The sequence below is a fragment of the Ranitomeya imitator genome, chromosome 8, assembly GCF_032444005.1.
Source record: "Ranitomeya imitator isolate aRanImi1 chromosome 8, aRanImi1.pri, whole genome shotgun sequence".
Lineage (NCBI taxonomy): Eukaryota > Metazoa > Chordata > Amphibia > Anura > Dendrobatidae > Ranitomeya > Ranitomeya imitator.
Genome location: NC_091289.1, coordinates 64584579 through 64728757, shown reverse-complemented (window position 1 = coordinate 64728757; position 144179 = coordinate 64584579). Strand labels below are relative to the sequence as shown.

The window sequence follows — 144179 nt, the reverse complement described above, 5'->3', positions numbered from 1 at the left end:
CTCCCTCTTGTGGTTTCAAGTGGTATGGCTGCTCCTTGGATTTAGCTGTCTTCAGCTGCTTCCACTGATTGTCTTTTCTGCTCGGCTATTTATGCCTGGCTCTTTCTTCAGCCAGTGCCACTTGTAAATGGTTCCTGGTTGGATTCACATCTCTTTGGATTTCCCTGTTATCCTGACCAGTTCAGCAAAGCTAAGTCCTTGCTTGCTCTTTTCTGTCCACAGGTTGTGGACTTATCCGTTCTGTGCTTGCTATGTTTGTCCAGCTTGTCAGTATGATTTAATTCTGTTGCTGGAAGCAGATTTACCCTCCACACCTTTAGTCAGGTGTGGAGATTTTTGTAATCTCTGCGTGGATTTTTGTAGTGTTTTATACTGACCGCACAGTATTCCATCCTGTCCTATCTATTTAGCTAGACTGGCTTCCTGTGCTCATCCTGGTTTCATTCTGTGTATGTCTTTTTCCCTCTCCTCTCACAGTCATTATTTGTGGGGGGCTAATCTATCCTTTGGGGATTTTCTCTGAGGCAAGATAGCTTTCCTGTTTCTATCTTTAGCGGTAGTTAGCTCTTAGGCTGTGACGAGGTGCCTATGGAGAGTTAGGAGCATCCCACGGCTACTTCTAGTGTTGTGTTGAGCTTAGGGACTACGGTCAGTACAGATAACACTTCCTTTAGAGCTCGTTCCATGTTGCTCCTAAACCACCAGATCATAACAGTAGGGACAACGAGTGGCTTTGCCGGATTCGTCACCTGCAGTTTAAAGCCACACCCTGCCCAACATTAGTATCAGGATGCCCAGTCTCTATCATAGGCTTTGCTTCGGGTAGGAGTGAAGCTGAGTGGGGGGAAGAGCAAGGGGTCGCAGCTGCATTGTGAGTGTGTGTGTGTGTGTGTAGTTAGCCATGTCCTTCTGAAACTACACTTACAATAAGACATTTTTTGGCATTATCGTGACGGCAGCACAGGGCTATATAAATTCTTCAATGACGCTGGCAGGCTTGTCGTACATTACGGTTGTACAGCGGGGGGAGGGAGAAAGAGTGGCTTAGAATTCCAGCCTTGTCGGGCAGGCAGAGGAAATTGCAGCTCAGAGCGCTGTATGTGTAATTGAAGTAATCAGGACTTCTTCCTGTTTCCCGACATATGCACTGTGGTATCAGTGGCTCAAAGGCATTAAGGGAGCCCTTAAAAACATCAGTTACTTATTAACCCCTTACTGACCTTGGACAGGATAGTACGTCCGAGGTCAGCTCCCCTGCTTTGATGCAGGGCTCCGCGGTGAGCCTGCATCAAAGCCGGGACATGTCAGCTGTTTTGAACAGCTGACATGTGCCCGCAATAGCGGCGGGTGAAATCGCGATTCACCCGCCGCTATTAACTAGTTAAATGCCGCTGTCAAACGCAGACAGCGGCATTTAACTACCGCATCCGGGCGGCCGAATATGAGCGCATCGCCGACCCCTGTCACATGATCGGAGGTCGGCGATGCTTCTGCATTGCAACCATAGAGGTCATTGAGACCTCTATGGTTACTGATCGCCGGTAGCTGTGAGCGCCACCCTGTGGTCGGCGCTCACAGCACACCTAATTTTCTACTACATAGCAGCGAATAGCAGATCGCTGCTATGTAGCAGAGGCGATCGTGCTGTGCCTGCTTCTAGCCTCCCATGGAGGCTATTGAAGCATGGCAAAAGTTTAAAAAAATGTGAAAAAAATAAAAAAAATATAAAAGTTTAAATCACCCCCCTTTCGCCCCAATCAAAATAAATCAATTAAAAAAAAATCAAACCTACACATATTTGGTATCGCCGCGTTCAGAATCGACCGATCTATCAATACAAAAAAAAGCATTAACCTGATCGCAAAACGGCGTAACGAGAAAAAAAAATCGAAACGCCAGAATTACGTTTTTTTGCTCGCCGCAACATTGCATTAAAATGCAATAACGGGCGATCAAATGAACGTATCTGCACCCAATAGGAATCATTAAAAACACCAGCTCGGCATGCAGAAAATAAGCCCTCAACCGACCCCAGATCATGAAAAATGGAGACGCTACGAGTATCGGAAAATGGCGCAATTTTTTTAAAATTTTTTTAAGCAAAGTTTGGAATTTTTTTTCACCACTTAGGTAAAAAATAACCTAGACATGTTTGGTGTCTATGAACTCGTAGTGACCTGGAGAATCATAATGGCAGGTCAGTTTTAGCATTTAGTGAACCTAGCAAAAAAGCGAAACAAAAAACAAGTGTGAGACTGCACTTTTTTTGCAATTTCACTGCACTTGGAATTTTTTTCCTGTTTTCTAGTACACAACATGGTAAAACCAATGATGTCGTTCAAAAGTACAACTCGTCCTGCAAAAAATAAGCCCTCACATGGCCATATTGACGGAAAAATAAAAAACTTATGGCTCTGGGAAGGAGGGAAGTGAAAAACGAACACGAAAAAATGGAAAATCCCAAGGTCATGAAGGGGTTAATATATGTAAAAAAGGGACGTTTGCCCACTTTGATGCCAGATGTGGTGCCCAGAACCCATTTGGGCCAGGCTGAAGGGACCTGGATTTGATGCAGGGCATCACTGTCTGTGTATTTTAAGTGTCATATCAGTGGCCCAAAGGCATTTAACCCCTTAAAAACATTAGTTACTTATTCAAATCTGTGAAAATGGGCTGTTTGCCCACTTTGATGCCAGTTCTGGTGCCCAGAACCCATTTGGGCCAGGCTGAAGGGACCTGGGTTTGATGCAGGGCATCACTTTCTGTGTATTGTAAGTGTCATATCAGTGGCCCAAAGGCATTTAACCCCTTAAAAACATCAGTTACTTATTCAAATCTGTGAAAATGGGCTGTTGGCCCACTTTGATGCCAGTTCTGGTGCCCAGAACCCATTTGGGCCATGCTTAAGAGAACTGTTTTTAATGTGGGGCTCCCTGTTCTATATGTATGCACTGTGGTATCAGTGGCCCAAAGGCATTTAACCCCTTAAAAACATCAGATACTTATTCAAATCTGTGAGAATGGGCTGTTTGCCCACTTTGATACCAGTTCTGGTGCCCAGAACCCATTTGGGCCCGGCTGAAGGGACCTGGGTTTGATGCAGGGCATCACTTTCTGTGTATTGTAAGTGTCATATCAGTGGCCCAAAGGCATTTAACCCCTTAAAAACATCAGTTACTTATTCATCAAAAATTCATCAAAAACATCAGTTACTTAATCCACAGTGAGGAGATTGGAACAAAACGAAATCCTCTAAACTGCATGCTCGCAAACGCCAGAAGCCTGACAAACAAGATGGAAGAACTAGAAGCAGAAATATCTACAGGTAACTTTGACATAGTGGGAATAACCGAGACATGGTTAGATGAAAGCTATGACTGGGCAGTTAACTTACAGGGTTACAGTCTGTTTAGAAAGGATCGTAAAAATCGGAGAGGAGGAGGGGTTTGTCTCTATGTAAAGTCTTGTCTAAAGTCCACTTTAAGGGAGGATATTAGCGAAGGGAATGAGGATGTCGAGTCCATATGGGTTGAAATTCATGGAGGGAAAAATGGTAACAAAATTCTCATTGGGGTCTGTTACAAACCCCCAAATATAACAGAAAGCATGGAAAGTCTACTTCTAAAGCAGATAGATGAAGCTGCAACCCATAATGAGGTCCTGGTTATGGGGGACTTTAACTACCCGGATATTAACTGGGAAACAGAAACCTGTGAAACCCATAAAGGCAACAGGTTTCTGCTAATAACCAAGAAAAATTATCTTTCACAATTGGTGCAGAATCCAACCAGAGGAGCAGCACTTTTAGACCTAATACTATCTAATAGACCTGACAGAATAACAAATCTGCAGGTGGTTGGGCATTTAGGAAATAGCGACCACAATATTGTGCAGTTTCACCTGTCTTTCACTAGGGGGACTTGTCAGGGAGTCACAAAAACATTGAACTTTAGGAAGGCAAAGTTTGAACAGCTTAGAGATGCCCTTAATCTGGTAGACTGGGACAATATCCTCAGAAATGAGAATACAGATAATAAATGGGAAATGTTTAAGAACATCCTAAATAGGCAGTGTAAGCGGTTTATACCTTGTGGGAATAAAAGGACTAGAAATAGGAAAAACCCAAGGTGGCTAAACAAAGAAGTAAGACAGGCAATTAACAGTAAAAAGAAAGCATTTGCACTACTAAAGCAGGATGGCACCATTGAAGCTCTAAAAAACTATAGGGAGAAAAATACTTTATCTAAAAAACTAATTAAAGCTGCCAAAAAGGAAACAGAGAAGCACATTGCTAAGGAGAGTAAAACTAATCCCAAACTGTTCTTCAACTATATCAATAGTAAAAGAATAAAAACTGAAAATGTAGGCCCCTTAAAAAATAGTGAGGAAAGAATGGTTGTAGATGGCGAGGAAAAAGCTAACATATTAAACACCTTCTTCTCCACGGTATTCACGGTGGAAAATGAAATGCTAGGTGAAATCCCAAGAAACAATGAAAACCCTATATTAAGGGTCACCAATAGTGTTGAGCGATACCGTCCGATACTTGAAAGTATCGGTATCGGATAGTATCGGCCGATACCCGAAAAATATCGGATATCGCCGATACCGATATCCGATACCAATACAAGTCAATGGGACATCAAGTATCGGAATGTATCCTCATGGATCCCAGGGTCTGAAGGAGAGGAAACTCTCCTTCAGGCCCTGGGATCCATATTAAAGTGTAAAATAAAGAATTAAAATAAAAAATATTGTTATATTCACCTCTCCGGCGGCCCCTGGACATCAGCGGGAGGATCCGGCGTCCGGCACGGCTTCTTTCTTCAAAATGCGCGCCTTTAGGACCTGTGGAATGACGTCCCGGCTTCTGATTGGTCGCGTGCCGCCCATGTGACCGCCACGCGACCAATCAGAAGCCGCGACGTCATTCCTCAGGTCCTAAAAGGCGCTCATTCTAGGACTTTAGCTGAGGAATGACGTCGCGGCTTCTGATTGGTCGCGTGGCGGTCACATGGGCGGCACGCGACCAATCAGAAGCCGGGACGTCATACCACAGGTCCTAAAGGCGCGCATTTTGAAGAAAGAAGCCGTGCCGGACGCCGGTTCCTCGCGCAGATGTCCAGGGGCCGCCGGAGAGGTGAATATAACAATATTTTTTATTTTAATTCTTTATTTTACACTTCCGATACCGATACCCGATATCACAAAAATATCGGATCTCGGTATCGGAATTCCGATACCGCAAGTATCGGCCGATACCCGATACTTGCGGTATCGGAATGCTCAACACTAGTCACCAATCTAACCCAAGAAGAGGTGCGAAACCGGCTAAATAAGATTAAAATAGATAAATCTCCGGGTCCGGATGGCATACACCCACGAGTACTAAGAGAACTAAGTAATGTAATAGATAAACCATTATTTCTTATTTTTAGTGACTCTATAGCGACAGGGTCTGTTCCGCAGGACTGGCGCATAGCAAATGTGGTGCCAATATTCAAAAAGGGCTCTAAGAGTGAACCTGGAAATTATAGGCCAGTAAGTCTAACCTCTATTGTTGGTAAAATATTTGAAGGGTTTCTGAGGGATGTTATTCTGGATTATCTCAATGAGAATAACTGTTTAACTCCATATCAGCATGGGTTTATGAGAAATCGCTCCTGTCAAACCAATCTAATCAGTTTTTATGAAGAGGTAAGCTATAGACTGGACCACGGTGAGTCATTGGACGTGGTATATCTCGATTTTTCCAAAGCGTTTGATACCGTGCCGCACAAGAGGTTGGTACACAAAATGAGAATGCTTGGTCTGGGGGAAAATGTGTGTAAATGGGTTAGTAACTGGCTTAGTGATAGAAAGCAGAGGGTGGTTATAAATGGTATAGTCTCTAACTGGGTCGCTGTGACCAGTGGGGTACCGCAGGGGTCAGTATTGGGACCTGTTCTCTTCAACATATTCATTAATGATCTGGTAGAAGGTTTACACAGTAAAATATCGATATTTGCAGATGATACAAAACTATGTAAAGCAGTTAATACAAGAGAAGATAGTATTCTGCTACAGATGGATCTGGATAAGTTGGAAACTTGGGCTGAAAGGTGGCAGATGAGGTTTAACAATGATAAATGTAAGGTTATACACATGGGAAGAAGGAATCAATGTCACCATTACACACTGAATGGGAAACCACTGGGTAAATCTGACAGGGAGAAGGACTTGGGGATCCTAGTTAATGATAAACTTACCTGGAGCAGCCAGTGCCAGGCAGCAGCTGCCAAGGCAAACAGGATCATGGGGTGCATTAAAAGAGGTCTGGATACACATGATGAGAGCATTATACTGCCTCTGTACAAATCCCTAGTTAGACCGCACATGGAGTACTGTGTCCAGTTTTGGGCACCGGTGCTCAGGAAGGATATAATGGAACTAGAGAGAGTACAAAGGAGGGCAACAAAATTAATAAAGGGGATGGGAGAACTACAATACCCAGATAGATTAGCGAAATTAGGATTATTTAGTCTAGAAAAAAGACGACTGAGGGGCGATCTAATAACCATGTATAAGTATATAAGGGGACAATACAAATATCTCGCTGAGGATCTGTTTATACCAAGGAAGGTGACGGGCACAAGGGGGCATTCTTTGCGTCTGGAGGAGAGAAGGTTTTTCCACCAACATAGAAGAGGATTCTTTACTGTTAGGGCAGTGAGAATCTGGAATTGCTTGCCTGAGGAGGTGGTGATGGCGAACTCAGTCGAGGGGTTCAAGAGAGGCCTGGATGTCTTCCTGGAGCAGAACAATATTGTATCATACAAATATTAGGTTCTGTAGAAGGACGTAGATCTGGGTATTTATTATGATGGAATATAGGCTGAACTGGATGGACAAATGTCTTTTTTCGGCCTTACTAACTATGTTACTATGTTACTATTCAAATCTCCGAAAATGGGCTGTTTGCCCACTTTGATGCCAGTTCTGGTGCCTAGAACCCATTTGGGCCAGGCTGAAAGGACCTGTGTTTGATACAGGGCATCACTTTCTGTGTATTGTAAGTGTCATATAAGTGTCCCAAAGGCATTTAACCCCTTAAAAACATCAGTTACTTATTAAAATCTGTGAAAATGTGCTGTTTGCCCACTTTAATGCCAGTTCTGGTGCCCAGAACCCATTTGGGCCAGGCTGAAGGGACCTGGGTTTGATGCAGGGCATCACTGTCTGTGTATTTGAAGTGTCGTATCAGTGGCCCAAAGGCATTTAACCCCTTAAAAACATCAGTTACTTATTCAAATCTGTGAAAATGGGCTGTTTGCCCACTTTGATGCCAGTTCTGGTGCCCAGAACCCATTTGGGCCAGGCTGCAGGGACCTGGATTTGATGCAGGGCATCACTGTCTGTGAATTTTAAGTGTTGTATCAGTGGCCCAAAGGCATTTAACCCCTTAAAAACATCAGTTACTTATTCAAATATGTGAAAATGGGCTGTTTGCCCACTTTGATGCCAGTTCTGGTGCCCAGAACCCATTTGGGCCAGGCTGAAGGGACCTGGGTTTGATGCAGGGCATCACATTCTGTGTATTCTAAGTGTCATATAAGTGGCCCAAAGGCATTTAACCCCTTAAAAACATCAGTTACTTATTCAAATCTGTGAAAATGGGCTGTTTGCCCACTTTAATGCCAGTTCTGGTGCCCAGAACCCATTTGGGCCAGGCTGAAGGGACCTGGGTTTGATGCAGGGCATCACTTTCTGTGTATTGTAAGTGTCATATCAGTGGCCCAAAGGCATTTAACCCCTTAAAAACATCAGTTACTTATTCAAATCTGTGAAAATGGGCTGTTTGCCCACTTTGATGCCAGTTCTGGTGCCCAGAACCCATTTGGGCCAGGCTGCAGGGACCTGGATTTGATGCAGGGCATCACTGTCTGTGAATTTTAAGTGTTGTATCAGTGGCCCAAAGGCATTTAACCCCTTAAAAACATCAGCTACTTATTCAAATCTGTGAAAATGGGCTGTTTGCCCACTTTGATGCCAGTTCTGGTGCCCAGAACCCATTTGGGCCAGGCTGAAGGGACCTGGGTTTGATGCAGGGCATCACTTTCTGTGTATTGTAAGTGTCATATAAGTGGCCCAAAGGCATTTAACCCCTTAAAAACATCAGTTACTTATTAAAATCTGTGAAAATGTGCTGTTTGCCCACTTTGATGCCAGTTCTGGTGCCCAGAACCCATTTGGGCCAGGCTGAAAAGACCTGGGTTTGATGCAGGGCATCACTGTCTGTGTATTGTAAGTGTCGTATCAGTGGCCCAAAGGCATTTAACCCCTTAAAAATATCAGTTACTTATTCAAATCTGTGAAAATGGGCTGTTTGCCCACTTTGATGCCAGTTCTGTTGCCCAGAACCCATTTGGGCCAGGCTGCAGTGACCTGGGTTTGATGCAGGGCATCGCTGTCTGTGAATTTTAAGTGTTGTATCAGTGGCCCAAAGGCATTTAACCCCTTAAAAACATCAGTTACTTATTCAAATATGTGAAAATGGGCTGTTTGCCCACTTTGATGCCAGTTCTGGTGCCCAGAACCAATTTGGGCCAGTCTCAAGGGACCTGGGTTTGATGCAGGGCATCACTGTCTGTGTATTGTAAGTGTCGTATCAGTGGCCTAAAGGCATTTAACCCTTTAAAAACATCAGTTACTTATTCAAATCTGTGAAAATGGGCTGTTTGCCCACTTTGATGCCAGTTCTGGTGCCCAGAACCCATTTGGGCCAGGCTGAAGGGACCTGGGTTTGATGCAGGGCATCACTATCTGTGTATTTTAAGTGTCATATCAGTGGCCCAAAGGCATTTAACCCCTTAAAAACATCAGCTACTTATTCAAATGGCCAAAATTGACTGTCTGCCCACTTTGCTGCCAGTTCTTATGCCCAGAACCCATTTGGGCCAGGCTGGAAAAAACTGGTTTTGATGTGGGGCGCCCTGTTCTATATGTCTGCAGTGTGAGATCAGTGGCCCAAAGGCATTTAACCCTTTCTTCAGCGCTCTTTGGTGCCCACTTTGATGCCCATTTTTGTGCCAGTTTTATTGTTTTTGTAGCCGTTTTTAAGCGTATTCACATCAGGGCACCTCGCTGCATTGTCTTTTATTATTGTGATGATCATTTTTTGTTGTTAAACCTATAAAAAACAGAAAAGTAAAAAATGCCGAATAAGAAACTGAACGAATAAGAAACCAACTTCAGCTCCGAAAAAGAAACCGACGAATAAGAAACCAACTTCAGCTTCGTTGTGTTGCTATTGATATTTACAGAGGTTGTCCATGACTAGCATTGATGGCCAGGCCTTTATGTCGGGGTGGGGAACGCGAGGGCCGCCAACAGAGCCTGTTTCCAGGATTTCCTTAGCATTGCACAGGATGGAATCATCACCAGTGTAGGTGATTATATTATCCCCTGTGCAATACTAAGAAAATCCTGAAAACAGGCACTGTTGGCGGCCCTCGGGCCTGGGGTTCACCACACCTGCTTTAGGTGATCCAATGTGTGATCGCGGGAGGGTGGTGTTGTGGATTCTGTTTTTGGGCTCCCTCTGGTGGTTACAGATGGTACTGGGTGACTTGTGTTTTCTGCGGTCTCTGGTGTCCACCTGTTCTGTCAGGATATGGGAGTTTCCTATTTAACCTGGCTTTCTTGTCATTTCCTCGCCGGCTATCAATGTAATCAGTGTGTCTTGTTACCTCTGCTTCCCGCTTCTGTAATCTTCAGGACAAGCTAAGTTTTTGATTTTACTGTTCCACGTTTTGCTTGATTTTTGTCTTAGTCCAGCTTGCAGATATGTGATTCCTTTTTGCTGGTTGCTCTAGTGGGCTGATATTACTCCTCATGTTCCATGAGTTGGCACATGAGTTCAAGTAATTTCAGGATGGTTTTTTGTAGGGTTTTTCGCTGACCGCGCAGTTCACTTTTGTATCCTCTGCTATCTAGCTTTAGCGGGCCTCATTTTGCTGAATCTGTTTTCATAACTACGTATGTGCTTTCCTCTCATTTCACCGTCATTACATGTGGGGGGCTGCTATTTCTGTGGGGTGTTTCTCTGGAGGCAAGAGAGGTCTGTGTTTCTTCTAATAGGGGAAGTTAGTCCTTCGGCTGGCGCGAGACGTCTAGGAATCATCGTAGGCACGTTCCCCGGCTACAGCTAGTTGTGTGTTAGGTTCAGGATCGCGGTCAGCTCAGTTTCCATCACCCTAGAGCTTGTTTTGTTTTTTGTGCTTGTCCTTTTGTGATCCCCTGCCATTGGGATCATGACAGTACAGCCGGCCAAAAAGTGGTAATCGTATTGGCTGAAGTAGGAGGAAAAGTAGTCTGAGGAAGTTTTTTTTTTTTTTTTCCCTCAGAGTTTGCTGCCTAGCCTTAATTGCAGCCTGGCTGCGTCTTACCTCCTCTTAATCCCTGAATGGCTCTGACCTCAGCTGTTTATCATGGACGTCCAGAGTTTGGCTTCCAGCCTGAATAATCTTGCTGCTAAGGTTCAAAATATACAAGATTTTGTTGTACATGCTCCTATGTCTGAACCTAGAATTCCTATCCCAGAGTTTTTTTCTGGAGATAGATCTAGTTTTCTGAATTTTAGGAACAATTGCAAGTTGTTTCTTTCTTTAAAATCTCGCTCCTCTGGAGACCCTGCTCAGCAAGTCAAAATTGTTATATCTTTCCTGCGGGGTGACCCTCAGAATTGGGCATTTGCATTGGCACCAGGGGATCCTGAGTTGCTCAATGTGGATGCGTTTTTTCTGGCATTGGGTTTGCTCTATGAGGAACCTAACCTAGAGATTCAGGCTGAAAAAGCTTTATTGGCTCTCTCTCAGGGGCAAGATGAAGCAGAAATATATTGTCAGAAATTTCGGAAATGGTCGGTGCTTACTCAGTGGAATGAGTGCGCCCTGGCTGCAAGATTCAGAGATGGCCTTTCTGAGGCCATTAAAGATGTTATGGTGGGGTTCCCTGCGCCTACAGGTCTGAATGAGTCTATGACTATGGCTATTCAGATTGATCGGCGTTTACGGGAGCGCAAACCTGTGCACCATTTGTCGGTGTCTTCTGAACAGGCACCTGAGACAATGCAATGTGATAGAATTCAGTCCAGAAGTGAACGGCAAAACTATAGGCGGAAAAATGGGTTGTGTTTTTATTGTGGTGATTCAGCTCATGTTATATCAGCATGCTCTAAACGCACAAAAAAGGTTGATAAGTCTGTTGCCATTAGTACTTTACAGTCTAAGTTCATTCTGTCTGTGACTCTGATTTGTTCATTATCAGCCATTTCCGTCGATGCTTATGTGGATTCAGGCGCTGCCCTGAGTCTTATGGATTGGTCATTTGCCAACCGCTGTGGGTTTAGTCTGGAGCCTCTGGAAGTCCCTATTCCTTTGAAAGGAATTGACTCTACACCTTTGGCTATGAACAAACCTCAGTATTGGACACAAGTGACCATGCGTATGACTCCCGTTCATCAGGAGGTGATTCGCTTCCTGGTACTGTATAATTTACATGATGTCTTAGTGCTTGGTCTGCCATGGTTACAAACTCATAACCCAGTCTTGGACTGGAAAACGATGTCTGTGTTAAGCTGGGGATGTCAGGGGGTTCATGATGATGCACCTCCGATTTCTATCGCTTCATCTACTCCTTCTGAGGTTCCTGTATTTTTGTCTGATTATCGGGATGTTTTTGAGGAGCCTAAGCTCAATTCGCTTCCTCCTCACAGGGATTGCGATTGTGCTATAGATTTGATTCCTGGCAGTAAATTTCCTAAAGGACGTTTGTTCAATCTGTCAGTGCCAGAGCATACTGCTATGCGGGATTATGTTAAGGAGTCCTTGGAAAAGGGACATATCCGTCCATCTTCGTCCCCTTTGGGAGCAGGTTTTTTTTTCGTGGCCAAAAAAGATGGTTCCTTGAGGCCTTGTATAGATTACCGTCTTTTGAATAAGATTACAGTCAAATATCAGTATTCTTTGCCATTGTTGACTGATTTGTTCGCTCGCATTAAGGGGGCTAAATGGTTCACTAAGATTGATCTTCGGGGTGCGTATAATCTTGTGCGGATAAAGCAGGGTGATGAGTGGAAAACCGCATTTAATACGCCTGAGGGCCATTTTGAGTATTTGGTGATGCCTTTTGGACTTTCTAATGCTCCTTCTGTCTTCCAGTCCTTTATGCACGATATTTTCCGTGAATATCTGGATAAATTTATGATTGTGTATTTGGATGATGTTTTGTTTTTTTCTGATGACTGGGAGTCCCATGCTCAGCAGGTCAGGAAGGTGTTTCAGGTCCTGCGGGCCAATTCTTTGTTTGTAAAAGGTTCAAAGTGTCTCTTTGGAGTCCAGAAGATTTCTTTTTTGGGGTATATTTTTTCCCCTTCTACTATTGAGATGGATCCCGTCAAGGTTCAGGCTATTTGTGACTGGACGCAGCCTACATCTCTTAAGAGTCTACAGAAGTTCTTGGGCTTTGCTAATTTTTATCGTCGTTTCATAACTAATTTTTCTAGTGTTGTTAAGCCTTTGACGGATTTGACTAAGAAGGGTGCTGATGTTCTGATTGGTCTCCTGCGGCTGTGGAGGCCTTTCGGGAACTTAAGCGCCGGTTTTCTTCTGCTCCTGTGTTGCGTCAGCCAGATGTTTCGCTTCCTTTTCAGGTTGAGGTTGATGCTTCCGAAATTGGAGCGGGGGTCGGTTTTGTCGCAGAGAAGCTCCGATTGCTCAGTGATGAAGCCATGTGCGTTCTTTTCTAGAAAGTTTTCGCCCACTGAGCGGAATTATGATGTTGGTAATCGGGAGCTTTTGGCCATGAAGTGGGCATTTGAGGAGTGGCGTCATTGGCTTGAGGGTGCTAGACATCGTGTGGTGGTCTTGACTGATCACAAAAATCTGATTTACCTTGAGTCTGCCAAGCGTCTGAATCCTAGACAGGCTCGTTGGTCACTGTTTTTCTCCCGTTTCGATTTTGTGGTTTCATACCTGCCAGGTTCAAAGAATGTGAAGGCGGATGCTCTTTCTAGGAGTTTTGTGCCTGACTCCCCTGGAAATTCTGAGCCCACTGGTATCCTTAGGGATGGGGTGATTTTGTCGGCTGTCTCCCCAGACTTGCGACGTGCTTTGCAGGAGTTTCAGGCGGATAAACCTGATCGTTGTCCGCCTGAAAGACTGTTTGTTCCGGATAATTGGACCAGTAGAGTCATCTCCGAGGTCCATTCTTCTGTGTTGGCAGGTCATCCTGGAATATTTGGTACTAGAGACTTGGTGGCCAGGTCTTTTTGGTGGCCTTCCTTGTCGAGGGATGTGCGTTCTATTGTGCAGTCTTGTGAAGTTTGCGCTCGGGCTAAGCCTTGCTGTTCTCGGGCCAGTGGATTGTTGTCACCTTTGCCTATCCCGAAGAGGCCTTGGACGCACATTTCCATGGACTTTATTTCGGATCTCCCTGTCTCTCAAAAAATGTCCGTCATCTGGGTTGTGTGTGACCGCTTTTCTAAGATGGTTCATCTGGTACCCTTGCCTAAGTTACCTTCCTCCTCTGAGTTGGTCCCTCTGTTTTTTCAGAACGTGGTTCGTTTGCATGGGATTCCGGAGAACATCGTTTCTGACAGGGGATCCCAGTTTGTGTCTAGATTTTGGCAGACGTTCTGTGCTAAGATGGGCATTGATTTGTCCTTTTCGTCTGCATTCCATCCTCAGACGAATGGCCAGATGGAACGAACTAATCAGACCTTGGAAACTTATTTAAGGTGTTTTGTTTCTGCTGATCAAGATGACTGGGTTACCTTTTTGCCGCTTGCCGAATTTGCCCTTAATAATCGGGCTAGTTCTGCTACCTTGGTTTCTCCTTTCTTTTGTAATTCGGGGTTTCATCCTCGTTTTTCCTCTGGTCAGGTGGAGCCTTCTGATTGTCCTGGAGTGGACATGGTGGTGGATAGGTTGCATCAGATTTGGAGTCATGTGGTGGACAATTTGAAGTTGTCCCAGGAGAGGGCTCAGCAGTTTGCTAATCGCCGTCGCCACGTGGGTCCTCGACTTCATGTTGGGGACTTGGTGTGGTTGTCTTCTCGTTTTGTTCCTATGAAGGTCTCTTCTCCTAAGTTCAAGCCTCGGTTCATCGGTCCCTATAGGATCTTGGAAATTCTTAACCCTGTGTCGTTTCGTTTGGATCTCCCGGCATCGTTTGCTATTCATAATGTGTTCCATCGGTCGTTGTTGCGGAGGTATGAGGTACCTGTTGTTCCTTCGCTTGAACCTCCTGCTCCGGTGCTGGTGGAGGGAGAATTGGAGTATGTTGTGGAGAAGATCTTGGATTCTCGTGTTTCCAGATGGAAACTCCAATATTTGGTCAAGTGGAAGGGTTATGGTCAGGAGGATAATTCTTGGGTGGTTGCCTCTGATGTTCATGCTGCTGATTTGGTCCGTGCATTTCATAGGGCTCATCCTGGTCGCCCTGGTGGTTCTCGTGAGGGTTTGGTGACCCCTCCTCAAGGGGGGGGGTACTGTTGTGGATTCTGTTTTTGGGCTCCCTCTGGTGGTTACAGATGGTACTGGGTGACTTGTGTTTTCTGCGGTCTCTGGTGTCCACCTGTTCTATCAGGATATGGGAGTTTCCTATTTAACCTGGCTTTCTTGTCATTTCCTCGCCGGCTATCAATGTAATCAGTGTGTCTTGTTACCTCTGCTTCCCGCTTCTGTAATCTTCAGGACAAGCTAAGTTTTTGATTTTCCTGTTCCACGTTTTGCTTGATTTTTGTCTTAGTCCAGCTTGCAGATATGTGATTCCTTTTTGCTGGTTGCTCTAGTGGGCTGATATTACTCCTCATGTTCCATGAGTTGGCACATGAGTTCAAGTAATTTCAGGATGGTTTTTTGTAGGGTTTTTCGCTGACCGCGCAGTTCACTTTTGTATCCTCTGCTATCTAGCTTTAGCGGGCCTCATTTTGCTGAATCTGTTTTCAAAACTACGTATGTGCTTTCCTCTCATTTCACCGTCATTACATGTGGGGGGCTGCTATTTCTGTGGGGTGTTTCTCTGGAGGCAAGAGAGGTCTGTGTTTCTTCTAATAGGGGAAGTTAGTCCTTCGGCTGGCGCGAGACGTCTAGGAATCATCGTAGGCACGTTCCCCGGCTACAGCTAGTTGTGTGTTAGGTTCAGGATCGCGGTCAGCTCAGTTTCCATCACCCTAGAGCTTGTTTTGTTTTTTGTGCTTGTCCTTTTGTGATCCCCTGCCATTGGGATCATGACAGGGTGGCACCTTGCACCCCCGATGATCAGCTGCTCTCAATGTCTGCCAGAGTTGCTGAGTTATGAAGGTGCTCCATCTTCTATGTAGTGACTGCTGCTCGGTATTGCACATCTGCTCTCCAGCGATCACACATTGATCACCTATAGTAAGGCCAGGACATAATGTTACAACTTGTTCTATGTATTATACTGCCTCAATTATACAGTATTTCTGGTAACTTAACTGTTAATAAAGTTGGTATGTAGCTAGGGTTGCATTGTCATATTCTGTTTGACTTGCTGGGATTTGTAGTGCTGTGCACTACCAGCAGGAGAAGTTGATACCATGGTGTAGTAGCATTTATATATTTCTGTTCCAGGTTGTGTTGAAATAAACTGATTTTCCTATTCCGTTTGCTTTGCTTACATATTTTGGTGTGTACAGTGTGTGTGTACAGTGTGTGTGTGTGTGTGTGTACAGTGTGTGTTAGCACAGTGCTTGCAACATGCCTTTATTTTTATGAATTCTAATCTTATACAGCGCCAACACATATCACAGCACTTACTAATTCAGAAAGGACATGTACAAAAAACACCACATATTAGAAAGTAATACAGGTTAAGACTACAACCGAATAGCAGGGCCCTGTTCACAAGAGCTAACAATCTGAGAAAACAGCAATGCTAAATTAAAGGGAACCTGTCACCCTGAAAATCGAAGGTGAGCTAAGCCCACCGGCATCAGGGGCTTATCTACAGTATTCTTTAACCCCTTCATGACCCAGCCTATTTTGACCTTAAAGACCTTGCCGTTTTTTGCAATTCTGACCAGTGTCCCTTTATGAGGTAATAACTCAGGAACGCTTCAATGGATCCTAGCGGTTCTGAGATTGTTTTTTTGTGACATATTGGGCTTCATGTTAGTGGTAAATTTAGGTCAATAAATTCTGTGTTTATTTGTGATAAAAACGGAAATTAAGCGAAAGTTTTGAAAATTTCGCAATTTTCACATTTTGAATTTTTATTCTGTTAAACCAGAGAGGTATGTGACACAAAATAGTTAATAAATAACATTTCCCACACGTCTACTTTACATCAGCACAATTTTGGAAACAAAATTTTTTTTTTGCTAGGAAGTTATAAGGGTTAAAATTTGACCAGCGATTTCTCATTTTTACAACGAAATTTACAAAACCATTTTTTTTAGGGACCACCTCACATTTGAAGTCAGTTTGAGGGGTCTATATGGCTGAAAATACCCAAAAGTGACACCATTCTAAAAACTGCACCCCTCAAGGTACTCAAAACCACATTCAAGAAGTTTATTAACCCTTCAGGTGCTTCACAGCAGCAGAAGCAACATGGAAGGAAAAAATGAACATTTAACTTTTTAGTCACAAAAATGATTTTTCAGCAACAATTTTTGTATTTTCCCAATGGTAAAAGGAGAAACTGAACCACGAAAGTTGTTGTCCAATTTGTCCTGAGTACGCTGATACCTCATATGTGGGGGTAAACCACTGTTTGGGCGCACGGCAGGGCTTGGAAGGGAAGGAGCGCCATTTGACTTTTTGAATGAAAAATTGGCTGCACTCTTTAGCGGACACCATGTCAAGTTTGGAGAGCCCCCGTGTGCCTAAAAATTGGAGCTCCCCCACAAGTGACCCCATTTTGGAAACTAGACGCCCCAAGGAACTTATCTAGATGCATAGTGAGCCCTTTAAACCCCCAGCTGCTTCACAAATTGATCCGTAAAAAAGAAAAGTACTATTTTTTCACAAAAATAATTCTTTTAGCCTCAATTTTTTCATTTTCACATGGACAACAGGATAAAATGGATCCTAAAATTTGTTTGGCAATTTCTCCTGAGCACACCGATACCTCACATGTGGGGGTAAACCACTGTTTGGGCATATGGTAAGGCTCGGAAGGGAAGGAGCGCCATTTGACTTTTTGAATGAAAAATTATCTCCATCGTTAGCGGACACCATGTCACGTTTGGAGAGACCCTGTGTGCTTAAACATTGGAGCTCCCCAACAAGTGACCCCATTTTGGAAACTGGACCCCTCAAGGAACTTATCTAGATGCCTAGTGAGCACTTTAAACCCTCAGGTGCTTCACAAATTGATCCGTAAAAATGAAAAAGTACTTTTTTTTCACAAAAAATTTCTTTTCGCCTCAATTTTTTCATTTTCACATGGGCAATAGGATAAAATGGATCCTAAAATTTGTTGAGCAATTTCTCCCGAGTACGCCGATACCTCATATGTGGGGGTAAACCACTGTTTGGGCACACGGCAGGGCTCAGAAGGGAAGGCGCGCCTTTTGACTTTTTGAATGGAAAATTAGCTCCATTTGTTAGCGGACACCATGTCGCATTTGGAGAGCCCCTGTGTGCCTATGCAATGGAGCTCCCCCACAAGTGACACCATTTTGGAAACTAGACCCCCCAAGGAACTTATCTAGATGCATACTGAGCACTTTAAACCCCCAGGTGCTTCACAGAAGTTTATAATGCAGGGCCATGAAAATAAAAAATAATTTTTCTTTTCTCAAAAATGATTTTTTAGCCTGGAATTTCCTATTTTGCCAATGGTAATAGGAGAAATTGGACCACAAATGTTGTTGTCCAGTTTGTCCTGAGTACGCAGATACCCCATATGTGGGGGTAAACCACTGTTTGGGCGCATGGCAGGGCTCAGAAGGGAAGGCACGCCATTTGGCTTTTTAAATGGAAAATTAGCTCCAATCATTAGCGGACACCATGTCGCGTTTGGAGAGCCCCTGTGTGCCTAAACATTAGAGATCCCCCACAAATGACCCCATTTTGGAAACTAGACCCCCAAAGGAACTTATCTAGATGTGTGGTGAGCACTTTGAACCCTCAAGTGCTTCACAGAAGTTTATAACGCAGAGCCATGAAAATAAAAAAAAAAATTCTTTTCTCAAAAATTATTTTTTAGCCCACAATTTTTTATTTTCCCAAGGGTAACAGGAGAAATTTGACCCCAAAAGTTGTTGTCCAGTTTCTCCTGAGTACGCTGATACCCCATGTGTTGGGGTAAACCACTGTTTGGGCACACGTGGGGGCTCAGAAGGGAAGTAGTGACTTTTGAAATGCAGACTTTGATGGAATGGTCTGCGGGCGTCACGTTGCGTTTGCAGAGCCCCTGGTGTGCCTAAACAGTAGAAACCCCACACAAGTGACCCCATTTTGGAAACTAGACCCCCCAAGGAACTTATCTAGATATGTGGTGAGCACTTTCAACCCCCAAGTGCTTTACAGAAGTTTATAACACAGAGCCGTGAAAATAATAAATACGTTTTCTTTCCTCAAAAATAATTTTTTAGCCCAGAATTTTTTATTTTACCAAGGGTTACAGGAGAAATTGGACCCCAAAAGTTGTTGTCCAGTTTCTCCTGAGTACGCTGATACCCCATGTGTGTGGGTAAACCACTGTTTGGGCACACGTCGGGGCTCAGAAGGGAAGTAGTGACTTTTGAAATGCAGACTTTGATGGAATGGTCTGCGGACGTCATGTTGCGTTTGCAGAGCCCCTGGTGTGCCTAAACAGTAGAAACCCCCCACAAGTGACCCCATTTTGGAAACTAGACCCCCCAAGGAACTTATCTAGATATGTGGTGAGCACTTTGAACCCCCAAGTGCTTCACAGACGTTTACAACGCAGAGCCGTGAAAATAAAAAATCATTTTTCTTTCCTCAAAAATGATGTTTTAGCAAGCAATTTTTTATTTTCTCAGGGGTAACAGGAGAAATTGGACCCCAGTAATTGTTGCGCAGTTTGTCCTGAGTATGCTGGTACCCCATATGTGGGGGTAAACCACTGTTTGGGCACACGTCGGGGCTCGGAAGTGAGGGAGCACCATTTGACTTTTTGAATACAAGATTGGCTGGAATCAATGGTGGCGCCATGTTGCGTTTGGAGACCCCATGATGTGCCTAAACAGTGGAAACCCCTCAATTCTAACTCCAACACTAACCCCAACACACCCCTAACTCTAATCCCAACTGTAGCCATAACTCTAATCACAACCCTAACCCCAACACACCCGTAACCCCAACACACCCCTAACCCTAACCACAACCCTAATTCCAACCCAACCCTAGCCCTAAGGCTATGTGCCCACGTTGCGGATTCGTATGAGATTTTTCAGAACCATTTTTGAAAAATCCACGGGTAAAAGGCACTGCGTTTTACCTGCGGATTTCCAGTGTTTTTTGTCCGGATTTCACCTGCGGATTCCTATTGAGGAACAGGTGTAAAACGCTGCGGAATCCGCACAAAGAATTGACATGCTGCGGAAAATACAACGCAGCGTTCCCGCGCGGTATTTTCCGCACCATGGGCACAGCGGATTTGGCTTTCCATATGTTTACATGGTACTGTAAACCTGATGGAACACTGCTGCGAATCCGCAGCGGCCAATCCGCACCGTGTGCACATAGCCTAATTCTAAAGGTATGTGCACACGCTGCGGAAAACTCTGTGGATCCGCAGCAGTTTCCCATGAGTTTACAGTTCAATGCAAACCTATGGGAAACAAAAATCGCTGTACACATGCTGCAGAAAAACTGCACGGAAACGCAGCGGTTTACATTCCGCAGCATATCACTTCTTTCTGCGGATTCCGCAGCGGTTTTACAACTGCTCAAATAGAAAATCGCTGTTGTAAAACCGCATTGAAATGCGCAGAAAAAACGCGGTAAATCCGCCATAAATCCGCAGCGGTTTAGCACTGCGGATTTATCAAATCCGCAGCGGAAAAATCCGCAGAGGACCAGAATACGTGTGCACATACCAAAACCCTAACCCTACCTCTAACCCTAACCCTACCCCTAACCCTACCCCTAACCCTAGTTCTTACCCCAACCTTAGTGGGAAAAAAAATATATATATATTTTTTTATTGTCCCTACCTATGGGGGTGACAAAGGGGGGGGGTCATTTACTTTTTTTTATTTTGATCACTGAGATATAACCTATCTCAGTGATCAAAATTCACTCTGGAACGAATCTGCCGGCCGGCAGATTCGGCGGGCGCACTGCACATGCGCCCGCCATTTTGAAAGATGGCGGCGCCCAGGAAAGAAGACGGACGGTCCCCGGGAGGCCAGGTAAGTATAAGGGGGGGGGGGAGATCAGGGCACGGGGGGGGGCGTCGGAGCACGGGGGAGTGGATCGGAACACGGGGGGGTGGATTGGAGTACGGAGTGGGGGATCGCTGTGCGGGCGGGTGGATCAGAGCACGGGGGGGATCGCTGTGCGGGGGGGGATCGGAGTGCGGGGGGGTTTGATTGGAGCACGGGGGGTGTGATTGGAGCACGGGGGGAGCGGGCAGGAGGACGGGGGAGCGGAGCACTGGACCGAGGGGAGCGGACCACAGATCGGGGGGCTGGGGTGGTGATCGGAGGGGTGGGGTGGGTGCACATTAGTGTGTCCAGCCATGGCCGATGATATTGCAGCATCGACCATGGCTGGATTGTAATATTTCACCATTTTTTTAGGTGAAATATTACAAATCGCTCTGATTGGCAGTTTCACTTTCAACAGCCAATCAGAGCGATCGTAGCCACGAGGGGGTGAAGCCACCCCCCTGGGCTAAACTACCACTCCCCCTGTCCCTGCAGATCGGGTGAAATGGGAGTTAACCCTTTCACCCGATCTGCAGGGACGCGATCTTTCCATGACGCATATGCTGCGTCATGGGTCGGAATGGCACCGACTTTCATGACGCAGCGTATGCGTCAAAGGTCGGGAAGGGGTTAATGCTGTAGATAAGCCCCCGATGTTACGTGACAGAGGAGAAAAAGACGTTAGATTATACTCACCCAGGGGCGGTCCCGCTGCTGGTTCGGTCGGATGGGCGTCTCTGGTCCGCTGCGGCGCCTCCCATCTTCATTCCAAGACGTCCTCTTCTGATCTTCAGCTCCGGCGCAGGCGTACTTTGTCTGCCCTGTTGATGGCAGAGCAAAGTACTGCAGTGCGCAGGCGCTGGAAAGGTCAGAGAGGCCCGGCGCCTGCGCACTGCAGTACTTTGCCCTGCCCTCAACAGGGCAGACAAAGTACGCCTGCGCCGGAGCCGTGGCTGAAGATCAGAAGAGGACGTCTTGGAATGAAGATGGGAGGCGCCGCAGCGTACCAGAGACGCCCATCCGACCGGACCAGCAGCGTTACCGCCCCTGGGTGAGTATAATCTAACGTCTTTTTCCATTACGTCCCTCAGCACCACGGAGGACGTCCTTCCTTGACCTATAGCGGGACAGGATCATAGAGAGGTTAAAAAGACCCTCCCACCTCCACCCTCCAGTGTTTTTCCTGTCCCTACAGGGACGGTTGTATGAGAGGTAGCTCCTAGAGCGAAGATATCCTGTGGATTCTCTTTCCCCTGTCAAGTGGTCCGTGGCCGATACCTCACTTGGTAGAGGTTCCTCAGCCATCAGTGCTGTACCAGATGGACTCAGAGTTCGGGGATCTCAGCCTTCCCTTTTCCCGGTCAGACGGACCATGGCCGACTCCTCTTTGAGAGGTTCCTCAGCCATCAGCCTGTGTAATGAGATGCAAACTCGGCTTTGGGAAAATGGCCGCCGCGATCTCTTCTGCGCACGCGCGGCATCCCGCGGCCATTTTCCTGAAGCCCCGTGCAGCAGAGCACTCCATCTGCGCACGCGCGGCCCCAGGAAGATGGCCGCCCCCACCGATGACAGGGGGTAATAGCGCAGATCGCGCGCTGCTTCTTCACGTGCGCGCAGTGGATTCGTCACTGCGACATGCGCACACCACTACGCCACCAACGGAAAGCTGGGGAAGAAAAGAGCGATGTCACCACGCCCACCTGACCAGACCAGCCTGATTGACGGCGACTTTGGTAATGTATTTCTCAGCATAGGTGGGGAATCAGGGTACACTACATACACTATTGTAACGCACAGCGCAGGCCCTATTTAACAATATTTTTATCTCAATCTGAAAAAACGGGGTGACAGGTTCCCTTTAACTACTCCATCCATAGGACACAATGTGTTAATTCAGCACATTGTCTCCATGAAGACTGCCCTCCAGCTTCAGCTCATTAATTAGCTCCTTCGGGTGGAGTCAGTCTGACAAATGAGACATTGTTCAGAGTGGAGATTTATCTGGAACTCTGATAGATTGCTCATTTCCTTTAAAAGTGTAAGTCTGGTCTCTTGTTTGGCACCTTCAGTCATGGCCTAGTCATACTGCTTCTATGCATCATATTGAGTGCCTCTGTGCATGATACTGCATCATAGCACATCTATGCATCATATTGAGTGCTTCTGTGGCATCATACTGTTTCATAGTTACTTCGTGTATCATATTGCATCATATTGCTTCATTGTTCCTATATGCATCATAGCACTTCATATTGCCCTTCTGCATCATATTGCTTCATGGTTCCTATGCGCATCATAGCGCTTCATAGTGACTCTGTGCGTCATATTGCATCACTGTTCCTATATACATCATAGTGCTCATATTGCCTTTGTGCATAATATTGCTTCATGGTTCCTATATGCATCATAGCGCCTCATAGTGACTTTGCATATTATATTACATCATACTGCTTCATAGTCCCTATATTCATCATACTGCTTCATTTATCCTATATGCATCATACTGCTTCATTATTTACATCATATTGTTTCATTGTTCCTATATGCATCATAGTGCTTCAGATGGCCTTTGTGCACCATATTTCTTCATAGTTGCTATATGTATCATAGCTGTGGAGACCAGACTGAACCAAAGGATCCATTTTGTCTCCCAGATGAAATCTGCTTCTGCACAGCAAACTTGACATTTCCTTTTATAGAAGTAATCACGCGCGCATTTCTCCTTGATATTGTAGCCTTTCACCCACATACCAGATATTGTAACTTTTCACTAGTATAGATTTGCTTTGTAAGTGATTATGAAATCTGAGCGCTTGTGCGCATGTCTGTAAATGCCTAACTTCTTACTATATAAAGAAGGGGCAGCGCCCAGTGAGGCAGGCGTGCTCCGGGGCTACCCCTGTTTATGAACACACAACCTTTGTGCTGCGTGTCATTTACTTGGATTCCTCAATCCAGGAAGCCAGGGACGGAAGAGGACTCAACATTTCTTGGCGCCCGAAACAGGGACCCGAGGCGAGAGTGTCTACTCGAGATTCACCTACGGATACGGACAACGGAGATCTGGGATAATGGACGGCAAATGAATTGAAAAACCTGGCCAGGTAAGAGACATTATTAGTTCTCTTTTATCTGCCCTGTATTATCCGAAAGATCTCTACGAGCCGTGTCACGCTGGGTTAGTCTAGTAGTGAGTAGATACCTATAAAACTCGGGTTACCATATTGTATAGATTTATGAGTCCTGTCCTTGGCAGTGTGTGAACAAGTGTGAAGGTTGTGGCATGTTATGAAAGAAGGATAAAAGTACGTAGAACAATAAGCCGAAATTGTTAGGACAAGTCTTATTAGTGAAGTCAGCCTAACTGGGTCATGTGGTTGCGTCCTTTCGGGGAGACCTCCGCCCATGCTTGACTCTCTTTGAGAAACTTGTTCCTTCATTTTTGGATAAGAGTTTGATAGAATGAGCCCAGGACACGAGTCCATGAGCCTGGGACAAGTATGATAACAGAGACGGAGAGTTTGGTGATCTGTTTGGTGTTGCTGATCCTGTTTGCGTGCATTGTAGGAATCAAGTTTATTCTGCACATTAGAAAGAACGGAGCAGATCAGCCCTTCAATATCTTAGCTCCCTAGGAAAGAAGACAACGAGACATCACTCTAGTGAGGTGATTGTCCAAACGTCACCTAGGATAAGTGTAGCTATTATTGAAAAGAAAAATGGGAAATAAACAGACAAAATCCGTCTTAGGACAAGTAGAAGCAAAAGATATCATACAGGAAAGATGTGGAAAGACAGTCAGAAGGCAGATCAGAAGGGTAAGAGAAAAATTGGGAATTTCAGAAGCACTTATGTTTAGCACTGAATGGGAAAGACTGAGTAAAGAACGAGGTGGAATTATCAGGGATAATGGGTGGGAAGAAATCATACACTGTATGATAAAGGTCTCAAAAACAGCTAAAGAGGAGAATTGGAAGTATGATCCAGACACTTCCAAATGGAGTATGGGTACGGGAAAATGTTGTGCCACGACTCATTCAGTTCCTCCTCCTTACCTAGATCCGAATGTTCAACCATTTGTACCTTCTGAAGGAGGACAAACCAAACCAAATTTATATCCTGGGTTAAATGGGGTGGAAGGATGGGTGTGCAAAAATTGTGGCCAGCAGAATCCAGACTGGAGAATTGAATGTTCTGCCTGTGGGGCCCCCAGAGGTCATCAATTGTTAGCTCCTGTTAGGATAGTACCGAAACCCTTCAGAGAAACTGGTGTAGATGGAGCAATGGCAACTAGATATCACCAAACCCGACAATACTTCCCTTGGTCCCCCGCTGAAGGAATGTCTCTTCTACATAATGCACCAGATCCTACCCAGTACCCAGTTAGATTCGCACAGTATATACAGCAAATTATGCAGACTCATGCAGGAGTCTGGGCAGATGGAGAGGAATTATGTAGAATGAAAATGACTCCTGGTCTCTTCCAGGAACTGCTAACACATCTACAGGGACACAGGCCACAGGTGGGACAGGAGCTACAAGAGGGACAAGCGGGACAAGGTGCCTTACAAACGATAGAATCAGGAACACAATTTGTAGACCATTTAATAGTTTTCATGAGGCAGAAACAGAGGCAGAGAGGAACAACGGGAGTGGTGGCTCAGAGACCTGGACAATCGGTAGATGAATATTATCTAGGGGTAGAGAATAATTTTAGAGATGAAGGAATAGATCTAACCGCTCCAGGAATGATGAGGTTAATTACAAAAACCTTTATAGATGGATTGTCTCCAAAAGTAAAGGAAAAACTTAAGGCTGCAACTCCTGATTGGAGAACCTTGGAAGACCCACACTTGGCCAGGCAAAAAGCCGTAGGGATAGAGTTGGATTTAAGAGAAAATCATAAGCCTGTCAGAATAGCGCAAGCAAACACAACAGGTGGAAGGGCAAGACATAATTTTCCCTGTCATTACTGCAAGAAACCAGGACATTTCCAGAAAGAATGTAGAAAGAAGCAGGCAGACATAAAATCAGGAAAATTTGTACCAAAGAATAAGCCCTCAGACACCCAACAGACATCCATAGTGGATAGTCCCATACCAGACTCAGATTGACTCAATGTGTTACAAACTTCCCTACCAGCTAGAAGACCTATAATACAGGTGAATGTGGGGGGAAGAGAGATTCCATTCTTGATAGATACAGGTGCAACTTCCTCAATTTTGAATCAAGATTTTCTTCCAAACCCGGAAGATATTTCACAACAAACAACTTTTGCTGAGGGTTATGATGGGGTAATTCAAACACTACCATACACTGTGCCCCTAGAGGTCTCCTTAGGACCTAAATGTTTTGCATCCAGATTTTTGTATGCCAGAGGTGCCCCAACATGTTTATTGGGAACTGATGTCTTGAAGAAATTAGAAGCTAACATCAATTTTAGGGAAGATGGCACAGTCATGCTGACTATCCCTGATGATGCGGAAACATTAGAACAATATGTCAGAATTCAGGCTTTTGAGGATTATACTGAAGAAAAAGAGTACACCACAGATCTAGACCTCTCAACGGTCCCAGAAACACTGTGGGCACAGGGTGACACTGATGTGGGATTATTGCATATCTCTCCTGTAAAACTATCTGTGCAACCAGGAACTGTTCTCCCACAGCTCAGACAATACCCTGTGAGTGCCCAGCAGGAACTAGCGATTACAAAACAGATAGAGGGATATAGAGAGAAAGGGGTTTTGGTAGAGATACAATCACCTGCTAACACTCCTCTGTATCCAGTCAAGAAGAGAACTCTTGATAAGGGTTCTATGCCCAAATATCGTATGGTACATGATCTAAGAGAAATAAACAAAGTTCTAGATCCAATCACCCCAGTTGTACCCAATCCTCATACGTTACTATCACAGATACCAGCCAGTTCTCAAGTGTTTACTGTAATAGATCTTTCAAATGCATTTTTCTCGGTTCCTTTACACCAAGACAGTTGGCATTTGTTTGCATTTACATTTAAGGGCAAACAGTTGGCGTGGACACGCCTTCCACAGGGAATGATACACTCCCCTACTCTTTATTCAAATGCCCTACAAACAGTCCTTCAGAGGTTTGAACCCGAACCACAGGTAGTAATTTTGCAGGATGTGGATGACCTACTACTTTGCTGCCCAGATCTAGAAACTGCAGAAAGGTCCACTGTGAGTTTACTATGTTTCCTAGAAAAAGAAGGGTGTAAAGTGAATAGACAAAAGCTACAAGTTTGTCAGACCAAAGTGGTCTTTCTAGGTCATTGCATTTCTCAAGGTAAAAAGCATCTTACACCTCAAAGAACTGAAGCAATAAGACAGATGAATGAGCCTAGAAATCATAAACAGCTACGAGCATTTTTACGAATAGTGTCTCATTGTAGACAATGGATTATACATGCCAGTCAACTAATGCAACCACTGTATGACTGTGTAAAAAGTGAACCTTATTTGTTGACAAAAGAAGGTCAGATTTCGTTCCAACAATTAAAAGATGCCCTTGTTTCAGCTCCAGCGTTAGGGCTACCAGACTACACCAAACCATTTCAGCTTATGGCTGCAGAAGTTGATTCCCATGCTACAGGAGTTCTTACCCAGAAGCATGCAGGGAAACAAAGACCAATTGCATATCTTTCAGCAAGGTTAGATCCCGTAGCTAGAGCAGCGCCAACCTGTGTACGTGTAGTTGTTGCTGTCTCACTATTGTTGGACAAAGCATCAGAAATTGTTCTAGAGTATCCACTCACAGTTCAAACTACACATGATGTTTATGGGATATTAAACCAGGTCCAACCAAAACACATTTCCATGGCCAGACATTTGCGGCTGCAGTGTTCTTTGCTGTTCCCCTCTACTATCACATTTGCAAGGCTTCAGACTCTCAATTTAGCTACACTGCTACCTCTCGAGTCTGAAGGGGGGAATAAGGACACTGATCCACACACAAATTTTTTCCCTACAGACACACATGATTGTACAGAGCTCATTTTACAAGAAACGGTAGGCTTACCCAATGTATCCGAAACACCACTTCAAAATCCAGATTTAGAGCTGTTTATAGATGGTAGTAGGTTTGCAGATGACACAGGTAACTTCCATACAGGGTATGCAGTTGTGTCAGGATCTGAAACTCTCAAAGCAGAACCGCTTCCACCGAAACAATCTGCACAAGAAGCAGAACTAACAGCATTGATTGAAGCTCTAAAAATAGCTGAGAATCAGACAGCTAATATATACACTGATTCTAGGTATGCACATGGTATTGTGTTTGATTTTGGAGTAATCTGGAGAGCTAGAGGTTACATGACAGCGTCAGGACAACCTGTAAAACATGCTTCTCTGATCAAACAGATCTTAGAGGCTGCACAAGAAACAAAAGAAGTAGCAGTAATCAAGGTAGCTGCACATGTGAGACTCGACACTAGGGAATCTAGGGGAAATGATAGGGCTGATAAAGCAGCCAAAGCAGCAGCAGTCAAACCCTTACAACAGGTCCATACTGTAAACCTCACAGAAAATACTGAAGATAGACTGAGACAAGCACAGGAAGATGCAGGAGAAGAGGAGAGGGACAGGTGGAAAAAGGAAGGGGCAGAAGAACAAGAGGGAATTTGGAAGAAAAATGGACTAATATGTCTACCTAGAGCCTGGTACCCGATAGTAGTTGGTGGATTACATCACCCTACGCATGTGTCTGCAAATGCAATGACACTACTGGCAAAGCAAGTCTGGTTGGCTCCAGGTTTTGGCAACTATGTAAGAGACTATTGTGCTGCATGCGCTATATGCCTGACACATAATCCCGGACAGACAGCAAAGACCCCTATGAAGCACCACGTCCGACCTCTCTACCCGTTTCAACGGTTGCAGATAGACTTTATCCAGCTGCCAAAGAGTAATGGGTATGAGTATGTGTTGGTGTGTGTGGACATGTTCTCGGGGTGGCCAGAGGCCTATCCAGTTCGGAAGGCTTCAGCTAAAAACACTGCTGTAAAGCTAGTTGCCGAACTGGTGCCCCGTTATGGTCTCCCTGAAGTGATCGAGTCAGATAGGGGTACTCATTTCACTGGAGAAATATTTCAAAATGTACTAAAAATGTTGGGTGTTGAAAGTCAGTTACACACTCCGTATCATCCTCAAAGTTCTGGTAAGGTAGAACGCATGAATGGAACTTTAAAATTAAAAATACAGAAAGCCATGGCTGAAACAGGAAAGCCTTGGACAGAATGCCTTCCACTGGCCCTTTACTCAATACGCAATACCCCAAGGGGTAAGACTAAACTGTCTCCATATGAAATTTTGTTTGGCAGGACTGCCAATTTAGGATGTTATTTTCCACAGCAACTTGTGTTAAATATTGAATCACTGACTTCCTATGTGCAAAATCTTCAGAAACAATTAACTAAGGTGCATGCACAAGTTTTTGCTTCCCTTCCAGATCCTGACAACACTGAAGGAAGTCACAAGTTGGAACCAGGTGATCAAGTCTATATAAAAAGACACACCAGAAAGGCTCTTGAACCAAGATTTGACGGACCCTTCCAAGTCCTGTTGACAACACCTACATCAGTCAAGCTTGAAGGAAAGGCATCATGGATACATGCAAGCCATTGCAAAAAAGCAGTATAAAACTCATGATATTGATGTTAATAATGTTAACCACAACGAAGGCATGGGAAAGACTAAATTCTTTAGCCCCTTTGAACAATAGATTCGTACAACATCATAGAAAATTAGTGCACGACTTGTTAAACAATACACAAACCCTGACAGATTGTTGGATCTGTACCCATTCGCCGGTATCAGCCACAAGTATACCTTTTCTAGCAGTTCCCGTATCAGCAGAAGAAATATTCGCTTGGCCTAATTGTTCAGACAACCTGGCCAACAACCAAACTGGTAATACTAGACTATGGAATACTACAATCGCCATACCAATTGTGGGATGGGTAGAATTTCCTTGGTGGCAGGGTAATCTCTCAGGGAGTAGTACACATCTACAATATTTGGCCTATAAGGGTGGAGCCTGGGTCCCTAGGAATAAGACTGGATTAACTAATTTAGGACAGGTCCCCACAGAAAATCTACAGCTCAGTTTCAGTACAACCACCCCTCCCTCTGATGCTTTCAAACCTGTAGTATTGGAAAGATACATACATAATAGAAAATGGGAACATTCTGAGTTGTTCCCCCAAGGTGATGATAACAGTTGTACAAGTAAGCCGGGGAACCTGGTTTGTAATGAATCCAATGAGTATGTCAACGGAATGCATGTATGTGGTAATCCCGCAGCCGGGTACTGTAGCCCCTTGGGACAAAAACCCTCTTGGTGTATGCTTCAAAATGTATCTAGTTTTGTGGATTTGGCTCACAGATTGGTATTGCAGCACTCAGCTCTATGGGATCTGCCTGAGGGTACATTTTGGATATGCGGAGAAGGAGCATATAAATGGCTTCCCGTAGGTATAAAGGGTACTTGTACATTAGGACGCCTAACCCCAGCTACTTTCATAATTTCAAATAAACAAGTGAATATGCAAGCCGTACCCAAGCACACACTATATAAAAGAGCTGCAGATAACTCCCCACGTCCCTCGGGGAGGCCACATATAGTACAAATGGGAATTCCCAACAAAATTGCTAGTACCATTTTTATTTATCCTATGTTAACACAAATGTGGGATAAATTAGTTAGAGCCACGGATTATCTAGATGATCAGATCTGGGATATATTAGATATACTAAACACTAGTATAGCTGTACAGAATCAGCTTATAATAGTCACTAACCAACATACCCTGGTATTGGATTACCTAACTGCCTCACAAGGGGGTATGTGTCAAATCATCGGACCCACCTGCTGTCATTATATAGACCCGAATAGTACTATGAGTATGACATTCAAATTAAAGGACGTACAACGACTCAGAGATCAGTATGACAAAGACAATGACCAGAATAAGGATAGCTGGTGGTCAGATACCTTTTCTTTTCTTAACCCAGCCAACTGGTTCAGAGGGATCGGTGGGTGGGTTGCCAGGATTATGCAGAGCATAATACATATAGTTATGATTATTGTAATCATATATGTGTTATTCAAGATTGTACTCAAGGGTATCTCAGTATGCACAAATAAATTTTGTGTAATAGATGCAAGAGTATAAAGTTTATTATTGCCGTACTAATTTTCTTTTATATTTTAGTATACTGCCGCATAAAGAAGAAAATGCACAAGCTTCATGCAAAAATTTATGACAAATTATAAAAGAATATGTCAAAGGGGGGAATTGTGGAGACCAGACTGAACCAAAGGATCCATTTTGTCTCCCAGATGAAATCTGCTTCTGCACAGCAAACTTGACATTTCCTTTTATAGAAGTAATCACGCGCGCATTTCTCCTTGATATTGTAGCCTTTCACCCACATACCAGATATTGTAACTTTTCACTAGTATAGATTTGCTTTGTAAGTGATTATGAAATATGAGCGCTTGTGCGCATGTCTGTAAATGCCTAACTTCTTACTATATAAAGAAGGGGCAGCGCCCAGTGAGGCAGGCGTGCTCCGGGGCTACCCCTGTTTATGAACACACAACCTTTGTGCTGCGTGTCATTTACTTGGATTCCTCAATCCAGGAAGCCAGGGACGGAAGAGGACTCAACATAGCGCTTCATAGTAACTTTGTGCATCATATTGTATTATATTTCTTTATAGCTCCTTATATTGCTTCATAGTTCCTATATGCATCATTTTGCATTATAGGGTTTCGGTGCCCTTTGCAGGGCAGGGGGTATCATTAGTGTGCCGGATTTGGTGCCTTTTTCGCCTCTGGCTGTGAGCCTCTGGGTCAGACCTTCGGTCTGGTGCCTTGTTGTGTGGCCGCACATTGTAGCATCAGCCTACCACTTCACATTTTTGTCTTGGGCCTCAACTCTGGATATGGAGTCCTTGTGTTTTTGGACCCAGATCCAGCTTCTGTTACTTCATTCTTTACAACAGGGCTTTAGTCAAGCAAACAGATATGCTTGAATTGACTTAAGGTACCGTCACACAGTGCAATTTTGATCGCTACGACGGCACGATTTGTGACGTTACATCGTCGCTTAATTATCGCTCCACTGCGGTCACACTTCACGATGTACGGCGCTGGAGCGATAATTTCATGACGTATTTGCGATATAGAAGTCGTATGGGACAGTCGTACGGTCGTGTCACACAAGACGATTCAGAGCAAATTTTGCATAATCTGTGCGTGACGTTGTTCACTAGGGGGCGTGTCGAGCTGCTAGCTATGTGCTGATAGGCCACAGGTTCTGTGCACACAATTGGTTGGAAAATTTGTCACCTGAGCGCTATTGTTTCCAAGCCACCTCACCGGTTTCAAAATTTCCTTTCTTCACTTTGTACTTGGACACTTGTTGGACTAGGACATCGGATTCAGTATTTCACAGAATATTCCACGCTTTGCACCGCAGCTTCGAGGTATGTTACACCGCTTGGGCATAGTGGATGGAACGATGTACTGTCGTCATGAGCGCTTCGTTCCGTCGCTGAAGCGATGCGGATGGTACGCTGTTGTGACTGGTTGTGACTGGTGGGCTAGAGCGTGGTAGATGGAACGCTGTTTGGTCTGCATGACCGCTTCGTTCCGCCGCTGAAGCGATGCGGATGGTACGCTGTTGTGACTGGTTGTGTCTGGTGAGCTACAGCATGGCAGATGGTACAATGTATGGTCACCATGAGCGCTTTGTGTGGCTGCTGTATGGAAGCGGGCGGTACACTGTTCTGGGTTATGGTGGCCTATGGCGTGGCAGATGAAACAAGCGATGCGGATGTTACGCTGTTGTGACTGGTTGTGACTGGTTGTGACTGGTGGGCTAGAGCGTGGTAGATGGAATGCTGTTTGGTCGGCATGACCGCTTCGTTCCGCCGCTGAAGCGATGCGGATGGTACGCTGTTGTGACTGGTTGTGTCTGGTGAGCTACAGCATGGCAGATGGTACAATGTATGGTCACCATGAGCGCTTTGTGTGGCTGCTGTATGGAAGCGGGCGGTACACTGTTCTGGGTTATGGTGGCCTATGGCGTGGCAGATGAAACAAGCGATGCGGATGTTACGCTGTTGTGACTGGTTGTGACTGGTTGTGACTGGTGGGCTAGAGCGTGGTAGATGGAATGCTGTTTGGTCGGCATGACCGCTTCGTTCCGCCGCTGAAGCGATGCGGATGGTACGCTGTTGTGACTGGTTGTGACTGGTTGTGTCTGGTGAGCTACAGCGTGGCAGATGGTACAATGTATGGTCACCATGAGCGATTTGTGTGGCTGCTGTAGTGAAGCAGGCGGTACACTGTTTTGGGTTATGGTGGCCTATGGCGTGGCAGATGGAACAATGGATGGTAGGCATGAGCTCTTTGTGTGGCTGTTGTTGTTAAGCGTTTGGCACACTGGCAAAAGTATTGTTTAAATGACTCTTTGTCAACCGTGTAATTTTTTTTTTTTTTTATAATTATTTTTTAGATGTCAAATCGTGTGGAATTCATCAGGGAATTCATCGAAATATACCAGTCTTTTCCCTGCCTCTGGAAAATCAAATCTCCAGAGTATTGTAACAGGGAAAAGAGGAGGGAGGGTTATTTAAAGCTCATTGAGCTTTACAATCGTCATGCACCAGAAGAGCCAGCAAACGAAGCGGTTATTAAAAAGAAAATTCAGGCGCTCCGCACGGTGTGGAGGAAGGAGCTTAACAAGGTTCTTCACACTACAAAGTCCGGGGCTTCCACCGAAGATGTTTATGTGCCAAAGCTTTGGTATTTTGAACATCTGAATTTTCTGAGGGACCAAGAGGTGCCACGGCCTTCCACGTGTTTTCGCTTGTTGGCACCTGTGGAACAAATTGTTTCGGAGAACCACGCCGAGCAGGAGTCACAAGGGCAACAAGTAAGTAGCTCTTTGGACGAAAGTTCACCAATGTGTCCTATAATTACATAATTTTTCTCTGCATTTTATGTTTTATACTTCTGATTATCACATCAGTTTGAAGTTATTACAAAAACATGTCCACATAAGTAACCCTGTCGCAGTAAAGTATTATATGTGGAACATAATATGTATGAAATGGCGATATTTCTAAACCATACCATCTAAGCAATATAGAAAATAGTATCGCTTCAAGCTGCCGATGTACTCTTGTTGAGACTATTTAGACTATAAAATATTAATCAGGTTCCCCTAGCAGTCAGAACAGTGTAATTAAAAGTATTAAATAAATGGGAAGGTTAAAGAATATTACTAAGCTTAAAATATATTACAACCTTTTTTTACCTACTACGAATATATAGTTTGGATGCGGTTATGGTGGTCAAACTTTTTGTTGCCAGGTTCGTAACTTGTTTTTTTTTTTTTTCCCCCCAGGATGACAGTGCGCAGGACAGTACACTGGACTGTTCACAGGACTGCACAACAACAGATTTAGTGGAGGCGGCACCTGCCAGGACTCAATCGAGGCAAGGTCCAAGGAAACGGAAAGCCACCTCAGACGTTTCACATGAACTGTTGAGCCTTGCAAAAAAGGTGTTAACAAACAATGTTAGCCCTGCGTTGCAGGGGTTTGGACACTATGTTGTTGACAAACTAGCCAAAATGGACGACAGCCAAAGAACACTAGCGGAGCGTCTAATATTGGAAGCAGTAAACAAGGGTACAGATGGCGATTTGGACAAGCACACTCGTTTGGTCTATTCCCGGCCAATGCAGCGGACAGAGCCCTCATATTACAATGGTTGGTCACAGTGTCAGACACCAATGCGACACAATGTTCCCGTTTCCCACTTCGGCCAGCCACCCCCTAACCACTCCTACACGCCAATACCTTCACATATGGCTTTGCCCGTCAGGCACCAAAGTTATCAGCCGGAAGAATCGTCGTATCACAATTTGTGATTTCCTAACTTCTTTTACATTACTTTTTATTTTATTGTCTTGTTAAAATAATGTTTCAAATAAAAGCTTTTATTAGAAATTCTATCACGACTGTTTGATTGGTGTGTCTCGATCACAGCACTGTATGAGGGCACAAATTAACGTAACAAATTCATGTACAGTTAACTAATACAAAAAAAATGGAATCATAGTTTAACTAAATATTTTTAATGTAACAACAAAAAATGTATTATTGGCCCGCCTCCAACTGCTGGCACATGTCCCGAAGCTTCTGCAGCTCCTCCATTGCCACATTGTGCTGCTCCTGAATCCGCGCCATAGTGTGGATAAGCCTTTCTATGCCGGCTTCAAGATCCTCCTTGTTCACACTGACGACAGCTGTGGGTCAAAAAACATAACATTAATAACACTGTAGTCTCCCGATGTGTCTTTGCTTCTGTGAAGGAAAAACGAAAAAAAAACAGTCAGCATATAAGGCAATACTGACTTGGGGGGGGGGGGTGTTTGGGTTGGGGGTGAAAGAGTGGGCCTGCCACAAAATCAAAATAACTTTATTGTGGGAACCTACTAGGATGTTGAGGCACGGAGGGCACTTCGGGATCAGAGTCCATGTTGAATGCCTCGTGCTGTCGGCGGCGGCGCTGTCTCTTTGCCTCTGTGAAGGGAAAAAAAAAAAAAAGGTCTGTTAGCATATATGGCAACAGTGGCTGCCGGGGGAGGGGGGAGGAAGAGGGGACCTGCAACTGAATCCAAATCACATAATTGTGGGAACCTACTAGGATCTGGAGGAGTTGACCCAGAGGGCACAGATCCAGAAGAGGCTGTGCGGGATGCCTCGTGGTGGCGGTGGTGCTGTGTCTTTGCCTCTGTGAAGGAAAAAAAAAAAAAATTTTTTTAAAAAAAGGTCTGTTAGCATATATGGCAACACTGGCTGCCGGGGGAGGGGGGGGGAAGAGGGGACCTGCCACTGAATCCAAATCACATAATTGTGGGAACCTACTAGGATCTGGAGGAGTTGACCCGGAGGGCACAGATCCAGAAGAGGCTGTGCGGGATGCCTCGTGGTGGCGGTGGTGCTGTGTCTTTGCCTCTGTGAAGGAAAAAAAAAAAAAATTTTTTTAAAAAAAGGTCTGTTAGCATATATGGCAACACTGGCTGCCGGGGGAGGGGGGGGGAAGAGGGGACCTGCAACTGAATCCAAATCACATAATTGTGGGAACCTACTAGGGTCTGGAGGAGTTGACCCGGAGGGCACAGATCCAGAAGAGGCTGTGCGGGATGCCTCGTGGCGGCGGCGGTGCTGTCTCTTTGCCTCTGTGAAGGAAAAAAAAAAGGTAGGTCTGCAGTTAGCTGTGCCACATAGTACTTTTCACCGTTCATACTGTCCCATAGCTGTGGCACATAGTGGCTCTGCAACATTCAAACTGTCCCATAGCTGTGCCGCATAGTGGCTCTGCAACGTTCATACTGCCCCATAGCTGTGGCACATAGTGGCTCTGCAACGTTCAAACTGTCCCATAGCTGTGCCACATAGTGGCTCTGCAACGTTCAAGATGTGGCACATAGTGGCTCTGCAACGTTCATACTGCCCCATAGCTGTGGCACATAGTGGCTCTGCAACGTTCAAACTGTCCCATAGCTGTGCCACATAGTGGCTCTGCAACGTTCAAGATGTGGCACATAGTGGCTCTGCAACGTTCAAACTGTCCCATAGCTGTGCCACATAGTGGCTCTGCAACGTTCAAACTGCCCCATAGCTGTGCCACATACTTTTGGGTACCTGCGTACTGACCTCTGCGAATCTCCTTGCGAAGCTCCTGCAGGCGCTCTGGGCTTTTGGACTTGAGATCGCCCCATTTTTTCACAATCTGGGCCTTGCTGCGAGTTATCCCAAACCGCTTCCTGAGGCCCTCAGACACCACACGGACAACTTCATCCTTGTGCTGGTTGCGGTGCAGCACCAGCCCAGTTGTCTCGTACTGCATCCAATCCATTGTTCCAATAAGGTACTTGAGCTCTGGGATGCCCATAGGAGGATCACGGCGACTGGCAGCCATTATCAAGATGTCAGGGAACCAAAACAAGCTAGCGCAGGCACGCCGGAACGCTGTAACGTCATCACGCCGTCATAGACCACGAGCGTACATTACGTGACAAGGGTACAGATGGCAATTTGGACGAGCACACTCGTTTGGTCTCTTCCCGGCCAATGCAGCGGACAGAGCCCTCATATTATAATGGTTGGTCACAGTGTCAGACACCAATGCGACACAATGTTCCCGTTTCCCACTTCGGCCAGCCACCCCCTAACCACTCCTACACGCCAATACCTTCACATATGGCTTCGCCCATCAGGCACCCAAGTTATCAGCCGGAAGAATCGGCGTATCACGATTTGTGATTTCCTAACTTATTTTACATTACTTTTTTTTTTATTGTCTTGTTAACATAATGTGTTAAATAAAAGCTTTTCTTTGAAATTCTATCACGACTGTTTGATTGGTGTGTCTCGATCACAGCACTGTATGAGGGCACAAATTAACGTAACAAAGTCATGTACATTTAACTAATACAAAAAAAAAATGAATCATAGTTTAACTAAATTTTTTTAATGTAACAACAAAAAATTTTTTAACCCGGTAATAATATGTATTATTGTCCCGCCTCCAACAGTTGGCACATGTCTTTAATCTTATTCAACTCTCCGATTGCCAGATTCTGCTGCTCCTGAATCTGCGCCAGAGTCACGCACAGCCTTTCAATCCTGGCTTTAACATCTACGATGGTCACACTGCCGGCTGCTGTTGTTGAGAAAGCATAAAAACATAACATTAATACCACAGTATTATCCAGATAGTGGGCTGTGATCACATCCCCATAATAGCGTAAAGGATGAATGAAACATCTGAGGCGGCGGAAGGCTCTGAAACGGCCCTTGATGTACAGGGTTACATAGAGAGATGCAGTGAGTGACAATCTTAAGCGAGTTGGAAAAACTTACGTGGCAAGACCTCGTCTGGGGTCATATTCTCCGGAAGAGCATCAGGGGGCCAGTACTGCGGTGACTGGGATGCCTCGGGGTGGCTGCGCTGTTTCTTTGCCTCTGTGAAGGGAAAAAAACAAAAAAATATTTAACATAAATGGCAACAGTGACTGCAGTTGAGGGGGGGGGGGGGAAGAGGGGACCTGCCACCAATTTCTAATCACATTATTGTGGGAACCTACTAGGTTGTTCAGCCGTTGACCCAGAGGGCGCACGGACATGTGAGGCGGGGTGGGAAGCCTCGTGGCTGCGGCGCTGTGTCTTTGCCTCTGTGAAGGGAAATTTTTTTTTTTTTTTTAACATAAATGCCAACAGTGACTGCAGTTGTGGGGGGGGGGGGGGGTAGAGGGGACCTGCCACCAAATCCTGAACACATTATTGTGGGAACCTACTAGGTTGTTCAACCGTTGACCCAGAGGGCGCACGGACATGTGAGGTGGGGTGGGAAGCCTCGTGGCTGCGGCGCTGTGTCTTTGCCTCTGTGAAGGGAAATTTTTTTTTTTTTTTTTAACATAAATGCCAACAGTGACTGCAGTTGTGGGGGGGGGGGGGTAGAGGGGACCTGCCACCAAATCCTCAACACATTATTGTGGGAACCTACTAGGTTGTTCAGCCGTTGACCCAGAGGGCGCACGGACATGTGAGGCGGGGTGGGAAGCCTCGTGGCTGCGGCGCTGTGTCTTTGCCTCTGTGAAGGGAAATTTTTTTTTTTTTTAACATAAATGCCAACATTGACTGCAGTTGTGGGGGGGGGGGGAAGAGGGGACCTGCCACCAAATCCTGAACACATTATTGTGGGAACCTACTAGGTTGTTCAGCCGTTGACCCAGAGGGCGCACGGACATGTGAGGCGGGGTGGGAAGCCTCATGGCTGCGGCGCTTGGTCTTTGCCTCTGTGAAGGGAAAATTTTTTTTTCTTTTAACATAAATGCCAACAGTGACTGCAGTTGTGGGGGGGGGGAAGGGGACCTGCCACCAAATCCGGAACACATTATTGTGGGAACCTACTGGGTTGTTGAGCCATTGACCCAGAGGGCGCACGGACATGTGAGGCGGGGTGGGAAGCCTCGTGGCTGCGGCGCTGTGTCGTTGCCTCTGTGAGGGAAAAAAAAAAAAAATTTTTTACATAAATGGCAACAGTCACTGCAGGTGGGGGGGGGAAGAGGGGACCTGCCACCAAAACCTAATCACATTATTGTGGGAACCTACTAGGATCTGTAGGCACGGAGGGCAACTCTGGATCAGAGTCCGTGTCAAAGGCCTGGTAAACTCGACGGCGGCGCTGTGTCTTTGCCTCTGTGAAGGGAAAAAATAAAAAAATTTTTTTTACATAAAAAATTTTTTTTTTACATAAATGGCAACAGTGACTGCAGGTGGGGGGGGGAGAGGGGACCTTACAACAAATCCTAATCACATTATTGGGTGAACCTACTGGGTTGTTGAGCCGTTGACCCAGAGGGCGCACGGACATCTGAGGCGGGGTGGGAAGCCTCGTGGCTGCGGCGCTGTGTCGTTGCCTCTGTGAGGGGAAAAAACAAAAATTTTTTTTTTACATAAATGGCAACAGTGACTGCAGGTGGGGGGGGGGGTAGAGGGGACCTTACAACAAATCCTAATCACATTATTGGGTGAACCTACTGGGTTGTTGAGCCGTTGACCCGGAGGGCACAGCGATATCTGAGGCGGTGTGGGATGCCTCGTGGCGGCGTCGGTGTGTCTTTGCGTCTGTGAAGGAAAAAATAACGTTCGATCAGCAGATATGGCAACAGTGATATTTGACCATAGCAGGGCCACATAGTGCTCTGCACCTTTCATTATTGCACCATAGCAGGGCCACATAGTGCTCTGCACCTTTCATTATTGCACCATAGCAGGGCCACATAGTGCTCTGCACCATTCATTATTGCACCATAGCAGGGCCACATAGTGCTCTGCACCTTTCATTATTGCACCATAGCAGGGCCACATAGTGCTCTGCACCTTTCATTGTTGCACCATAGCAGGGCCACATAGTACTCTGCACCTTTCATTGTTGCACCATAGCAGGGCCACATAGTGCGCTGCACCATTCATTATTGCACCATAGCAGGGCCACATAGTGCTCTGCACCTTTCATTATTGCACCATAGCAGGGCCACATAGTGCTCTGCACCTTTCATTGTTGCACCATAGCAGGGCCACATAGTGCTCTGCACCATTCATTATTGCACCATAGCAGGGCCACATAGTGCTCTGCACCTTTCATTATTGCACCATAGAAGGGCCACATAGTGCTCTGCACCTTTCATTGTTGCACCATAGCAGGGCCACATAGTGCTCTGCACCATTCATTATTGCACCATAGCAGGGCCACATAGTGCTCTGCACCTTTCATTATTGCACCATAGCAGGGCCACATAGTGCTCTGCACCATTCATTATTGCACCATAGCAGGGCCACATAGTGCTCTGCACCTTTCATTGTTGCACCATAGCAGGGCCACATAGTGCTCTGCACCATTCATTATTGCACCATAGCAGGGCCACATAGTGCTCTGCACCTTTCATTATTGCACCATAGCAGGGCCACATAGTGCTCTGCACCTTTCATTGTTGCACCATAGCAGGGCCACATAGTGCTCTGCACCATTCATTATTGCACCATAGCAGGGCCACATAGTGCTCTGCACCTTTCATTATTGCACCATAGCAGGGCCACATAGTGCTCTGCACCATTCATTATTGCACCATAGCAGGGCCACATAGTGCTCTGCACCTTTCATTGTTGCACCATAGCAGGGCCACATAGTGCTCTGCACCTTTCATTGTTGCACCATAGCAGGGCCACATAGTGCTCTGCACCATTCATTATTGCACCATAGCAGGGCCACATAGTGCTCTGCACCTTTCATTGTTGCAACACAGCAGGGCCACATAGTGCTCGGCACCATTCATTATTGCACCACAGCAGGGCCACATAGTGCTCTGCACCATTCATTATTGCACCATAGCAGGGCCACATAGTGCTCTGCACCTTTCATTGTTGCAACACAGCAGGGCCACATAGTGCTCTGCACCATTCATTATTGCACCATAGCAGGGCCACATAGTGCTCTGCTCCTTTCATTATTGCACCATAGCAGGGCCACATACACACCACATACACACCCAATTAACCCTTCGCCGTGCAATACTTTTGGGTACCTGCGTACTCACCACTGCGGATCTCACGGCGAAGCTCCTGCAGGCGCGCTGGGCTTTTTGATTTAAGATCTCCCCATTTCTTCACAATCTGGGCCTTACTTCTCGTTATCCCAAACTGCTTCCTGAGGCCCTCAGACACCACCCGCACAACTTCATCCTTGTGCTGGTTGCGGTGCAGCACCAGCCCTGTGGTTTCATACTGCATCTGATCCATAGTGGTAATCATGAACTTTAGCTCTGGGACACCCATAGGAGGATCACGTCGCCTGGCAGCCATTTTAAGGATGTCAGGGAAGCAAAGCAAGGTAGCGCAGGCACGCAGGAACGCTGTAACGTCATCACGCCGTCATATACCACGAGCGCACATTACGTGCCGCACCGGCGTTATATCTTCATCGTTCGAACGTCATTTACTATGTGCGTTCCTTCTGTAGCGCTCAGCCGTCACAAATGTGACGCTGTCCATAAACGGCAACGCTATAGCGATGCGGATCGCGCGGGAGAACTGCACAGTTAAGGACTTCCTCTGGGCGTGGTTAGGTGCTGCTTTATAGCGTCTTTTTATCTGTAATGGCTGGAAGACAGAGATCTGCCCCTTTGGGGCACACCGAGCTCCGGTTTTTGGTACATCGCATGGATGCACTTGATTATGAGTGCCAGAAGACTCTCCCAGCACACCCGAACCAACATAAGCAGGAGGTGCTGCGTCGCATTGTCCAAATGCTGGATAGGAGGTTTGGCGTCCGCCGGAGTGCACAGCAGTTGCGTAAGAAATGGGCCGACCTCCGACACCAAAATCCACACCTTCTTGCTGAGTTGCGTGCGGAGACAAGGCGAGGCAAGTACCAGTATGGGGGAATTGGGCGATGCACGCTTTTATGAGGAGGTAGGCCTGCGGGCTATTTTTTTTGGGGGGGGGCTCTAGAATCCCTGTTCTTTGTTTTTAAAACATTACTTTTCTTTCATTTATGTGTAGAGAGAAGGCGACGGCAACACAGACCTGCCATTGCTGCCAGTTCTCCTTCATCCACCAACAGCAGCAGGCCACAGCCCAGGACCTCACGTAAGTGTACCATCACTCATAGAAATGTAATTATAGCATAGGTGACATAACAGTGTAGCGTACATATTGTATACATTATCCTGCGCGCACAGTGCCCGGAGGAGAAATAATGGCAGCTAATCAGTAGACGCGCACAGCCATGATGCTCTTCTAGTACTGCGGCATACACACCGTGTCGCACATAATACGGAGCACACACAGCGCCGCACACACAACGACGTACACACCGTGCCGCACACAGTACCACGTACACATCGTACGGAACACACAATATGGAGCACACACAGTTCTACACATATAAAAGACAAGCTTCTCTGTTACAACTTCTCCAAATGCTGCTGCAAAACACGATCAGAACACAGCGTTCATTCCCTTTGAATTTTAGGACTAATTAAAGCAGGAACCGTATTGGTTTAAATGATTCCCTTTGCTCTGCACTTGGTTTACAACATACAGTATAGGAATGTCTAAACATTTTGTTTGTTTCATTTATGTGTAGAGAGAAGGCGCCGGCAACAGGCACCTCTCATTGAGACAAGCTCTCCTTCATCCGCCACCAGCGGCAGCCCAGAGCCCGGGACCTCAACATGTTTATTGACCATGCGGCCTCGCACCCCAACACCACCCTCAACACCTCCCTTCCGGCCCTCATTTTCCTCCCCCGGGTCGGCGGCCTTCTCCCCAGAAGCTACCATACGTAAGTGACAAAAACAGCGAGCGCTTTGCAACGGCGTGTTCCATAGTTAAACAGATCTGTTATTATTTCCTTTTAGCAGCAGTGGTCAGATGTCATGGATGGGAAATAAGCAGTAGTGGTTCTGGCAATGAAGAACCGGCGTCCCTTCTCCGTAAGTATTAAGATAATACGAGTGGATATCTCGGTGGAATGTCACAATTGACAACAAAAACTGTAAAATTTAATTAAAAAAAAAAAGCCCTGTGTGCCCGGACCAAATAGTAATTTACAACACACTCAATTTGGTCCAGCAACAGAGGTCGATAGGTATTTTCAGCGGAATCACCATCAGTTCTCCAACCTCTTCTATCCACAGAACCGCCCACCGTGAGAGAGCTCCTGGCCAGACAACTGCGCCTGGAGCGTACAGCAGCGCTCCTGCAGCAGACAGCAGCGCTCCTCCAGGCTCAAGTTGAGCAGCAGGGCGTGATGCTGCGACACCTGTTGGGCCGTGGAAGAAGATAATTTTTCTTTTTTATTGTTTTTTTGGTTATGTTATATTTTGGAGTTAGATTGTTACATATAAAGAAATTGTTATCTAAAAAAAAAAAAATTCTCATTATTTAATGTTTATGGAGCTATAAGGGTTTACAACACTATTTTTTAGGCATCTCATCACATTTTAAGTCATTTACAGAGGTTTATATGATTGAAAATACGATTCTGTGTGGGTACACCTTTGTTTGTGTGCATGGCAGAGCTTGGAATGGAAGGAAGTCAACATTTGACTTTGGAATGCAATATAGACCGACCGCTATAACGTAGTATCTAAAATGAACAATCAACAATAACGGGAGAAATAAATACAATTTAATTTTATTACAGAAAAGACAGTGACCTACTCGCAAATTTACATTGTGGACACGAAAGCATAACATACATATTGTTGAGTAAACAGCAAAACAAAAAGAAATATTTTTTTTATACGGCGCGATCCTGCCAGGGTACAGCTCCAGAACCATTAAAGTACTGACAGTATTTTTCTCGACAGTCCCTTGCATCGTCTGCCTGTCTGCCAGATCCCAGCGCTTGAAGAGCTGTTAAATTATCAGGTTGTGTACGCCATTCCCCGGGCACAATATCTCCGGTTCTTGGGTCCACTGCATCAATAAACGAAGGAGGAGAATAGGAGCTCGTATCATGATGTCTCAGGAAATTATGGAGCACACAGCATGCCAAAACCACAAAGTCTATAGACGGCAGCTTCAAGTTGATAGCTGTGTGGAACACTCTAAACCGATTAGCCATAATCCCAAAGGCATTTTCAACCACACGACGGGCCCTCGACAACCGGTAATTATAGATTCGGCGCTCCGGTGTGAGTGTTCTCTGTGCAAATGGCTTCAGCAAATGTGGATGAAGAGGGAAAGCTTCGTCTGCGATGAAAACAAAATTGAGGTTTGCTTTTGTGTCTTCATTTACTGGCAACTGCAGTTGATTGTTCCTTAAGCTTTCCCCAAATGAAGTGTGTTCAAAAACTCCACCGTCGGAGACTCGACCATTCATGCCAACATCCACATCGACGAACTCATAGTTCGCATTGACAAGGGCCATGAGGATCACACTGAAATATCCTTTGTAGTTGAAAAAAAAAGGATCCAGAGTTGGCTGGTTGCGTGATGCGCACATGCTTTCCATCTAATGCACCACCGCAGTTTGGAAACTGCCACAGCTGATCAAAATCGGAAGCAATCTTCTTCCAGTCCTCCGCCGTCTTGGGAAACTGCAAGATGAGAAGGAAACATGTACAAATTAGGTCAAATATATTGTTGTGCACATACACTCTCATGTGGACATCCTAGAGTGATTGACGCACAGTTTTGATTAGTATAACAAAGTTATAGTCAACAATCCAGAATATGCAGGCAGCCATTTTATCAGACGGCTTCACTGACTGAGAGGGGGTGCAAAACAATATATCAAAATAATATAACCTATTAAATTACGTTGGGAGCAGCAAATAAAAGAAGGGTGGCGCAGGATTGGAGCAGCACATGTCAGAATGGAGCCGCAAAATGGGAGCAGCACATGTCAGAATGGAGGCGCAGGATCGCAGCAGCACATGTCAGAATGGGGGCGCAGGATGGGAGCAGCACATGATAGGATGTAGAACATATACCAATAGAAATGCGCGCAACCAGGGCGTAGAACGGGTTAAATAGCTAGTATAATATATCGACATAACACAACAGCCAAAATAATATAGTAGTACCTCCATATAATGCCTTAAGCTGTGCACAATGGCCTCGCATGTCTCCGGAATCACAACGCTCAGGAAAGGTCTGGAAACAGCTGCGGAAAACTGCAAATCCTGAAGAGACCTTCCTGTTGCCAGGAACCGCAGTGTCACCGCCAACCTTTCATCCACGGGCACGGCTGCACGCATCGGCGTATCACGCCTTTGTATGAGTGGCGTAACAGCAGACAGTATTATTTGGAAGGATTCCTCTGACATCCGAAGGTAGTTTCGGAAATCATGAGGGTTATTGTCACGTAACTCTCTTATGAGACCCATGTGTGACAATGTGGATCTTTTCTGCAGCCAGCTCCGGGTCCACATGCGACGTTTTCGTTTAGGACGTCTCTCCTCTTGGAGACGTGCTGCCTCAAACACCAGGGCAGCAGCAACAACAGAACTCTCATCGGAAGTGAGCATAGTTCCTAAAAATAAAACAAATGTACAATAAATACACGTGCTTACAAAACAATGTTTTGACCATTGATCTAATAACTATATATGTTACTACTGGCATTAAATGGGGCAAAAAAAAAAGGGAAAAAAAAAAAGGGAAGAAGCCAGCACTGCTCATGGTCAGAACGCAATAACTGAAGTGCAATTGCACATAAATTCTAACTGTATTTCAAATATGAGACATTTAGCAAACAATTGATCAATTCTTTGAGCTACCCCGCCCCTTCACGGCATTCTCATAATGGGGTAGTCCTAATCTACGTATTTTATTTACGTTGTGCCATTATGGCCTCCTGAATGTATAAAAGAAAAAAAAGGACCACATTAAATGCAAACTGTACCTGGAGCATTTTCAGAGTCACTCCCTTGGTGCCAGGAAAGGCAAGCGCAGGTAAAGGCCGATCAGGTCCAGTGCGGACATTTCAGATCTGGCTTCCACACTGCCAAACCCGCACCAAAGATGAAGGGTGAGACAGGCTGAGACACAGGTGCTCAATTAACTTGAGCCTGAGGCAGGGCAGGGCTGCTGTGTGTGTGCACAGCAGCCTATCAATCACAGTGAACACAGAAAGAATGGCGCAATAACCCAGCGTGCGCGGCAACAGTGGTGGTCAGCCACATACCAATGCAAAGCAAGAAAAAGGGAAGAAGCCAGCACTGCTCATGGTCAGAACGCAATAACTGAAGTGCAATTGCACATAAATTCTAACTGTATTTCAAATATGAGACATTTAGCAAACAATTGATCAATTCTTTGAGCTACCCCACCCCTTCACGGCATTCTCATAATGGGGTAGTCCTAATCTACGTATTTTATTTACGTTGTGCCATTATGGCCTCCTGAATGTATAAAAGAAAAAAAAGGAAAATGTCTGAAATGTCCGCACTGGACCTGATCGGCCTTTACCTGCGCTTGCCTTTCCTGGCACCAAGGGAGTGATTCTGAAAATGCTCCAGGTACAGTTCGCATTTAATGTGGTCCTTTTTTTTTTTTTATACATTCAGGAAGCCATAATGGCACAACGTAAATAAAATACGAAGATTAGGACTGCCCCATTATGAGATTGCCGTGAAGTGGCGGGGTAGCTCAAAGAATTGATCAATTGTTTGCTAAATGTCTCATATTTGAAATACAGTTAGAATTTATGTGCAATTGCACTTCAGTTATTGCGTTCTGACCATAAGCAGTGCTGGCTTCTTCCCTTTTTTTTGCTTTGCATTGGTATGTGGCTGACCACCACTGTTGCCGTGCACGCTGGGTTATGTGCGCCATTCTTTCTGTGTTCACTGTGATTGATAGGCTGCTGTGCACACACACAGCAGCCCTGCCCCGCCTCAGGCTCAAGTTAATTGTGCACCTGTGTCTCAGCCTGTCTCACCCTTCATCTTTGGTGCGGGTTTGGCAGTGTGGAAGCCAGATCTGAAATGTCCGCACTGGACCTGATCGGCCTTTACCTGCGCTTGCCTTTCCTGGCACCAAGGGAGTGATTCTGAAAATGCTCCAGGTACAGTTCGCATTTAATGTGGTCCTTTTTTTTTTTTTATACATTCAGGAAGCCATAATGGCACAACGTAAATAAAATACGAAGATTAGGACTGCCCCATTATGAGATTGCCGTGAAGTGGCGGGGTAGCTCAAAGAATTGATCAATTGTTTGCTAAATGTCTCATATTTGAAATACAGTTAGAATTTATGTGCAATTGCACTTCAGTTATTGCGTTCTGACCATAAGCAGTGCTGGCTTCTTCCCTTTTTTTTGCATTAAATGGGGCAGTCAACCATCTCGATCTGTAAAAGGATTAATTAATTGGGCCACGCTACAGCTGTGTACCTGAGGTTCTCTGGCCTACCCTACCCTACTCTCCATAAAGGAACAATCGACCACGCTCCAGCGTTTATCCCCGTTGAAGGGCAACATCTGCTACGCTGTAGCGTTATGCATACCTTTTGCGGTAAAAGTCTGTAGTTATAGTAGTTATAAAAGTACAGGGAGTCCAGCGAATTTAGGAGTTCTGTATCCAGCACGTGCTACAGAGAGAAAGGAATAGAGCGCTCGACAGCTCCGGTTTTATCCGCTTGGAACAATAGTCCTTTGTCTGTCGAATGAGCGCACAGTATTGTACCGCCCAATCAGCACACGGGAGGTGGAGAATTTTGCGCTCCTACGTAGCCAGCTCCTCCGCCCTTTACATCGTATACAATATCGTGCACACCTTTGTTACACCATGCGATCATGCCGCCACAGCGGGACACTAGACGACGAAAGAAAGTTTCAATCGATGTGCTACGACGTACGATTCACAGCGGGGTCCCTGATCGCAGGAGCGTGTCACACACTGCGATATCGTAACTATATCGCTCGAACGTCACAAATCGTGCCGTCGTAGCGATCAAAATTGTACTGTGTGACGGTACCCTTAGTAAAATTTGCATTTCTTCTGTTTGGAACAGATCTCTCAGGTAGGTTCTACCTTGAGTGCTAAAGGCAAGTCTATTTCATAATTAGCTTTAAAAGATGACATACATCATTTTGGTACATCCTATAATCCTATAAAAGGACATACTACTGTCCCGGGAGCGGAAAATCCCACGAGTTGAAAGGAAGGATTCCTTCCGCCTCGAATGCTTTGCCCTAAGATATTAGGACCATCTACAATTTGCATAGTTTTAGGCGCTCCCTTAAGACACATTTGTTCAGAGCGGCCTATCACGTTCCCTAATCAGTCATGTTATGTTTGTGTGTGCGTAGCCCATTCACTATCTCCATCTATCCCCACCCCCTGAAGATGGCTGTGCCATCATTGTAAATAAAATATTGTTGATACACACCTGTACATTGTATCTTCCCCGCCTCATTGTAGATTGTCAGCTTTCACGAGCAGGGTCGCCTTATTTTGCTTTAATTATTATATGGTTGTTACTTATGACTGTTGTGTTTGAAACTGTCAAACTGTAAAGCGCTGCGGAATATGTTGACGCTATATAAATAAAAAGTTTATTATTGTTATTATTATTAATCCTTCACAAACTCCACATTCGGCAATCAGACAGATTCTTGTCCCATAAGTCTGTTGCGTTTTGTTTACCAGGGACATCAGCACTGCCACTGTACCTTGTGGTGAAGCAGCAGCACTGTGTCGTGTGGCAGAGGATCCCATACTGTACCTTGTGGTGAAGCAGCAGCACTGTGTCGTGTGGCAGAGGATCCCATACTGTACCTTGTGGTGAAGCAGCAGCACTGTGTCGTGTGGCAGAAGATCCCATACTGTACCTTGTGGTGAAGCAGCAGCACTGTGTCGTGTGGCAGAGGATCCCATACTGTACCTTGTGGTGAAGCAGCAGCACTGTGTCGTGTGGCAGAGGATCCCATACTGTACCTTGTGGTGAAGCAGCAGCACTGTGTCGTGTGGCAGAGGATCCCATACTGTACCTTGTGGTGAAGCAGCAGCACTGTGTCGTGTGGCAGAGGATCCCATACTGTACCTTGTGGTGAAGCAGCAGCACTGTGTCGTGTGGCAGAAGATCCCATACTGTACCTTGTGGTGAAGCAGCAGCACTGTGTCGTGTGGCAGAGGATCCCATACTGTACCTTGTGGTGAAGCAGCAGCACTGTGTCGTGTGGCAGAGGATCCCATACTGTACCTTGTGGTGAAGCAGCAGCACTGTGTCGTGTGGCAGAGGATCCCATACTGTACCTTGTGGTGAAGCAGCAGCACTGTGTCGTGTGGCAGAGGATCCCATACTGTACCTTGTGGTGAAGCAGCAGCACTGTGTCGTGTGGCAAAGGATCCCACACTCGAGTCGCGGCTTCTAAGATAAATGAAACTGTATTCAGGGCTCTTACTGTTAAGACCCCATAGTCTCACTGCCTCACAGTAGATAATCTCCCTCTGTGATGAGGAAGAAACCTACTTTTTCTCTAGCCATGGAATATGGTTACTCCCACTATGGCAGTCTGTGTATAAAGATCCCTGAGAAGATTGCCTCTTGGGATATGTATGTGCGTATATGCAGATATGGACAAATAAGTTGACATACTTTTAATGTCTGCACTAATGACTCGTATAAATGCAGTTCCGAATAATTTCAAGTGTCGGAAGATTTTTACTTGCACCACCACCACCTTCATCGATTCAGAGTCCAGACTCCCTGTGTCTAACATCAGTAAAACAGGAGTGATGATCCACGTTTCTCTTTCAGCGCTTCTAATGAGAAGCCCGACATTGGTAATGGCAGGAGATATTTCCTGCCGGATGGTGTATTCCTTAGTTTTAATAATATATAACCCTTACTTGGGGTCAGACTTCTAAGGATTTGGAATAGACGTGATCTGGATGAGTAATGTGCGTACATCCCAATGCTCTGCCATTATCCATGTACTAACTGTTATTGGTTTGATCTTCCCGCAGTCCAGGGCCTCTGTCCTGCAGGTCTCCTTGTAGTATGGTAAGCTGGTCTGTAACCAAGGCTTAACCTGAGCCCAAAGGACCGATGAAGGAACAGTCCTGTGTTATAAGCACATGCAGCTTATTATTGGTCGGTACAGTCCTCATGGTGTGGTGGTTGTGACTTTCACCATATTTTGCTGGGCAATAAGGTTTTCTAACCCTATTCTGGGGTTGTTATGTTTATTAGTATCTATCACAATAAATAACTGCTGTAGTTCATTATTGGTATTGGAGTACAATGGGTGTATTTCACTCTCTGCTTCTGATGTTTATTTCACTTACCACATTCATACTGTATTTGGCCATTATAGATGTATATCAGACACTACGGTGATTTTCTTTTCTTTTTTTCTATGTTTTTTCTGATCTTTCAGATCATTTATATATCTAGTCTGGTTTTTGCCTGGGACTTTGATTCCTGGCTTCTGTACCCACCCTGGAAGAGTTGCTTTGGTATTCTCCATGGTGCTGTCCTGAGGGACGTAATGGAAAAAGGGAAATTAGACTTACTGGTAATTCCATTTCCAGGTAGTCCCTCAGGACAGCACCCGTAGTTCCCTCCCTTATGTTTCTGTTTTTTAGGATTGTTCGGGATTAATCTACCGGAAGATCGTTTATCCTTTGGGTCACCATGGCTCGAAATTAAGATGAAGCAGTTTAATGGTTATTACTAGGGTTGAGCGAAACGGGTCGAACATTTTCAAAAGTCGCCGACTTTTGGCTAAGTCGGGGTTTCATGAAACCCGATCCGACCCCTGTGCGGGGTCGGCCATGCGGTACGCGACTTTCGCGCCAAAGTCGCGTTTCAATGACGCGAAAAGCGCCATTTCTCAGCCAATGAAGGTAAACGCAGAGTGTGGGCAGCGTGATGACATAGGTCCTGGTCCCCACCATCTTAGAGAAGGGCATTGCAGTGATTGGCTTGCTGTCTGCGACGTCACAGGGGCTATAAAGAGGCGTTCCCGCCGACCGCCATCTTACTGCTGCTGATCTGAGCTTAGGGAGAGGTTGCTGCCGCTTTGTCAGAAGCAGGGATAGCGTTAGGCAGGGTCCATTAACCACAAAACCGCTTGTGCTGCAGCGATTTGCACTGTCCAACACCACCCTCGGTGTGCAGGGACAGTGGAAGTTTTTTTTTTTTTTTTTCCCCTCAGCGCTGTAGCTCATTGGGCTGCCCTAGAAGGCTCCCTGATAGCTGCATTGCTGTGTGTACGCCGCTGTGCAAACCAACTGCTTTTTTCAAAGCACAAATCCTCTTGTTCCTTCCTTTCTGCACAGCTATCTTTTTTGTTTGTCCACACTTTTTATTTCATTTGTGCATCAGTCCACTCCTTATTGCTGCCTGCCATACCTGGCTGAGATTACTGCAGGCAGGGAGATAGTAGCTGCCTGCCATACCTGGCTGAGATTACTGCAGGCAGGGAGATAGTAATTGTAGGACATTCCCTGTTTTTTTTTTTTGGTGGGAGATTAAGATTGGCAATTTGGCATTTCTGCTAGAGTGCCATCCCTGTGTGTGCCATCTCTCTCACATAGTGGGCCATAGAAAGCCTTTTCATTTTTCTGTATTTTTTTTTGTGGGGTGTATAAATTCTCCCTGATAAAAATACAGTGGGAGATTAATATTGGCCTTTGGGCTTGTGTGCCAGTCCTGAGTGTGCCATCTCTCTCACAAATAGTGGGCCATAGAAAGCCTATTTTATTTTTTTTTGGGTTTTATAAATTCTCCCTGAAAAAAAGGGAGATTAATATTGGCCTCTGGGCTTGTGTGCCAGTCCTGAGCGTGCCATCTGTGTCAGTCCTGAGCGTGCCATCTCTCTCACAAATAGTGGGCCATAGAAAGCCTATTTAATTTTTTTTTTGGTTTTATAAATTTTCCCTGAAAAAAGGGAGATTAATATTGGCCTCTGGGCTTGTGTGCCAGTTGTGAGCGTGCCATCTGTGCCAGCCCTGAGCGTGCCATATCTCTCACAAATAGTGGGCCATAGAAAGCCTATTTAATTTTTTTTTTTGGTTTTATAAATTCTCCCTGAAAAAAAGGGAGATTAATATTGGCCTCTGGGGTTGTGTGCCAGTCCTGAGCGTGCCATCTGTGCCAGTCCTGAGCGTCCCATCTCTCTCACAAATAGTGGGCCATAGAAAGCCTATTTTTTTTTTTGGGGGGGTTTTAGAAATTCTCCCTGAAAAAAAAAGGGAGATTAATATTGCCCTTTGGGCTTGTGTGCCAGTACTAAGCGTGCCATCTCTCTCTCTCTCTCAGTCAGTGGGCCATAGAACGCCTATTTTTGGTTTTATTTGTTTTCTAAATTCTCCCTGAAAAAATCATTTTATTTTATTTGGTTTCTAAATTCTTCCTGATAAAATCATATTTTTTTTATTATTTTTTTTTTCTAAAGTCTCCCTGAAAAAAAAAAAAAAAACAGTGGGAGATTAATATTGGCCTTTCTGCTTGTGTGCCAGTCTTGACTCCTGGGTGTGCCATCTCTCTCTCTCTCTCTCTCTCTCTCTCCAATTGTGGTCCATAGAAAGCCTATATTTTTTTTCCTTGATTTGGGTTCCAAAATCTACCAGAGAAAATAACTACATCAATCATTGGTAGAAAAATATTGGCCTCTGGGCTTGTGTGCCACTCCTGACTCCTGTGTGCGTCATCTCTCAGTCAGTGGGCCATAGAACGCCTATTTTTGTTTTTATTTGTTTTATAAATTCTCCCTGAAAAAATCATTTTATTTTATTTGGTTTCTAAATTCTTCCTGATAAAATCATATTTTTTTTATTATTTTTTTTTCTAAAGTCTCTCTGAAAAAAAAAAAAAAACAAAAAAAAAAAAACAAACCCCCCCAAAAAATGGGAGATTAATATTGGCCTTTCTGCTTGTGTGCCAGTCTTGACTCCTGGGTGTGCCATCTCTCTCTCTCTCTCTCTCTCTCTCCAATTGTGGTCCATAGAAAGCCTATATTTTTTTTTCCTTGATTTGGGTTCCAAAATCTACCAGAGAAAATAACTCCATCAATCATTGGTAGAAAAATATTGGCCTCTGGGCTTGTGTGCCACTCCTGATTCCTGTGTGCGTCATCTCTCACTCAGTGGCCCATAGAAAGCATATAGTTTGTTACATTTGTTTTCTAAATTCTCCCTGCAAAAATCTATTTTTTTTTTTTGGGGGGGTTTCTAAAGTGTTCCTGAAAAAAATAAAAATAAAAAAAAAATAATAGTGTGACATTAATATTAACATTTGTGCTTCAGTGACAGTCCTGCGTGTGGGGCATCTCTCTAATTTGCAGCCACCAAAAAAAGAGTGTGTAACATTGGGCCTGATTTTCGCTGTGGTCTCACCAACCTGTAAAGGGGTAGCTAAATCATACTGAAGTTATAGCTCACCGTGTAAGTTGTGTGACTGCAACAAATAACGTTAGTTTGGTTACGTTTTTAAAACAATGAGGAAGTCTAGTGGAAGAGGTCGTGGCCGGGGGCGTTCATTGTCAGCTGGTAATGAGGGTAGTGGTAGTGGTGGAGCATCAGGTGGTCGTGGGGAAAAAAATATTGCACCTAAGTCTGGAGCTGTGGAGCCAGGTTCGTCGTCCGGCTACACAAGGCCTCGAACGCTCCCTTTTCTGGGATTAGGAAAACCGCTTTTAAAGCCGGAGCAGCAAGAGCAAGTTTTGGCTTATCTTGCTGACTCAGCCTCTAGCTCTTTTGCCTCCTCTCGTGAAACTGGTAAAAGTAAAAGCAGCGCGTCGTTAGTGGATGTTCACGGTCAGGGACAAGTCACTTCCTTGTCCTCTTCAGCAAAAACAACAACAGAGAAGAATGCAGCAGGCGACACAACGGGTTACTCCATGGAGCTCTTTACACATACCGTCCCTGGCTTAGAAAGTGAAGCAGTTAACAGTCCATGCCCATTACAAGTTGAATCTGACATGGAGTGCACTGACGCACAGCCACAGCCAGACTACTATGCTGGTCCTTTGACTCAGACCACAACATTGCCCTCGCAGGGTGCTGATCAAGAATCAGACCCTGATGAGACTATGTTGCCCCATCACGAACGCTATACCACCGAACGACACGGTGACACAGACGAAGTTGCGCAGGAGGTACAAGAAGAGTTATTAGATGACCCAGTTCTTGACCCCGATTGGCAGCCATTGGGGGAACAGGGTGCAGGCGGCAGCAGTTCTGAAGCAGAGGAGGAGGAGGGGCCGCAGCAGGCATCAACATCGCCACAGGTTCCATCTGCCGGGCCCGTATCTTGCCCAAAACGCGTGGCAAAGCCAAAACCTGGTGGAGGACAGCGTGGCCATCCGGTTAAAGCTCAGTCTGCAATGCCTGAAAAGGTATCCGATGCTAGAAAGAGTGCAGTCTGGCATTTTTTTAAACAACATCCAATTGATCAGCGCAAAGTCATCTGTCAAAAATGTTCTACTTCCTTAAGCAGAGGTCAGAATCTGAAAAGTCTCAATACTAGTTGCATGCATAGACATTTAACCACCATGCATTTGAAAGCTTGGACTAACTACCAAACGTCCCTTAAGGTTGTTGCACCCTCGGCCAATGAAGCTAGTCATCAACGCAACATCCCTTCCGGCAGTGTAGGACCACCATTTAGCGCACCACCTGCTGTATCTGTGCAGGTATCTTTGCCAGGCCAAAGCAGTCAGGGTCAGGGAATCACCAGTTTCGTAGTAGGAAACACTGCATCTAGGGCACCGGCGGCAACAATACCATCTCCCACCGTCTCTCAGTCTGCCATGTCCACCGGCACCCCCGCTAGTTCCACGATCTCCAGCTCTCCAGTCCAGCTCACCCTACATGAGACTATGGTTAGAAAAAGGAAATACTTAGCCTCGCATCCGCGTACACAGGGTTTGAACGCCCACATAGCTAGACTAATCTCGTTAGAGATGATGCCCTACCGGTTAGTTGAAAGCGAAGCTTTCAAAGACCTGATGGACTACGCTGTACCACGCTACGAGCTACCCAGTCGACACTTTTTTTCCAGAAAAGCCATCCCAGCCCTCCACCAGCATGTTAAAGAGCGCATCGTCCATGCACTCAGGCAATCTGTGAGCACAAAGGTGCACCTGACAACAGATGCATGGACCAGTAGGCATGGCCAGGGACGTTACGTGTCCATCACGGCACACTGGGTAAATGTGGTGGATTCAGGGTCCACAGGGGACAGCAAGTTTGGGACAGTTCTGCCTAGCCCACGGTCTAGTAAACAGTTGTCTGTAGCCGTTCGCACCCCCTCCTCCTCCTCCTCCTCCTCGTCCTCCTGCAGAAGCAAGAGCTCGTCCACAGACCGCAGTCGCACAAACACTCCATCCGCACCTGCCACTGTTGCACACCAGGTCTCCCATTATGGGGCAGCTACTGGCAAACGTCAGCAGGCTGTATTGGCTATGAAGTGTTTGGGCGACAATAGACACACCGCGGAAGTTCTGTCCGAGTTCTTGCAGCAAGAAACGCAGTCGTGGCTGGGCACTGTAGATCTTGAGGCAGGCAAGGTAGTGAGTGATAACGGAAGGAATTTCATGGCTGCCATCTCCCTTTCCCAACTGAAACACATTCCTTGCCTGGCTCACACCTTAAACCTGGTGGTGCAGTGCTTCCTGAAAAGTTATCCGACCTGCTCCTCAAAGTGCGTGGACTTTGCGCACATATCCGCCGTTCGCCTGTACACTCCAGCCGTATGCAGACCTATCAGCGTTCTTTGAACCTTCCCCAGCATCGCCTAATCATAGACGTTGCAACAAGGTGGAACTCAACACTGCACATGCTTCAGAGACTGTGCGAACAGAGGCGGGCTGTTATGTTTTTGTGGGAGGATACACATACACGGGCAGGCAGTAGGATGGCAGACATGGAGTTGTCAGGTGTGCAGTGGTCGAAGATTCAAGACATGTGTCAAGTCCTTCAGTGTTTTGAGGAATGCACACGGCTGGTTAGTGCAGACAACGCCATAATAAGCATGAGCATCCCCCTAATGCGTCTGCTGATGCAAAGTTTGACGCACATAAAGGATCAGGCGTCTGCACCAGAGGAAGAGGAAAGCCTTGATGACAGTCAGCGATTGTCTGGTCAGGGCAGTGTACATGACGAGGTACCGGGCGAAGAGGAGGTGGAGGATGAGGAGGATGATGGGGATGAGTATATTTTTAATGAGGAAGCTTTCCCGGGGGCACGGGAAATTGGTGGCGTGGCAAGGCCGGGTTCTGGTTTTTTGAGGGACACAAGTGACGTAGATTTGCCTGCAACTGCCCCTCAACCAAGCACAACCGCAGATTTGACAACGGGAACTTTGGCCCACATGGCGGATTATGCCTTGCGTATCCTCAAAAGGGACACACGCATTACAAAAATGATGAACGATGACGATTACTGGTTGGCCTGCCTCCTTGATCCTCGCTATAAAGGCAAATTGCAAAATATTATGCCACATGAGAACTTGGAACTAATATTAGCAACAAAACAATCAACTCTTGTTGACCGTTTGCTTCTGGCATTCCCTGCACACAGCGCCCGTGATCGTTCTCACACGAGCTCCAGGGGCCAGCAGACCAGAGGTGTTAGAGGGGCAGAAATCAGAAGTGGCGTTGGCCAGAGGGGTTTTCTGACCAGGTTGTGGAGTGATTTTTCTATGACCGCAGACAGGACAGGTACTGCAGCATCAATTCAAAGTGACAGGAGACAACATTTGTCCAGTATGGTTACAAACTATTTTTCATCCCTTATCGACGTTCTCCCTCAACCGTCATTCCCATTTGATTACTGGGCATCCAAATTAGACACCTGGCCAGAATTGGCAGAATATGCATTGCAGGAGCTTGCTTGCCCGGCAGCTAGTGTCCTATCAGAAAGAGTATTCAGTGCTGCAGGTTCAATACTAACAGAAAAAAGGACTCGTCTGGCTACCCAAAATGTAGATGATCTAACCTTCATTAAAATGAACCACAACTGGATTTCAAAATCTTTTGCCCCACCCTGCCCGGCTGACACCTAGCTTTCCTATGAAAAGGTCTTGCCTGTGGACTATTCTGAATGACTTTTCCAATCTCGTAATTTTCTTCACCTGATTGTCCAGCATACGACATGTTTCCACCTCACGAAATGGCCAAACTCCCCACACGGGGCCGTGCTATCGCCACTTTGCGCTTGGACCCTTGAGAGTGCTGTTTGTCTGAAGAGGTGGGTGTGGCCGCTTTTGGTCGACGGCACTGCCACTGGGTCCCTCATAGTACAATAAAGTGTCTCTGGCGGTGGTGGTGCGCACCCAACGTCAGACACACCGTTGTAATATGAGGGGCCCTGTGCCTGTACCGCCGGCCACAAGACAGTTCCCCCCCCCAGCTCAAACAGTGCTCTACCACTAGCAAAATTATCTCTCACAGCTTCACCAATGTGTAGTCTAGGCGCTGACATCCTTCAATGCCTGGCACTGACAATACCATTGTTTTGACATTTTTGTTATGTTAGGCCTTCGAAGCCTGTCTGCGGTCCCTTCTTTCTACAACTACTACACTGACCAGGCCACTGCTGGCCGTGTTACCCTGGAACCAATTTAAAAGTGCCTATAGTCAGCCCAATTTTGTTATGTTAGGCCTTCGAAGACTGTCTGCCGTCACTCCTTCCACTAGACTTCCACTGACCATACACTGCTGCCCATGTACCCCTGGAACCAATTTAAAAGTGCCTACAGCCAGCCCAATTTTGTTATGTTAGGCCTTCGAAGCCTGTCTGCGGTCACTCCTTCCACTAGACTTCCACTGACCAGACCACTGCTGCCCGTGTACCCCTGCAACCAATTTAAAAGTGCCTACAGCCAGCCCAAGTTTGTTATGTTAGGCCTTCGAAGCCTGTCTGCGGTCACTCCTTCCACTAGACTTCCACTGACCAGACCACTGCTGCCCGTGTACCCCTGGAACCAATTTAAAAGTGCCTACAGCCAGCCCAAGTTTATTATGTTAGGCCTTCGAAGCCTGTCTGCGGTCACTCCTTCCACTAGACTTCCACAGACCAGACCACTGCTGCCCGTGTACCCCTGGAACCAATTTAAAAGTGCCTACAGCCAGCCCAAGTTTGTTATGTTAGGCCTTGGAAGCCTGTCTGCGGTCACTCCTTCCACTAGACTTCCACTGACCAGACCACTGCTGCCCGTGTACCCCTGGAACCAATTTAAAAGTGCCTACAGCCAGCCCAAGTTTGTTATGTTAGGCCTTCGAAGCCTGTCTGCGGTCACTCCTTCCATTAGACTTCCACAGACCAGACCACTGCTGCCCGTGTACCCCTGGAACCAATTTAAAAGTGCCTACAGCCAGCCCAAGTTTATTATGTTAGGCCTTCGAAGCCTGTCTGCGGTCACTCCTTCCACTAGACTTCCACAGACCAGACCACTGCTGCCCGTGTACCCCTGGAACCAATTTAAAAGTGCCTACAGCCAGCCCAAGTTTGTTATGTTAGGCCTTGGAAGCCTGTCTGCGGTCACTCCTTCCACTAGACTTTCACTGACCAGACCACTGCTGCCCGTGTACCCCTGGAACCAATTTAAAAGTGCCTACAGCCAGCCCAAGTTTGTTATGTTAGGCCTTCGAAGCCTGTCTGCGGTCACTCCTTCCACTAGACTTCCACAGACCAGACCACTGCTGCCCGTGTACCCCTGGAACCAATTTAAAAGTGCCTACAGCCAGCCCAAGTTTATTATGTTAGGCCTTCGAAGCCTGTCTGCGGTCACTCCTTCCACTAGACTTCCACAGACCAGACCACTGCTGCCCGTGTACCCCTGGAACCAATTTAAAAGTGCCTACAGCCAGCCCAAGTTTGTTATGTTAGGCCTTGGAAGCCTGTCTGCGGTCACTCCTTCCACTAGACTTCCACTGACCAGACCACTGCTGCCCGTGTACCCCTGGAACCAATTTAAAAGTGCCTACAGCCAGCCCAAGTTTGTTATGTTAGGCTTTCGAAGCCTGTCTGCGGTCACTCCTTCCACTAGACTTCCACAGACCAGACCACTGCTGCCCGTGTACCCCTGGAACCAATTTAAAAGTGCCTACAGCCAGCCCAAGTTTGTAATGTTAGGCCTTGGAAGCCTGTCTGCGGTCACTCCTTCCACTAGACTTCCACTGACCAGACCACTGCTGCCCGTGTACCCCTGGAACCAATTTAAAAGTGCCTACAGCCAGCCCAAGTTTGTTATGTTAGGCCTTCGAAGCCTGTCTGCGGTCACTCCTTCCACTAGACTTCCACAGACCAGACCACTGCTGCCCGTGTACCCCTGGAACCAATTTAAAAGTGCCTACAGCCAGCCCAAGTTTATGTTAGGCCTTCGAAGCCTGTCTGCGGTCACTCCTTCCACTAGACTTCCACAGACCAGACCACTGCTGCCCGTGTACCCCTGGAACCAATTTAAAAGTGCCTACAGCCAGCCCAAGTTTGTAATGTTAGGCCTTGGAAGCCTGTCTGCGGTCACTCCTTCCACTGACCAGACCACTGCTGCCCGTGTACCCCTGGAACCAATTTAAAAGTGCCTACAGCCAGCCCAAGTTTGTTATGTTAGGCCTTCGAAGCCTGTCTGCGGTCACTCCTTCCACTAGACTTCCACTGACCAGACCACTGCTGCCCGTGTACCCCTGGAACCAATTTAAAAGTGCCTACAGCCAGCCCAAGTTTGTTATGTTAGGCCTTGGAAGCCTGTCTGCGGTCACTCCTTCCACTAGACTTCCACTGACCAGACCACTGCTGCCCGTGTACCCCTGGAACCAATTTAAAAGTGCCTACAGCCAGCCCAAGTTTGTTATGTTAGGCCTTGGAAGCCTGTCTGCGGTCACTCCTTCCACTAGACTTCCACTGACCAGACCACTGCTGCCCGTGTACCCCTGGAACCAATTTAAAAGTGCCTACAGCCAGCCCAAGTTTGTTATGTTAGGCCTTCGAAGCCTGTCTGCGGTCACTCCTTCCACTAGACTTCCACAGACCAGACCACTGCTGCCCATGTACCCCTGGAACCAATTTAAAAGTGTCTACAGCCAGCCCAAGTTTGTTATGTTAGGCCTTGGAAGCCTGTCTGCGGTCACTCCTTCCACTAGACTTCCACTGACCAGACCACTGCTGCCCGTGTACCCCTGGAACCAATTTAAAAGTGCCTACAGCCAGCCCAAGTTTGTTATGTTAGGCCTTCGAAGCCTGTCTGCGGTCACTCCTTCCACTAGACTTCCACAGACCAGACCACTGCTGCCCGTGTACCCCTGGAACCAATTTAAAAGTGCCTACAGCCAGCCCAAGTTTGTTATGTTAGGCCTTGGAAGCCTGTCTGCGGTCACTCCTTCCACTAGACTTCCACTGACCAGACCACTGCTGCCCGTGTACCCCTGGAACCAATTTAAAAGTGCCTACAGCCAGCCCAAGTTTGTTATGTTAGGCCTTCGAAGCCTGTCTGCGTCCCGTTCTTTCAACTACAACTACACTGACCAGGCCACTGATGGCCGTGTTCCCCTGGAACCAATTTTAACTTGCCTACAGCCAGCCCTATGTTATTATGTTAGGCCTTCGAAGCCTGTCTGCGTCCCGTTCTTTCAACTACAACTACACTGACCAGGCCACTGATGGCCGTGTTCCCCTGGAACCAATTTTAACTTGCCTACAGCCAGCCCAATGTTAGGCCTTTGATGCCTGTCTGCCGTCACTCCTTCCACTAGGCCTCCACTGACCTGTCTATTGCTGCCCGTGTACCCCTTGAACCAACATCATTAAATATAAAAAAAATTAATTTGATTATAAAAAATAAGATCGTGTTGAGATCTCAAATGCAGACATTTTAACAATCAAAACAAACACACAACAAATATCTGGAACTGTACTACAAAGGTCCAACAGCTACAATTTCTTTCTCCTGCAAGAAGTTAACTGAAAGTTTTTTGGAGTTGTTAACACAGATATGGCATCCACCGAGTGTTGTCCTGTCGCGTCTCCTTTAAATTATTTCCAATAAGATGTTAAACTATTAATTTAATAAAATCAATAATTAAAAAAATAACTGAGTAAGTCAAAAGCACATTGCAAATAAACATTAATTACAAATCAAGAAGCATGGCGCGTCCGAGGGTGAGTAGATACCGAATAAGAATATAATCACCCTCGGACGCGCAATGCTTATTTAAAACAGCCTTCCTTCCTAAGAATCAGCCCTTCCGTGGTGTAGAGAGAGGTTGTGTTACACTCCAAGGTGTTCCCCAGGTTGCCTTTCCTGAGCTTCGATCTTCCGGCTCTCGTTTAGTAGCTGTTGGAAACTACGCTGCATTAGGCCTACTAATTGTGTATGGGTGAAACAGTGGCGCATCTGCGGTCCCTCCTTCCACTAGGCCTCCACTGACCTGTCTACTGCGGCCCGTGTACCCCTTGAACCAACCTAATAAAATATTTAAAAAATTAATTTGATTATAAAAAATAAGATCGTGTTGAGATCTCAAATGCAGACATTTTAACAATCAAAACAAACACACAACAAATATCTGGAACTGTACTACAAAGGTCCAACAGCTACAATTTCTTTCTCCTGCAAGAAGTTAACTGAAAGTTTTTTGGAGTTGTTAACACAGATATGGCATCCACAGAGTGTTGTCCTGTCGCGTCTCCTTTAAATTATTTCCAATAAGATGTTAAACTATTAATTTAATAAAATCAATAATTAAAAAAATAATTGAGTAAGTCAAAAGCACATTGCAAATAAACATTAATTACAAATCAAGAAGCATGGCGCGTCCGAGGGTGAGTAGATACCGAATAAGAATATAATCACCCTCGGACGCGCAATGCTTATTTAAAACAGCCTTCCTTCCTAAGAATCAGCCCTTTCGTGGTGTAGAGAGAGGTTGTGTTACACTCCAAGGTGTTCCCCGGGTTGCCTTTCATGAGCTTCGATCTTCCGGCTCTCGTTTAGTAGTTGGTGGAAACTACGCTGCATTAGGCCTACAAATTTGGTATGGGGTGTAGAGACAGGTTGTGTTACACTCCAAGGTTTTCACCAGGTTGCCTTTCCTGAGCTTCGATCTTCATGCTCTCGTTTAGTAGTTGTAGAAAAGTACGCTGCATTAGGCCTACAAAATGGGTATGGGGTGGAGAGAGATGGTGTGTTACACTCCAAGGTGTTCCCCAGGTTGCCTTTCCTGAGCTTCGATCTTCATGCTCTCGTTTAGTAGGTGTCGGAAAGTAGGCTGCATTAGGCCTAAAAAATGGGGAATGGGGTGGAGAGAGATGGTGTGTTACACTCCAAGGTGTTCCCCAGGTTTCCTTGCCATTGCTTCGGTCTTCCGACTCTCGTTTAGTAGTTGTAGAAAAGTACACTGCATTAGGCCTAAAAAATGGGTATGGGGTGGAGAGAGATGGTGTGTTACACTCCAAGGTGTTCCCCAGGTTGCCTTTCCTGAGCTTCGATCTTCATGCTCTCGTTTAGTAGGTGTCGGAAAGTAGGCTGCATTAGGCCTACAAATTGGGTATGGGGTGGAGAGAGATGGTGTGTTACACTCCAAGGTGTTCCCCAGGTTGCCTTTCCTGAGCTTCGATCTTCATGCTCTCGTTTAGTAGGTGTCGGAAAGTAGGCTGCATTAGGCCTACAAATTGGGTATGGGGTGGAGAGAGATGGTGTGTTACACTCCAAGGTGTTCCCCAGGTTTCCTTGCCATTGCTTCGGTCTTCCGACTCTCGTTTAGTAGTTGTAGAAAAGTACACAGCATTAGGCCTACAAAATGGGTATGGGGTGGAGAGAGATGGTGTGTTACACTCCAAGGTGTTCCCCAGGTTGCCTTTCCTGAGCTTCGATCTTCATGCTCTCGTTTAGTAGGTGTCGGAAAGTAGGCTGCATTAGGCCTAAAAAATGGGGAATGGGGTGGAGAGAGATGGTGTGTTACACTCCAAGGTGTTCCCCAGGTTTCCTTGCCATTGCTTCGGTCTTCCGACTCTCGTTTAGTAGTTGTAGAAAAGTACACTGCATTAGGCCTAAAAAATGGGTATGGGGTGGAGAGAGATGGTGTGTTACACTCCAAGGTGTTCCCCAGGTTGCCTTTCCTGAACTTCGATCTTCATGCTCTCGTTTAGTAGGTGTCGGAAAGTAGGCTGCATTAGGCCTACAAATTGGGTATGGGGTGGAGAGAGATGGTGTGTTACACTCCAAGGTGTTCCCCAGGTTTCCTTGCCATTGCTTCGGTCTTCCGACTCTCGTTTAGTAGTTGTAGAAAAGTACACAGCATTAGGCCTACAAAATGGGTATGGGGTGGAGAGAGATGGTGTGTTACACTCCAAGGTGTTCCCCAGGTTGCCTTTCCTGAGCTTCTATCTTCAGGCTCTCATTAAATTGTGGTTAAATGGAACAACTGCATTTGGCGTACTAGTTGGTTTGGGGCCTACTATCGGTGTCTGCCACTCCTTGCTGTTCTCCTGGTTTCCTGTCCTGAAATTCCATTTTCAGCCTCTCGTTAAGTAGTTGTTAATGTTAGACTGCATTTGGCCTACTAGTTGGGTTGGGGCCTACTATCGGTGTCTGCCACTCCTTGCTGTTCTCCTCCACTGAACAAAGCTGTGCCGCCTGTTTACTACGGTTGCCAATTTTGAACTGCATTTCGACTACTTACTGATTTGGCCCTACTCTCTGTGTCAGCCTCTCATTCCAGTTGTCCTCCACTGCAATGCCCCCTGGTTATTCCTGTGTTACCAATTTTGAACTGCATTTAGCCCACTTTCTTCTTTGGGCCTATATCTGTGTTTCCACTTCATCGTGCCCATTGCCCAGCCAGTGATAGATGAGTCTGCTGGTACATTGACCCATAACGCAACATTCCCCGTGCACGCTACACAACAACATTGTGACCCTGCTGAAAGTCAGGTTGCTCTTCCCGCATACCATACCACCTTACACGGGGACAAAGAGGAAGGTGCAGATGAAAGTGCAGGTTCCTTCATCAGGTAGGGGGAGGAATACTAGTTGGCGACGTCACTGGCACAGGGCCTCTCATAGTACGCAAAAGTGTTGCTGCCGGTGGGAGGCGCCCCCGCCGTGCAAACACACCGCTGTACTTTGAGGGGCCCTGTGCCAGTGCCAATGCCAACGAGTGGGCCCCCCCTGCTTGCTCAGGTTCACAGCACTTGCAAAGTTGAAATACTTACCTCTCCCTGCTCCACTGCCGTGACGTGGTCCAGATTTCCTGGGCCCACTAATTACTTGAACCAGCCCTACCCCCCACAACTTTAGCCAAATGACCCCCAATTTCAAATGCCTTCCAATTATTATAAGGTAAATTACGCTTGACAAGCTTCATTAAGAAGAATGGATGGTTTTGACATTAAAATGGGTACTCTAGGTGTTTTCCTGGCCCCCACTCACTGCCGACTATGCTGCCCCATTGACTTGCATTGGGTTTCGTGTTTCGGTCGATCCCGACTTTACGTCATAATCGGCCGATTTCACTCGACCCGACTTTGGACATAGTCGGGTTTCGCAAAACCCGGCTCGACTCTAAAAAGGTCAAGGTCGCTCAACTCTAGTTTTTACAGACATGTTTGTAAGGGCATGTTTAGACCATTTATTTCCATCCTCGGTGGTACTTTGAAACAACACTGGAGGGTGGAGGTGGGAGGGTCCTTTTAACCTCTCTATGATCCTGTCCCGCTATAGGTCAAGGAAGGGCGTCCTCCAGGGTGCTGTCCTGAGGGACTACCTGGAAATGGAATTACCAGTAAGTCTAATTTCCCTTTTTCTCCTCTTTCAGGTAACATCGGGGGCTTATCTACAGCATTACAGAATGCTGTAGATAAGCCCCTGATGCAGGTGGGCTTACCTCACCCGCGATTTTTGGGGTGACAGGTTCCTTTTAAATAATCTTTACTGCTTCACTAGATACTTATAGAGGTGTATAATGAGGCTCTCAATTTACAGGCAAAGACCTGGAACGATGACTGTGGAAAATGTATTTCTATTAAAAAAAAAAAGCCATTTTGTGAGCCGAAAGAGCTGACTCTTTAGGCTGCTGTCACACTAGCAGTATTTGGTCAGTATTTTACATCAGTATTTGTAAGCCAAAACCAGGAGTGAGTGATAAATGCAGAAGTGGTGCATATGTTTCTATTATACTTTTCCTCTATTTGTTCCACTCCTGGTTTTGGCTTACAAATACTGATGTAAAATACTGACCAAATACTGCTAGTGTGACGGCAGCCTTATGGTGAGCAGAGCCGAATCACTAAAAAGAGCCGGACTGCCCAACACTAACATCGCCAGCGCTGATTGGGCATCGGGGTCACATGTCATGTTTCGAACGAATTGAACATGAAGAGGAAGTGAGAGATCAGCCACAGCCCGGACTTCCTCTTCATGTTCGATTTGTCCAAAGGCCGGGACAGTGATGCCAGTGCTGATTGGGCGCCGTTATCACATGTGAAGAGCCCCACAACATCGAGTGGTTAACCCCTTTGTGACCTTTGCCATACTAGTGGGAGGTGCTTTCATGCCGAGAGCAGTACTAGTATGGCGAAGTGATCGCGCCGCCTCACGCTGAGCGCCGCGGCAATCGGGTGTGGGTGTCAGCCGTATGTGACAGCTGACACCCTGCAGTAATGGCCACAATCGGTGCCTGCACTGATCGTGGGCACTGAACCTCTCTGATGCCGCTGTCAGTAGTGAAAGTGGCATAGAGAAGCATCGCGCAGGGAGGGGGCTCCTCCATCAGAACACTGCAATTCGATTGCGTTGTTCTGATGGTCTCCATGGAGACCCCCGGCACCAAGATGGCCATTTGGTCCTGCATGGAAGGTGACTTGTGAGCTCCTGCTGAGAGCAGGTATCTGCATGCCTCCTTCCCTGCCTGTCAGATCCTGATCTGATACTCTGCAGTGCAGTGTGCCAGATCAGCGATCTGATATAATAAAGTAGTGCCCCATACCGGGACAATGTAATACAGTTAAAATATATATATATATATATATATATATATATATATATATATATATATATATATATATATATATATATATATATATATATATATATATATATATGAGCAGCTTGCACGTGTTCACATTAGGAGTGCTGGTTGGATTTTTTTTTTCTCTCTCTATATCTATATCTATATAATATATATATATATATATATATATATATATATATATATATATATATATATATATATATATATATATTATTTTTTTTTTTTTTTAAATCCCCCAATTAAAGAAAAAAATAATTAAATATTTTACCAATAAATACATTTATTTATGTAAATATAGAATAAAAAACAATAAAAGTACACATGTGGTATTTCCAAGTCCGCAAGACCCAACCTATAAAACTAATTAACTTTTTCAGTGAACACCGTAAAAAAATAAAAAATGAGGCAAAAAACAATGTTCTACCATCATACCGCAGTGCAAAAAGTGCAATAAAATGCAATGAAAAAGACGGATGTAAAACAAAATGGTACCGCTGAACACGTCATCTTGTCCTGCAAAAAACAAGCCGCCGTACAGTTCCATCAGCAGAAAAATAAAAAAAGTTATAACTCTCAGATTAAAGCGATGCAAAATAATTATTTTTTCTATAAAAGTTTTTATTGTGTAAAAGCGCCAAAACATAAAAAAAAAAAAATATACCGTATATACTCGAGTATAAGCCGAGATTTTCAGCCCAAATTTTTGGGCTGAAAGTGCCCCTCTCGGCTTATACTCGAGTCAAGGTGGGTGGCAGGGTCGGCGGGTGAGGGGGTGAGGGCGCTGAGGTATACTTACCTAGTCCCAGCGATCCTGACGCTCCCCCTGCCGTCCCACGGTCTTCGGTGCTGCAGTTCTTCCTCTATCAGCGGTCACGTGGGACCGCTCATTAGAGAAATGAATAAGCGGCTCCACCTCCCATAGGGGTGGAGCCGCCTATTCATTTCTCTAATCAGCGGTAACGGTGACCGCTGATAGAGGAAGAGGCTGCGGCACCGAAGACCAGCTGTACGGGGGAAGGAGCCGGACGCCAGGACCAGGTAAGTATAGCATATTTACCTGTCCCCGTTCCAGCCGCCGGGCGCCGCTCCATCTTCCCGGCGTCTCTGCGCTCTGACTGTTCAGGTCAGAGGGCGCGATGACGCATATAGTGTGCGCGGCGCCCTCTGCCTGATCAGTCAGTGCAGAGGCGCCGGGACCGGACGCCGGAACGAGACGCTGGGAGCTGCAAGCAAGAGAGATTAGTATGTGTTTTTTTTTTTTTTTACTGCAGCAGCAGCGACAATGGCACAGCATCTATGGGGCAATATGAACGGTGCAAGAGCACTATATGGGGCACAGCTATAGGGCAATAATGAACGGTGCAGAGCACTATATGGGGCAGAGCTATAGGGCAATAATGAACGGCGCAGAGCACTATATGGGGCACAGCTATAGGGTAATAATGAACGGTACAGAGCACTATATGGGGCACAGCTATAGGGCAATAATGAACGGTGCAGAGCACTATATGGGGCACAGCTGTAGGGCAATAATGAACGGTGCAGAGCACTATATGGGGCACAGCTTTCTATGGGGCAATATGAACGGTGCAAGAGCACTATATGGGGCAGAGCTATGGGGAAATAATGAACGGTGCAAGAGCACTATATGGGGCACAACTATAGGGCAATAATGAATGGTGCAGAGCACTGTATGGGGCACAGCTATAGGGCAATAATGAATGGTGCAGAGCACTATATGGGGCACAGCTATAGGGCAATAATGAACGGCGCAGAGCACTGTATGGGGCACAGCTATAGGGCAATAATGAATGGTGCAGAGCACTATATGGGGCACAGCTATAGGGCAATAATGAACGGCGCAGAGCACTGTATGGGGCACAGCTATAGGGCAATAATGAATGGTGCAGAGCACTATATGGGGCACAGCTATAGGGCAATAATGAACGGTGCAGAGCACTATATGGGGCACAGCTATGGGACACAATGAATGGTGCAGAGCACTATATGGGGCACAGCTATAGGGCAATAATGAACGGTGCAAGAGCACTATATGGGGCACAGCTATAGGGCAATAATGAACGGTGCAGAGCACTATATGGGGCACAGCTATAGGGCAATAATGAACGGCGCAGAGCACTATATGGCACAGCTATGGGGAAATAATGATCTATTTTTATTATTGAAATTCACCGGTAAATGCTGCATTTCCACCCTAGGCTTATACTCGAGTCAATAAGTTTTCCCAGTTTTTTGTGGCAAAATTAGGGGGACGGCTTATACTCGGGTCGGCTTATACTCGAATATATATGGTAAATGAGTTATTGCTGTAATTGTACTGACCCGAAGAATAAAACTGCTTTATCAGTTTTACCAAACGCAGAACGGTATAAACAAAAAAAAAATAAGCAATTCCTGAATTGCTGGTTTTTGTTCATTCTGTCTCTCAAAAATCGGGATAGAAAGCGATCAAAAAATGTCATGTGCCCGAAAATGGTACCAATGAAAACGTCAACTCGTCCCGCAGAAAAACAAGACCTCACATGACTGTCGGCCAAAATATGAAAAATTATAACTCTCAAACTAGTTTTCGCAATAAAAAGCATCTTTTAGTGTGCGACAGCAGCCAAACAGAAAAAAAATTGCATAAATCTGGTATTGCTGTAATTTCACCGACCTGAAGAATAAAGTTGTCTAATTACTTAAACTGCACGAGGAACGGTGTAAAAAATAAAACCAATTGTCCACCTGCTATTGATTTCTTCATTTTGCCTCCCAAAGATCGCAGTAAGGCTAGTCGCTGAGCGCTTACATAGGCGTTTCCATGTAAATCTCTGAAATACATGATTAGACAGAACCTCCGGCAGAAGATTCCCTATAATGAGGCAGATGGAGGCACTGTGGACACCGTCTGGCCTATGATCAAGCGGTGTCGTATTTTTAGGATTGTATAAAAGTGCCGTTGGCCACAGTTTTGTGCTCTTCTGAAAAGGACACCGCTGAACAGAGGCCAGACGGAGTTCAGAGTAACTCACTGTAGTGAATGGATCCATCGGAGGTTTCATCTGTCATGTCACTCAGAGATTTAGATGGAAACCCCAAAGTTACAGTGTACAACACAGGATAAATGTGATCCCAAACGTTAAGTTAAATGTTCCCCATAAAAGCTTCCACTCAATCCACAAAAAAAAGCAAGTCCCCACTCTGGTCTGTCATCTGTTAATGGAAATATAGGGGGCTTCTATATTACTGGTAGAAAGGTAAATGGTAGTAAAGGCTCTGGAAAAGTGAAATGGCTCCTCACCCCGAAGTTGTTAGGAAGTTCTTTTTCCAAAGATTTATTGTTATTATTATAGGGACGAGAGGGACTGTGAGAGGGGGGAGGGTGAGGAAGGGAGAGGGGGGAGGATCATTTAACAAAAACTTGTAGCAATTACAGTTACAATATAACAAAAGGAACATTCATTGTAATTTGTTAGGAAGTTCTAAGGGTTAAAAGTTGGTCAACAATTTCTAATTTTTCCATAAAATTCACAAAACTATTTTGTTAGAGACCACATCATATTTGAAGTGACTTTGAGGGGCCTATATGATAGAAAATACTAAAAATAACACCATCCTAAAAACTGCACCCCTCAAGGTGCTGAATACCACATTATAAGTTTAACCCTTCAGGTGCTTCACAGGAATTAATGGAATGTGGAAGGAAAAAATGAACATTTAACTTTTTCCCACAAAATGTTACTCTCGCCCTAAAACAGCAGGGGCCCCTAACCAGTGGAGCGCCGCTAAGTGTGTGTATTGCACTACACTGTGTGTGGGGGGACTGCACTATACTGTGTACGAGGGGCTATCCAAAAGTAATGATGATCGGATACCATATATACTCGAGTATAAGCCGACCCCCCTAATTTTGCCACAAAAAACTGGGAAAACTTAACCCCTTTACCCGCAAGGGTGGTTTGCACGTTAATGACCGGGCCAATTTTTACAATTCTGACCACTGTCCCTTTATGAGGTTATAACTCTAAAACGCTTCAACGGATCCCAGTGAATCTGACATTGTTTTCTCGTGACATATTGTACTTCATGACAATGGTAAAAATTCTTTGATAGTACCTGCGTTTATTTGTGAAAAAAACGGAAATTTGGCGAAAATTATGAAAATTTCGCAATTTTCCAACTTTGAATTTTTATGCAATTAAATCACAGAGATATGTCACACAAAATACTTAATAAGTAACATTTCCCACATGTCTACTTTACATCAGCACAATTTTGGAACCAAAATTTTTTTGTTAGGGAGTTATAAGGGTGAAAAGTTGACCAGCAATTTCTCATTTCTACAACATCATTTTTTTTTAGGGACCACATCTCATTTGAAGTCATTTTGAGGGGTCTATATGATAGAAAATACCCAAGTGTGACACCATTCTAAAAACTACACCCCTCAAGGTGCTCAAAACCACATTCAAGAAGTTTATTAACCCTTCTGGTGCATCACAGGAATTTTTTGAATGTATAAATAAAAATGAACATTTAATTTTTTCACAAAAAATTTAATTCAGCTCCAATTTGTTTTATTTTACCAAGGGTAACAGGAGAAAATGGACCCCAAACATTGTTGTACAATTTGTCCTGAGTGCGCTGATACCCCATATGTGGGGGGAAACCACTGTTTGGGCGCATGGGAGGGCTCGGAAGGGAAGGAGTGCCATTTGAATGCAGACTTAGATGGAATGGTCTGCAGGTGTCACATTGCGTTTGCAGAGCCCCTAATGTACCTAAACAGTAGAAACCCCCCACAAGTGACACCATTTTGGAAAGTAGACCCCCTAAGGAACTTATCTAGATGTGTGGTGAGCGCTTTGACCCACCAAGGGCTTCACAGAAGTTTATAACGCAGAGCCGTAAAAATAAAAAATCTTTTTTTTCCCACACAAATTATTTTTTAGCCCCCAGTTTTGTATTTTCCCAAGGGTAACAGGAGAAATTGGACCCCAACAGTTGTTGTCCTATTTGTCCTGAGTACGCTGATACCCCATATGTTGGAGTAAACCCCTGTTTGGGCACACGGGAGAGCTCGGAAGGGAAGAAGCACTGTTTTACTTTTTCAACGCAGAATTGGCTGGAATTGAGATCGGACGCCATGTCGCGTTTGGAGAGCCCCTGATGTGCCTAAACAGTGGAAACCCCCCAATTATAACTGAAACCCTAATCCAAACACTCCCCTAACCCTAATTCCAACAATAACCCTAACCACACCTCTAACCCAGACACACCCCTAACCCTAATCCCAACCCTATTCCCAACTGTAAATGTAATCTAAACCCTAACTGTAACTTTAGCCCCAACCCAAACTGTAGCCCTAACCCTAGCCCTAACCCTAGCCCTAACCCTAACCCTAGCCCTAACCCCTGCCCTAGCCCTAACCCTAGCCCTAACCCTAGCCCTAATGGGAAAATGGAAATAAATACATTTTTTTAATTTTTCCCTAACTAAGGGGGTGATGAAGGGGGGTTTGACTTACTTTTACAGTGGGTTTTTTAGCGGATTTTTATGATTGGCAGCCGTCACACACTGAAAGACGCTTTTTATTGCAAAAAATATTTTTTGCGTTACCACATTTTGAGAGCTATAATTTTTCCATATTTTGGTCCACAGAGTCATGTGAGGTCTTGTTTTTTGCGGGACGAGTTGATGTTTTTATTGGTAACATTTTCGGGCACATGACATTTTTTGATCGCTTTTTATTCCGATTTTTGTGAGGCAGAATGACCAAAAACCAGCTATTCATGAATTTCTTTTGGGGGAGGCGTTTATACCGTTCCGCGTTTGGTAAAATTGATAAAGCAGTTTTATTCTTCGGGTCAGTACGATTACAGCGACACCTCATTTATATCATTTTTTTATGTTTTGGCACTTTTATACGATAAAAACTATTTTATAGAAAAAATAATTATTTTTGCATCGCTTTATTCTCAGGACTATAACTTTGTTATTATTTTGCTGATGATGCTGTATGGCAGCTCGTTTTTTGCGGGACAAGATGACGCTTTCAGTGGTACCATGGTTATTTATATCTGTCCTTTTGATCGCGTGTTATTCCACTTTTTATTCGGCGGTATGATAATAAAGCGTTGTTTTTTGCCTCGTTTTTTTTTTTTTTTTCTTACGGTGTTTACTGAAGGGGTTAACTAGTGGGCCAGTTTTATAGGTCGGGCCGTTACGGACGCGGCGATACTAAATATATGTACTTTTATTGTTTTTTTTTATTTATTTAGATAAAGAAATGTATTTATGGGAATAATATACAGTATATATTTTTTTTCATTATTTAGGAATATTTTTTTTTTTTTTTTACACATTTGGAAAAAATTTTTTTTACTTTTTTACTTTGTCCCGGGGGGGACATCACAGATCGATGATCTGACAGTTTGCACAGCACTCTGTCAGATCACCGATCTGATAGCAGTGCAGGCTGCTTCACAGTGCCTGCTCTGAGCAGGCTCTGTGAAGCCACCTCCCTCCCTGCAGGACCCGGATCCGCGGCCATTTTGGATCCGGGCCTGGAGCAAGCAGGGAGGGAGGTAAGACCCTCGCAGCAACGCGATCACATCGCGTTGCTGCGGGGGGCTCAGGGAAGCCCGCAGGGAGCCCCCTCCCTGCGCGATGCTTCCCTGCACCGCCGGCACATCGCGATCATCTTTGATTGCGGTGTGCCAGGGGTTAATGTGCCGGGGGCGGTCCGTGACCGCTCCTGGCACATAGTGCCAGATGTCAGCTGCGATAGGCAGCTGACACCCGGCCGCGATCGGCCGCGCTCCCCCCGTGAGCGCCTCCGATCGCGCTGGACGTACTATCCCATCTGTGGTCATAGGGGCCCACCCCACCTCGACGGGATAGTACGTCCGATGTCAGAAAGGGGTTAATGACTCGAGTATAAGCCTAGGGTGGAAAATGCAGTAGCTACCAGTAAATTTCAAAAATAAAAATAGATACCAATAAAAGTAAAATTAATTGAGACATCAGTAGGTTAAGTGTTTTTGAATATCCATATTGAATCAGGAGCCCCATATAATGCTCCATACAGTTTATGATGGGCTCCATAAGATGCTCCATATTAAAATATGCCCCATATAATGCTGCACAAATGTTGATTATGGCCCCATAAGATGCTCCATACAGACATTTGCCCTGTATAATGCTCCACAAATGTGGATTATGGCCACATAAGATGCTCCATACAGATATTTGCCCCCATATCATGCTGCACATGGCCACATAAGATGCTCCATACAGATATTTGCCCCATATAATGCTGCACATGGCCACATAAGATGCCCCATACAGATATTTGCCCCCATATCATGCTGCACATGGCCACATAAGATGCTCCATACAGATATTTGCCCCATATAATGCTGCACATGGCCACATAAGATGCCCCATACAGATATTTGCCCCCATATCATGCTGCACATGGCCGGATAAGATGCCCCATACAGATAACTGCCCCATATAATGCTGCACATGGCTGGATAAGATGCCCCATACAGATATTTGCCCCATATAATCCAGGTCCTTGATAGAACTACTGTGTAGTGTTTACGGTATCAGAAAAAAAGTCCTAGAGATGGAAATTGAAGTAAATCAAACAAAATTGAAAGAATCCCTGTATCCGTCAGGAATTGAACTCTTCAAGGCTGAATTGGACAAATCGTTTCTAGTATGTAAGAAAGAAGTTCATGAACAGAAAGCAAGGAAATTTAAATGTGATCTACAGGACTTTCAAAATAAAATTGTGTATAGATGGCAACAGGGTAATATCAGTAAACATCCAAATCCGAACACATCATCAATCTCCTCAATTTCTTCAACTGAGGATCAATGGGATTCTAACACTGGCAGAACTAGGCATTCATTCAGAAAGGGGAAACGGAAAGCTGGTAACTATTTTTGGAATTACGACTGTAAAAGGCACACCCCTTCTGGTATATCGGGGTCATAATCTTTACAGGTGATCAACTTATTAAATATTCATCTTTCTCCTTCACAGTTTGAGGTCCTTGGACTGACTGCCCTTGACCTTTCCTCTCACTTCATCTTTCAATCTCTTCACAGCCTTAAAGGACCTGCACTACCTTGCCCACAAATTAATTTTAAAGAAGCTCCATGAAAAATACAGCAAGGGGGGGCGGTCTAGCAGAGAACTATAAGGGATCCAGATTTTGTTATCAATAAACACAGCCAGGGCCGCCATCAGGGCATGACGGCCGTGACTGGCGTATGGGGCCCGGTGAGCAGAGGGGGCCCGCATTGGGCCCCCTCTTATCTGCTCACCGGGCCCCTACCGGCAGCCGCAGGCTAACCGGGCCCTTAGCGCCGACGCTGCAGCTGTTTAAAGCTATTGACGTGCGGGCGCGGGCCCGCACGTCAATAGTTAACAGCCGTGGCGCCGCCAGCCAATCTGAGGCTGGCAGGCGCTGACGTCAGCCGCAGCGTGCGTGCATGTCGCCGGCGTCTGACATCATTGTCAGTCGCCGGCGAGTGCATGCACGCTGCAGCTGCGTGGAGACTTCGCCCGCCGCAGGAGCGCGGCAGGTAAGAAGAACTTCTTTTTTTTTTTTTAGAGCGGCGATCCGGGGGCCCAAGGAAGAGCGCTGGACAGAGATGGGGCAGAGCGCTGGACAGAGATGGGGCAGAGCGCTGGACAGAGATGGGGCAGAGCGCTGGACAGAGATGGGGCAGAGCGCTGGACAGAGATGGGGCAGAGCGCTGGACAGAGATGGGGCAGAGCGCTGAACAGAGATGGGGCAGAGCGCTGGACAGAGATGGGGCAGAGCGCTGGACAGAGATGGGGCAGAGCGCTGGACAGAGATGGGGCAGAGCGCTGGACAGAGATGGGGCAGAGCGCTGGACAGAGATGGGGCAGAGCGCTGGACAGAGATGGGGCAGAGCGCTGGACAGAGATGGGGCAGAGCGCTGGACAGAGATGGGGCAGAGCGCTGGACAGAGATGGGGCAGAGCGCTGGACAGAGATGGGGCAGAGCGCTGGACAGAGATGGGGCAGAGCGCTGGACAGAGATGGGGCAGAGCGCTGGACAGAGATGGGGCAGAGCGCTGGACAGAGATGGGGCAGAGCGCTGGACAGAGATGGGGCAGAGCGCTGGACAGAGATGGGGCAGAGCGCTGGACAGAGATGGGGCAGAGCGCTGGACAGAGATGGGGCAGAGCGCTGGACAGAGATGGGGCAGAGCGCTGGACAGAGATGGGGCAGAGCGCTGGACAGAGATGGGGCAGAGCGCTGGACAGAGATGGGGCAGAGCGCTGGACAGAGATGGGGCAGAGCGCTGGACAGAGATGGGGCAGAGCGCTGGACAGAGATGGGGCAGAGCGCTGGACAGAGATGGGGCAGAGCGCTGGACAGAGATGGGGCAGAGCGCTGGACAGAGATGGGGCAGAGCGCTGGACAGAGATGGGGCAGAGCGCTGGACAGAGATGGGGCAGAGCGCTGGACAGAGATGGGGCAGAGCGCTGGACAGAGATGGGGCAGAGCGCTGGACAGAGATGGGGCAGAGCGCTGGACAGAGATGGGGCAGAGCGCTGGACAGAGATGGGGCAGAGCGCTGGACAGAGATGGGGCAGAGCGCTGGACAGAGATGGGGCAGAGCGCTGGACAGAGATGGGGCAGAGCGCTGGACAGAGATGGGGCAGAGCGCTGGACAGAGATGGGGCAGAGCGCTGGACAGAGATGGGGCAGAGCGCTGGACAGAGATGGGGCAGAGCGCTGGACAGAGATGGGGCAGAGCGCTGGACAGAGATGGGGCAGAGCGCTGGACAGAGATGGGGCAGAGCGCTGGACAGAGATGGGGCAGAGCGCTGGACAGAGATGGGGCAGAGCGCTGGACAGAGATGGGGCAGAGCGCTGGACAGAGATGGGGCAGAGCGCTGGACAGAGATGGGGCAGAGCGCTGGACAGAGATGGGGCAGAGCGCTGGACAGAGATGGGGCAGAGCGCTGGACAGAGATGGGGCAGAGCGCTGGACACAGATGGGGCAGAGCGCTGGACACAGATGGGGCAGAGCGCTGGACACAGATGGGGCAGAGCGCTGGACACAGATGGGGCAGAGCGCTGGACACAGATGGGGCAGGATTGGACACAGATGGGGCAGAGCGCTGAACACAGATGGGGCAGAGCGCTGGACACAGATGGGGCAGAGCGCTGGACACAGATGGGGCAGAGTGCTGGACACAGATGGGGCAGGATTGGAAACAGATGGGGCAGAATGGAGACAGATGGGGCAGGATTGGAGACAGATGGGGCAGGATGGATACGATGGAGACAGATGGGGCAGGATGGGGAGATCATATGGGGCAGAATGGATACTCATGAGGGCAGGATGGGAGAACATATGGCTGGAGCCTGCAATGAGACACACGGGGGCTAGGATGGCGAATATTACCATAGGGGCTAATTAAGGGATATTATTATTGCAGTGATGTATTTATTTTATTTTTTGAGTATACTGTTTTAAATGGGGGGAGGTCCTGTTACTGTGCAGAGTGATACTATGTCACCTTCTTTATGTGGTGTAATGTAGAGGCTGTGAAAATTAAGTAATGTATTCTGCAAGTGGAACTCGAGATAACTGTGTTATTTCCTGCAGAGACGAGTCCTGGCTGGAAGAAATGATGGCGGTCTGTGCTGGATGAAAGATGAAGGACTTCACCTAGAGATGTCACTGGTGAGTCAGTGTTAACTATACACTGACACTATACACTGTATACTATATACAGAGCTCCTGTGTATAATGTCACCGGTGATCACTGTATTACCTGTACACAGACACTGCTTACTAATTACAGATCTCCTGTGTATAATGGCACTGATGGTGATAGTATTGTGGTTGTTTTTTTTTTTATTACTGATCAGTATTGTAGTATTCAGTCACTATGTGGTGGTAATATGCGGTCTGGTCATGGTGTTGTGGTATTTGTTCCTTGTATTTTATATTATTCGATCACTGTGGTGGTAATATGTCATCTGGGCATAGTGTTGTGGTATTTGTTCCTTGTATGTAGTATTATAGGTCATTTTAAAAATTGAAAAATAAATAAAAATATACCTAAATTGTATTGCATATTTTAACAAATATTTAGTAGTTACAGTAGAGTAGGGCCCGGCCAAAAGTGTCTACCGTGTTCTGGTGGTGGCTTAAAAAATCTTTTGGCCAAAACAAAAGCTGCCGGTTATATGTGTGATCTGGTGATGGGAACTGTTAATGTGTGATAGGTGAGAAGTGGAGATTTTCCAAGAGATAGCGGTGGGACTGTGGACAGTTCGAGGGGTGGAGCCTGGAGGCGGGGCTGGGGTGGAGCCTGGGCGGAGTCTCAAGGGGGCCCCGAAAATTTTGCCAGTATGGGGCCCCAAAATTTCTAGTGGCAGCCCTGAACACAGCACACCTGTGGATCCCACAATAATCAATGGTGCCAAATGTTGGATAATAAAATATCAATGAAGTATATACATATTTATTACCAGGTGCACTGAGATAAAGTGGAAATCACTCAATTATAGACTAAATTAAAGACAGATTTTGAAAGAACTGAGTAATGAACAAAACAGGATCCAAGGATCCAAACCACTGATAAGTTCATCTTCCTCAAACAGAAAAAAATCCTTCCTTTGAATGTGTATTCCAGTGTGGAGTTGTTTGTTAAGCTTGTTAGTGAGTAATTCCAGATCTCAACTAGGATCAAAAGAAGTAATTAAGATGTCCTGTGGCCAACTGCCTTATATGAAAAGGAGGGTTTAGACAACGTAGGAATGGGGAATGTTGTAAAAGTCTTACATTTAACCCAACATTTTCATGCTCAACTCGGAGTGATCGTGGATGAAGCTTTCAGAAAGGAGTGATTATAAAAGACATCAAGGATAGCTTAGCTCCGAAGAATCATGTACAGTGTGTTTCAATCTTCTACCAAAGTTACACAATAATGTATCTAACCCTCCAGGCTTCCCCATCGTGGCGGGGAATGGCAATCTCTGTGAACAAGCAGGAACATTTTTTGACCATAATCTTAAATCAATTGTAGAAGTATTGCCATTATATTTAAAAGGCACTCCTCTACATGAATTAATGCATCCGGTTGGTCACCTTCGATGTAGAGTCATTGTACACATCGATTCGCCATCAAGATGGCATCGAAGCAGTGGAAAGCTTTCTTGGCATGACCAATACTGATGTCAACTTGAGTCACTTCCTGGTCTCTTTGCTGAGATTCTCGCTGACCCACAACTTTATTATTTTCAAAGAGACATTTTATCTCCAGTCCAGTCAGAACCCTTCTTTCCACCAGATTTTACCTCCTACGCCTTAAAAGTTCAAAAAGTGATCCAACATCCAGAGGCAGGATTTATTACTACCTTTAATGACAAAATCTTTAATGTGAAACAGGTCATCATCAAATACTGTCAGATTTTGTGTACAGATCAGGTGCTTTTGAAGTATACAAACTCATATTCCTCAATAACGTATAAAAGAACAAAGAATCTGAAGGACATCTTGGTACATAGCTTTTAGGAAGGCCCAAAAATTAACAAGGCATTTGTATTAAGGGGACTCTGTCACCTGAATTTGGAGGGAACAATCTTCAGCCATAGGGGCGGGGTTTTCGGGTGTTTGATTCACCCTTTCCTTACCTGCTGGCTGCATGCTGGCTGCAATATTGGATTGAAGTTCATTCTCTGTCCTCCATAGTACATGCCTGCACAAGGCAATCTTGCCTTGCGCAGGCGTGTAGTATGGAGGACAGAGAATGAACTTCAATCCAATATTGCAGCCAGCATGCAGCCGGCGGGTAAGAAAAGGGTGAATCAAACACCCGAAAACCCCGCCCCTATGGCTGAAAATTGTTCCCTCCAAATTCAGGTGACAGAGTCCCTTTAAGGGGGGCCAAAATGGGGGGATTCCCATGCATGGATTGAATATCATGTCTAAACATGATACGAACCTCAGATTTTAAATTGAGTAATGGCAGATTGGATATATCACATATCACCCATAATACCATTGATGCAATTTGTGTAATCTGTTCCTGCCAACTGATGTATGTGGGTCTGACTTCCAGACAATTGAAGATTCACATTAGTGAGGGATATCAGAAATGCTACCCAAGTTAATGATCTGACAAAGCTGAAATCGATCCAGAAATATTTCAAACTGCATCATGGCTGTAATGACAATTTGTTGAAGGCTTTTGGTATTGATCGGGTCCACATTAGTACACGTGGAGGCAACTGAAAAAGGAACTTGGCCCAGTTAGAGGTGAAGTGGATTATGAACATTGATTGTGTCAAAGGCTTCAATGAAGTCCTCAGTTTTGCGACATGCCTATAGAATCTTTTTTTTATGGTTTTAATTTTTATTGGTACTTGTTTTGTTATTTCTTTCCTAGGCACTACTTTTTCCAGTCTTCTACCTTTTCTGGCACTTTGGAGTTCTCGACCTCTTGAAGGGTGGATTTAGATACTTATTATTTTACCATTTATTATTCATTATTTTGTATTTAGCATTTATTATTTATTATCACTCATCATTCAATATTTATTATTCCTTTTTTCTATGTCATATTTTATTGCTCTAGTATAATTTGATATCGTTTTTTTTATTCATTTTTATTATTTTCTGCTTCATGATTTCAACGTATATCTCTTTTCACTTGGATGGCGGACAACACCTGCAAGGAGTTTGTATCTTCTCCTCGTGTTTGTGTGGGTTTCTTCTGGGATCTCCGGTTTCCTCCCACACTACAAAGTAATACGGATAGGGAATTTAGAGTGTGATACCCAATGGGGACAGCGATGATAATGTGTGTAAAGCCCTATGGATTAACCCCTTCAAGACGCAGCCCTTTTCCATTTTTGCAATTTAGATTTTTGCTCCCCTCCTTGCCAGAGCCATAACTTTTTTATTTTTCCGTCAATATGGCCATGTGAGGGCTTATTTTTTGCGGGACAAGTTGTACTTTTGAACGACACCATTGGTGTTACCATGTCTTGTATTACAAAACAAGAAAAAAATTCCAAGTGCGGTGAAATTGCAAAAAAAGTGCAATCCCACACTTGTTTTTTGTTTGGCTTTTTTGCTAGGTTCACTAAATGCTAAAACTGCTATTGTGATTCTCCAGGTCATTACGAGTTCATAGACACCAAACATGTCTAGGTTATTTTTTATCTAAGTGGTGAAAAGAAATTCAAAACGTTGAAAAAAAAAAAATTGCGCCATTTTCCGATACCCGTAGCGTCTCCATTCTCGGGTCAGGTGAGGGCTTATTTTTTGTCCGCCAAGCTGATGTTTTTAACGATACCACGTTTGTGAAGATATGTTCTTTTGATCGCCCATTATTGCATTTTAATGCAATGTCGTTGTGACCAAAAACACGTAATTCTGAGGTTTCAAATTTTTTTTCTTGCTATGCTGTTTAGCGATCAGGTTAATGCTTTTTTATTGATAGATCGGGCGATTCTGAACGCGGCGATACCAAATATGTGTAGGTTTGATTTTTTTTTTATTGTTTTATTTTGGATGGGGCGAAACGGGGGTGATTTAAACTTTTTTTTTTTTTTTCATATTTTTTAAAACATTTTTTTAAAACTTTTGCCATGCTTCAATAGCCTCCATGGGAGGCTAGAAGCTGCCACAACTGAATCCGCTCAGCTACATAGGAGCGATCATCAGATTGCTCCTATGCAGCTGAATTGCAGGTTTGCTATGAGCGCCGACCACAGGGTGGCGCTCACAGCAAGCCGGCATCAGTAACCATAGAGGTCTCAAGGAGACCTCTGGTTACTATGCCATAGGGAGAGAAAGAAAAGGACCACTCCAAAATACCGCGTTATTCATGTTATTCATGTTGCATCACCACTTCTCTGCACCCCCCGCGTTAGGATTTATAGAATTGTAGTGCGCCAGTGTTGCTTTATGGTACTCTGGTTACTATGCTGACGCATCGCTGACCCCCGATCATGTGCCGCGTGGCCGGAAGTGGTAGTTAAATGCTGCTGTCAGCGTTTGACAGCGGCATTTAACTAGTTAATAGCGGTGGGTGAATCGCGATTTCACCTGCCGTTATTGCGGGCACATGTCAGCTGTTCAAAACAGCTGAGATGGCAGGCTCACCGCCGGAGCCCTGCATCAAAGCGGGGGATCTGACCTCGGACGTACTATCCGGTCCGAGGTCAGAAAGGGGTTAAAATACTAATGGCAATGAGATGGCTGATGTCAATTATTAATTTCACAGACCACTAGAAAAGGACAGTACTCCCACAGGCGGGGGGTGCAGAGTACACACAGCGGCTTAAAGGGCAGTACTCCCACAGGCAGGGGTGCAGACTTCACACAGTGCCTTTTAGCACAGTACTAGCACACATATTAATTGCAGAGTACACACAATATTTTGTTTTCAGAGTGTGCAGTCAGAATCTGTCCCTCACTCCAGCTGCATCCTAGCTCTACACTAATGAGAGCATAATGGCGGCGGCACTCGTAATCCAACCTTTGTACAACCCGGGCCACATGCTGTGCTGGCCAATCTCAGCTGTGATGACTCCGGAAGTGCCCACAGTCTAAAAGCATGTTGATTGGCTGCGCTGCGACCTTTCAACAAATTTTATTACACTTTCGATCCTGAACAGGAAAACAGACATACAGTAAAAAGTCAGTGTTCGAGCCTCATTCATCCCTATTTGGCTGCTGTAATACATTAAAAAAAAAGCTATTTATTGACATAGTCATCTGATTGCATGTTTTTCGGGGACGAGTAGACATTTTTATTGGTCTCATTTTCGGTAACATAGCGTTTTTTGATCGCTTTTTTTGGGATGCAGAATGAACAGAAACCAGTAAAATTTACAATTTTGTTTAACTTTTTTACTTAGTCTTTTTATGGGATTTTCACTTTCAACTGCTGATTCCTGTTATAATTAGTGATGAGCTAACGTGCTTGGATAAGGTGTGATCCGATTGTCTTTGGCGTGCTCAAATAGTATGTTCGAGCCTCCGTGGCCACATGTGTCTCGACTGTTCGACAGCCGCAACACATGCAGGGATTGCTGCTTAACAACCGTGGGACATGCAGCCGCAGGGATTTGAGCATAATATTCAAGCACGCCAAAGAGACTCGGATAAGACCTTATCTGAGCATGTTCGCTCATCACTAGTTATAATGCATTGCAACCAGGGCCGTATTTGCCATCAGGCACGTGCCTAGGGCGGGATGATGCGGGGGGGGGGTCCCAAGCCTGGACTTACTATCCCTGTTGGTCCTTTCCTAACGGCGGAGTCCTCTGCCAACCTGCACGTCTGGATCCCTGCCTGCTGACCAAGTGATTGCTGGACACCTGACTTCAGAAACCTCTGACTGACCACACCTGCGGTGAAGTAAGAACTCCAGCCAGCTTGTGTGTTCCTCTGCTCTGCAAGAGACTGTGTCAGTGCTGGACATTCTTGTGCACTCATTGCTCAGTGACTTTGCATGCTGTGTCGCAGAGTATCAGCTCTGCTATTACTGTTTATCAGATTGACTGAACATTTATCTGGACTTACATGCTATATTGCATTCAGATCACAAATACAATTCTGCTTGTTCAAACCAATGTGTCTGCAGTCTCTTTGACCTAGCCACTGGTGTCCAGTTGTATCCACTAGTATCGTGACACAGCGCGGCCGCGCGGTGTTAGAAAGGCGAGTATGACAGCCCGGGGACGGGGGGGATGAAGGAGGATGGGGAGCCGAGCCATGCAAGATGGGAGCAGGAGCAGGAGCGCGGGGGGATTGAGAGATGAGCCATGCATACAGGATAGGAGGGAAGGGGGATATGAGCCATGCATACAGGAGGGGGGATATGAGCCATGCATATGGGATGGGAGGGAGATGAGCCATGCATACAGGAGGGGGATATGGGCCATGCATACGGGGGAAGATGAGCCATGCATACAGGATGGGATGGGAGGGAGATGAGCTATGCATACAGGATGGGAGGGGGGATATGAGCCATGCATACAAGGAGGGGGGAGATGAGCCATGCATACAAGATGGGAGGGGGGCATTATACAGTATAGAGCATCATGCAGGGTCATTATACAGTATGGCGCATTATGTGTGGCCATTATACAGTATGGAGCATCATGTGTGACCATTATATTGTATTGAACATCATGTATGGCCATTATAGAGTATGGAGCATCATGTGTGGCCTTTATACAGTATGGAGCATCATGTGGGGTTGTTATACAGTATGGAGCATCATGTGTGGCCATTATATAGTATGGAGCATCATGTATGGCTATTATACAGTATGGAGCATCATGTGCGGCCATTATACAGTATTGAGCATCATGTGTGGCCATTACACAGTATGGAGCATCATGTGTGACCATTATATTGTATTGAACATCATGTATGGCCATTATAGAGTATGGAGCATCATGTGTGGCCTTTATACAGTATGGAGCATCATATGGGGTTATTATACAGTATGGAGCATCATGTGTGGCCATTATACAGTATGGAGCATCATGTATGGCTATTATACAGTATGGAGCATCATGTGCGGCCATTATACAGTATTGAGCATCATGTGTGGCCATTACACAGTATGGAGCATCATGTGTGGCCTTTAAACAGTATGGAGCATCATGTGTGGCCATTATACAGTATGGAGCATCATGTGGGGTTATTATACAGTATGGAGCATCATGTGCGGCCATTATACAGTATGGACAGGGCCGTATTTAGAGTTTCTGCTGCCCTAGGCACTTTTAGTGCTGCCTCCCTCTTTGGTGAGTGGGAATGGGGACACGTTCAGGATGAAGACGAAGGGCTGAGACAGATGAAATGGTGGGCAACTAAAAAACGGAAGCCTGGCAAACAAGAGAGAGATGATCTGGACTCTGAAATGAGGAGTGTGTTACATCAGTGGGATAGACTGGAGGTGCGAGAGTCAGTGCTATATCGTAAGAGGCAACAGCCAAAAGATATGGAAGTAAGGTGGCAAGTTCTCATCCCAGGAAGAATGGCTCACGAAGTAGCTAAAGAAGCTCACGAATTTGGAGCGCACTTTGGCCCCACGAAGACCTACCAATGGTTACAACGGTATGTGTATTGCCCTTGGTTGGAGTTTGTGGTGGAAGAGGTTTGCCAGCAATGTCGAGTATGTGACCTCATTAAGAGTACTGAACAGAGGGCACCCATCCAGACCATACAAACTAAGGAACCGCTAGAAGTCTTGATGATCGACTACCTCCTCGTGGGACACTTGGCCCGGGGGCTGCAATACTGTTTGGTGATGACCGATCATTTCTCTAAGTTCGCAGTAGTCACTCCGACTAGAGATCCGACTGCGGAATCGGCGGCACGAGCCATCTGTCAAGACTTCATCTGGGTGTATGAGTGCCCAAAGCGCATCCATTCTGACCAAGGCGCATGTTTCCAAGGCAAGGTGATGGAAAAAAAAAACAAAAACACAAAATTGAGCTTAACTTAAGTTGGTGTACATGCAGAGGTTAAACGCATGTTCACAATGGCCACAAAACTTTAAAACCTACAAGAGAAAAAAGTAAATAATTTACTTTTTTCTCTTGTAGGTTTTAAGGTGATGGAAGAATTGTATCGTATGTATGGCATCGAGCGGTCCCGGACCACCCCTTACCACCCTCAAGGCAACGAAGCTTGTGAACGCTTCAACTGAACCTTACTTCAAATGCTGAGAGCGTTGGAGGAGGATAAGAAGGCGTGTTGGCCAGACTATCTGCCGGAATTGGTCTGGACCTACAACAATCGGGTCCACTCCACCACGGGTTATACCCCCTATCTACTGTTGTTTGGAAGAGCTGGACGAGAGATCATTGAGCTGAATTTGGAACAGCCAGAGGAGCTGATGGAGCGAACTGTCACCTCATGGGTGAAAGAGCATCGGCAACGATTGCAAACGATACAGCGGTTGGCGGGTCAGCAGCTGCAAGAAAAAGAACATACGGGCCGCAAACCGACTCAAGAGTTACCGCTCCAACCTGGAGACCTAGTATTAGTCAGAGAGAAATGCCCCAAGGGAAAACTAAGTGAGAGATGGGAAGTACAGCCATACAAAGTTATCGAGCGAGTGTATGCTAATGGCCCTGTCTGCAAGGTACAGATGGAGACTGGGGCATCCGCACCTAGAGTACTTCACAGAAATATGCTGCGGCCTTGCCGGTCTGAGGTCTATTCTAGCCATTGTCGTCTGAAGGCGCTACTCCACTCCCTGAATCTGTCATGCCTGATGGTGAAATCGATGATGAGTGGTGGACCGTCCCTGACACAGTAGGGGGTCCTCAGCCGCACAGAGACGGTAATCCCATGGACCAGTACCACCATGCGAGGACGAGACCAGACAAGAGCTCACAATGTCTCCTGCAACAAGTGTTCCTGTGGAAGATAGTCAAGCCTTGCCTGACAGCCAAGAGCTTTGGAGAGCCCAGAGGTCTAATGCAGGGGTTCCACCAGTCTGATATCTAGAACAGTGTGCTCTGTCTGTTTTTACACCTTTGTTGCCTCCTCTATAGGTGCTGTTTCCACATTGCACGTTCCTCCATTACACTTTGACCCTGATGCTGTGATGGCCGAGGACGACCATCATTAAGAAGGGAGGCATATAAGAGGGTGGTGCTGTTATGGACAGTAAGGAACACGCTGTCACTTTAAGAGGCTGCACCCCCTTGTCTGGCGTGATGGAATGTTCTGCTTCTCCCCTGCAATAATCGTAATGAACTAGTCTGCGCAGAGTGCAGGTGTGGAGCTGGAGCAGCGTGTGTGAGCTGAGGCTGCTGCAGAAAGGACTTTTTGTGCTGATAACTGAATGAGAGAATAACTGTGTCCTGATATAGCTGCAAGAGAGCCATGAAGATACAGAGAAAGGGATGTACAGTTTCCAGAAGCATCCCTACGATCCAGAAGCAAGGAGAAGACCACGTTTCACAGATCTGACAGAAAGCCATGCGCACCACCGTATTGGACTGCTGGGGGCCCCCTGGGACTGGACCTGATTCTCCAACATCACCGTGAGTTTGTTCTTGTTTGGTGCACCTGTTAGGGCCTAGTGTAGGCTTCAATAGTCAGTACACGGGAGCCATGTGGCCTGCTTAGTAAAGGCCAGGGAGGTTATACGTAGAGTAGCATCATCACTCGTTTATTGTTTACATTTGCTTGTTAGACATATTTTGAGTCTGTAATAGTTGGAGCACCGTGCTATTTTACGGAAAAGATAAAGTATATTATTCTTGTAAATTGTTTTTTTGCCATTGTATACCCCTGTTTGCATCTTCCTCTTTCCCTTCATTCCTTGCCTCCCAATAAATCTACCCTTTGTTGTTTGCACCTCATCTTCTGTACAGTAGTCTTCCTGCACCGTGGTGGTCCCCCCGGCCATCGCTTCAGCAGCTCAGTGCTATACACTGCGGGAGTGATTACCTCCTGTCAGTGTGTCACCGGTGGCCAGGTAGAGCCATCACATCTCCCAATGTGACTGTTCTGCACGTGAGATCACCGTGGGACATTCGGGATTAAGTGAACTACGGCGGACAGGTGAGTATATGTTGGTTTATTACTTTACATTTTTTGTAGGGGACAAGGGCATCGGGGATTTGGTGTTAGGTGATTATAATGGGTTTTTATTTTTATGTGAATGTGAATGTATTTATTTAATTTTAATTTTTTTTTTAACAATGAGCACAGGCTCCGGCAGATGATACTACGTGTCCCATCAGCGGCACCTGCTTTCACTGTTATCAGTGACAGCAGACGTAGCCCGGTGGGAGCAGTAGTCTCATCAGCCCTCGCCTGCTGACCTGCGGTAAGTTTTTTACCACAGGTCACTGCTGCGGGTCGCAGTCATGCTGACATCTGACAGCATGACCCCACAGCGCTCCGACCAACTGTCTTACTGGTGGTAGCTTTACCACCGATAAGAACCTCCACGCCAGTGTTTCCCACGCTGTCACACAGATGACAGCATGGGAAACATCTAGAAAGCCGGTTAAAATGCAAAGCGAAAACTCAGAAAATCCTCAAAAATGTGTATACCTGCGCTTTTGCTGCGGATTTAACTGACTCATTTGAAGTCTCATGCAAGTGAGTATGAGCCCTCTGACTAACATTTGTTCCATTTTTTATGGGTTTAATGGAAAACAAAACTCCATCATTTTAAGTCATTTACAGACCCCTGTAAATCTGTTCACTGTATTGTATGGGTTGTTACAATCACAGAGAACAAATGTCTTATTTACTGATTTATGATATTTATTTTTAAAAAGCGTATTAAATATCATTTTTGCAATTGTGTTGCATTTCTTTTTCACAAATTTTATAGGAAGTAAAAAAATGACTTTTATTTTACTCTAGATGTATGTAGAAATGCACTGGTATGTAGAGATGCAGCTGTATGTACCAGTGCAGTGTGGCTGTATTGAATACCAGTCCTATTTTAGAATATTTTTCTATACTCAACATTGCTACCAAGTACTCATTGCTACAGCTGCTGACTGACATGGAAGTAGTGAACCTGCAAAGCAAGGAGAGGAAACATTGCAAACAGAGTGATGCCGGGGTCACACACACTAGAGAGGAATACGAACGTATGAGAGGCGCAAAAAAAAAACGCATTGCACACGGACCAATGTTTCTATATGGGGCAGCTCCTATCTGCCGTATATTTCTCGGCCGTATTTTACAGGCTGGGAAAATGGCAGCACGCTGTCAGCGTTTGTCAGCGTATTGCGCAAAAAATCTGCCAATGAAAGGCTATGGGGGCGAGAAAAATACGGATTACACACGGACCATACGTGTGACTTGTGAGAAATACGCACCTGTGTCCTATAGAAAAGCCGGCCATTCAGTGCGGTGTACAGTAAAATCACACTGACAGGTTAGAATAGAATAGCTAAAATAAATGTCTATACATAGTACAGGTGTATATACATACAGTAGTATATATATATATAAAAGTTTGGACACACCATCTCAATTAAAGATTTTTCTGTATTTTCATGACTATGAAAATTGTACATTCACACTGAAGGCATCAAAATTATGAATTAACATATGTGGAATTATATACTTAACAAAAAAGTGAGAAACAACTGAAATTATGTGTTATATTCTAGGTTCTTCAAAGTAGCCACCTTTTGCTTTGATGACTGCTTTGCACACTCTTGGCATTCTCTTGATGAGCTTCAAGAGGTAGTCACCGGGAATGGTTTTCAATTCACAGGTGTGCCCTGTCAGGTTTAATAAGTGGAATTTCTTGCCTTATAAATGGGGTTGGGAAGATCAGTTGTGTTGTGCAGAAGTCTGGTGGATACACAGCTGATTGTCCTACTGAATAGACTGTTAGAATTTGTATTATGGCAAGAAAAAAGCAGCTAAGTAAAGAAAAACGAGTGGCCATCATTACTTTAAGAAATGAAGGTCAGTCAGTCCAAAAAGTTGGGAAACTTTGAAAGTGTCCCCAAGTGCAGGGGCAAAAACCATCAAGCGCTACAAAGAAACTGGCTCACATGAGAACCGCCCCAGGAAAGGAAGACCAAGAGTCACCTCTGCTTCTAAGGATGTTAATCCGAGTCACCAGCCTCAGAAATTGCAGGTTAACAGCAGCTCAGATTAGAGACCAGGTCAATGTCACAGAGAGTTCTAGCAACAAACACATTTCTACAACAACTGTTAAGAGAAGACTTTGTGCAGCAGGCCTTCATGGTAAAATAGCTGGTAGGAAACCACTGCTAAGGACAGGCAACAAGCATTAGAGACTTGTTTGGGCTAAAGAACACAAGGAATGGACATTAGACCAGTGGAAATCTGTGCTTTGGTCTGACGAGTCCAAATTTGAGATCTTTGGTTCCAACCACAGTGTCTTTGTGCGACGCAGAAAAGGTGAACGGATGGACTCTACATGCCTGGTTCCCACGATGAAGCATGGAGGAGGAGGTGTGATGGTGTGCGGGTGCTTTGCTGGTGACACTGTTGGGGATTTATTCAAAATTGAAGGCATACTGAACCAGCATGGCTACCACAGCATCTTGCAGCGGCATGCTATTCCAACCGGTTTGCGTTTAGTTGGACCATCATTTATTTTTCAACAGTACAATGACCCCAAACACACCTCCTGGCTGTCTAAGGGCTTTTTGACCAAGAAGGAGAGTGATGGGGTGCTACGCCAGATGACCTGGCCTCCACAGTCACCAGACCTGAACCAAATCAAGATGGTTTGGGGCGAGCTGGACTGCAGAGTGAAGGCAAAAAGGGCCAAAAAGTGCTAAGTATCTCTGGGAACTCCTTTAAGATTGTTGGAAGACCATTCCCGGTGACTACCTCTTGAAGCTCATCAAGAGAATGTCAAGAATGTGCAAAGCAGTCATCAAAGCAAAAGGTGGCTACTTTGAAGAACCTAGACTATAAGACATAATGTCAGTTGTTTCACACTTCTTTGTTAAGTATATAATTCCACATGTGTTAATTCATAGTTTTGATGCCTTCAGTGAGAATGTACAATTTTCATAGTCATGAAAATACAGAAAAATCTTTGAATGAGAAGGTGGGTCCAAACTTTTGGTCTGTATATATATATATATATATATATATATATATATATATATATATATAGCAGCATGGCTAAAGGGTGTGTAGTCGACGGGAGGTATGTGCCATGTAGGTGGCTTGTCACTGTGATGTAAGTATTTCTTTATTGCACATAGCCATGTATATATGTGTGTTGTAGGACCTGTGGTGATGTCAGACCACATGTCTAATCATGTGATGGGATACTGGGTGTGGTTAGCTCTATATAAGACTGGCTAATGCTTTACACACCCTCCTGAGTGTGTTAAGGCTCCAGGACTGAGCCTGAAGGACTGGACACTTGTTTTCTTGCCTGAGCCAGAGGTTATTTGTTTTCTGTTATTTTTACCAAATGGTTTATGATGCAATAAAACTTTGTGAACTTTTAAAGGAACGTGCCTCCTGAGTGTCAGCCGTCGCACCTGAGTGAGTGAAATCCCTACAATTGGTGGAGAATGCGGGCAGCATTCCCAGCCGAGTAGTAAATCTATTATTGAATGCCCTGGGTCAAGTCTGTTGCAAGCCAGCAAGCATTGCCGGGGAAAATGGAGGACCTGCTGAAACACTTGGTCCAGATGCAGTCACAGCAGGAGCAAAGGCAGCAAGAGACCAACAGGCTGTTGATGCAGCAGATGCAACAGAGCCAGCAGGAGCAACGGCAGCAGATGCAGCTTCTGGTAACCGCCATCCAGGGCAAGACGAGCGCCCCAACCCCAGGTCTGGCTAATGACATCCACGTCCGGAAGACAGTAAGACGCGCATTGCAGAAAATGACCCCCGGGGATGATGTTGAGGCCTTCCTGACGGTGTTTGAGAGGGTCGCTGAGAGGGAAAAACTTCCGCCAGAGCAGTGGGCAGAGGTACTGGCGCCATACTGTTGTGAATTCTGTTATCGAACTCCCTCCTGTGGTCATGAACGGTACTTCGGCGAGTTCTGTCCATGGACTCCCTCTGGTGGCTGTGAGTGGAGCTGCTGGTTCTGAGGTTCCTTCCACAGGTGACCTAGTTTAGTCTTTAGCTGGCTGCTCTATTTAACTCCACTCTGATCGTTACTCCATGCCAGCTGTCAATGTTCTTGTACTGGTTTAGTTCTTGGATCTTTCTGGTGACCTGTCTACACCAGCAGAAGCTAAGTCCCTGCTAGTTATTATTTGTTCATTATTTCCTTGTCCAGCTTGGTATCATGATTTTGGCTTGCTAGCTGGAAGCTCTGGGATGCAGAGTGGCACCTCCGCACCGTGAGTCGGTGCGGAGGTCTTTTTGCATACTCTGCGTGGTCTTTTTGTAGTTTTTGTGCTGACCGCAAAGATACCTTTCCTATCCTCGGTCTGTTTAGTTAGTCTGGCCTCCCTTTGCTGAAACCTGTTTCATTTCTGTGTTTGTGACTTTCATCTTTACTCACAGTCAATATATGTGAGGGGCTGCCTTTTCCTTTGGGGAATTTCTCTGAGGCAAGGTAGGCTTTATTTTCTTCTCTAGGGCTAGTTAGCTCTTAGGCTGTGAAGAGGCGTCTAGGTAGAGTTAGGTACGCTCCACGGCTATTTCTAGTTGTGTGATAGGATTAGGGGTTGCGGTCAGCAGAGCTCCCACTTCCCAGAGCTTGTCCTGTGTCAGTTTACCCATCAGGTCGTTCCGGGTGCTCCTAACCACCAGGTCCATAACACATACCTGACGGGAGAACCCCAGAAGGCGTACTATGACTTGACCTTGCAAGGATGCCGAGGAGTATCACAAATTGAAAGCTGAGATTCTCGCACGTTTGGGGGTGACACTGACTGTCAGGGCACAGCGAGTTCACTGCTGGGCCTATCACCGGGACAAACCACCTCGCTCCCAAATGTTTGATCTGTTGCACCTGGTCCAGAAGTGGCTGCAGCCAGAGTCATCTTCACCTGCACAGATGGTAGAACGGGTGATGATGGATCGGTTTGTCCATTCCCTCCCGAGGCCTATACAGTCTTGGGTTGCCCAGGGTGATCCCCAAAATGCCGACGAGTTGATCGGACTGGTTGAGAGATACCAAGGGTTGGAAGGCTACTTCGGGAGACAGCCCATGCCGTACTGGGGGTCCCAGAAGGGAGCTGAGTCCCAAAAAGGGGTGGGGTGTCCAAGGTCACAAAGGGCGGGGGAGGTGGTGCCCAAGGTCCCTACGGGTGATATTATTTGCTGGAGATTCCACAAGCCAGGACATATAGCTGCTCGTTCCCAGACCACTGAGCAGATGGACTGCAGCATGGGACGCCGTAGTTCATACTATGCGTATCAAGCCTGCAGTGTGAACTCTCCGCCCAGCGAGGGACCTCAAGCGTGTCCCACAAAGGTGAACGGTAGAGCGGTAATGGCGCTGTTAGACTCGGGGAGCTTAGTGACCCTGGTGAGCGCCACTTTTCCTCTTCACCTGCTCCTGGGAAAGAAGGTCGGAGTGTGATGCATACATGGTGATGTAAAGGACTATCCTATGGCCAGGGTGGACATTGAAACGGCGTGTGGCACTGAGTCCCATATAGTCGGCGTCGTTCGGGACTTGTTGCACCCTATAATTATTGGCCGGGATTTCTGTTTGCTTTGGGATTTGTGGGGAAAAGGTTCTGAGCTCCCTAGCAAGAGTAGGGAACCAGTGAACCCTCGAAGGGTGTCGCCACACCCAGAGGCAGACAGGTTTCCTTTTTGTGTTCTGGTTGGGGATGAAGAGGAAGTGTCCCCTACATCTGACATTCTGGAGTTAGAGGTAACCAGTGAAAATTTTGGGACCGCCCAACATAGGGACCCCACTCTGAGGGAAGCCTTTAATAATGTCACAGTTATTAACGGGGTGGTACAGGAGCCGGGGGCAGACACAAGATTTCCCCATTTTCTGATGAGTGGGGAGTTGTTGTTCCGGATCACGAAAATAAGGGAGGAGTTGGTAGAGCAGTTGCTAGTGCCGGGTCCCTATAGACGGAAGGTGTTGTACATGGCCCATTCACACATCTTGGGTGGACACCTAGGGGTGGAGAAAACACAGGAACGGGTTGGGCAGAGATTCTATTGGCCTGGGTGTCACCGGGCAATAGTGAACTATTGCAGGTCCTGCCCTACATGTCAGCTAACTGCTCCCACTCCTCATTTCCGGAACCCCCTTGTGCCGTTGCCTATTATTGAGGTACCATTGGAGAGAATTGCCATGGACTTGGTCGGTCCATTAGTTAAGTCAGCCTGGGGCCATCAGTATATATTAGTCATCCTGGACTATGCCACACGCTATCCTGAGGCAATTCCCTTGAGAAATTCTTCCTCGAAGAGTATAGCCCACGAGTTGGTCCATGTGTTTTCCAGGACAGGTCTGCCGAAGGAGATCCTGACTGACCAGGGGACACCTTTCATGAGCAAGGTGATGAGGGAGTTATGCAAAGTCCTGAAAATCTCCCAGTTGAGGACCTCGGTGTACCATCCCCAGTCAGATGGCCTTGTTGAGAGATTTAACAAGACACTAAAGAGCATGCTGAGAAAAGCTATAGAGAAAGACGGTAGAGACTGGGATTGTCTCTTACCCTATCTGATGTTTTCCATTTGTGAAGTTCCACAGGCCTCCACAGGGTTCTCACCGTTTGAGCTTCTATATGGCCGACATCCGCGAGGACTCCTGGATATAGCCAAGGAAACCTGGGAAGCCGAAGTCACACCCCACAGAAGCGTCATTGAGCATGTGGCCCTGATGCAGCAGAGGATTGCAAAGGTGATGCCTATCGTGAAAGAACACCTCCTCCAGGCACAAGAAGCTCAGGCCAGGGTCTACAACCGGTCTGCAAGAGTGAGGCAGTTCAATCCGGGAGACCTAGTTCTCGTGTTGGTTCCGACGGTGGAAAGCAAGTTCTTGGCCAAATGGCAAGGGCCATATGAGGTTGTCGAGAAACTTGGTGAGGTAGATTATAAAATTCACCAACCAGGAAGACGGAAACCATTCCAAGTTTACCATGTCAATCTCATCAAGCCATGGCAAGATAGAGAGCCGACAGTAACTCCATCATTGTTAAGCAACCCAGAAGGTGAGGTTGGAGCGGTTACTATAGCGGAGACGCTATCGAAGACCCAGAAACAGCAGTGGTGGGAGTTACTCCAGAAAAACAGGGACCTGTTTTCAGAGTTGCCAGGATATACACGAAGGTCATAGAGCACGAGGTCCTAACAGAGCCACATGTGCGGGTGAACGTGAAGCCCTATCGTATTCCTGAGGCTCGTCGAGAAGTAATCTCCAAAGAGGTGGAGCGTATGTTGAAGCTTGGAGTCATTGAGGAATCTAAGAGCGGTTGGTCAAGCCCAATTGCCCTGGTCCCAAAACCTGATGGAGAGTGGAGGTTTTGCAATGACTATCGGAAGCTGAATGAAGTCTCCAAGTTCGATGCTTATCCCATGCCCCGCGTTGATGAGCTCATCGAAAGGCTTGGGCACGCCAGATATATAACCACCTTGGATTTGAAGAAGGGGTATTGGCAGATCCCCATGGCACAGGAAGCCAAGGAGAAGACGGCGTTTTCTATGCCAGATGGATGCTTCCAGTATGTCCGGATGCCGTTTGGCCTACAGGGAGCTCCGGTGACCTTCCAGAGGGCTATGGATAGAGTCCTTGCACCCCATAAGCTATACGCTGCTGCGTACCTGGATGATATCGTCATCTTTAGCCCGGCTGGGAGAGTCATCTGAAAAAAGTCCAAGCGGTGTTTGATGCTCTAAGAGAGGCGGGGTTTACAATAAACCCGAAGAAGTGTGCCTTGGGTAAGGAAGAAGCTAAATACCTAGGCTATATAGTGGGTCGTGGAGAAATAAAGCCCCAAATCAGGAAAGTGGAGGCAATCCAAACATGGCCAAAGCCACTCTCCAAAAAGCAAGTTAAAGCCTTTCTGGGGATCGTGGGATATTACAGAAGGTTCATCCCGAACTTCGCCACAGTGGCTGCGCCTCTGGCTGATCTGCTAAAGGGGACAAAATCAGTGATGGTTAAATGGTCCGAAGGGACAGAGTCAGCCTTCCAAGAATTTAAGGCGGCTCTATGTAAGCAACCCGTTCTGATGGCCCCAGATTTCAAGAAAGAATTTATTCTGCAGACAGATGCCTCAGATGTTGGGGTAGGAGCAGTCCTTTCCCAAGAGCTACATGGGGAGGAGCATCCTGTTCTCTATCTGAGTAGGAAGCTGTCCTCATCTGAAAGGACTTACTCAGTCGTAGAGAAGGAGTGTTTGACCATAAAGTGGGTGGTGGATACGTTACGGTACTATCTGCTGGGTCGTAAATTCAGACTAATATCTGACCATGCCCCACTTAGATGAATGAGGGAAACAAAGGGTAGAAATGCTAGAGTCACCCGTTGGTTCTTAGCCCTGCAGGACTTCAGTTTCCATGTGGAACATAGGGCCGGAAAGCTACACGGTAATGCGGATGCCCTATCAAGAATCCCTTGTTGAGTGGGAGAAAGTGCTTTAGGCAGAGGGGGGAGGTATGTAGCATGGCTAAAGGGTGTGTAGTCGACGGGAGGTATGTGCCACGTAGGTGGCTTGTCGCTGTGATGTAGCCCGGAGTATTTCTTTATTGCACATAGCCATGTATATATGTGTGTTGTAGGACCTGTGGTGATGTCAGACCACATGTCTAATCATGTGATGGGATACTGGGTGTGGTTAGCTCTATATAAGACTCAAAACAGCAAAGCCAGCCACTAAATTCTAAAACTTAACATTTAATATGTATACTTCTAAAACAATATCTTATGTTTAAAATTATAATTAGGTGCTCATGCGTACCAGTGCACTAGACAAAAAATAGTTTGATCTCACCAAACGCCGTTTCTCTCCTTCTTATAGATTTCTGTGCTTTTTCAGAGCACGGCGTAGGGGAGAGACAAGTAAACCTTTTCCCCTCAAGGGGGAGACAAAGGGGAGGGGGTGGGGGTTGGAACCTATCTCCCCTGTCGTGCCCCGTGTATAAGTCTCCCGCCCTGACAAGGGCAGTTCCCAAGTTTGAGCCTGTTTAAATGAAGCCCATTGGAAAATATAGCCACCCTGGATAATGTATCGTCTTATACTTCCTTTTTTCTTCCCGACGCGTTTCCCTCCCCGTTATGGGGGTTCATCAGGGGATTGAAAGAATGTCCAGGTTCATGAAGGTATTCTGCAGTGGCAGACAAAACCTCATCTAGTAGTATCCTCCATGTGAGGGTCAAGCAGTCTCTCTCTTGTCAGGTCTAGTTGCCATTAAATAAGGGAGGGGGAGGTGCTTGGACTCAGCGTCTGTCATCACTTCCCTTTTAATTATACCATACATATTATTCTATTTAAATCGCTCCTTGTTAAACACATATATCTAACAATACTCACACAACAGTTTATTATACTCTTTAAACAGTTCACATGTAGTTGTAGATTAGTTCTTATATCCATGCGCTGTTCAGCGTGCCTTATTAACACCTCTGCGTAATGGAGCAACTGCGCATGCTCCTCTAAACCATAGAATTCCTTCACCCACATTTGCCGATCTGATTGATAATAACTCAGAACATACTACCACCTGTGCACTCTTCACATAACCCGGCAAATGATCCCATCAGCTTCAATCCCACTTATACCTTATTTATTATTTAAGTTCTGGACCCCTATCTACTCATACGCACCTCAGTATACGCCTACGTATGATCAACTCACAGCGCCTGTGCGTGCTGAAGCCCTGTCAGATTCTATGTCACCTGACCTAGGTCCTGGTCAGTGTTTACTACGTGCGCCTTACTCTGCCGTATCTCTGTACTACTCGGCTGTGTGAGCGCATAACCGCAGGTACTTAATCATATTCTTTTTCTGCCATCTCCTACGTTCTAAGTTTATCAGCCAGATAAGGTAATTTACAGCTCGTTTACATCTGTACTATTCGGCTGTGTGTGCACCCAGCCGTAGATGCTAGGTCATATCCCTTATCTACCACCTACTGCGTTCCTCGCTTATCAGCTGAATACGCGGCCGGTAATTTATACCTTGCGACAATAAGTTATTTTTGTTGTCCGATCAGAAGAATGTAATTCTCTAATGACCACCAAAAGGAATCTATGTATTATTAGAGGTTTCTTAAGATGATAAGCAGGCTTTACCATTTAATTGAGTCACGGGTCCCCATTATGTTTAGATGCTTTAGTGAAATAGAAATAAAATTTGGTCCCCCTTGTATTTTCAATTAGATATTGATGGGACAGTACTTCACCTCTGTATTGACTATTAGTGCGACTATGGTCTATCGCATTATAAGTACCTCTCAGAGTCACAATTGAGGCCTCCATATTCATTATACTCGAAGAGATTCCTTCTCTCACACATAGTGTCCTTTATGACTATAATAGTCGGAGCAGATTTAAATTTTAATCCTTTCTTTCTTTTGTATATATACACATATATCTCCCTTGTTTTGAGCATACATATATATAGTTCTTTCACTGTATCATGGGGCTTTTACTCATTATCTCTTAATGCCCCACGCTAATTAATCCTAGTGGTACAGTGAAAAACCCTGGTAGGTTTGCAAATTGCAACCCGGGTTTAGGTCTAACGGTTAGGCATTTTAACCCATTCCAAGGGTCATTTTGATGACTCGGAAAACATCGTCCCACACCAGTACAGCCACCATAACATAGATTTTAGTGAGGGAGGGAGAGTTAAAGAAAACAGCTGAAATTCAGTTGTTCATTTAGCCCTAGGGGCCATTGAGTGTCTAATCGATAAATCCACCGACATTCTTTTTGCAGGATTATTTTGTCATAATTCCCACCTCTCACCGGGGGTTTTACTTGTTCTATACCCATGAAACTAACCACTTTGCAGTTGCCATCATGACAGCTGTTCACGTGTTTCGCTAGTGGCGTATCTCTATTATTTCTTATGTCCCCCAAATGCTCCCCCACCCTCCGTCTAAATTCTCTGAATGTTTTTCCCACATATGATTTGCCACAAATACAAGAAGCCTTATAGACCACCCCTGTAGTCTTGCAATTAATAAATTGCTTGATTGTAAATTTCTCTTTGGTGGTGTCATTCTCAAACTCCTTTCCTGTTCGTATATGGTTACAAGCCACACATAATCCGCATTTAAAGCAACCTTTTGGTTTTTCTGGTAGCCATGTTGTCCCTCCTTCTGGTTTACTCAAATGACTATGCACTAGTTCCTCCTTAAGGGATCGACCCTTCTTATATGTAATCTGGGGTGTCGTTCCTATGACTTTGGCCAAATCTTGGTCCATTAAGAGGACATTCCAGTGACTTTTTAATACCTCCCGTACTGCTTGCGCCCCATTGTCAAAGGTGGTAATCAGGCGAATAACATTTTGATTTTCTTCATCTCTCGTCTTAATTTTGAGTAGATCCTCCCTCGGTTGTGCTTGTGCATATCGGAAGGACTCCCTTAGTATCTTATCCGGGTACCCCCTTCTCTTGAACCTCTCTCGTAGATTATCTGCCCAGTATTTAAAATCATTAACTTCTGAACAGTTCCGTTTCATCCTTAGGTATTGCCCTTTTGGGATTCCCTTTTTCTGAGCTATGGGGTGATGACTATCCCATCTTAGCAGGGAATTGGTCGATGTGGGTTTACGGAAGATAGAAGTTGTTAATACATCCTTATCTGTTGCTTTCCTGATACAGATATCTAGAAACGGTAGTTCGTCCGTCTCAATGACCGAAGTAAAACGTAAACCAATTTCATTGATGTTTAACGCCACCACAAATGATACAAATCTCTCTTTGGTACCACTCCACAGAATGAAAACATCATCTATAAACCTCACCCAGAGATCTATAGATCTGGTAAACTCATCCAGAGCCTCCGAGAAGACGGTTGTATCCTCCCACCAGCCCAGGAGCAAATTTGCGTAACTTGGTGCAGATGGATTACCCATCGCTGTGCCCCTGAGCTGGTGGTAGGTTCTTCCATCGAAGGTAAAAAAGTTGTTTTTTAGAGAGAATTCAAGGAGCTCCAAGACAAACTGGTTATGTCTCTCAAACTGACATCCTCTAGATCCGAGAAAGTGCTTCACTCCTTTAATTCCAAATTCATGGGGTATGGAGGAATAAAGAGTCTCGACATCTATACTTGCCAGCAATGTATCCTTCTCTATAGGTATTCCTTCCAATTTCTGGAGGAGGTCTGTCGTATCACGGATATAAGAGGGCAATGCGCTTACAAAAGGTTTTAATATGTGATCAACATAGGTACCCAGATTACTGCAAATGCTTCCCATGCCTGAGACTATTGGTCTCCCTTTTAAGGGAGTGTACCCTTTATGTACCTTTGGCAGGCTGTAAAATGTGGCCATAATGGGGTATTGAGGAAGTAGAAAAGAGAGCTCATCCTGGCTGATCAATTGATTGGCCTTGGCTCTTAACAGTATTTTTGTAAGTGTATCCATGCAATTTGCCGTTGGATTTTCTTTTACAACCCTGTATGTCCCAGTATCTCTTAGTAATGCAAGACACATATCTTTGTATTGTTTGATGTCCATTATGACAATATTTCCCCCTTTGTCAGAGGGTTTTATGACTATGGAGGAGTCTTTTTCAAGATCACACAATGCCTCCATTTGTTCTTTCCAGAGATTATGTGGTGTGTATGTTCTTCCTAATTTCTTGATGTCTCTTGTCACCAAGTTAAGGAATACATCCACAGCTGATATGTCTCCCCCCCCGGGGGGCATTCTGGTACTTGCATTTTTAAAGGGATTGAAGGGGCCCCTTCCTACAGACGCTGGTACAACTTCATCCAAGTTTGCCAGACATTGTACATCACTAAGGCTACGTTCACACTAGCGTTGTGCGCCGCTGCGTCGGCGACGCGACGCACAACGCACCGAAAAACGCGTGCAAACGCACGCAAAAATGCTGCGTTTTTCGACGCGTGCGTCGTTTTTTGACGAAAATCGGACGCAAGAAAAATGCAACTTGTTGCGTTTTCTTGGTCCGACGCTAGCGTCAAAAAAGACGCACGTGTCAGAAAACGCAACAAGCAAGAACGCATGCGTCCCCCATGTTAAACATAGGGGCGCATGACGCGTGCGTCGCCGCTGCGTCGCCCGACGGTAGTGCGACGCACACTAGCCGAACGCTAGTGTGAACGTAGCCTTAACATGTCTGGGGTGATGTTATAGTCACGGCTGGCTGGCTTTGCTGTTTTGTGTATTAATATTGGTCAGAGGCGTCTAGAACGTTACGTTTGGACTTTTGTTTTGCTAAAGTAATATATTGACAATACGGGTTGTTATGGCCGGTTTTCTATCTTCCTGTCCAGATACTGAGGTATGGCTGAATGAAGCCAAGGATATTTTCTCTGAATAAGCATTTTGTCAAAAAAAGTACACTCCCACATATGCAGCAGCCTTTAATGATCTTACTAAAATATACAAGGAGCAGATCTCCTCCTGGTGGGAAATTCAAAGCCTGGAGAGCTATATAAAAAACAACATAGTACCAAGGGGTTTACGCATTAATCTTCTGCCAGCTCAACGGTGCCGCTCTCCACAATTAATGAGCAAGTGGGAGAAGGAAGCAACAGCGAGCTCACTAAGATTAATGCAAATTTTAGTGAACGAGGAGAAGAATAATTTTGAAGTTCTTAATGACAAATTGAAAGAACAGATAGATATTACTAAAAAATTCAAGGAAGAGAGTGATTTCAGTGTAAAAGAAACAGCCCTACAGAACACAATTGAGAAATTCCAGTATCACTTAAAGGAAAGGAAACAAACAATTCTGTAGGGATCTACAGGATTTTAAAGACAACAAAGTGTATCAATATCCGGGTGGGAGACAGGAACGGGAGAGAGAAACAGACATCTCATCAACAGACACCAAGTACTCAGATACAGACGTAAGACAAAAAAATACCAGAGGTCGCCAGAGAGGCAGACAGAGGGGTTACTCGGGGCGGTACACGACTTCATCACCAAGGGGGTTTTTTAGATCGGATATACCCATTGAGGAATCGGAACAACCCGACATACAAGGAATAGACTCACAAGTGATCAACTTGTCACAAAGGGTTATCACGGATATAGAAATGACTGTCCTTAGTAATGGATTATCTTTTGTGCCTACAACAGATATGATGACCTTTGACGTCATCAAGGATATTAATCTTTTCGTGAGAAAGCTTAGATGGCACAAATTTTTTAAGGATAAAGACTTAAAAACATGCCGTGACTATAACATCACCCCAGACATGTTAAGTGATGTACAATGTCTGGCAAACTTGGATGAAGTTGTACCAGCGTCTGTAGGAAGGGGCCCCTTCAATCCCTTTAAAAATGCAAGTACCAGAATGCCCCCCGGGGGGGAGACATATCAGCTGTGGATGTATTCCTTAACTTGGTGACAAGAGACATCAAGAAATTAGGAAGAACATACACACCACACAATCTCTCCAAAGAACAAATGGAGGCATTGTGTGATCTTGAAAAAGACTCCTCCATAGTCATAAAACCCTCTGACAAAGGGGGAAATATTGTCATAATGGACATCAAACAATACAAAGATATGTGTCTTGCATTACTAAGAGATACTGGGACATACAGGGTTGTAAAAGAAAATCCAACGGCAAATTGCATGGATACACTTACAAAAATACTGTTAAGAGCCAAGGCCAATCAATTGATCAGCCAGGATGAGCTCTCTTTTCTACTTCCTCAATACCCCATTATGGCCACATTTTACAGCCTGCCAAAGGTACATAAAGGGTACACTCCCTTAAAAGGGAGACCAATAGTCTCAGGCATGGGAAGCATTTGCAGTAATCTGGGTACCTATGTTGATCACATATTAAAACCTTTTGTAAGCGCATTGCCCTCTTATATCCGTGATACGACAGACCTCCTCCAGAAATTGGAAGGAATACCTATAGAGAAGGATACATTGTTGGCAAGTATAGATGTCGAGACTCTTTATTCCTCCATGCCCCATGAATTTGGAATTAAAGGAGTGAAGCACTTTCTCGGATCTAGAGGATGTCAGTTTGAGAGACATAACCAGTTTGTCTTGGAGCTCCTTGAATTCTCTCTAAAAAACAACTTCTTTACCGTTGATGGAAGAACCTACCACCAGCTCAGGGGCACAGCGATGGGTAATCCATCTGCACCAAGTTACGCAAATTTGCTCCTGGGCTGGTGGGAGGATACAACCGTCTTCTCGGAGGCTCTGGATGAGTTTACCAGATCTATAGATCTCTGGGTGAGGTTTATAGATGATGTTTTCATTCTGTGGAGTGGTACCAAAGAGAGATTTGTATCATTTGTGGTGGCGTTAAACATCAATGAAATTGGTTTACGTTTTACTTCGGTCATTGAGACGGACGAACTACCGTTTCTAGATATCTGTATCAGGAAAGCAACAGATAAGGATGTATTAACAACTTCTATCTTCCGTAAACCCACATCAACCAATTCCCTGCTAAGATGGGATAGTCATCACCCCATAGCTCAGAAAAAGGGAATCCCAAAAGGGCAATACCTAAGGATGAAACAGAACTGTTCAGAAGTTAATGATTTTAAATACTGGGCAGATAATCTACGAGAGAGGTTCAAGAGAAGGGGGTACCCGGATAAGATACTAAGGGAGTCCTTCCGATATGCACAAGCACAACCGAGGGAGGATCTACTCAAAATTAAGACGAGAGATGAAGAAAATCAAAATGTTATTCGCCTGATTACCACCTTTGACAATGGGGCGCAAGCAGTACGGGAGGTATTAAAAAGTCACTGGAATGTCCTCTTAATGGACCAAGATTTGGCCAAAGTCATAGGAACGACACCCCAGATTACATATAAGAAGGGTCGATCCCTTAAGGAGAGACTAGTGCATAGTCATTTGAGTAAACCAGAAGGAGGGACAACATGGCTACCAGAAAAACCAAAAGGTTGCTTTAAATGCGGATTATGTGTGGCTTGTAACCACATACGAACAGGAAAGGAGTTTGAGAATGACACCACCAAAGAGAAATTTACAATCAAGCAATTTATTAATTGCAAAACTACAGGGGTGGTCTATAAGGCTTCTTGTATTTGTGGCAAATCATATGTGGGAAAAACATTCAGAGAATTTAGACGGAGGGTGGGGGAGCATTTGGGGGACATAAGAAATAATAGAGATACGCCACTAGCGAAACACGTGAACAGCTGTCATGATGGCAACTGCAAAGTGTTAGTTTCATGGGTATAGAACAAGTAAAACCCCCGGTGAGAGGTGGGAATTATGACAAAATAATCCTGCAAAAAGAATGTCGGTGGATTTATCGATTAGACACTCAATGGCCCCTAGGGCTAAATGAACAACTGAATTTCAGCTGTTTTCTTTAACTCTCCCTCCCTCACTAAAATCTATGTTATGGTGGCTGTACTGGTGTGGGACGATGTTTTCCGAGTCATCAAAATGACCCTTGGAATGGGTTAAAATGCCTAACCGTTAGACCTAAACCCGGGTTGCAATTTGCAAACCTACCAGGGTTTTTCACTGTACCACTAGGATTAATTAGCGTGGGGCATTAAGAGATAATGAGTAAAAGCCCCATGATACAGTAAAAGAACTATATATATGTATGCTCAAAACAAGGGAGATATATGTGTATATATACAAAAGAAAGAAAGGATTAAAATTTAAATCTGCTCCGACTATTATAGTCATAAAGGACACTATGTGTGAGAGAAGGAATCTCTTCGAGTATAATGAATATGGAGGCCTCAATTGTGACTCTGAGAGGTACTTATAATGCGATAGACCATAGTCGCACTAATAGTCAATACAGAGGTGAAGTACTGTCCCATCAATATCTAATTGAAAATACAAGGGTGACCAAATTTTATTTCTATTTCACTAAAGCATCTAAACATAATGGGGACCCGTGACTCAATTAAATGGTAAAGCCTGCTTATCATCTTAAGAAACCTCTAATAATACATAGATTCCTTTTGGTGGTCATTAGAGAATTACATTCTTCTGATCGGACAACAAAAATAACTTATTGTCGCAAGGTATAAATTACCGGCCGCGTATTCAGCTGATAAGCGAGGAACGCAGTAGGTGGTAGATAAGGGATATGACCTAGCATCTACGGCTGGGTGCACACACAGCCGAATAGTACAGATGTAAACGATCTGTAAATTACCTTATCTGGCTGATAAACTTAGAACGTAGGAGATGGCAGAAAAAGAATATGATTAAGTACCTGCGGTTATGCGCTCACACAGCCGAGTAGTACAGAGATACGGCAGAGTAAGGCGCACGTAGTAAACACTGACCAGGACCTAGGTCAGGTGACATAGAATCTGACAGGGCTTCAGCACGCACAGGCGCTGTGAGTTGATCATACGTAGACGTATACTGAGGTGCGTATGAGTAGATAGGGGTCCAGAACTTAAATAATAAATAAGGTATAAGTGGGATTGAAGCTGATGGGATCATTTGCCGGGTTATGTGAAGAGTGCACAGGTGGTAGTATGTTCTGAGTTATTATCAATCAGATCGGCAAATGTGGGTGAAGGAATTCTATGGTTTAGAGGAGCATGCGCAGTTGCTCCATTACGCAGAGGTGTTAATGAGGCACGCTGAACAGCGCATGGATATAAGAACTAATCTACAACTACATGTGAACTGTTTAAAGAGTATAATAAACTGTTGTGTGAGTATTGTTAGATATATGTGTTTAACAAGGAGCGATTTAAATAGAATAATATGTATGGTATAATTAAAAGGGAAGTGATGACAGACGCTGAGTCCAAGCACCTCCCCCTCCCTTATTTAATGGCAACTAGACCTGACAAGAGAGAGACTGCTTGACCCTCACATGGAGGATACTACTAGATGAGGTTTTGTCTGCCACTGCAGAATACCTTCATGAACCTGGACATTCTTTCAATCCCCTGATGAACCCCCATAACGGGGAGGGAAACGCGTCGGGAAGAAAAAAGGAAGTATAAGACGATACATTATCCAGGGTGGCTATATTTTCCAATGGGCTTCATTTAAACAGGCTCAAACTTGGGAACTGCCCTTGTCAGGGCGGGAGACTTATACACGGGGCACGACAGGGGAGATAGGTTCCAACCCCCACCCCCTCCCCTTTGTCTCCCCCTTGAGGGGAAAAGGTTTACTTGTCTCTCCCCTACGCCGTGCTCTGAAAAAGCACAGAGATCTATAAGAAGGAGAGAAATGGCGTTTGGTGAGATCAAACTATTTTTTGTCTAGTGCACTGGTACACATGAGCACCTAATTATAATTTTAAACATAAGATATTGTTTTAGAAGTATACATATTAAATGTTAAGTTTTCGAATTTAGTGGCTGGCTTTGCTGTTTTGTGTATTAATATTGGTCAGAGGCGTCTAGAACGTTACGTTTGGACTTTTGTTTTGCTAAAGCTCTATATAAGACTGGCTAATGCTTTACACAGCAGATATGTGTGGAGGTGGAACCCTCCTGAATGTGTTAAGGCTCCAGGACTGAGCCTGAAGGACTGGACACTTGTTTTCTTGCCCAAGCCAGAGGCTATTTGTTTTCTGTTATTTTTACCAAATGGTTTATGATGCAATAAACCTTTGTGAACTTTTAAAGGAACATGCCTCCTGAGTGTCAGCCGTCACACCTAAGTGAGTGAAATCCCTACAATATATATATATATATATATATATATATATATATATATATATATATATATATATATATATATATATATATGTATATATATATATATGTATATATATGTCAGTGAGACACATATATATATTTATATTTAATACAGAGCTAGATAGCAGAAAAGCCGGTAATTCATTTGCCGGCTTTTGATATCTCTGTTATGACCTGGTGGTTAGGAGCACCTGGAATGACCTGATAGTTAAACCTCATACAGGACGAGCTCTGGGATGTGGGAACTCTGCTGACCGCAAGCCCTAATCCTATCACACCCACTAGAAATAGCCGTGGAGCGCTCCTGACCAGACCTAGGCGCCTCGTCACAGCCTAAGAACTATCTAGCCCTAGAGATAGAAAATAAAGCCTACCTTGCCTCAGAGAAATTCCCCAAAGGTAAAGGAAGCCCCCCACATATATTGACTGTGAGAAAAGATGAAAGTCACAAACGCAGAAATGAAAACAAGTTTCAGCAAAGGGAGGCCAGACTTACTAAATAGACAGAGGATAGGAAAGGTAACTTTGCGATCAGCACAAAACCTACAAAAGACCACGCAGAGTGTGCAAAAAAGACCTCCGCACCGACTCACAGTGCGGAGGGACCACTCTGCATCCCAGAGCTTCCAGCTAGCAAGACAAAATCATGATAACCAACTGGACAAGAAAACAGTGAACAAATAATGACTATCAGGAACTTAGCTTCTGCAGGAGAAGGCAGGTCACCAGAGAGATCCAGGAGCGAACTGAACAAATGCAAAAATATTGACAGCTGGCATGGAGTAACGATCTGAGAGGAGTTAAATAGAGCAGCCAACCAAAGGATAAACTACGTCACCTGTGTAAGGAACCTCAGAAGCCGCAGCTTCACTCATAGCCACCAGAGGGAGCCCATAGACAGAACTCGCCGAAGTACCATTCACGACCACAGGAGGGAGCTCGACAACAGAATTCACAACAGTACCCCCCGTTGAGGAGGGGTCACCGGACCCTCACCAGAGCCCCCAGGCCGATCAGGATGAGCCAAATGAAAGGCACGAACTAGATCGGCAGCATGAACATCAGAGGCAAAAACCCAGGAATTATCTTCCTGACCATAACCCTTCCACTTGACCAGGTACTGAAGTTTCCGTCTCGAAACACGAGAATCCAAAATCTTCTCCACCACATGCTCCAACTCCCCCCCAACCAACACCGGGGCAGGGGGATCAACGGAGGGAACCATAGGAGCCACGTATCTCCGCAACAACGACCTATGGAACACATTATGGATGGCAAAAGAAGCTGGAAGGTCCAAACGAAATGACACAGGATTAAGAACTTCAGGAATCTTATAAGGCCCAATAAAACGAGGCTTAAACTTAGGAGAGGAAACCTTCATAGGAACGTGACGAGATGACAACCAAACCAAATCCCCAACACGAAGTCGGGGACCAACACAACGCCGGCGGTTAGCGAAACGTTGAGCCTTCTCCAGGGACAATGTCAAATTGTCCATCACATGAGTCCAAATCCGCTGCAACCTGTCCACCACCGCATCCACACCAGGACAGTCCGAAGGCTCAACCTGCCCTGAAGAGAAACGAGGATGGAAACCAGAATTACAGAAAAAAGGAGAAACTAAAGTAGCCGAGCTGGCCCGATCATTGAGGGCGAACTCAGCCAAAGGCAAGAAGGACACCCAATCATCCTGATCAGCAGAAACAAAGCATCTCAGATATGTCTCCAAAGTCTGATTAGTTCGTTCGGTTTGGCCATTAGTCTGAGGATGGAAAGCCGAAGAAAAAGACAAATCAATGCCCATTTTAGCGCAAAAGGACCGCCAAAACCTCGAAACAAACTGGGAACCTCTGTCCGAGACGATGTTCTCTGGAATGCCATGCAAATGAATCACATGCTGGAAAAACAATGGCACCAAATCAGAGGAGGAAGGCAATTTAGATAAGGGTACCAAATGGACCATCTTAGAGAAGCGATCACAAACCACCCAAATGACCGACATCCGACAGGGAGATCTGGAATAAAATCCATGGAAATATGCGTCCAGGGCCTCTTCAGAATCGGCAAGGGCAAAAGCAACCCACTGGCACGAGAACAGCAGGGCTTAGCCCGAGCACAAGTCCCTCAGGACTGCACAAAAGAATGCACATCCCTCGACAAAGAAGGCCACCAAAAGGATCTAGCCACCAAATCTCTGGTACCAAAGATTCCAGGATGACCAGCCAACACTGAACAATGAACCTCAGAGATAACTCTACTAGTCCATCTATCAGGGACAAACAGTTTCTCTGCTGGGCAACGGTCAGGTCTATCAGCACACGCCGCAAATCAGGGGAAATGGCAGACAAAATTACCCCTTCTTTAAGAATACCCGCCGGCTCCGGAACACCCGGAGAGTCAGGCACAAAACTCCTTGACAGGGCATCAGCCTTCACATTCTTAGATCCCGGAAAGTATGAAACCACAAAATCAAAACGGGAGAAAAAGAGCGACCATCGAGCCTGTCTAGGATTCAACCGTTTGGCAGACTCGAGATAAGTTAAATTCTTGTGATCCGTCAAGACCACCACGCAATGTTTAGCTCCTTCAAGCCAATGTCGCCACTCCTCGAATGCCCACTTCATGGCCAACAACTCCCGATTGCCCACATCATAATTGCGCTCAGCAGGCGAGAATTTTCTAGAAAAGAAGGCACAGGGTTTCATCACCGAGCCATCAGAACTTCTTTGCGACAAAACAGCCCCTGCTCCAATTTCAGAAGCATCAACCTCAACCTGAAAAGGGAGCGAAACATCTGGCTGGCACATCACAGGAGCAGAAGCAAAACGTCGCTTCAACTCCTGAAAAGCCTCTACAGCCGCAGAGGACCAATTGACCACATCAGCACCTTTCTTGGTCAAATCAGTCAACGGTTTAGCAACACTGGAAAAATTAGCGATGAAGCAACGATAAAAATTAGCAAAGCCCAGGAACTTCTGCAAGCTCTTCACAGATGTCGGCTGAGTCCAATCGTAAAGGCCTGAACTTTAACAGGGTCCATCTCGATAGTAGAAGGGGAAAAAATTAAACCCAAAAATGAAACCTTCTGAACTCCAAAGAGACACTATGACCCCTTCACAAACAAGGAATTCGCACGAAGGACCTGGAACACCATTCTGACCTGCTTTACTTGAGACTCCCAATCATCCGAAAAGACCAAAATGTCATCCAAATATACAATCATGAATCTATCCAGGTACTCTCGGAAGATGTCATGCATAAAGGACTGAAACACAGATGGAGCATTAGAAAGCCCGAATGGCATAACCAGGTACTCAAAATGGCCCTCGGGCGTATTAAATGCTGTTTTCCATTCATCACCCTGTTTAATTCGCACAAGATTATACGCACCACGCAGATCTATCTTGGTGAACCAACTAGCCCCCTTAATCCGAGAAAATAAACCAGACAGCAGCGGCAAAGGATACTGAAATTTGACTGTGATCTTATTAAGGAGGCGGTAATCAATACAAGGTCTCAAAGAACCATCCTTCTTGGCCACAAAAAAGAACCCTGCTCCCAACGGTGATGACGACGGGCGAATATGACCCTTCTCCAAGGACTCCTTTATATAACTCCGCATAGCGGCGTGCTCTGGCACAGATAAATTAAACAGCCCTTAGGGAACTTACTACCAGGAATCAAATTAATAGCACAGTCACAATCCCTATGAGGAGGTAGGGCACCGGATTTAGGCTCCCAAAAATACATCCCGGTAATCTGATAAAAACTCAGGGACTTCAGAAGGAGTGGAAGGCGAAATTGACAGCAATGGAACATCACCATGTACCCCCTGACAACCCCAGCTGGACACAGACATAGATTTCCAATCCAACACTGGATTATGGACCTGTAGCCATGGCAACCCCAAAACGACCACATCATGCAGATTATGCAACACCAAAAAGCGAATATCCTCCTGATGTGCAGGAGCCATGCACATGGTCAATTGAGTCCAGTATTGAGGCTTATTCTTGGCCAAAGGCGTAGCATCAATTCCTCTCAATGGAATAGGATACTGCAAGGGCTCCAAGAAAAAACCACAGCGACTGGCAAAACAGAATAGGATGACAAAGAGCAAATCAGAGTAACGGACAAAAGACATTTAGACTGTACCGTACCAATGGTGGCAGACCTAGCGAACCACTTAGTGCGCTTAGGACAATCGGAGATAGCATGAGTGGATTCACCACAGTAAAAACACAGCCCATTCCGACGTCTGTGTTCTTGCCTTTCAGCTCTGGTCAAAGTCCTATCACACTGTATAGGCTCAGGCCTATGCTCAGAGAATACCGCCAGATGGTGCACATCTTTGCGCTCACGCATGCACCGATCGATCTGGATGGCCAAAGACAGACTCATTCAGACCAGCAGGCGTGGGAAATCCCACTATGACATCCTTAAGGGCTTCAGAAAGACCCTTTCTGAAAATTGCTGCCAGGGCACATTCATTCCACTGAGTAAGCACAGACCACTTTCTAAACTTCTGACTGTACACCTCCGCTTCATCCTGACCCTGACACAAAGCCAGCAAAATTTTCTCTGCCTGATCCACTGAATTTGGTTCATCATAAAGCAATCCAATCGCCAGAAAAAACGCATCAACATCACGCAATGCAGGATCTCCTGGCGCAAGGGAAAATGCCCAGTCTTGAGGGTCACCACGCAACAAAGAAATAATGATTTTTACTTGTTGAGCGGGGTCACCGGAGGAGCGGGGTTTCAAAGCTAGAAACAGTTTACAATTATTTTTGAAATTCAAGAACCTAGATCTATCCCCAGAAAATAAGTCAGGGATAGGAATTCTAGGCTCTAACATAGGATTCTGAACCACAAAATCTTGAATGTTTTGTACCCTTGCAGTGAGATGATCCACACAAGAGGTCAGACCTTGAATGTCCATAGCTACACCTGTGTCCTGAACCACCCAAAGGTCTAGGGGAAAAGAAAAACAAAACACAGTGCAAAGAAAAAAAAATGGTCTCAGAAGTTCTCTTATCCCTCTATTCTGATGCATTAATACTTTGGGCCAGCTGTACTGTTATGACCTGGTGGTTAGGAGCACCTGGAATGACCTGATAGTTAAACCTCATACAGGACGAGCTCTGGGATGTGGGAACTCTGCTGACCGCAAGCCCTAATCCTATCACACCCACTAGAAATAGCCGTGGAGCGCTCCTGACCAGACCTAGGTGCCTCGTCACAGCCTAAGAACTATCTAGCCCTAGAGATAGAAAATAAAGCCTACCTTGCCTCAGAGAAATTCCCCAAAGGTAAAGGAAGCCCCCCACATATATTGACTGTGAGAAAAGATGAAAGTCACAAACGCAGAAATGAAAACAAGTTTCAGCAAAGGAAGGCCAGACTTACTAAATAGACAGAGGATAGGAAAGGTAACTTTGCGATCAGCACAAAACCTACAAAAGACCACGCAGAGTGTGCAAAAAAGACCTCCGCACCGACTCACGGTGCGGAGGGACCACTCTGCATCCCAGAGCTTCCAGCTAGCAAGACAAAATCATGATAACCAACTGGACAAGAAAACAGTGAACAAATAATGACTATCAGGAACTTAGCTTCTGCAGGAGAAGGTAGGTCACCAGAGAGATCCAGGAGCGAACTGAACAAATGCAAAAACATTGACAGCTGGCATGGAGTAACGATCTGAGAGGAGTTAAATAGAGCAGCCAACCAAAGGATAAACCACGTCACCTGTGTAAGGAACCTCAGAAGCCGCAGCGTCACTCATAGCCACCAGAGGGAGCCCATAGACAGAACTCGCCGAAGTACCATTCACGACCACAGGAGGGAGCTCGACAACAGAATTCACAACATACCTCCTTATCAAACCCGACAGGATATGAGACATGGTTTACATACAATAAACCATTTCGTATCCTTTATATTTTTACATATCCCTCACTAATAATGTTAAAAGTGTCTTTGTGTAAAATTTGGGGGCTCTAGGTGTTAAAATAAAGGGTTAAATTACGGAAACAATTTGCGTGGGCTCCCGCGCGATTTTCTCCGCCAGAATGGGAAAGCCAGTGACTGAGGGCAGATATTAATAGCCTATAGAGGGACCATGGTTATTGCCCCCTCCTGGCTAAAAACATCTGCCCCCAGCCACGCCAGAAAAGGCACATCTGTAAGATGTGCCTATTCTGGCACTTAGCCTCTCTCTTCCCACTCCCGAGTAGTGGTGGGATATGGGGTAATAAGGGGTTAATGTCACTTTGCTAATGTAAGGTGACATTAAACCTGGTTAATAATGGAGAGATGTCAATAAGACACCTATCCAGGATTAATCCATTATTAATCAATGGTTAAAAATACACACACACATTAGGAAAAAAGTATTTTAATGAAATAAATACACATGGTGTTGTAATAGCTTTATTATATGCTCAATCCAACTGATGACCCTTGTCTTCTGAAAAAAAGTTAAAATAAAAAAACAGCAATATCCCATACCTGTCCACCGTACAGTCATGTCCCACGATGTAAATCCATCTGACGGGGTTAAATAATTTTACAACCAGGAGTGCTGCTAATGCAGCTGCCACTGGCAGTAAATACTGGGGACTGAATGGAATGCAGGGGAACGTAGCTTCGTAGGCTTGCGGTGCTGCGCCCCCTGCTGGCAGAACCTCATATGAACTCTAGCGTGGGAATTTTTCAGAATATTTTCCAATATTTTCATTGTAAAACAACTCAGAATAAGTCACGCAAGAGTTAAAAGTTGGAAAAGATGTGTAATGGAGTATTGAAGTGACTTACCCACCCTGACTCCTCAGTCAACACCTAAAAAACCTGGACCAAACCAGCTAAATAAACCACGTAGTTACATATCTTCACGGGTCATAACATTTCCAGGATTTAAAGGGAACCTGTCAGCAGGATTGTGCACAGTAATCTACAGACAGTGGCAGGTTGTCGCCGTTATACTGATTAGGCCGGGGTCACACTTGCGTGTGCAATGTGAGAAACTCGCACATCAATACCCAGCACTGCCGCCTCCATAGAAATACATGCAGCCGCACGCTCCGGTCCTGAGTGACGGCTATTGATGCGAGAGACTCGTGGGAGTTTCTCTCATTGCACTGCAAGTGTGACCCGGCCTAAGCTGTGCATTTGTGCTGTGTCCTCATATATTACAAGTGTTACTTGGACTAGTGTGCCACATTAGTTGACTTTCTCTAACATACTGTAAGCTTTTTTTGCCACAATTTATACATATATACATTTACATTTATCAGCAAGTTTGGCACACTGCATGCTTTTTCATTTGTATTCACTTATTGGGACAACAGTTCTCTATATATCTACCTCTATTGCATTTTTGCACAATATTTTTGGTTAATATTTTTATTGTGTTTAATATTTATTCATTTTTATGGTACATATATATACTAATTTGTTTGTGTAGTTTATCTTGTGGTGGTAATCTGTAATTTTATAGAAACTCCCATGTAATGCAAGCACCCCACTTTGTGGAACCCAAGTTTGTGATGAGGCTGCAGTCATTCTATGTGACTGCAGGCTTCTGAATTCTCACAGTGCACACTGCACGCTGTCAGGATTCTCTCGTGCCAGTAATTTTCATACATGCAGTTATGTGCCAACTAGATATGCGTGGCCTGGACAATCAAAATGATCTGAGTGAGGCTGAACATGTCTAGTCGGAATGTGTCCAGTAGCATACAAATCACATACTTGTCAAAGGAAGAAATTTAAAAGTGTGCAGGGCATGCACTGTGAGAATTCAGAAAACTGCAGTCAAATAGAGTGACTGCAAACTTTCATCTCAAACCTGGATACACCATTTAATTATAAAATGAAGCCCTGCAGCCAATTCTAACAGGGTGTAATATACTCACTGTCAGGATTTAGCTCTGCTGTTTCCAGCAGACATAACATGGACACTTCACTCATATGTAATTTTCATACTTACGTGTCATGTGACAATGAGCTTCTCTTCCCGCTTCTCTCAGTTTTTCAATGAACCTTGAGAGAATTAGGGAGAGTAGCTCGTCGGCACATGACTAAGGCTACTTTCACACTAGCGTTAACCGCAATACGTTAAAATGCGTCGTTTTGCCGAAAAAACGCATGCAGCAAAATATTTTGCTGCATGCGTTTTTTCCCCATAGACTTGTATTGGCGACGCATTGCGACGAATTGGCATTCGTCGGTATACGTCTTTCGACGGATGCGTCGAAAAGAGGCGACACGTCGTCTGGAAAAACGTAGATTGTAACGTTTTTTGGCTCCGACAATAAAACGTGTCTCGGCGCATCCGTCGGCATGCGTCTTTTGCTACAATGAAAGTCTATGAGCGACGGATGCGTCGAGACACGTCGTACGACGCAATGCAGCGCTGCAATACGTTTTTTTCTACTGAGCATGCTCAGAAACAGGATTTTTTATCTAATTGGCCAGACATCCCCAAATCTATATAAACCTGGTCTGGGCCTTCAACCCCCACATATGCCAGCAAGACCCAGAGAAAGAAGAAGCCTCCAGCCAGCCGGACACCAAGACCCCAGCCAGAAACCAAGACCCCAGCCTGGACACCAAGACCCCAGCCTGGCAGCAAGACCCCAGCCTGGCAGCAAGACCCCAGCCTGGCAGCGAGACCCCAGCCGGACACCAAGACCCCAGCCGGACACCAAGACCCCAGCCGGACACCAAGACCCCAGCCTGGCAGCAAGGACCAGACACACTCCAACAGTGTGAGTATATTGCCATTTGTGTGTGTGTGTTTGTGTGTGTTTGTGTGTGTTTGTGTGTGTTTGTGTGTGTGTGCGCATTTGTGTATGCCGTACTGACTACAGCAAGAGCTTTTAAAACCTGAATCCAACCTGAGGCCTGCCATCGTCCTGCAACAGCCAGTGCCCTGCTACAGGCCAGATCTACCCCGAGGCCTGCCACTGTGAAGACATCAAGCTCCAGCCGGAGGACTGATGGCCGTGTGTGTATGTGTGTGTGTGTATTTTTGTACTGCTGTGTGCTTTTGTATGTATGTGTTCATGTGCCTGCACCTTATTATGCCTTCGTCAATATTACGCCTGTTCATGTGTTATGCTTGCGTTACGATTCTGCTTGCAGGTATGTTTGTGTGCGTCTTGTTGGTTGCATGTGCATTTGTCAATGCTATATTGGTTAATGTAGTTTTTTGATGTATTTACTAAAGGTACCGTCACACTGAGCGACGCTGCAGCGATACCGACAACGATCTGGATCGCTGCAGCGTCACTGTTTGGTCGCTGGAGAGCTGTCACACGGACAGCTCTCCAGCGACCAACTATGCCGGTAACCAGGGTAAACATCGGGTTAAGCGCAGGGCTGCGCTTAGTAACCCGATGTTTACCCTGGTTACCATCCTAAAAGTAAAAAATACAAACGCTTCATAGTTACCTTCCGCTGTCTGTCCCCGGCGCTCTGCTTCTCTGCTCTGGCTGTGAGCACAGCGGCCGGAAAGCAGAGCGGTGACGTCACTGCTGTGCTTTCTGGCCGCTGTGCTCAGTGAGTGCAGGAAAGCACAGCGCCGAGGACAGACAGCGGAAGGGAAGTATGTGTTTTTTTGTTTTTTTTTTACTTTTACACTGGTAGCCAGGGTAAACATCGGGTTACTAAGCGTGGCCCTGCGCTTAGTAACCCGATGTTTACCCTAGTTACCAGCGAACACATCGCTGAATCGGCGTCACACACGGCGATTCAGCGATGTCTGCAGGAAGTCCAGTGACGAAATAAAGTGCTGGACTTTCTGCAGCGACCAACGAAATCACAGCAGGATCCTGATTGCTGCTGTGTGAAAATGAACGATATCGCTAGCCAGGACGCTGCAACGTCACGGATTGCTAGCGATATCGTTCAGTGTGACGGTACCTTTAGTATAGTGGTTTGTGCAGCATGTGGTTTTTTTTTTTTTTTATTTGATGTATTATTGCAAAGCCTAGTGGTCTGCAGCTTGTGGTTAGAATGTGTGAGTGTTTTTTAAAAAAAAAGTGTTGTTTTTTTTTAATTAACTGTTGAAACCATTCCTAGTTGATGTACTTGTATTTAAAATAAAGAGCATTTCTGCTCCATTGTGATTTAAAAAAAAAACAAAACCAAAAAAAAAAAAAATTAACAAAATGTTTAATTAAAAATTGTCCGTAGTATAATTTCAAAAAGGTAAATTTAAAACAGGTGTATGTACCAATGTTTACACATGCAAGACACAGTGGGTTGAGGGCTCACTTGTTACTAAAGGTTATCCTTTGAAAGGTTTTTTGGGGGAGGTAATTTTTTTTTTTAATAACTGAAAAATATTTTTAAAGGTGTCTCACATTTACAAAAATTTTTTTTTTTGGGACATGGAAAAGAATGGTATAACGTGCACCTGTTTTTGGGTTTTGTTGTTCACCTATTTCTCACATTTTAACAGGGTGTTTATTGGTAAACATTACCTATTTCTGCGGTGGTCTAACTATAAATCCATTATACTTATTATATTGCAGATAGAGTAGGGACCACAGTGACCGCCCGTAGCCACCAGGATCGCATCAAGAAATTCTTAAAAGTAAGTTTTGAAGACCCCAAATCTGCTACTTCAATGTGTAGAGCAGATTGCAAGTGTCTTTTAACTTACAGACCCACCAGGACCACAGCTACCAGGACCACAGCTAACAGGACCAGAGCCACCTGGACCACAGCCACCTGGACCGCATCCAGAAATTCTTAAAAGTAAGTTTTGAAGACCCCAAATCTGCTACTTCAATGTGTAGAGCAGATTGTAAGTGTCTTTTAACTTACAGACCCACCAGGACCACAGCTACCAGGACCACAGCTAACAGGACCACAACCACCTGGACCACAGCCACCTGGACCGCATCAAGAAATTCTTAAAAGTAAGTTTTGAAGACCCCAAATCTGCTACTTCAATGTGTAGAGCAGATTGCAAGTATCTTTTAACTTACAGACCCACCTGGACCACAGCTACCAGGACCACAGCTACCAGGACCACAGCTACCAGGAACAAAATGTCCTCTTCTGACAGCCCTCCTCCACAGCAACAGCGCGTATCGGTAAGTAAATTTTTTTTTTATTATTTAAATTTACATTTTTTTTTTCACTACATGCATTTATTATGTTTAAACAGGAATCAGAATCCGATGAGGAGCTGTCAGAAGGGACCGAGACGGGTGGAGACATCCAAGTGGAGGAGGAACCAAGTGTAAGTAGTGGTGAAACACTTGCTTCACACATCACACTGCACCATACACAAAACATAATTTCATATATAACGTAACACAAAAAACATATACATACATTAAAGCTAATTTTTTTTATCCTTTATTTCAGTCTCCTGCTGCTGCTGCTGCTGCTGAACTGCCAGCACAGCATGAAGGTTCTCCCAGGCGCTCCCAGAGTCGGCGGAATCGACGCCGCGGTCGGCCATCAGTGAGTTGGTTTTTTGTGGGGCTTCGATTGTTAATTTTTTTGTTTCAGTCTACTAATTTTTATTTCTTTATTTTTTTGTTTTTCTCACAGGCTTCACAGTGTGCTCCCGCAGAAGATTCAGATATTGAAATCGAAGCCCTCATCGAGGAGGTTCGCGTGCGGGAGCCACTGTGGAACATGGCTGACCGCAGGCATGCTGATACCAGTGTCACCCGTCGGCTCTGGTTGGAAGTATGCCGGAACATCTTTCCGAGGTGGGAGGACCTTCTTCCACAGCAGCAGAGCAAACTATGTAAGTATTCACTTTTCAGTGATGTTTAGAGCTGAATGTAATGTATTGTATTTACCTTTTTTTTTTTTCTTCATTCCTGTCTTCACAGGTGGCAAGGTTAGGAAGCGGTGGCGGTCACTGAGGGATCGTTTTAAAAGAGAATTTAACGAGGAGATGCAGGCCCCGAGTGGCTCAGCAGGAAGGAAGAAGAGGAGGTACAGATACGGCCCTGCCCTCTCCTTCCTGAGGCAAACCATGCTGAGTAGAGTGTAAGTATTCAACATCCCAGTAAGAACCTGTCTAATCACAAAACTTTTGTTTCAGTCCGGGCTTTTTCATATCAATATATTAAATTTTTTTTTTCTTTCACAGCACCTTCTCCAGCCACCGTGCGCCTGCATCTACCTCTGCGCCCTCTGAAGCGATCCCTCCTGAGTCCGCCACCGGGGACCACGTCGGTAGGCCCCACACCTCTCACCCCTCTGTCCCCTCCACTTCATCCACCTCTACCAGTGGAGCGCAGCCTTCCTTATTCGCATCTGATGGTCAACAGATAGCGTTCCCTTTACCCCACGCCTCTGACCCTGCCACCTCTACACCACCGTTAGGTTCGTGGCGGCAGCGTCAGAGGGGTCAGGAAAGGAGCTATGCTCCTGAGTTCTTGCATCTAAATGCAGGCTTCCAAAATTCTTTTAAAATTTTGGGAGAACAAGTGACTGCTGGTTTCAGCATGGTGCAATCACGCATGAGTGAAAACCACCATGAAATCAGCAGTCGCTTGGATAGGCTGCATTTAGATATAAGTCAACCTCCAGCAAATCTTTTTTTTCAGTCCATGCTCAGGAGCATGGAAAAGCTTTCTTTTGATCAGCAGATGCGGGTAATGAATAGCTGCCATAACGCTCTTCTGAAGGTCATCAATGAACCACAATCTACCCCCACACCTCCCCACACATCCCAGTCCCAATTTCAACACCATGCCCCCCAATATCACCGCCAGTCCCAGTATCAACATCAGTCCCAATATCCACATCAGTACCAATACCCAACCCGGCCCACAACCCAAATGTATTCACCCGTGTTTTCTTCGTCCTTGCCCAGCTTTCCTTCCCCAGGAAGTTTTCCACCTACCCCAACACAACCCCCCTCTGGTCAGCCTCCTTCTTTTCACCCCCCTTCCACTGCAGACCAAACAGGTAGGGTTTCCCCAATCCCACCTACCGACGTGGTCCAACCTTCCAGCCCCTCCTTCCATAGTTACTCCACCCGACACTACCAAGACCTGTAAAAATGTATTTTCCTTGTTATTAAAAAATTATATTTTGACAAAAAAAAATTTTTTTTTGAAAATTACCCCCCCCAAAATTTTTTTTTGAAATAAAAATATTTCTGGTTTACAATCTACTGTGTGTGTGTTGATTCATTAAGGTAAATATTAAAGGTTAAGTGAAAAGAAACACCAGACGTTTTAAAGGTATAACAAAATGGTTTTATATTAGCAAGCAAACCACACTTTGTGTTTTTTTTTGGTTGCTACAAACAGCGTCGCTGTTTGGTCGCTGGAGAGCTGTCACACAGACAGCTCTCCAGCGACCAACGATGCCGGTAACCAGGGTAAACATCGGGTTACTAAGCGCAGGGCCGCGCTTAGTAACCCGATGTTTACCCTGGATACCATCCTAAAAGTAAAATAAACAAACGCTTCATACTTACCTTCCGCTGTCTGTCCCCGGCGCTGTGCTTCTCTGTACTGGCTGTGAGCACAGCGGCCGGAAAGCAGAGCGGTGACGTCACCGCTCTGCTTTCCGGCCGTTGTGCTCACAGTGAGTGCAGGAAAGCACAGCACCGGGGACAGACAGCGGAAGGTAAGTATGTAGCGTTTGTTTTTTTTTACTTTTAGGATGGTAACCAGGGTAAACATCGGGTTACTAAGCGCGGCCCTGCGCTTAGTAACCCGATGTTTACCCTGGTTACCAGCGAAGACATCGCTGAATCGGTGTCACACACGCCGATTCAGCGATGTCAGCGGGAGAGCCAGCGACCAAATAAAGTGCTGGCCCTCTAGCCCCGACCAACGACATCACAGCAGGATTCTGATCGTTGCTGCGTGTCACACTGAACGATATAGCTAGCGAGGACGCTGCAACGTCACGGATCGCTAGCGATATCGTTTAGTGTGAAGGTACCTTAAGTCTTCAGGAGAAATTTCTAGGTGAACCCTCACTCCAATGATCTTTGTTCTGAGTTGGGAAAGTACAAGTTAGCACTAACCAAGGTCTTATTCGCAATAAAAACTTTAAGGAAAATGAATTTACCTTCAGTGTCAATCTTGGATTCCAGAATCTGAAAAGGTAAGGATTTGTGAAATAACTACACCCTTGGCTTTGTTAACTGGGTTAGTGTAATGAGATCAAACGGTACAGTATTTATTTGGCCATTTTGGGACTTAAATTATGTTTCCTGGAGCATATCTCTTGAAACTCTCTTTTTACGCAAATAATACAATATTTAGTTTTATTTCACAGCACTGTTTAACACTCTCACATTAAAGAAAGAAAAATTTAACCTAGCCATAATAATCTACTAGGTATGGGGAGGAAGGGTGAGACGAGGACACTATTTATTTATTATGCATTGCTTATATAGCACTATCATATTCCGTAGTGCTTTACACACAATATCATCGCTGTCCCCATTGGGGCTCACAATCTATATTCCCTTTCAGTATGTCTTTGGAATGTGGGAGTAAACCGAAGGAAACCCTTGCACACACGGGGAGAACATTCAAACTCCTTGCAGATGTTGTGTTTGGTAGAATTTGAACCCAAGACCCCAGCACTGCAGTGCTAACCATTGATCCACCTTGCTTCCCATAGATGACAATAGACGAACATGGGGGAAATAACAATAAAAGACAAAACTAAGCAAACAACTCCTAATAGGAGATTGAATGACCTAACCAGCAAGTACAAATACCTAGGTGAGGTTGAGGAAGCCATGGCAGGAAGTAGCCTCCTTATGCGACCTTTTTTATTCCAATAAGTGGAATGCCTGCCAGGGCCTAGGTGATACTCGGTACCTGGTCTGGTACTTAAAGGGGATGTCACGGTGGCGGCGACCCGGTCCATGGCCCTGGGCGCCCAAGTAAAAGGGAATGTCCTTAAAGGGGTTTTGAATAAAGTGTGTTCGTGATGCCACCTGTGGTTCTCGGTCAGAAGTGACCAAATAAAGAGGTCCACCGGGTGATGTTATGGCAGATAAGAAGGTATAACTTCCCACAGGTGAAGCTGGGTCCCCAGGGCTCCCGGTGTGTAGAAAGAAACAGAGAACACAGGTTTGCAGTCTGTTTACCTGGTTTACTGAAGACTTCAGGCAGCCACAGTCCAGGGCACCAGATCACAGGTACAGGCAGGATCCGGCTGGCTTGGAAGCGAGTTCAGAGTTCCCTTTACCTGGTGGAGTTAGAAGCCTTCCTACTAGCACTGTGGTGTTGTTAGGTTGAACAATTTAATAATAAAATGTTCACTTGACTTAAGTTGCCTACTCCTGGCCTAATGGATATTGATCAGGTGCGCACCAAAGAAATAAACATATAACAACACACAGTCATATGTAAACTCTCCATGATCAATCTATGGCCCAGCTGCAAGGGAAAAAGAGACTTTATTCAGTCAGAACACATGGTTACATATCCCCTGTAAGGGGGCTCGGTTAGCTCTAAAATGGGAGTGATCGGATGCATTCCATTGGTTAGTGGGTTGGGCAATGAGCAAGTCCATGGGTGGATCCATGAGGTCATCAGGGTGGGTTGGTCCATGAGGTCATCAAGGTGGGCGTCACTGTGGGTGGATCCATGAGGTGACCAGAGTGGGCGTCATCTTGGATACCAGCCAGGCAGCCACATGGCTCTCTGATACAGGAAATGGCAGCCATCTTTAGTGTCTTGTTTTCATCTAAAAAAAACTTATGTAAGATCAAACAATACACGTTATGGGTCACTTCTCTCAATCTCTTATGTCTTGGGGTTAATTAAGTATTTGATCTTATGGCTCTCCTCAACAGTCCCCCCTAAATACTTTATTAACCCTTTTTTTTTATCTTGATCCCACCGTGGTTCCCTAACCCACCAGTGTTAAGTGTCACTATGACATCAGAGGCTTCATGACAATACGGATGCTATAGACACCAGAGAATGTGTGACCAATCATGGATATATCAGGAGGTACCTCGGAGCGCGCTAACAGCGTCCTCGGGACTTTTCTACCTGCTGGATCTATTACTCTCCAATCTCCCATCTCCATGGTTACATAAAATACATATATCACTCACCCTGATGTAACACATCCTATATCTGACCGTCTCGCCCCGGGAGGGGGGAATTGGAGTTTTCACCAGTTTGAGACAAGTTTTCCCTTGTGGAAAACCTCCCTTTGTAGCTGGACTTTGACAAGCAGGTCAGATCCTACTCTGTCCCTAACTGTCTAATAAGTTTACAATGTGAGAGATGGATTAAATTGTGCTATAACAATAAATAATAATAATAAGATGGATCCAGGAGGCGCTCAGCAATCCTGACTGAAATGGGAGTAGTCAGGAGCACTTGGTAGGAACCCTCAAATCTCGACTCCAGGGATGTCTTTCTGATGAACTTCTTTACCAGCATGTAGTCACCAGGTTGGAAATCATGGGTACCTTCACTGGAATCTGGATCTGGAATGGATGATAAAACTTGTACATGTGTTACTGACAGTTCTTTTAGAAAGGACAATTACATAATTTACAAGAGTATCACTTCCTAAAGCTAGTTGTTGTGGAAAATATTGACCCAACCTTGGAGGCTCCCCCCAAAAAGAATCTCGTGTGGTGTGTTTGGTGGGACCCCTTGGAGTGTTTCTGACTGAGTATAAGGCAATGGGCAAAATGTCTGTCCTAGTCTGACCTCCTAACTGGCTTTCAGTATTTATTTTTCAAGGTGCCATTCAGTGTTTCTACTTTCCCACTGCTCTGTGGGTGATATGGAGTATGTAAACCCAAATCAGCTCCCACCAATGTCCACAGTTCCTTAGTCATTGCTGCAGTGAATGCGGGTACTTGGTCACTCTCAATTACCTCTGGGACCCCATATCTGTATACTACTTCAGTCATCAGTCTCTTAACAGTCACTCTGGCAGTCATGTTGGTTACTGGATAGGCTTCGGGCCATCCTGAGAACATGTCAGTCACTACCAGTACATACCCGTACTTCCCTACTTTTGGCATTTGAATGTGATCTATCTGAATTCTCTGAAAGGGATAGAGTGGTTTAGCCAATGTTTCTGAGTAACTTTCTGGGGCGGTGCTGGATTGCATGTTGCACACACAAGGCAGGAATTGCAGTATTTTTGGGGTGACAGTAGAGATCCCAAGTGCCATGTAAGTCTTCCAAATCAGGTCAATCATCTGATTCCTGCCTCTGGGCGATACCGTGTGCCCATTCTGTCTCCGAGGAATACAGATTACGGGGTAGACAGAACTTTTTGTTCACCCTCCAGACTCCATCTTCATCCTTTTTTAGCTACTCCTTCTTGCCATGGCTTCTTTTCATCATCCGATGTCTTGATGTAGATGGATAATCCTCATAAGAGAGCCTTTAGTCCCTTCTTCAGTGTTTTGTGACACGTACACCGCTGCTTTCTCTTTCCCAAATGGATCAGCAGCATAGGTTTTTACTGTTTTGTCAGCAAAGAAGTTCCTCCTTGCTTCTGGAGAATCCAATCTTCCGTGAGCTTTGATCTTGATCACTGCAACCTCTGAAAGTAGATCAAGAGCGGCCACAAGTTCTTGTATGGTAGCAGCATGTTTTACAGGAGTTCCACTAAACGTTAGGTATCCTCTGGCTGCCCAGATACTGCCGAAGTCATGAGCCACTCCGAAAGCGTATCTTGAATCCGTGTAGATGTTGACCACCTTCTCCGTCGCTTCCTGACAAGCCAATGTCAAAGCTTTAAGTTCCGCTTCTTGTACAGACATGTGCGGTGGTAGTGATCCATCTGAGATGACCTGGTCATGTGTAACCACGGCATATCCCGTATGGAACCTTCCCGTTTCATCTGCAAATCTGGAACCATCAGTGAGGAACGTCAGGTCAGCATGTGGGAATGGGTCTTCAGACACGTTTTTCTTGGAGGCTACTTCTTCCTGCATTTGTTCAAGACAGTCATGATCCTCCTTTGAGTGTGTAGAGGCATCTTCTCCGAGAGCATCAGCATCATCATCCACATCCCCCCTGGAAAGAGGAAGCAGCATGGACAGTTTGAGGATGCTGCAGCGGACAAGAGTGAAATTATCCGGAACCAACAGCGAATATTGTAGTCTCATATGACGCTGCACCAACAGATGTTTAGGGTTGCAGGAATAGCAATTATGTCGTGTGGAGCCATTAAGAGAACTGGATGTCCTCAGATGATATCAGAATTTGGGATTCCAAAAGCTGGTGCAGACTGTATGGCCTGTTTAAGAGCGTAGAAAGCTTCCACGGATTTGGTACATAGTGGAAACGCTGATGTCTTGAGGTCTTCGTACAATGGCTGCATCAGCTTTGAGGCATCTGGAATCCTTTGGCGACAATAAGTGATAGGTCAGCCAGCTCATCCGAGGCCCATGTCTTGGGGTCTTGGCAGAACTCAACACCAGAGTCCCATATTTTGTCACTGGCAAGTGAGTCATCATTGAACACGATATCCATAACAGGCCAATATGAATCGACTGCTTTAAGATTTGCCAGGGAAATTAGATCTTGCCACGTAGCTGGGTAAGTACTTTGGATTTGAAGCATGCTTCTGTAGAAAGGCATCGGCTGTTTTTCTGGATCTGGAGCTTGGTACAACAGAGTAGCAGCTTGCAGGGGTGTAAACTTGACGTAGAGGGTGGGCTCCTCAGACATGAGCATTGGCACTGTTGGTGGTGACACCTGAGGCGGGAGTAGAGATGGCACCGGAATTGTCAAGGTCTCAATTTGCTCACTAATATTTGCATACTCTAAAATGCGAGTTATTGCTGCATGAAGTTGTTGAGCACTAACGTCTGGATGAATAGGGTCAAACGTAGGGGTCACAGCGTGTATGATCATTCTACACGGAAGATTGCCAGCTTTAGTCACCACTATGTCCCCAACAGCTATCTGACCACGTGACTCAACAATGATTTGACTGTCAGCTTGAATAGTCGCCCCTCCTGCTTACACTATAGCTCTAGCTACACCTCCATTATGCTCTAACCGAGAATTGGCAGCTTTAACAATAGCGTCTGTTTCCATTGTCGTTATGTCACCCTTTCCCACCACTAACAAGGGTCCCTCAGGAAGTTCTTTTTCGAAAACAGGTTGCCAACATTCCCTCCTCTTTGTGCTCTGTGCTATTGACATCCCCCTCCCAGATTGAACCCCCCCTTGATACAGTTACCACCATCCCATACATGTGTGCACTTGGCTGCAAGAGAGCCTGTGAGGTACCGGGTATAGGGTTAGGTAGACTGTGTGAGAGTGCTATTGTAGTGGAAGCGTTGGGAGGAGAGGTGTTATGGTCTGGTGATTATGGAGCGACATGAGACTAGCTCTGAGCAGGTGGTATCTATACTGACCGCAGACCCTAAGCTCAACACACAACTAGAAGCAGCCGTGGATTGCTCCTAACGCTCCCTATGCAACTTGTCACAGCCTAAGAGCTAACTACCCCTAAAGATAGAAGCAGGAAAACTATCTTGCCTCAGAGAAAATCCCCAAAAGAAAGACAGCCCCCCACATGTAATGACTGTGAGAGGAGAAGGAAATGACATACGTAGTATGAAACAAGATTGAGCACAGGAGGCCACTTCTAGCTAGAAAGGAAAGTACAGAAAAGAGCTCTGTGCGGTCAGTAGAAAAACACTAGAAAAAGTCCACCGCAGAGAAATGCAAAAATCTCCACACCTAACTAAAGGTGTGGAGGGCAAACCCTGCTGCCCAGAGCTTCCAGTTTAGCTAAATAGATCCATACTGATAAACTGGACCAAAAGAGCAAAAACAAGACAGTACAAAACAACAAGTCCACAATAAGTGAACTGCAAAGGACATGGAAGGACTTAGCTTAGCAGAACTTGGTCCGAGTGTCAGGAAAGTCCAAAGAGCAATGACTCCAGGCAGAGACAATTGACAACTGGCATTGATTGAGGGCTAAGGCCAGACTAATATAGCCGAGCCCAAAAGACAATCAAAGGAAACAGCTGAGAAGCTAAATCCAAGAAGCAGCCATACCACTAAAAACCAAAGGAGGAGCCCAAGAGCAGAACTCACAAAAATACTACTTACAACCAAGAACGGAATTCACAACAGAGAGGCCATTGCTTGGAGCATCTTGTGTGGGTGTGCGGCTAAATTGGCAGTGGAAGTGACAGTAGAAAGGGTCGGTGCCGAGGACGATCCAGGCGGGAGGATTGCTAGATAGGGGAAAGGTTCGGTGCCCCATTGGAAACCACTGAGACAGGATACATGGGTAAAGCTTGTTCACTTCCCAAAGGAAAATAGTATTGGCCGTTAGTGGTCATTACTGGGTAACAGGGATTTGGTGATGTGGTGTGTAGCCTTAGTCTAAGATGTTCACCACCAGGAGCAGCACATTTGCCATCCAGAAAATGGCTACCGTCAGAATTACATTTGCCATCCACAAAAAAAATGGCTACTACCAGCATTAACAAATTTACCATTCACAAAATGGCTACTACCAGCATTAACAAATTTACCATTCACAAAATGGCTACTACCAGCATTAACAAATTTACCATTCACAAAATGGCTGCTGCCAGGGTTAGCACATGGCTCTGGGCCACCATTATAAGGTGGTGGCCGCTCACAGGATATATTTTTGTAATACACATAATTCAAAACTCTGCCCTTTTTATTCCTTTTCCTCTTCTACCCAATTTTCTCTATACAGACTTTCAGAGACTCTCTCCCATGCCCTAGCAGTAGACAAAAATCCATTATCTTCTAGGATACCCTTTCTTTCTTTCAAGACAATCTTCCACTCCAGGGGCTGTAACCTTCCCCTTCTGGCATTCCACACAACTTCATAAGCTTTTTACATTGTTTAACATGACTCTTCCCTTCACGAGACGCTACTAATGTGCACGAGTCTATCTTGCCATCTGAATTTGGCTTAGTGCCAATACGGCAGAACTGCATTAATTTCTCCATCTTTCTATAGATATCTATATCTCTATCAAGATAACAAACACCAAACAAACAATAAGACGGGGGAGATGACTCAAACCTGAGATTCTAAAGAGAACTGAGTCTGCAGTACTCAGTTCCTATTCTTTCTTGTCACGTGGTCCCTGTCTGACTTCCGTGTTCCGTACTTTACAAACCAATTATTCCCTACTTTGTCAAATTGCTCCCTAACTTACCAGTCCCCGTGCAGAGTCAACTCACTCGATGCCACGAGGCAAAAAAAAAAAAAAACTGCTCCCTAACTTACCAGTCCCCGTGCAGAGTCAACTCACTCGATGCCACGGGGCAAAACTATAAATTTATTTATTTGGCTCGAACTGAGTCATCTCACTCCAAGTTTTAATGAGCCGCTACACAATTTATTAGGCGCCGAACTGAGTCATCTCACTCTAAGTTTTACCGGGCCCCCCTAGGCCGAGTCAATCACTCAAGGTCCTAGTCTCTCTTATACAGAACTGAAAATCTTATCACAGGCGACAACCATGTACTGTACCACAGACAAAAATATTTTTTTTTTTTCTTACACTTGCTTGCTTTTCTTTTCTAAAAACTTGCTTTTCCTGTTCTAACACTTGCTTTTCCTTCTCTAAAAAAAACAACTTGCTTTTCCTATTTTAACTACCAGTCATCTCCCCTCCTCACAACACATAACAGGCAGTAGGCAACAAAAACATGTGACGGTTCTTGCAATTAAATGACCAGCAGCGGAGAGACCCTTCTGCCGCCTTACAGATACCATGAAGACCGGACACGGTCAGGCAATCTGCACAGGATACCCCGAAGGACACAGGTAAAGACTACAGATTATAAAAATCAGCAGACTTACCGTGTTCTGATAAGGAGGTGATCAGTCTCCAGCTACGGGGTATTCAGTGCGTCCTGCCGTTCCACTCGCCGGTCCTCAGGGTTCAGGGCTCTTCCTCTGCTGGCCCCACGTTGGGCAGCCAAATTGTTAGGTTGAACAATTTAATAATAAAATGTTCACTTGACTTAAGTTGCCTACTCCTGGCCTAATGGATATTGATCAGGTGCGCACCAAAGAAATAAACATATAACAACACACAGTCATATGTAAACTCTCCATGATCAATCTATGGCCCAGCTGCAAGGGAAAAAGAGACTTTATTCAGTCAGAACACATGGTTACATATCCCCTGTAAGGGGGCTCGGTTAGCTCTAAAATGGGAGTGATCGGATGCATTCCATTGGTTAGTGGGTTGGGCAATGAGCAAGTCCATGGGTGGATCCATGAGGTCATCAGGGTGGGTTGGTCCATGAGGTCATCAAGGTGGGCGTCACTGTGGGTGGATCCATGAGGTGACCAGAGTGGGCGTCATCTTGGATACCAGCCAGGCAGCCACATGGCTCTCTGATACAGGAAATGGCAGCCATCTTTAGTGTCTTGTTTTCATCTAAAAAAAACTTATGTAAGATCAAACAATACACGTTATGGGTCACTTCTCTCAATCTCTTATGTCTTGGGGTTAATTAAGTATTTGATCTTATGGCTCTCCTCAACAGTGTAGTTCCTTGCTGCCTGTAGCTTCTGTCAAGGTCCTCACTGTTCTCTCTGTCCTCCTTAAAGGTGGGACACTAACCCGTATGACAGGTGGCTTGAGCCTTTTTACAGGGTCTCTATCATGACCCGGGCTCTATGCACCACTGTGTCTCCAGGTGTTAGGGTGGACAGGTGACGTGTAGTCCAACTGTCCTGCCGATTTCTGCTGTGAGTCTTGGAGTGCCTCACAACCTCGGTCTTCCGGCTACTGGTGTCTGCGCTCTGTAGGGAGGTAGTCCAGTTGCAGCTGTCCTCCCCAGTTCTCACTCTCCTGCGCTTCACATCTCCAACACGCTCTCTACAATCCGTTCGTCTTTCTCTTTCCCTAGGAGCTGCAGCACTTCTCGTGGCTGCAGGGCCCCTCTGCTCCCTTCTCCTCTGTCTCTCTGACAGGAGCTCTCAGACTGGCTGACTTTCCCTCCAGACCAGAATATATATAGGGGAGCCATCCACAAGCTGGATCAGATCTCTCCCTTCTGGCCTGGAGTGTGAACATGTTGCATGCTTGTGTGTACCTGATAGAGAAGATCCTCCTTCACTTCCAAGCGTGACATAATGCTCCCCTTGAGAAAAGCAGTGCCACTGTGACAACCAGAAACCTGGGGTGTCACATAAGAGTGTAAACATTATACGCAACAAAGAAGATCTCAATCTGCGCATGCTCCTCCTACGACGGCCATTTTCCCAAAGGCCACTGCAAGCAAATCAGTGGGAAGGGGACTCTGTTCACAGCCGACATCTTGTGGAGACCCAGGACCCACAGCCTTACACCGCTGGAACACCCCATCCTCCGGCCACAGCATTGCCTCACTGGTGCTGCCGCTGCCGGCCTACTGCAGCAGTGACCCTGCCTCTTGTGACACCTCTCCTCCGCCATGGGCCCCCATTTTCCTCCTAAATTTGGGAGACAAGAAGTGCATCTTATAATCCGAAAGATATGGTAAATGTCACAGCCAAGATTTTGAATATTTTGTTTGGCTCTAGCTGCTTGCACAATGGTATCCTTCGCCTTCAAAAATGGCACTCATGAAATAATGTCCCATGGCCTGGAGGTGGAAGGTGGCAGTGCCCTTACAGGACCTGTGTGATGTCAGGATCATGTGATCAGTCACATGATGGAGAGTCACATGGTCTGGCTTTAAATAGCTGAACTCCAGGGTAGTCTGTGCTGTTGAGGGCCTGGAGAAGAAGACCCCAGGAGAGTGTTTATGTAGATAGTGCTTGTATAAGCATTGCTAACCCTGAGTGGGCTGACCCCCACTAGTACAAGGACTGCACGGAGGGCTACTGTTTTGTTTTGATTTGCTGTTTTGCCCAGAGGGCCGTGTTTACTAATAAATGAAGTGAATCCATAAAGGCGCAGTGTTCCATTGACTACTTCCGTGTGCAGCCGAGTGAGCCGATCTACCACAGGTGGTGTTAGAAGTGCGGGCAGCATTTCCAGCGAACACGTGTGAGTGACAGCCACAAGCCAGCAGACATCATCAGGCAAGATGGAGGACCTGCTCAAACATCTACTACAAGCACAGCAGCAACAGCAGCTACAACATCAGCAGCAATTACAGCAGCAACAAACAGTACAACAGGAGACAAGTAAGCTACTTATACAGCAGATGCAGCAGCACCAGCAACACCAGCAGCAGATTGAATTGCTTACAGAGGCGATTCATGGAAGGCTGGCAGCCCCTCCCCCAAGTCCAGGTGACACCATGTACTTCCTGAAGACAGTAAGATGAGCAATGCAAAATGTTTCCCTGGGTGATCATGTGGAAGCATTTTTGACTGTGTTCGAGTGGGTAGGGGAGCGTGAGAAGATACCGCCAGAGCAGTGAGTGGAGGTGCTGGCCCCCTATTTGACTGGTGAGCCCCAAAAGGCCTATTATGATATGGCATTGCAGGATGCGCCAGAGTATGTAAAGTTAAAGACTGAAATTTTGGCACGCGCAGGAGTGATTATGTCAGTCAGAGCACAACAGGTTCACCACAGGGCGTATTATGGGGACAAACTGCCTCGGTCCCAATTGTTTGACCTACTGCATCTCGGGCAAAAATGGCTGCAGACAGAATCCTCCGCTCCAGTGCATTGTCATGTACAGGTTCGTGCACTCCCTTCCTAGGCCACTGTAGACATGGGTTGCCCAGGGAGATCCCTAAAATGCCTGCAAACTGGTGGAACGGTTTCAGGTGGTTGAGAGATCCCTAAGAAAGCCAGGGGCAGTGCATTCTCATATTGGGGTACTCAGAGAGACCTGAGTCCCAAAAGAGGGGTCATAAAGTAATCACTGGGGGAAGTCCTAGATCCCAATTGGTCAGTGAGGGTGTTGTCAAAGGCCACAGGTAAAGACTTGCTTTGCTGGAGATGTTGCTGTCCTGGACATATAGCCACTCGTTTTCCCTTGTCCTCTGAAGAGATGGACTGTAGTCTAGGGAGGCGCTGCTCTTTCTATGCCTACCCCACCGGCAGTGTGGACTATAAGCCCCGTGAAGGGCCGCAGGCATGTCCTGTGTCAATAAATGGTGTGCTGGTGACAGGGCTCTTAGACTCAGGGAGTTTGGTGACCCTGGTAAGGGCCGCACTTCCCCACCAGTTGATCCAAGGGAAACACGTAAGTGTACACTGTATTCACAGGGATGTCAAGGATTATCCTGTCGCCAGAGTGTTGGTTAAAACAAGCTGGGGTATGGAGTCTCATGAGGTTGGGGTGGTCGAAGGTTTGCTGCACTCTGTGATAATTGGGAGGTTCTTCAGCCTTTTCTGGGACTTATGGGGAAAGGCGGCGGTATCATCGCAGGCAGACAGGAGCCAGCCCAACCCTCTCCAAACCCCATCACAGTTAGAGATGGATGAGTTTCCCTTGTGTCTCCTGGCTGGTGACAAGGATCAGATGGTGACCAGTGAGACTAAAATTCCTGAACTGGGGGTTTCTGTCAGGAATTATGGGACTACCCAAACGCTGGACTTGACTTTGAAAAATGTATGGGAAAATATGACTGTGATAAATGGGATTGCCCAAGAGCCGGGGGCCAACACAAGGTTCTCGTACTTTGCCATCAATGGGGAGTTGCTATATCGAGTCAACAAACAAAGTGAGGAAGTATTAGAGCAGCTATTTGTCCTGGACCCTATAGACATAGGGTACTAGATCTGGCCCATGCTCATGTCTTGTGTGGGGGGGGGGGGGGTCCCTAGGTGTAGATAAGACCCAAGAACGAGTCCTTCAGAGATTTTACTGGCCTGGGTGTCACAGGCACATTGTTAATTTCTGCCACTCCTGCCCTACCTAATGAAGTGAATTCACCACACACTCTATATACGGATAGAGTGTGCGGTGAATTCTCTTCATTTGGACTCAGGGTCTCAAGGGCCCATTCCACCAGCACCTCACATTTGGACAGAGTGCATGCCAATTTATTGTATCTAGGCTCCTGCCCTACCTGTCAGCTAACTTCCCCTGCATCCCACTTCCTCAGTCCCCTAGTTCCGTTACCATTAATCGAAGTCCCGTTCAACCAGATTGCCATGGACCTGGTCGGGCCCTTAGTTAAGTCCACCAGGGGTCATCAATACATCCTCGTGGTAATGGACTACACTACACTATACCTGGAAGTGGTACCCCTGAAAAACTCCTCCGCCTGAGAGCTAGTCCATATTTTCTCCTGGACAGGCCTACCAAAGGAGATCCTGACAGACCAGGGGACACCGTTTATGTCCAAGGTAATGAGGGAGTTGTGCAAGGTCCTCCAGATTACCCATCTTAGGACGTCAGTGTACCATCCGCAGACAGACGGCCTGGTGGAGAGGTTCAATAAGACTTTGAAGTCCATGCTAAAGAAGGTCATGGAGAAGGATGGCCGAGATTGGGATTGCCTCCTACCATACCTACTGTTCTCCACATGCCTCTATGAGGTTCTGTTACACCTGGCCCGGTCTCTGTACCTTTGCGGGGTCCCCATCGGGCCTCCCCCTCTGTGCTGGGTCCACGCTGTCAGGATGCAGCTTCCGCCTCTCCTTCCTCTCCTGCTTCCTGGCTTGCTGCCAGCAGGTTGTCAGGCAGAGGGTTTAGGTCACACGCTTGCTTGCTACCGGTCTCTTAAAAAGACAGCGCGCATTTTCAAAAATATGCTTCTGGCCAATGGCGTGTTGTTTATTGCTATTTCTAGCTTCTCCAGAGATCTGCTTTATTCGTGTGTTGTCGTTTACCAGGACGACATCCTGATCTTCTCTGCAGATTTAGCCTCTCACCGGAGACAAGTACGTCTGGTCTTACAAAGACTTAGGGAGAACAGACTTTATGCTAAATTTGAAAAGTGTCTCTTTGAACAAGCTTCCCTGCCCTTCCCTGGATACATAGTCTTGTCCACGGGTTTAAAGATGGATCTGGAGAAGGTATTCGCTATTCTAAAATGGCCTCGTCCATCCGGCATGAAAGCCATACAATGCTTCCTGGGGTTTGCCAACTATTACCGTTTGTTTATTCCACACTTTTCCACCTGAGTGGCACCCATCTCGGCCTTGACCCAGAAAGGTATGAACTCCAAGGAATGGACTCCCGAGGCAGAGGAGGCTTTTGTTTCTCTAAAACAGGCTTTTTCTTCCGCACCTGTTCTCCATCGTCCGCATTCTGATGAACAATTTTTTCTTGAGGTAGACGCTTCTTCTATAAGTGCTGGAGCTGTTCTCACCCAAAAGTCGTCTACTGGTCGGATGGTTACCTGTGGATTCTTTTCCAAGGTTTTTTCCACCTCAGAAAGGAATTACTCTGTTGGAGATCGTGAATTGTTGGCAATCAGTTAGCTCTGCAAGAGTGGTGGCATCTCGCTTATCTCCAAACTGCTCAAAGATTGAATCCTCGTCAGGCTCGCTGGGCCTTATTTTTTGCTCAATTTAACTTTGTTCTTCATTTTCGTCCAGCTGATAAGAACGTTAAAGCTGATGCACTCTCTAGAGCAGACCTGGGCAAGATGCGGCCCGCGGGCCGCATCCGGCCCGCCTGACGATTGTAAACGGCCCACCGCCCCCGCTCAGCCAGCCGCCAGAGACAGTGCAGCAGCTGCTGCGCGTCGCTGGTTCCCCTTCCCTTCAGCCACTTCTGCGCCTGTGCACCCTGCATTCCAACCCCTGTCCGTGCGCCTGCGCCTGTGCGCCCTGCATTCTAACACGCTGACCGCCGCTGGCACTTCCGCATCAGGGAAGCGCCAGCAGCGGTGGCGTCACTCAGCGTGACGCGTGCATACATCATCCCCTCACAGGAGAGATTCTATTCTAGCCTCTACCTCACAGCACATCAACAAAATGGCGCTGATCCCCCTCCCACAGCTGTGACCTGGAGAATCCAGGGGCTGCGTCCTGGTCATAGCTGGAGCACAGCTACTCTGGCAGCCAGGGCTGATGAGCCGCCATCAGTGACACTTTGGGAAGAGATCTCCCCTCCAGTCTCCGCTTCCTTTCTGATTTATTCCCCCGATGGCAGAGAAGGGGAGGGAGGATGAGGAGGGTAAGTCACAAGGGAGGAGAGGGGGGAGGCTTCTGCACTCAGCACAGGCTGCTGCTGCCGGAAAGTTAAGTGCACTGTCTGCGCTCCATCACAGCTGGCAGCTCACTATGCCATGGCCGAGACGACAGCACAACAGCAACTTTACTGCTCAGATAGCAGTGTCCGTGTGCCAGTGTGCCCGGGCTCACACACCGCAGCCTCGGCTCCTGCATTACCGTAACTACACTGGTGCTACAGCAGATCTATTGTCTCCAATTACCAACATATCTATCTATATCTAGCAATAAGCGCCACTTCCTGCCATGCTCATCTACATCAGCCAGCATCCTGGGCTACACCCTGGGCATCACAGACCCCCCTATCCCCCCCCCCAGAGCATCACAGACTCCCCAGAGCAGACCTCGGTCTGTGGTAAGTGCTCCATGCCGCGGGGACCGGGTGATGGAGGTGCCTGCCTGCCTGCATGCATGTTAGGGAGGGGGAGGGAGCAGTGGCCAGCCCTGGGGGGAATGCGGATGGGGGCAGCACAAACACCACATTATGGGCCTGTGGGGCACATTTATCAGGAGTCAGGACAGTATGATAGGGGCACAAGTGACAAATCAGGACAGTATGGGCCCCATACTGTCCTTATTTGTCACTTGTGCCCCCATAGTAAGATAGCATATGTATACTACAGTATTGGGCAAAAATGAGTTAATTATATTAGTCCGGCCCTCTAAAACCATCCAAATTTCTCATGCGGCCCCATGGCAAAATTAATTGCCCACCCCTGCTCTAGAGCGTTCTTGTCTCCTGACTCTGAGGAAGAACTGCAACACATCATTGAACCGTCCAGGTTTCTGTCCATGGCTGCAGTTAATCTTGCTCGTTTTCGTCCGGGTAAGACTCTTGTATCTAGTTCTGATAAGATTAGAGTTCTCTGCTGGGGTCACTCTTCTAAGTTGGCCGGTCATGCCGGTCAGAAGAATCTGCAACTCATTTCTTGCTACTACTGGTGGCCTACCATGGGCAAACATGTCCAGGAATATGTTGCTGCCTGTCCTTCGTGTGCCCGTTACAAGACTGCTAAGCATTTGCCTTCCGGGCAGTTATTACCTCTTTCTGTTCCTTCAGCTCCCTGGCAGCACATCACGATGGATTTCATTACTGATCTTCCTGTTTCTTCTGGCTGTTTTGTCATCTGGGTAGTGGTGGATAGTTTTTCAAAGATAGTAACATAGTAACATAGTAACATAGTTAGTAAGGCCGAAAAAAGACATTTGTCCATCCAGTTCAGCCTATATTCCATCATAATAAATACCCAGATCTACGTCCTTCTACAGAACCTAATAATTGTATGATACATAGTAACATAGTTAGTAAGGCCGAAATATGGCTCATTTCATACCACTACCTGGTCTTCCGTCTGCTTCTGAGCTCGCTGACCGTTTTATACAGCACATCTTTCGTCTTCATGGATTTCCTCTCCACATTGTGTCCGACAGGGGTGTCCAGTTCACCTCCAAGTTCTGGAGAGCGGTTTGTAAATCTATGCAAATTGAGCTGGACTTTTCGTCTGCATACTATCCTCAATCCAATAGGCAAGTAGAGAGGACCAATCAAATCCTGACTGGATTCGTGCGTCACTTCGTCAATGTGCATCATGATGACTGGATCAAATTGCTGCCTTGGGCAGAATTCTCGCACAATAATCAAGTAAGTGAATCCTCTGGAAAGTCTCCATTTCAGATTGTGTTTGGACTCCAACCCGGGATCCCTCTTCCCATCTCTGGGTCTTCAGGCGTCCCTGCACCTGACACCTTTACTGGGGAATTCTCAAAGATATGGAGTGACACAAAAGTCACCTTGGAGAAAGCTTCACAATGTATGAATAGGCATGCGGACAAAAGATGTCTGGGCGCGCCAATCTTTCGGCCTAGAGATAAGGTGTGCCTTTCCTCCAGGTATATCCATCTGAAGATGCCCTCATACAAATTGGGTCCCCGCTTCATTGGTCCATTGGAAGTCTTGAAACAAATTAAGAAGTTTCGTACAAATTGAGATTGCCTTCTTCTTTACGTGTGCCTAACTCTTTTCATGTTTCCCTTCTCAAATCAGTAGTTTTGAGTTCCTCCTTTAAAGACCCGGGTTCTACTCCAAATCCCGTCAGTGAGGAGGATGTTTTTGAGGTAGAGAATATCTTGACCACTAAAAGAGTAAGGGGTAAGACCTATTATCTGGTGTATTGGAGGGGCTTTGGTCCTGAGGAGAGGTCATGGGAGCCTAAAGAGAATATCTGGGCTCCTCTTCTGCTGAAAAGATTCTACGCAGGCTTGAAAAAGAGGGGGCGTAAAGAGGGAGATACTGTTACACCTGGTCCAGTCTCTGTACCTTTGCGGGTTCCCCGTCGGGACTCCCGCTCTGTGTTGGCTCCACGCTGTCAGGATGCAGCTTCCGCCTCTCCTTCCTCTCCTGCTTCCTAGCGTGCTGCCAGCAGGTTCTCAGGCAGAATGTTTAGGTCACGCGCGCGCTCGCTCCCGGTCTCTTAAAGAGACAGCACTCATATTTTAAAATATGCTTCTGGTCAATGGCGTGTTGTTCATTGCTATTTCTAGCTCCTCCACCATAGGGAGGACGCCGGAGCAACAAGTATCCATTGTTGCTTCTTCCGGTTTCTGTCGGCATGTGCTTCTGTTTCTGAAGTTCTCTGCCAGTGCTCCGCTTATACTCTCTGTCTCCACAGATCATCAGTTACCAGTTACCGGCTATCTTGGACGACGTTCGCTCTGTCTTCACCAGTTCCGTCTCGTCCCGCCAATCTGCCATCTTCATCTCTGGACAACGCCAGTACCGCTGAAACCAGACTCTACCCGTACACTCAGTACCACCTGGTTAGCTCCACTTCTCCCGCTAACCCTGCTTGTCCATTTGTCCCTCTGGGACAGCTGCCATGAGTTCGGGTTCTAACTGGAGGTAGCACCCGTGTCCCCCAGGCATTCCATTCTTACCCTGTTTGAGGGGACTTACCACTGGTGTCTGGGACTCACATAGTCACGCCCCCTTCGGAGCCCCCCGGACTGTTGTCCCAAGGTTCCACGTTAAACCTTAATAAAAACGAATGTGAACTTCAACTTCTGTGCCTCCGTTTCCATTTGTTACAGGTTCTAACCATTCGAGCTGTTATACGGACGGCACCCCCGGGGACTTCTAGATATTGAGAAGGAGACTTGGGAATCAGAAGTTTCACCCCAGCGGAGCATCATCGAGCATGTGGCCGAAATGCAGAAATGAATCGCAAGGGTGATGCCGATTGTGAAGGAGACTCTCCTTCAAGCACAAGAAGCCCAGGCGAGGGTCTACATCCGAGCTGCGAGGTTGAGACAGTTTAGCCCTGGGGACCGGGTGCTCATTTTGATCCCCACCATGGAAAGTAATTTCCTGGCCAAGTGGCAAGGGCCATACGAGGTGGTTGAGAAGTTCAGTGATGTCAACTATAAGGTCCACCAACCAGGGAGAAAGAAGCCGTACCAAGTGTACCACGTTACCCTGCTGAAACGGTGTCGAGACAGGGATCCAGTAGAAGCACCGTGCCTAGGGGCCCATCCTGAAGCAAAAGTCGAGGATGTCACAGTGGCAGGAGACACTGTAAGCAGCCCAGAAACAAGAGTGTCGTGCGCTGCTTCACCAGAACCTAGACCTGTTTTCAAAGTTACCAGGATGTACGCAGGCGGTGGAGCATGAGATCCTGACTGAACCACATGTGAGGGTGAACCAAAGGCCATATCAGATTCCTGAAGCTCACCACGAGGTGATCTCCCAGGAGGTGAAGAGAATGTTGAGCCTGAGTGTCATCGAGGAGTCAAACAGCGGCTGGTCCAGCCTTATTATCCTGCTGCCGAAGCCAAGAAGACAGTGGCTTTTCTGTAACGATTACAGGAAGCTCAATGAGGTGTCCAAGATCGATGCGTATCTGATGTCTCGGGTCGATGGGCTTATTGAGAGGCTAGGGTCAGCCAGGTACATCACCACCCTGGACCTAACGAATGGGTACTGGCAAATTCTCCTGTCTCCAAGTGCCAAGGAGACGATGGCTGTCACAATCCATTTTTAAATTTGGGGCAGCTCTGGTTCCACTCGGTTTAAAACTTTTTTTTTTTTGGACCATAGGGAGTTAATGTCTGTTTCTTTTCCGGCTGGCAATCTGGTCTTACTGCAGTGCTGCTGGGTCAGGTGATGCAGGTGACGACCACTCCCACCATCCTTTAAGGAGTCACCTGATGCATCAGCTCACTGTAGGTTATACAGTTTCTTTCTGGAGACCAGCCTAGCAGCAGCAGCTCTCTGGTGTCAGCCATGTCTGGTGATTGGAGTCCAGTTCCTGTTGTTTTCTGAGGTGTGGAGTATAGCAGCAGAGTTCATAAGCTAAGTATGGTATTTTTTCACCTTGTCGCTTTGGTGTTTGTCACTTTTCCCTGTGTGTATTATCTGCAGAGGTGAGGCTAGTAGGGTTGAGCGACCTAGACTTTTTTAGAGTCGAGGTGGGTTTCTAAAACCCGACTATCTCAAAAGTCGGGTCGAGTGAAATCGGCCGATTATGTCGTAAAATCGGAATCGACCGAAACATGAAACCCAATGCAAGTCAATGGGGCAGCATAGTCGGCAGTGAGTGGGGGCCAGGAAAACATCTAGAGTGCCCATTTTAATGGCAAAAACATCCATTCTTGTTAATGAAGCTTGTCAATCTTAATTTCCCTTAAAATAATAGTTAGGCATTGGAAATTGGGGGTCATTTGGCTAAAGTTGTTGGGGGTAGGGCTGGTTCAAGTATTTTGTGGGCCCAGGAAATCTAGACCACGTCACAGCAGTGGAGCAAGGCGAGGTAAGTATTTCAACTTTGCAAGTGCTGTGATCCTGAGCAAGCAGGGGGGGCCCACTGTTTGGCATTGGCACTGGCACAGGGCCCCTCAAAGTACGGCGGTGTGTTTGCACGGCGGGGGCGCCTCCCACCGGCAGCGACACTTTTGCGTACTATGAGGGGCCCTGTGCCAGTGACGTCGCCAAAGAGTATTCCCCCCCACACACCTGATGAAGGAACCTGCACTTTCATCGGCACCTTCCTCTTTGTCCCCGTGTAAGGTGGTATGGTATGCGGGAAGGGGAACCTGACTTTCAGCAGGGTCACATTCTGGCTGTGTAGCGTGCACGGGGAATGTAGCGTTCTGGGTTAATGTACCAGCAGACTCATCTATCACTGGCTGGGCAATGGGCAGGATGAGGAGGAAACACAGATATAGTCCCAAATAATAAAGTGGGCTAAATGCAGTTCAAAATTGGTAACAGGACTAACCAGGGGGCATTGCTTTGTTCAGTGGAGTACAACTGTAATGAGAGGCTGACACAGTGAGTAGGCCCAAATCAGTAACTAGGCTAAATGCAGTTCAAAATTGGTAACAGAAGTAAACAGGCGGCACTGGTTTGTTCAGTGGAGGAGAACATCAAGGAGCAGCAGACACCGTTAGTAGGGCCAACAAAACAAGTAGGCCAAATGCAGTGTTATATTAAAAACAATTTAACAAGAGCCTGAAGATAGAATTTAGGGAGAGGCAACCTGGAGAACATCTTGGAGCGGCAGACACTGGTAGTAGGCCCCAACCCTAGTACTAGCCCCACTGCAGTTTGATTAAAAAACTATTTAACAAGAGCCTGAAGAGCGAAGCTCAGGAAAGGCAACCAGGAGAACACCTTGGAGCGGCAGACACTGGTAGTAGGCCCCAACCCTAGTACTAGCCCCACTGCAGTTTGATTAAAAAACTATTTAACAAGAGCCTGAAGATCGAAGCTCAGGAAAGGCAACCAGGAGAACACCTTGGAGCGGCAGACACTGGTAATAGGCCCCAACCCTAGTACTAGCCCCACTGCAGTTTGATTAAAAAACTATGTAACAAGAGCCTGAAGATCGAAGCTCAGGAAAGGCAACCAGGAGAACACCTTGGAGCGGCAGACACTGGTAGTAGGCCCCAACCCTAGTACTAGCCCCACTGCAGTTTGATTAAAAAACTATTTAACAAGAGCCTGAAGATCGAAGCTCAGGAAAGGCTACCAGGAGAACACCTTGGAGCGGCAGACACCGTTAGTAGGCCCTACCGAAATAGTAGCCCCAATGCAGTTTTCAAATTCCTATAAGCTGAAAACCAGACAATTGACACTCAGCTTTTTTCAGAGGAGGACAGCTGTATTGAGTGGCGCAGACAGACACAGGTAGTAGGCCTTAAACAAAAAATTGGGCTCAATGCAGTTTAAAAAAGGTTACAGGGGTACACAGGCAGCATTGGTGTGGTCAGCGGAGGACAATTTGAATTAGGGACTGCAGACAGACTTAGTAGGCTGTCCCCTGTGGACCATGCATCCACCACATTAACCCAGTGCGCCATAATGGACACGTAACCTTCCGTGGACATGCCTACTGGTCCATGCGTCTGTTGTCAGGTGCACCTTTCTACTCTTAGATTGCCTGAGTGCATGGACAATGCAGACTTTTACATGCTGGTGGAGGGCTGGGATGGCTTTTCTCGCAAAAGAAGTGACGACTGGGTAGCTCGTACCGTGGTACAGCGTAGCCCATCTGGGCTTTATAAATATAAAATAAAGAAAAAAAGTAGGCTCTATGCACTTTCAACTAGGTTCCAGGGGTACACAGCCAGCATTGGTCTGGTCAGTGGAGGACTATTGGAAGGAGGGACCGCAGACAGACTTAGTAGGCCTAACATAAGAAAAGTAGGCTGTAGGCACTTTAAAATAGGTTCCAGGGGTACACGGGCAGCAGTGGTGTGGTCAGTGGAGGACAATTTCAATTATGGACCGCAGACAGACTTAGTATGCCTACAATTAAAAAAAGGATGCTCTATGCAATTTAAAATAGGTTCCAGGGGTACACAGCCAGCATTGGTCTGGTCAGTGGAGGACTATTGGAAGGAGGGACCGCAGACAGACTTAGTAGGCCTAACATAAGAAAAGTAGGCTGTAGGCACTTTAAAATAGGTTCCAGGGGTACACGGGCAGCAGTGGTGTGGTCAGTGGAGGACAATTTCAATTATGGACCGCAGACAGACTTAGTATGCCTACAATTAAAAAAAGGATGCTCTATGCAATTTAAAATAGGTTCCAGGGGTACAAAGCCAGCATTGGTCTGGTCAGTGGAGGACTATTGGAAGGAGAGACCGCAGACAGACTTAGTACGCCTACAATTAAAAAAATGATGCTCTATGCAATTTAAAATAGGTTCCAGGAGTACACAGCCAGCATTGGTCTTGTCAGTGGAGGACTATTGGAAGGAAGAACCGCAGACAGACTTAGTAGGCCTAACATAAGAAAAGTAGGCTGTAGGCACTTTAAAATAGGTTCCAGGGGTACACGGGCAGCAGTGGTGTGGTCAGTGGAGGACAATTTCAATTATGGACCGCAGACAGACTTAGTACGCCTACAATTAAAAAAAGGATGCTCTATGCAATTTAAAATAGGTTCCAGGGGTACACAGCCAGCATTGGTCTGGTCAGTGGAGGACTATTGGAAGGAGGGACCGCAGACAGACTTAGTACGCCTACAATTAAAAAAAGGATGCTCTATGCAATTTAAAATAGGTTCCAGGGGTACACAGCCAGCATTCGTCTTGTCAGTGGAGGACTATTGGAAGGAGGGACCGCAGACAGACTTAGTAGGCCTAACATAAGAAAAGTAGGCTGTAGGCACTTTAAAATAGGTTCCAGGGGTACACGGGCAGCAGTGGTGTGGTCAGTGGAGGACAATTTCAATTATGGACCGCAGACAGACTTAGTAGGCCTAACTGTTGTGAATTCCACTCTTGGGCTCCCTCCGGTGGTTGTAAGTGGCACTTTTGTGAGTTCTGCTCTTGGGCTCCCTCTTGTGGTTTCTAGTGGTATGGCTGCTCCTTGGAGTTAGCTGTCATCAGCTGCCTCCACTTATCGTCCGCTATTTAAGTCTGGCTCTTTCTTCAGCCTGTGCCACTTGTCAATGTTTCCTGGCTGGATTCTCATCTCTGCTTGGATTCTCCTGGTTTCCTGACCAGTTCTGCAAAGATAAATTCTGGCTTTGCTCATTTCAGTCCACATGTTGTGGACTTATTGTTCTGTGCATTCTATATTTGTCAGGCTTGTCAGTATGGATTTTTTCTGTTAGCTGGAAGCTCTGGGAAGCAGATTTACCCTCCACACCTTTAGTCAGGTGTGGAGATTTTGTAAACTCTGTGTGGATTGTTTTGTAGTTTTTATACTGACCGCACAGTATCCTTTCCTGTCCTATCTATCAAGCTAGACTGGCCTCCTATGCTAAAATCTGATTTCATTTCTGCGTATGTTATTTTCCCCTCCTCTCACCGTCAATATTTGTGGGGGGCTATCTTTCCTTTGGGGATTTTCTCTGAGGCAAGACAGGTTTCCTGTTTCCATCTTTAGGGGAAGTTAGATTTTAGGCTGTGCCGAGGGGTCTAGGGAGCGTCAGGTACCCCCCACGGCTATTTTTAGTTGCGCTGCTAGGTTCAGGGTTTGCGGTCAGTACAGATACCACCTCCTTCAGAGCTTGTCTCATGTTGTTCCTAAACCACCAGATCATAACAGTACAAGTGGCCAAAAATGAATTAAATGTATCTCAAAAGAAGGAAAAGAAAGTTCTGAACCATTTTATTTTCTGTGCTTTGGTTTGTCTTTTTTTTTTTCCTCTTGATATCTGGGTGGTTCAGGATATATGTTTTGGCATGGATGTTCAGGGTTTGTTTTCTCGTGTGGATCAACTTGCTGCAAGAGTACAGAGTATCCAGGACTATGTTGTCCAGACTCCGGCTTTAGAGCCCAGAATTCCTACTCCCGATTTTTTTTTTGGGGGACAGATCCAAGTTTTTGAACTTTAAAAATAACTGCAAATTGTTTTTTGCTTTGAAACCCCGTTCTTCTGGTGATCCCATTCAGCAGGTGAAAATCATCATATCCTTGCTGCGTGGTGACCCTCAAGACTGGGCTTTTTCTCTTGAAACAGGGGATCCAGCATTATTGAATGTAGATGCATTTTTTCAAGCGCTCGGATTATTGTATGACGAACCTAATTCTGTGGATCATGCAGAAAAAACCCTGTTGGCCTTGTGTCAAGGTCAGGAAGCGGCAGAGTTATACTGCCAGAAATTTAGAAAATGGTCTGTGCTCACTAAATGGAATGAAGAGGCTCTGGCTGCTATTTTCAGAAAAGGTCTTTCTGAAACCCTTAAAGCAGTGGCGTAGGAAGGGGGGTGCGGGGGGGCGGGCCGCCCCGGGCGGCAAAATGCGGGGGCGGCTATCAGCACGGCTGCGCGCACTCATTCTCTGCTCCATCCTCCCAGCATTATGAGGACTGGAGCAGAGCGCTGGCAGTGCGCGCGGCTGTGCAGAGTTGCTGGCTGCAGTGTAGCAGGGGCACACAGTCACACACGCTGTGACTCACCCCCGCACCTGCAGTCAGCAGCAGAAGCTCCGATCCCGCCCCTCCAGCAGCGTCACAGCTCTCACAATGTGAAGAGCCATGGAGGGGCGTGGCTAAATGTCGGGGGCGGAGCCACGGACAAGCAGGAAGAAGAGGCAGAAGGAAATATGAAAATCAGAGCGGGAGACAGAAAAGATGTGAGAACAGAGACAGAAAACAACAGAGAGGCAAGACACAGGTGAGAAGTATATATGTATATATATATATATATATATATATTACATCATTGTCTAAGGGTCACACTTCCGTCTTTCTGTCTGTCCTTCTGTCTTTCTTTCTTTCACGGATATTCATTGGTCGCGGCCTCTGTCTGTCGTCGCTGATTGGTCTCGGCAGCTGCCTGTCATGGCTGCCGCAACCAATCAGCGACGGGCACAGTCCGATTAGTCCCTCCGCTGCAGTCAGTGCCCGGCGCCTGCTCTATACTCCCCACAATCAGCGCCCGCTCCATAATCCCCTCCAGTCACCACTCACACAGGGTTAATAGCAGCGGTAACTGGCCGCGGTGTAACGCACTCCGTTACCTCTGCTATTAACCCTGTGTGTCCCCAACTATTTACTATTGATGCTGCCTATGCAGCATCAATAGTAAAAATATGTCATGTTAAAAATAATAAAAAAATGAAAAAACCTGCTATACTCACCCTCCATCGCCTTTCCCGCTCCTCGCAACGCTCCAGTGCCCGCTCCATGCAAGCGGCAGCTTCCGGTGCCAAGGATGGTATGTGAGAAGGACCTGCCATGACGTCACGGTCATGTGACCGCAACGTCATCACAGGTCCTGCGCTCATACCAACCCTGGGACTGGAAGCTGCCTCGTGCGATACAGGGCCAGAATTCATCGGAGGGTGAGTATATGTTTATTTTTTATTTTAAGTCTGTATACTACGTGGCTCTGTGCTGTATACTCCATCACTGGGCAATATACGGGATCAATAAAGTGTATCGTATCGTATACTACGTGGCTGGGCAATATACTACGTGGCTGGGCAATATGCTACGTGGGCTGTGCAATATACTACATGGCTGTGTTATATACTACGTGGCTGGGCAATATGCTACGTGGGCTGTGCAATATACTACATGGCTGTGTTATATACTACGTGGCTGTGTTATATACTACGTGGCTGTGCTATACGCTATGTGGGCTGTGCTATATACTGCGTGGGCTGTGTTATACACTACGTGGCTGTGCTATATGCTACGTGGGCTGTGTTATATGCTATGTGGCTATGCTATATTTCTCTGCTGTATCTGCATCATGAATCATGCTATGTGTTAAAGGGGGGGCCCACTGAGACTCTTTCGCCCGGGGCCCTCTAAAACCGCGGCCGGCACTGCAGCTGTTTAACGCTATTGACGTGCGGGCCCGCGCCCGTACGTCAATAGTTAACAACAGCCACCAGCCATTTGGAGGCTGGCAGCTGAAGTCGGCCGCAGCGCACACGTCGACGGCTTCTGACGTCATTGTCAGTCGCCGGCGAGTGCACGCTTCAGCTGCGTGGAGAGAGCAGAACTTGTTTTTTTTTTTTTGCAGACCCTATCATGTGTGTTGCCCTATTTTTGGTAACCTTTGTGTGTATTGAGCCGAGGGGGGGGGGGGGCGCCAAACTCGGGAGCAGCCCCGGGTGGCAAAAGCTCTAGCTACGCCCCTGCCTTAAAGATGTTATGGTGGGCTTTCCTACGCCTCCCGGCTTGAGTGAATCTATGTCTCTAGCCATTCAGATTGATCGGCGTCTGTGTGAGCGCAAAGCTGTGCACCATATGGCAGTATCCTCTGAGCATAG

The 144179-nt window shown here is 46.0% G+C and overlaps 1 protein-coding gene and 2 long non-coding RNA genes across 4 annotated transcripts; all 3 read right to left on the bottom strand.

The window, feature by feature from the left end:
- Positions 1-34607: 34607 nt before the first annotated feature.
- LOC138647122 (uncharacterized) lies at positions 34608-35441 on the bottom strand. 2 transcript variants are annotated; one of them, XR_011314889.1, is made up of 3 exons: positions 35380-35441; positions 34948-35034; positions 34608-34757 (listed from the first exon to the last, which is right to left on the bottom strand). It is a non-coding gene; the product is annotated as an uncharacterized lncRNA (long non-coding RNA). The 2 variants fall into 2 exon arrangements; XR_011314888.1 differs by lacking the exon at positions 35380-35441 and adding an exon at positions 35156-35197.
- Positions 35442-36972: 1531 nt separating this feature from the next.
- LOC138648102 (uncharacterized) lies at positions 36973-120892 on the bottom strand. Its single transcript, XM_069737608.1, has 7 exons — positions 120856-120892; positions 119943-120014; positions 39061-39147; positions 38632-38718; positions 38431-38517; positions 37381-37482; positions 36973-37180 (listed from the first exon to the last, which is right to left on the bottom strand). Exons 1-7 carry the CDS (start codon positions 120890-120892, stop codon positions 37032-37034), a joined length of 621 nt encoding a protein of 206 aa, XP_069593709.1. The 3' UTR covers positions 36973-37031.
- Positions 43192-45064, bottom strand: LOC138647121 (uncharacterized). The gene is made up of 2 exons (XR_011314887.1): positions 44616-45064; positions 43192-44126 (listed from the first exon to the last, which is right to left on the bottom strand). It is a non-coding gene; the product is annotated as an uncharacterized lncRNA (long non-coding RNA).
- Positions 120893-144179: the final 23287 nt, after the last annotated feature.

Bases quoted from the DNA above. Each gene is read 5' to 3' on its own strand.
- LOC138648102 (XM_069737608.1), bottom strand. From the start codon at position 120,892: ATGGAGATGGGAGATTGGAGAGTAATAGATCCAGCAG. The intron at 39,148-119,942 runs GTAAACAGACTG...TTTCCTTCACAG, and splicing joins TGAAGTCTTCAGTAAACCAG to ACGCAAAGACACACCGACGC. The intron at 38,719-39,060 runs GTAGGTTCACCC...TTCCCTTCACAG, and splicing joins GTCAACGGCTCAACAACCCA to AGGCAAAGACACAGCGCCGC.